Source organism: Colius striatus, chromosome 9 (genome assembly GCF_028858725.1).
Source record: "Colius striatus isolate bColStr4 chromosome 9, bColStr4.1.hap1, whole genome shotgun sequence".
NCBI lineage: Eukaryota > Metazoa > Chordata > Aves > Coliiformes > Coliidae > Colius > Colius striatus.
The window spans coordinates 20,333,946-20,458,460 of NC_084767.1; the positions used below are offsets into that span (position 1 = coordinate 20,333,946).

A 124,515-nucleotide genomic window follows, 5' to 3' on the forward strand; every position below is an offset into this window, starting at 1 on the left:
TTGCTCTGTGGATAAAGCAGTTGTGCCTGACGCACAGGGCCCCTGGGGGAAGGAGCGCTGCTGGAGGGTGTGTTTGTGATGCCCCACAACACAGACTCATGCCTGGGGGCCGTCACTGGTGGGGACACCAGTCCCTGTCTCAGGTTTCACTTTCTTCTGAGGCTCTGTCACCATTTCAGGCCGCTGAGCAGAGCCTCAGTGTTGCTCAACTGTCTCTTCTTTGGTCTTCTGCTTCAGGAACCAGCACTGACCCCAAGGCTTCCTGAGGGATCTCTGCTGGTCTTGCATGCAGCAGTCCCCAGGCCCTGTAGCCCTGCCCATTCCCCAGAGAGGGGCTGCAGCAGCGGGGCTCCCTCCACGGCCACCACAGTGTCTGGGCTGTGCACAGCAATCACATCCCCTGGGGACATTCACAGCTGGTGCCAAAGGGCAGCCAGGCCACCAGCCCTATAACCCTGTACAGCATCTCTGGATGCTGCTTTTAGCTGCCCCATGGCAGCAATGAACCATGGCAGGATACCTGCTGCTTGCCCGTTTCCAACAGCAAGTGTGTAGCAGCTCAGCAGCACTCTTCTCACTTCCTCCATTTTCCTTGCATAAGCTTTAGAAGTCAGTTTTCTTTCCTGTGTGTGCTGCTGGGCTGTGGTGGGTCCCATCTGGGCAGCAAGTGCCTTCATACCGGCGTTTTGCCCTTGTACCCTGAGGAAGCCGAGCTGTGCTGAGGTGCCCAGCCTGGCGTGGTGAACTGAGTATGTGGGAGCAAGCCAAGGCCTCACAATGAAGAAAAGAGTGGTAAAATAGGTCCTTCCAAAAATATGGGAAGGAAAGATTATTTATTATGACCTTTATGATTTTACTTTGATGCTCTGTCTCACTGCACTATGGGAGGGTGACTGTCACTGAGCAGAGTATGGTCAGGGGGTCACAACAGTCTCATTCTATCTCATCTTCACTTGTGGGAGTGAACAGGAATTACAGTTCCAAATAATCTGTTTAAAATGTATTTTATAGCTGATGTCCACTGTTTTTCCAATGATTTTTCATAGATGTGCCATTGCTTCCCTGGCACGGGTGTGCTGGCAGCCTGGGATGCTGCAGGGAGGGATGAACGGGGCTGGAGGGACACAAACCAGCTCAGTCGTGGCCCCAAGCAGGCTCTGCATGAGAGCGTTGTGGTGGGGAAGAGATGATGCATTCAGTGGGACTTGGACACGAGACACTTTTGAGTGCCGTCCCAAAGGATTTGGAAGATGCCTGAAGGACATGGGGGATTCCAGCTGTCACAAAGAGAAGCATCAGGGATGCAGCTGCAGGACTCTCCCAAGCACCTCTCTGGGTGCCCAGCACCTTTGTGACCTGTGTAGCAGCCAGGCTCAGCCTTGACCTAAGGATCTGAAGGCATGATGCCACAATCTTCTACATTGCTTAGAAATGAGAGCTCCATGTTTCGGGCATTCCTTCCTGCCCCTTGCAGCTCCATCAATGGCCACGACCAGTCCTTCCATGAGCTGAGTCTGCACATTTTCCACAGAGCTAAAGACCAAAGTGGCTGCTTAAAAGCCTTGCTGGAAAAGTTGTGGATCTCTGAGTATCTGGGGCTTACAGAGGCTTCCTCTTTGGAAGGAAATGCTGGGGGTGCCATTCCCTCTGCCCACAGCTGCCCAGCTGGCCCTGCCAAGGATAAGACCCAGGGCCTGAACCCCAGCAAGTGTTGGTAGATGAAGGTCACACAGTTAATGCAAAGCTAAATGAGTGTCTGTTTGAATAACATTTCCTTGACAGTATAATCCATGCCCTGCAGCTTCTAATTAGCTTCTGCTCTTTAAAATCACAACCAAGAAGAGCAGAGAATGAGCATATGGACTGCAGAGGAACGGCCACTTCCTTTTAATGTCCTATCAAGCAACGAGATTTGTCCCACTGAAGAGGGTGAGCAGTTGGACCCCTCCCAGTGATTTGCCAATGACAGCCCTTTCCCACTCAGTAGGGCACAGGACTGTCACGTCACAGCCAGAACAGGCTGGCCTCGGCCATGCCAACGTTCGTGCTGTGCCACAAAGCACAGGTCAGGGCAGACAGTACAGTGGTAACACCAACCTACAGCTCACTGGAGTATCAGAGCCTGCTGTAGGTCTATTGTAAAGCCAACTCAGCAATCAGTGGTGATTTCAAATGGAAAACCAGATTCTTCTTGAAGAGCGTTGAAAGCACTTCTTGAAAAACCCTGATGGTCAGAGCTGTCAGCACAGGGTCCAGGCACGGCTCTTCTCCATGTCAGGGACTCCCCAGCCTGCCCCAGAGAGCCTCAGCTGCCCTGTGTCCTCCCCAGCTCCTCAGCAGCATTCCCTGAGTGCTAGGGGGAAAGTTTCAGTGAAACTGTGCATCCTCATCACAACTAATTGGCAGTCAGTGTCTTTATGGAGGCAACAAGCTTTGCAGAAGCCATGATGCTGGAAGCAACCCAAAGCATCTCATCCAAACCCTGGCAAGGAGTGGGGCTCATCTCTCACCTCGTATCACTGACCTGTTGGCTTCAGCTGAAGAACTGCTCAAGGCTACAAGGATGCTATTACCTGTAACTACATACCCATTACATACATTACATACTTACTGGCAAGCCTGTGTGTGGAGCTAAACCTGTGTTTGGTTTCCATGAGATACGGTGTTTGCTGAGACTGCTGAGGGTGAGGGCTCAACAATCCACAAAGAGCTCCTCATTTAGGGGCATGAACGTGCCCTTGCAGTCACCCACAATATGTTCCTAAAAAGGTCATGCAAAGAGGAATCAACTCCCACCAGCTAGTGAATCCAGCTTATGGCAGAGAGACTGGATAAATGCATGTGCTCATCTCCTGCCTCGCTCTGCCTCACTAGCTCCTGCTGCCAAGTGGAGTTTCAATGGGGGCTGACTTGCTTCCCAGGCACTGTTACCGGACAGACAGGTCCAGCAGCTCTATTTTCCAGAGGCCAGGCTGCAGGGTAAGAGTAATGGCCCCTGTCACTCCACATTGGCCTGTTATTGGAGATATTTAGTGCTGAGGATGGGCCATGGGGCTAATGTCTGGTATGTGATAATGTTGCTCCCTGCATGAGTGAGCGGGACATTGATTGCAGGCTGGCAGCTGTCTGCCTGTGCTCAGCAGCATCCCGCACGCAGCGGCAACCAGCCCACACAGCCCGAATGGCACGCATCTGCCCCTCCACGGCAACCTGAGGGTGCTCCAAGGCCCCACCACAGCTGCAGAACGCATTTGGGACTGCAGTTGGGCAGCTTTCTGCACACAAACATTGAGGGCCAAGTGAAGCACTGCACTGGGCGACTGCTTCATAGACTTGCTGCAGCTGCTGACTGTACCCAGTGCCCAGCCTGGCTACAGGCGTCCCCCACTCACTGCCCTCCACCGTCTCTGTCACTTTTGCCTTGCTGCAGCAGGCTACAAATGTCCAGAAGGGACTGTTTTAAGAGAAAGTAACACCCCAAGTCTGTCCCCTGCCCTGCACTTTGCTAAGCTGTGGGAAGGGAAGGAATGCCTCCCTGCCACCTGAGTGCATGGTGGAGCTTCCATGTCTTGCAGGGTAGTGCTGAGTAACCATCACACCAGGAGGGCCCTGGCAATGCACAGGCATGGCCAGCCACAGTGACCTCCCCTGCATGACACTTGCATGGAACCAGCACAGTGCTTTTGGGAACTCCTGCGCTCTGCCAGAGGGTCACACAATGTGCGTGCAAAAACGAGGCAAAAGGAACCTTCCCCTGGTGGGCAAGGCCACTGATTCCACAGGGCTGTGAGCTGGGCTCTGTGATGTTGGCTGTGGTGGGGAGAACAGGAACTACCTACAAGGGATGGGCCCGACACCCAGCCTCCCTCCTGAGTGCCACACTTTTTGTCGCGGTGCTCCGGATGAGCACAGTGCAGGTGCTGCTGGGCCTGGTTTCCAACAGCAGATGTTCTTCCTGACAGAGGCCAGTGACAGTTGCTCCGGCACGGCTGTCAGCTCCCTGCACTGCAGCCCACATCATGCCCGGCCCTGCACCAGCAGCACCACTGACCCCTCCCCACCCACACACAGTGCCATGGGTGACAAAGCCACAGGGACATCTGCCTTCCCCAAAGCCTTAAACCACTGGACAAGGAGGGGACGTCCCGCTTTACGCATCCCTGCATTTCTGCACCCCGTCTCACATGCTGCCAGCAGTGATGCAGGACCAGTGGGATGTTTGCTCAGCTCCACCATGGTCCCCTTGCATCCAAGGACTGACCCTCACCATGCTGCATCCAGTGGGAGGGAGAGGCTGCATTCCCACCCATTAGTCTCTCAGTTATCCAGTTCCCACTGTCCCATACCCTCAGCAGGGATGCAGAGCCCCTGGGGTCTCTGGGATCCTCAGCAGTACCGACCCGGCAGTTGACCAGGGACCTTCAGACACCGTCTGGGTGCCACAGCAAGACCGTCAGCCAGCGCGCGAGAGGCACAAGAAGTGACTCCACACAAAGACACGTTTGGGACAGCTTTACTTCTGGTACCAGAGCACAGGCTTTCTTCATAGGAACCAGAAAAGAACACCTTTTTTTTAAAAACTGTTCATTTACTCCTGCTATTTTTTTTTTACTATTTCATTTTTTTAAAAAAAAGGTTAGTCCTGAAAGCCACCAGCTGCAAGGAATCGATGAGCCAGCGCACGTCGGTTGCTCCCGCGCCAAGGCTCCTCTGCAGCTCTCCCCGCAGGTCAGCCCCGAGGCTCCCTCAGCGGGGCTCCGCGGGGCACTCCGGGGCACGGCCGCTGCCCTGCGCCGCGCAGCTCCCGCTCCTGCGCCGGCCCTGTGCTCCCCGTGGGCGCGGCTGCTCCGCTCGCTGCGTCTCGTCTGCAGGCGCGGCGGCTGCGTGGCCACGGAGGCCGCATCAAGGCCGTGCCCAGGCCCTGCAGGCCCTGGCTCCCAGAGGCACGTGCCCACCCCCACCGGGACGTGGGCACTGTGGGACGCCCTGATGGGTCACCCTCACCGAGCCACGTCTAAAGCTACACCGATGAATGTTTTAACTTCCATTTACTCGTTTGCTTTCCGTCGCAGGAGCAGTTTTCAGGTTGACTGAGAATTCAGTAGGTTTCCTTTGTTTTTACTTGAACAGCTGCTCAAGTAAAAGAGGGGCCTGAACAATCTTTTGAGTAGAAAGGGGCTGCCTCACCACGCAAAGAGGAAGAGTTACCAGATTTATTACCATCATCATTATCACCTTACTGCAGGACACAGACAGCCTCTCTCTGAAGCAGTCAGCTGCTGACAGCAACAGACGGTTGGATTCTTTCTTTCTTTTAGAAGGTCATAAATTAGCAACTTAATCTATTAAAAAAACAAAACACCTCGAATAAATAAATAAGTTTTTAAAAAAGAGAGAGTCACGACATGCCAGAGCTTACAACAGAACAAGTGAAAACGACCGAAGCAAAAGACAGGAAACGCAGAAGAAAAGCCCGGGTTCAGTTTGGTTTGCAATCAATGCAGTTTGGAAGCATCGTTTATAAAGGTATTTCATATACCAAAAAAGGCACCACAGTATCTACAAAGCCGAATCCTCGGGAGGGTTTCTGTGGGGTGGGGGAGGGCAGCAGCCTGGCCAGGGCAGACACGGGGTGCAGCAGAGCCCCCCCTTTAAGCTTGTCCATTGCAAATCTGAACTTTTCCGTTTTACATTTGGTTTTGCCATCTCTGTTGGTAAAAACTCAAAGTAATAACAAGACAATTGTTAAAAATGGCAAAGGGGACAACGTGTTGACCTTGCGACGTAACAGGTGCGCTATTTCTAGGGTGCAGTTTTCAAGCAGAGTGGGAGGGCCGTGCCCAGAGCCCCCGCAGCCCGCGCCCCGCACTCAGCCCTGCTCCTCCCAGCCGGCCCGCACCCGCCACGCGGGCAACCGGCCACAGCCACCATCAGTCGCCTGGGGACAGCCACCCCACACCACCCCACGCCGTGTCGTGGTCCTCAAGGCGCAGATGAAGAGAGCTGGTGCCTGCCGGTGCTTCCTGCTGCCCCTGCGCTGGGGCAGGAGCACCTGCCTCCGCACGGCCGCTACCTGCAGAGCAACAACTGAACAAAGGAAGAGGAAGGAAAAGGACAAACAAGAAAGAAAAGAAAGAAAAGAAAGAAAGAAAGAAAGAAAGAAAGGAAGAAAGAAAGAAAGGAAGAAAGGAAGAAAGGAAGAAAGGAAGAAAGGAAGAAAGAAAGAAAGGAAGGAAACACTTGAAATCTTGTGTTTACTAGTATTCAGTACATGGGATTCCTAAAGAACAACTTGTCCTCCTAGTTAACCTTGTCCTGGAATATATACAGGTTATTTGTTGCTGCCACGGCAATGATATTCTCGGAGGGGTGCCAAGCTGTATGCAGGATCTTTTTGCTAAAGTCCAGACTGTCCACGCTAATTTCGTCTTTCCTCCGCTTGCCGCCCACGCAGACCTTGCGGGGCTTGAGGATGGCGCGGGGTTTGCTGTTCTCCCGTGAGGCCTCCAGCGTCACGTCGCGCTTCGTGTTGCGGTCGAACATGCGGAAGAAGTTGTTGTAGGAGCCAGTCATGATGACGCTGCGAGGAGGGAGAGAGGACAGGTCACCCCGTGGCACTGGCCCCTATCACCCCCAGTTGCAGAACTCCAGCCCTGCCCGAGGACAGTCAGGATGCCAGGCATCTTGTGCCCCATCCTGCACCAAAGGGCGAGCCTGTGTCTCCATCCTTCTTTACCCAGGGAGCCAACTCTTTTCAGGATAACAATGCATATGGAGACCAGTCTTTATGGCAAAGATTTATCTGACTTGAACTGAGAAGTGATAGGACAAGGGGTAATGGACAAAAACCAGAACACAAAAAAGTTCAACTTAAGGAGAAACTTCTTTACTGTTCAGGTGAGGGAGACCTGGCACAAGCTGCTCAGGGAGGATGTGGAGTCTTGTTCTCAGGAGGTTTCCATACCCACCTGGACACATTCCTGTGTGACCTGATCAAGGGTTACCTGCTTTAGCAGGGGGTTGGACTGGATGAACTCTAGAGGTCCCTTCTAACACTGACCATTCAGTGATTCTGTGATTCTCTGAAACTGCCTCAGGACTGAACATGCAGAGGCACAATGAGATCTGGATTAGATTTGGAATTGGGGCTTCAGGCCCAGTTGTGCCTTGTTAATTACCTCTGGTGGCTCAGAGAGAAAAAAGTGGCAATCCTGCCAGGTCTAGTGGTCTTGGATGCTTTCTACCACCTGGTTTGTTGGGGTTTATATGTGGTTGGCATCCTCAGATTTTGGCCATCTGGAGCCAAACGTAACATCGCCCTCCTCTGAGCATAGGTGAAATGGTGACAGGAACCAAATCTGTCCAGGGGAGAGCTGGGACCCCATCAGAGTCTTGGGCATGGGGCTGCAGGGTTAGGTGATCCCACCCAGAGGAAAACTCTTCAGACCTCACAGCCAGCACAGCAACGTGGGACCATCGGGCCACCGCAAGGCGGGAAGCCTCCATGCCAAACTCAGCATGTGCTGGGGTCTGGGCTGGAGCCGCAGTGCTCACCTGTCGGAGCCGTTCCAGACGCACTCGAACTTGTCGAAGATGCAGTCGTTCTCGTAGAGAGAGCAGAGCTTGCTCCGCAGGTAGTCGTGAACCTGCCGGCAGGGAGGGACGGCGCGTGAGGCCCCCACACCACCACAGCCCAGCAGCTGGCAGGCGCCAGCCCAGCGCTCACAGGGGGCCGCAGGACCTGGCCCGGCCCGCTGGCTCTCTGCAGTTGAGCCAGGCAGCGCTGGGCACAGCCCGTTATTGCATGTCCTTGACTGCGGCCACCTTGCTAGCATAAGAGGCGGCAGCTTTGCCTATGGCTTGGGCAGCACCAGGCAGTGCCCTGCTCCAAGGCTTGCTTCCACACAGCACTCCTGAGTTTCCTTTCCCTGTGCACACCCTGCCTGGGATGTGGCTTACACCGGGCCACTTGAACCCATATTTAACCATTCTTCATTTGGTTTCCTTGATTTAACGCACCTCTCAGGTTTGTATCCACCCCGGGCCTGACACGCGCTGGGGCAGGAGCGCCGCGGCTGCCTCACCGCCGCAGCTGCCCAGCGTGTGCTGCGCTCACCTGGTAGGTCTCGATGGGCCGGTTCTCCATGTTCAGGTCCCACACCTTGACGGTGAGATAGTCCCGGGTCATGATGTACCTCCCACTGTGGCTGAATTTGACGTCGGAGATTGAGGAGATGATCTCAGAAAAAAACGACCGATTACTTGGGTCTTCAGGCTCTTCAAAAACTGCAGGAGAGGAAAGGACAAGGCCCGGCATCAGCCCAGGCAGGAGCTGCCTGTCCCCCGGCCAGCCCTAGAACAATCAAATCTCCTTTGTTTTTAACACGTGCAACAGGCAAGAAGGATCACTGGATACCAATCTATCAACAGCACCACAGAAACCCAGAAGATTTAGATCCTTGTGTGTCACTTCTGCTCTCTTGAAATAAATGTGCAGCAAAACTGAAAGTCAGTGTAAATATTTCATAGCCACTGCAGCCTACAGATTTAATCTGATCAGTCTGTGAATAAATCACAGTTTGAGCAGTTTGAAGGAGACTGATGAAGTTCCAGAGTAAATATATTTACAAATGTGATTTAAATGTAGCATCAGCTGAGCAAGTATGGCTTAAAAACACACCAAAGAGATGCCTCAGAAGACGCTGCTGCTGTGGGGCCATCTGTCCAACCTCCTCTCCAGCTCTACAGTCAGCTGTCCAGCACCAGAGGCTACTGCTGGGCAGCATGGCGAAGCACATGCTGCTTTGCTTCTCTACTGAAGAAAAATCCAGTTGCCAGTCATGTTTATCTGACCCTTGTCCCAGGGCTGAGGCTCTGTTCCAAACCCTCAGCCCCACCACTGCTGGCCAGAGCAGGGGCCGTGGCAGTAGCCAGCCTGGCTTCTCCCATGTGCCCTACCCCATGCTGCCCTGCACACTCGCGTTGGCTTGGGTTTGTCAGCTCTTCCTGAGCTCCATGGCACCAACTGAGCTCCTCAGTGCGGCAATGACTGAAGTGCCAGCATAAACGATGCATCTACAAATGGGAAACAGCACTGCCCACAGCAGGACCCAGCTCTGTGTCCTTTCATCACCTGCAGGAAATCTGGCAGCATGTCAGGGTTTTTAAATAAGCAACAGCAACAAGAGAAAATAAGGATCTGAGGCAGTCTGTGGAGAGCAGCTGAATGCCACGACTTGTCTGCAATCATCACAGGTTTGATCACATCAAGCCAGATGGCTTTGGGAAGCATGTTATAATGGCTGCACCCCTTCCATCCCAGATGTGTGACGATGTGAGCTTATGTAAGGCTGGAGGTGGTCAGTACAGGGGCAAGAGGAAACTGTTGCTGACACTGTAGAAGTAGAAAATGTTAAATTGCAGATCAACTGTCAAAAATGAAAGACCTCAGAGAATGAGTCTGTGAGCTGAGGCCGCACCGAGGCAGGTCAGCATGGGTGAGACAGACATGGCTCTGACACTGGGTACTGCACCCCCACATGGCTCGGGGAGCATTCCCCACACCACGGCATCATCCTGCTCTGCCCCCTCAGCTGCCTGCTGCTCCCTCCTCCCGCCTTTCCTGGTTCCTTGGGTCCTGCCCATGTGGCAGTGCAGCCCAGGCTCTTGGTCCCGCCATTCCTGCAGGGATGTCGCTCCGCAGTGGACCACGGGCAGCAGTGATGCCACTGGGGGGCTGGGACACCAGCCCCTGCCTGTGGCAGAGCAAAGGGTCCCGTGTGGCACCTCTGTGCCGAGGAACTTGAGTACAGGCTGAGGAGGAAGGACCCAGCCATGTGTTGAGCCTAGTGCGGGATCCAGCCGTGCTCAGGAGCTCTGGATGCAGGCCAGTGTGCTCTGAAACTCAAGCTGAGAGCAGGGTCTGGTGCAGGTTAACTGCATTTTCCCTGCCCTGGCCTCCGTGCCCCCTGTGCCAGGGCTCTGATCATGGGAAGCTGAGACCAGACACACCTGCAGAGAGCAATCATTCAAATGACACTTTTGGAGACAACCTCCCCCAAACTGCTGCCTCTGCACTGCACCAGAGCATCCCTCAGGGTGCATCCCTCTGTCATGGCAGCTTCTAAGCAAATGTTTGGGTTGTTTTTTTTCACTCATCAATAAATGTAGCTGCTCATCAATGAACATAATACTAATTCAAGTACTGTCTTTCCTTTCTCACTCCTCGTTTAAACTCTAATCATGACAATTATCAACACAAACTGCAAAGCTGTGCTGCACTGTGACCAAGCCCAGGCTGGGGCCATGGATGTTCCACATGGCCCTGTGAGAAGCAAATGAGTCACCAGGTAGAAGACTACTTCAGAGGAAGACAGCAGAGTGTTGCAAAGGGGTCTCTTGCCCTGCTAAATGAGCTCAGAGTGGCACAAGAGGCTTGTTCTTCATCCTGCCAGAGATTACAAACACCCAGAATCACAGAATCTTAAGGGTGGGAAGGGACCTCAAAAGATCATCTAGTCCACTCCCCCTGCCAGAGCAGGACCACCTGGAGTAGGTTACGCAAGAACTCGTCCAGGTGGGGTTTGAATGTCTCCAGAGAAGGAGACTCCACAACCCATCTGGGCAGCCCCTTCCAGTGCTCCCTCACCCTCACAGTGAAGAAATTCTTCCTTGTATTTCTTTGGAACCTCTTATGTTCCAGCTTATACCCATTGCCCCTTGTCCTATCATTGGCCATCACTGAGAACAGCCTGGCTCCATCCTCCTGACACCCATCCTTTACATAATTGTAAACATTAATGAGATCACCTCTCATTCTCCTATTCTGCAAGCTCAAGAGCCCCAGCTCCCTCAGCCTTTTGTCATAAGGGAGATGCTCCACTCTCTTCATCATCTTTGTGGACCTGCACTGAACTCTCTCCAGCAGCTCCCTATCCTTCTTGAGGTTTTGCCAAGCCTGTTATTTCACAGAGCAGGACATCATTAACTCCTGCAAGGGGTCTGAGGAAGGAGATGTTTAGCTGTTGAGGGCAACGCTACCAGCTCAGTTCTGCTCCAGCCAAAACCTGGGACAAAGAGCTCAGCACAGAACAGCCCAGCTCGCCCTGCAGACCCCCAGTGCTTTGTCTACACAAGGCAGTGAGTTTTCTAATCAGATCTCTGTGCTTTACTTAACCTCTTTTGCTATAAAAGGCTTAGCTGAAAAAAAACCCAACAAAACAGGTAAAGAGAACACACTGTTACCAGGAATATGGGAGAGAATGTGTTCTGCTGGAGTTCAGTTTGGCCTTGCAGAGACAGCACTCTTCAGTTTCATCCCTGCCTGTGCCGTGGTGCACGACAGCCATGCTAGGTGGCTCAGAGCCTCTCCTCTGAGCTGGCAACGGTGAACTCCAGGCATTTAGAGAACAGCACTAGCCAATGGGCTGGGTCACCTTCCAGCAAGGCCAGACCATCACCTGGCAGGAGGCAGGCATCGGGTCAGGGCAGGCAGCTGCTGTGAGAAAGCCAGGAGCAGCTCCCCAGACCCACATTCCCAGCTCCCCTCTACTTCCTCCTCTTCCTCTTTTGTGCACCCAGAGTTTCAGGTTGCACCAAAGGACCATCGGCATTAAGCGATTTGTCAGAGAACAGGATTCCGGATCAATCAATCCAAGCTCTGCCTGAGCAGGTGAGTCCTACACGGCAGCTGTTCCCTGCTGAGCTTTTAGGGTGTTCCTGGGACTGGCCACCAGCAGGCACACTGTGGGTCTGTCGGGCGACTGGGATTCAGCACGGGTCTGTGTCCACCTGTACTGGATGAACCTCTTCTGACAGGCACAGCACGGGCACAGCCACTGCAGTGGCCCTGCCTGCAGGTGCTCCCCTTGCCCACCCTGCACAGCACCTGCAGTGTCCTGTGAGGGCTGGGGTCAGGGTGGGTGGCTACTCATAGGGTGGCCTGTGATGCAACCATGTAGTGCGTGAGCCCTGGGCAAGGGCCCTTTGGACTTCAGCCAAGGCTCCAGTTAATCTGGTAATAAACAGGTCCCCACAGAGACGTGGAAGTGCCGTGGAGCAGCCTGCACAGGCAGATGTGTTATCCCTCTGCTTCTTCTCTTGCTTCCAATAAAAAGTCGAAACTCAGCAGAAAAGCAAAACTAGGAGAGAGAACTGTGGTTTCCTTTACACCAGAAAAATCAACCCTGCAGCCTGCTCTCACAGCCCAGAGGTGCAGAAGCCTCGTGATTCGGGGCTGGGGAGCAGCAGTCACTACTCTGCTGCCAACCTCCCCTGTGAATTCCAGTGGTTCACGTTTCTGCCTCATTCCTCCTGTCTGCAGCAAGCCAACCAAACACGTCCCTCTTCCTCACAGGTGAGGTACAGATTAACAAAGCACTTTTGGCAGTGTGCCCTGGCAGCCCCAAGGCAGGCTGGGGAGAAGCTGCTGTCCTTGGAGTGGCTGCACCCAGCTGTCCCCAGACCCTGCCAGAACCATCCCCTTGTCCGCCGAGCAGTAGTGCCACAGCTGCCCACGGGACACCCAGACCCCCATGGTCCTGGTGCTGGGAGCAGCGGGGCCTCTGGCAGGAGCTGGGTCCCACTGCAAGCAGAGCCACCCAGGCCCCAATGGCAGAGTGGAGGGGGTCTGGGAATAGAAGCATGGCGCTGGGTCTCAGGGAGCTATTTCTGCTCCTTGCCTGAAGGCTTTTGTGCGTGGCTTTGCTCCTGCTGCAGATGCAGATCTAGGCTGCTGACCTCACAGAAAGGATTTCTGAGCACTAATTCTCCGTTACACAACAAACCTATTTTCCTGACACCAAGCAGGAGCTGCCCTCCTTGTGCCAGCTCCCTCTGACACCCCTCCTTCTCCAGTAGCCTTCATCAGCACCCTCCCTATGGGGACACAGAGCACACAGGCCTCCAAGACAACCAAGAAGGGCTGTAGGGCCCATGAGTGATACTGCTCCTCAGGAAGCCTGGCAGTATTCCCCCTAAGCAGTGACACAGAGCCTGGCTGGGGCTTCCCCAAAAAGCAGCAGCACCTGCCCAAACACTGTGGCCCCGCTTGTCTTAGAAATGCATCTGCAACACTGGGGGGGAATGTTTGTAAGCTGTCAGTTACCGTATCAAGGCAGCTTTGTGTGCTTATTTCTAAACTGTTTGCAGCAAAGAATGAATGTTTGGTTGTGGCGGTGTAACACAGTCAGCAGTGAAAAGACAAGGCAGCCAAGGTCCCCCTCTGGGAAACTTTGAGCTTTTTGTTTCAGGAGTTCCAGTAGGTACAATCACAGTTGTCTCCTTAAAATAAAAATGTGGAAAGCCCAATGCCTTTTGCTATGGGGAAAGCTGCAGTAACCCCTGACAGGGTTCTTGCTCACTCTCCCATATGCTTTTCAAACAGGGTAACTTTTGCCAGCATTACCAGCAGCTTCAGGAATCCCAACCTCCCCCAGGCTTCCCTGGTGCTTCGCACAATGTGGGCAACTTCTCTGTGCACGGTGTGCTGGGAAGGAGTTCCCTTGCAGGACCCCTTTCCCTCTCCATGGGCTGCAGCACACAGCTCTTGGCAGCCCTGTGCAGCAGGCATTTCTGTGTGAGGCTGATGCTTGCTCTCAGCTGCGCAGCTGGAGGGAACGCACAGCATCACAGTTCGCAGCAGCCTCAGATGAAACGGGCAAACAAAATTTAATAAGAGCAGCACATAAGTAAAAGCTGGCCTCGAGCAGCAAACTGTGTCTATCTAAATAAACATGACTGGGATGTGCAGTGCTATCTTCTGCATTTTTATTAAATATTGACAGTTATTAAATGTCTCCGTTGGAGGATTCGCCTCCAAAAGCCAATGTTGCTTTTCATTTTGAACTTTGATGAACTGTCTCAATTTCGACTCACACATCTGCTGAACTGCAATTGACTGAGGCTGATGCTTCTGAGGAATGGAGAGAAATCAATAAGGAAATGTCACGGGAGAGGTCAAACTGAGCTGAGATTCACCATCGGCCAGTGTGCTTGCCAAGGGCTGGAGGAACGCCACAGTACCCAAACAAAGAGAGATGCTGAGGGGGCTTCTGCTGCCAAAGCATCAGGAAAATGAATTTTCTTTGCCTCCTAGTTCTGTTCTGATTCTCAGCTGGGAGCTGTCACTGTATGACTGCCAGACAAGGTTGTAAAATACAAGAACAGAAAAGGATGTTGGGCTAGGGAAAAACTGCCGCTCCGTATCTCAGAATCTCTGGACAGTGACACAAGCCTTTCTCTTTATCCATTTTACTCCAGCTTGAAACCAAGTTTAAAGCCAAGTGCAACTGCAACTCAAGAGCTCAAAAGCGATGGCTGGTGTGTAACTCCACATCATCTCTAGTAAACCTAGATCTGAAACACTCAAGTGCTCTCTGGGTGTAGATTATTAGCATGGGGCTCCACTGAGTTGCACTATCTTGCTCTTGTAACATGATCTCACTTTAAATACTGAAAAATCTCCTTAAATCCACAAAGTATTGGGCATTTGTGAAGAAAAATCAAACAGGAATAGGAGACACAGATGTTTAGCTGTCCAGTCACACAGCAGAGTGGCCCTTGCCTCTGCCCAGTTTCACTGCCTTTAAGGCAGATACCAAACCCCGGTAAGTCAGTCCCATCTCTGTGTCTTGTTCACAACACTGCGCTCAGCACAGAGCCGCTTTCCTGAAGCCACTAAGGCACAAAGAAAAGCAACAGGTATTTACCAGCCCACTCATAAATGCTGTAGCTGTTCCTGCTGGTACATCACTGAGCAGATGCCAACATGAAGAATATTTCCCGTAATGACCTCCTGACGCTTCCCGGCTGAGCAGGATCCAAGCTCAGGTGGCTGCCTTGACAGCAGCTCACTCACTCACCACATCAGCCTGGGGAGGACCGAGGATGAGCTCCTCACATGCATAGCTTGCTCCAAATTTTGAGGGGGCTTCTCTGCATGTCGTGGCCCCTGAGGCATCTGCCGTGAGGCTATTTGGAAAAGCGGTCCAAAGAAGCACAGCACTCCCCGACTTCTGTCAATGACAGCTCCGCTATAGCCGCTGTGTACCGACATCTCAGCGACCCCTCAGACCTGCTGCTGCTGAAACATTACCATGGGCTTTTTAGCACTCACCACCAAAGGGTGCGGGGCTATGACTCTGGGGAAGCTGCTCTGGTCAGGATGGGCCACATGGAGGGCAAGTGGCCATAGTGACAATGGAATGCAGGCAGAAGCACAGCCTGGCACAGCCAAAAGGAGCATGGGGAGAGGTGGGAGGGCAGATCTGAGCGCAGAGCAGTCTCTGCACTCCCTTTCCTGGGCAATTTTGACCCAAAGGGGCCCTGCGCTGCCGGCAAGGGCTGTACTCACACTTGGCGTGGCGGTCGCAGAGGGCAGAGGTGCGCATGTCGCACAGCCTGATGGTGCCTTTGCTGCTGCTGTAGACAAAGGTGTTGCAGTGGTGTGGGTGGAACTCAGCGGCTGTGATCACCTCCGTCAGCTCCTCCATGTTGGCCGGCTTGATGTCCACGATGTCTGGTAGGGCGAGTCAAGGAGCCATGTGCAGCCTGGACCCGACCCTGCTCCTCCTGCTGCCCCTCCTACTGGTGTCTTTGGACATCTGCTGAATATGGGTTTTCCTCCCCAAAAACAGGTGTTCTCGGGAGAGAAGCGCCATCCTGAGGCAGAGCTGTGGTGCTTAGCTGGGATGAGCCAGCTCCAGTGCAGGGAAAAGCCACTGTCCACCACATTCTCCACCTAGCTGGGGAGCACAGCTCTGGTACCATGGCCTGGAGCCCCTCTGTGCACCACAAGGCCTGACTCTGCCTATTTTCTCCAGGCTGAGTAAACATCTTTTATTGCAGTGTTGGGGCACTGTTGAGTAACTGTACCAAGAACAACAGGGGGTTAAACAAAACCCAGATCATGAGGACCAGCAGAAAACCACTGCAGCCCAGGGCAGGAGTCACCCAGAGATGGATAATTTCTAAAACACTTCACATGCTTGGGCTCAGTGAAACGCTGGGTTGAAACTGACTCCATTCCCAGGCCCTGCAGGTGCTGTCAGCAAGGACCATTGAGGTCCTAGAGAGCATCCTGGTGCCACAGAGGATGGCTGATGACTGTCCATCCCGCAAGCCTGCAGTCACCAGTGAAAGCAGCTTCAGATCTTATGGTGCAATCCAGGTGCCTATGCCCACTTTGAGCTTCCAGCACTGCTCTGCCATACCTGCCTAGAGCCTCCACCAGCTTCACACCTGTGACTGCTGAAATCCTCTCCAGCTGCCTAAATTTGCCACATGCCTTGGGGATTTCTCAGTAGAAATCACTATATAAACACCACTGATGATTAGTGCCCCGTTGTTATTATTTCTGATGCGGCTCTTACATGGGTGACTGGCACGGCCTCATTTGTACGATGGTGACTGGCAGCCTGTCACCCTGCTGCAGGGTATAACGGAGACTGCACGATTAATACTTCCTCTCTGCGTTTTCCCCAAGGCACCTGTCTCCTCCATCACCCGCAGACCCCCCTCCCTCCCACCCGCCCCACGTGGACCCTGCAGGCAAAATTCTTAGCTGTGTCACGCAGGCTGGGGGGATGCCAGCTGAGCCCTGCACCATGCGGTGAGCAGCTTGGCTGGGGCTGATGGCCCAGCGTGAGTGCTGCAGACAGCCTGGCTCAGCCCGCAGCACCAGCACAGCTGAGCGAGAGGTGCCTTGGCAATGATACCCAGGGGTGGAACTTCAAGTGTTCTGTGGTTGGATTCACAGAGGACAGCACTTTGTCATACTCCTGGGCCCCTGCAAGCCCTGACCAGGGGGTGAAGCTCCTGTACCAAGGAACTGTGAAGGGGTTGGGAGGCCGGGGTCAGGCGAGGTGCCGTGCCACCTGCTCAGTCTCCATCACACCAGACACAGACATGGCCTTGCTTCCTCTCACAGAGCTGGGCCTTGCAGGAACCCCCGCCACCACTTACCTTCACCAGGGACTTGTCTCCCCACCAGCTTTCTTGTTCTCCCTCTGACACTTGCATGTGTCTGTACTCCCAGGGCACCTCCCTGATGGCAGCTCTCAGCTTGGCTGGGACTGGCCTGAGGCCGTGTGGAACGTACCAAAGGATACTAAAACTTTGATTTGTGATTTCAAAGTTCCACAGGTTTATCCTCAGGTCATCTGCCGACATGTAGGTCTCATAGTCGCTGTTGACGGAGATGGAGTTGATGTGGTAGGTGTGTGCATTGGCAAACACCCGCCGGGGGGTGGCCTCCACCATCAGGTCCATGGGCCGCAGCACGGGCACCTGTGGGCGGGAGCAGTGTCAGCACACAGGGACAGAGTCTGGCTGTGCTCCCCGACCCCGCCAGTGCCCGGTACTGGGGGTGCCTACAGCCGCAGAGGGCACCCGCTCGGCACCGTCTGCCAGGGAACCTCCCCATCCACCTCCTCCACCGAGGGAACTTCACGCCTTCCTCAGTGTATGAGCAGAAGGATGGGCAGGCAGACACTAAAGCCTTTTACTTTTGAAAGAGGCACCGGCATGCTTAGATTGTGGCCAGTGACTAGTAAACCCAGCTCAGATTTCTTCTGCAGCAACCATTTCCTCTTTGGGAAACAAATAACATCTACTCCTGCTTTGTTTTGCAAATGTTAACCAGAATCTGAGATCCCTGGAGCATTCCAAACAGAAATACATTTCTTGAGAGAGCCGGGTCAGCACAGATTTCTCTTTCAAGTTTTTTGTATTATTCGCTTCGCAGTGAAGTGACAGAGGTAAGAGATAAGAAGAGACAAGGACAGGGAATGCACAGGGCAGGGACAGATGGAGGGACCAGAAACAAAGCTCCACACATTTGCCTTTAGATTAATAAGCATAACTCATGTAAACATCAGGGGATGGAGAGATGCAATAAGAGCAGTGTATGCAAGGAGAGGTGTAATAACTTCAGACATAACTCTCTTAAGGCAGTTAATACGCTTGAAAGGTGCCAGTCTCTGCTCCTGTTTGCTAGTAAGCTCTTCCCTCAAGCTACTTCATTACTGTGTATATTATCTGTGTGCTGCCCAAACAGATTTCCCATGGCTGCAGAGGTGGAGACAGGAGTGTGACAGCCAGCTCGAGTGACACTAGAGCACAGGGACTGCCAGCTGAGAGCCTGAGCTTAATGTGACGAGCCTGCCTGCTAATTCAGCCTGACACAGGCAATGATGCATCGTTTGCTGCTGAAGGACTCTGCTCAGCCATCTGGGGACGGAGGCTCAGGGATTACAGCAACTAGGCTGTCATTCAGACTGTCAGAAACATGATGGTTGTGCAAAAGGAAGGGGTTCAATGGTTACACTGGGCCTCACCAGGCACAAACACAAGTACAGCACAGGCTTCAGCAGCAGATTTCACTCAGCGAGATGATACCGTGTGTCCTGAGCACACCTCACATCCAAACCCCCAGCCAGTCCTGTCCCCAGCAGGAGCCCAGCACTGTGTGCCGAAGGCTGAAGCAATCAGAGCAGCCCAGGTCTGGGACATGGCAGCATGGCCATCTGCAACCTCCAGTGCCCCAGCACAATTCCCTACCCAATTTTTACATGGCAGTTACTCAGAACCACAAAGCTAAACACTTCAGCCAAGAAAATTCTCCACATCTTACTTCAGAGACAAATTCTAGGGAGTTTTTTACATCTAGAACCTCGTTGGTCACCAGGTAAAACCCTATGAGAAGAATAAACCTAATCATTCCTGAATATTCTATTAAGGCAGAATTTTTTTTGTCCACTGCAGTGGCAGGAATCTGCACTGAAGTATGCAAAACAAGCAAGTGTCCATGCTCCTCCTCATCATGTCCTGTGAGCTTTTGCTTAAGGGTATCAACAGTAAGTATTGAAGCCTGAAAGCACTGACACTGTGAGGCAGGAGCAGCCGGGAACGTGCTGGGAGCACACACCAGCTTTGGGATCTCATCCCACAAAAGCGGAAATCTTGCAGAAAGCAAACCACATCTCAGGATGGCCAAGAGGAGCAGCTGCCCAGTGCAGGCAGGGCCCTGGCTGGGGTTTAACCTCTTCTCCACTGAAGTCTGCCTTGAAACTGGCTGGAAGCACCACCACAGCGAGTCTGTGCTGACAGCCCAGCCCAGTGACCACCCTGACACCTGCCGTTGCCAACAAGAGAACTCCCTCTCCCCACCATGTTCCACTCTTGGCTGCATCTTCCTGAGCGCACTGGTGGTCTCCAGTGATGCCGCTGCTTGTGCCCCCCACTCCCACAGCTCACAGGCACCCACCTTGCATTGCTGCTTAATGTGCAATAAAGAAAGAGTGGTCTGAGGGAAGACCCCACAGCCTGCTCTGGGTGCCATCCCAAGCTCAGCTGGGCAGGCAGAGAGTGGCTTGGGGCAGCAGCAGTCAGGGATGGCGAAGAGAAAGAGCCCAACAAACAGGGCAAGATGATAGCAATGGCAACTAGGGGGTTTTGTTGGGTTTTTTTTTTAAGCATGCAGAGTTCAATCCAGTGTCTGCCTAAACCACTCAGCTCCCACTAGCATTGCCATGGCAATCCTCAACAGCAGAGACCTCCTCGGAGCATCCTTTCTTCAACTACAGAGCCAACCTGCAGGGCAAGCTCTGCTATTATATATACCCATTATTAAAGGGTAATTCAGTGTAACAAACCACATCAAGTACATAGGAAGGCTGTCAAATAAAATAAACCACTAATAAATTAAATTACCTTCTGTTTTCTGGGAGAAGTGGTGCAAAATGCCAGTCATTTTTCATTCAAAACAGAATATGTCTTAATTTCCTTCCTGCTTTTAGTAGGCACCCCCTGCAACAGAGCTGGTTCCACTCATTCAAAGTGCATGTGACACTCGATTCCTCTCTCCTTGTCTGGTGAAGGCTTTCCTGAGTTAATGAGGCACTAATCCCTTCTCCAGCTGTAAAATTCATTTTCTCTGAGGCTGAGAGGTGGAGGGAGCTGGTCCACTCTGGCCCCTCCCCACTGCCAGCAAAGCAAAGGGCCACGACTCAGGTAACGCCATGTCTGTAACTGCTGAGCTTCACTGCTTTGCCCCCTGCTCACATCAGGTTTACCCCCTTCACTGTCTGTCATGTCCACTGTCACCAAACACTCCCTGCTCCTGGGGGGTAAGTTTTGTGTGGCAGAGCTTCCCCTGGTCGTTTACAGTGCTGTCATGGACATGTCCTGGAGACACGCAGAGAGTCAGTGTTTCTCAGGAACACCTCATCCTCTGCTCAGAGGTGCAATGCATTTACATGTAGCATTTTCAAAACACAAGTCAATATAGAGGGGAAGAAGATTAAGGGCTCAGTGCCCTGGATGGTGTAGTCACGTAACCCCTCATATGCACAAGTCAACACATGCTGGGTTTGAGCTGTCTGTTGCTGGAGGTCAGATCAGCGACATGAAACCCTCAGCACAGTCCCATAGTGAGATGAGGCTCGATCACCTAAACACAAGGCATAAGTGCTGCTGGGAATCCTGCTCATGGGACGTGTTGGAGGCTGAAAAATCCTAAGAGATGTGAATATGAGAGGGCTGGCTCATGAAGGGAAAACCCCAGTACAGGTAAGGTAAACAGCAGTACTGTCTCTGCCCAGAAAGCTGCTGCAGGACTCCAGCATCACCCCAGGATAGGTCCTGCACTCACCCTGCGTAGGGCTCCTGGCCACAGGGAGATGGGAGTGAGGGCAACCACAGGCTTGCCAGCACTAGGCCCACACCATTTCTGTGCCGCAGAGAAGGAGGTTTTGTTCTCAGTCACATCTGTCTCCATGGAAATCCTCTTGGCACAATGGAGCCGCACTGGACTTACAATTGAGATCCAAATCTGACCCAGAGAAGTAGCTATTAAATAAATCAATAAATAACCCATTTAGATGTCTCTCCGGTCCCCATCTCTGTGGGGATTACCAAGCCTCAGCACCAACTGCAGTCAAAGCTCTGCAAGTGCCTGTGAGGTACAGGAGTACAGGCAGGGTCAGCCCTGCAGCTCTAACGCCGACGGCAGTGCAGCTCCCATTGCAACCAGCTGGGCCTGGGCGGCAGCGCTCATGTCTGACCGGTGACAGCACCCAGGGCAGAGCCTTCCTCTTTCCTGCATTTAGCACAGGGCAGATGGCCCTGGTGCCAGGCCAGTGTGGCTGCCCAGCGTGGCCACCAGCCCACTACTCCAGCTCTGCATGAGCGCTCCCCAGAGCACAGTTTGCTCTGCAGCCTTGTGCAGCCCCAGTGAGCTGGAAGGATTTGGCTAAGTGAGATTAGTCACAGACAAAGCCCAGATTAACTCTAGCCTTGGGTTTGCAAGAAGGAAAATGTAATCCAGTTCCCAGCAAATCAGAGAGCAGAGCGAGCTGCTCAGGGATAAATCCAGCAAGGTCCTTCACCTCCTCCAGCAGATGAACTCCTCTGAATGTGCTCCCAATGTTTATTTCTTACCTACAAAAGGCATACTCTGTAAATAGATGACGCTGCCTGCAGATTAGTATTTTACAGACAAAATGTGCATCTTATGGGACCTTTCCCATGAAGTGTGGAAGGTACCTTCCTGCAGGAGGATAAACCCGCTATCTCGTTACTGGTCCATACAGCTCATAGAGCTTCTGGTTTCATCTCTTCTCCCTAGACATGTCCCTCCCCGCTAAACAGAACACCAACACCATGAGCTATTTTTTATACAGTGGAACGCAGGCAGACTTGCAATCAGCTGAAGGTCTCTAGGTTCAAAAGGGTGCTGGCTAGGGGGCCAGGGAGAGGACCACGGACACCAGGTCTGCAGGGACTGAGGTGCAGAGCTCAGTCTGAAGTCAGCCCATGTGGGCCAATGGTTGGGGTCATCCACAGAAATATCCTCTCAAAACAGGGTGAGTTCATGATGGGTTTTTAGAGCAGGGCTGGGCATTGACTGCAACTGTCACTCTACATACAGCTCAAGTCACCTCAGATTTCCTGCTCTTTGTATGTATTTATAGCAGGACAGCATTTTTTTGTTTGTAACTGAGAATTTGTCCTAGTTCAATTACTACACAACAGCATTGCTTTCACCATCTGTATCTAAATTCTGAAATAAGTGGGCAGAAACTTCAAAGAACAAACAGAACACTTTTCTTATCTGAAGTTAAAAAATCCTGAACTCTTCATGCCAGTCTCAATAGAATATTTTTCTACTTTTCCCAGGAGAAGCGCGTAGAGGTGCAATCATGTTACCAAACAAATGCTCAGAGCAATCCAAACCTGGTTGATAATTCGGCCTGGCACGTTGTTTTTACAGTATGTCTAGACAGAGATACCAGCAGTGTAATTGCTGTGGAAAAAGAGGTGAAGAAAAAAAGAATCTGAAACGTCAGTTATGGTCACTGGCATTTCAAAGCAAGTTTCCAGACATTAAAAGAATGAATAATGTGTTTTCACCACAAAATAAAGAATTTGACTCATGACCTGGGAAAAACAAAAACATGCAAAAACCAGTACCAAAATAGTTCCTTCCTTTCTTTTCAAGGATCTGCAGAATGAAGCAGCAAGGGGTTGGGCTGGCCTGAGGGCAGTTCCTGCCCTGCAGCCATGGCACTGGGAGTTGGCACCGCCTGTCCCCGAGGGAACCAGCATCACCTGCATGGCAAATCCGGAGCCCGAGCCCTGCAGACTGGTCAAGCCTCACCGGGAGGCCAAGTCAAGCCCTTCCTGCTTCACACAGGGCCTTGCTTCAAGAGAAACAAAAGCCAAGGTCTTCCAGGGCAGTGTCACTCAGATCCCCAGAGCAGCACGGCAGCATCTCAGGCGGCACTGTGCTGTGGTGTGCCTGCTGCCGGTGGGCAGCTGAGCATGCACGTCACACATTGAGCTGCTTTACAGCAACTAATGACAATAGGAAAACCCTTTAAAAAAAACCCCCAAAAACACCTCTGTGGCAGCGGTTTGATGATGATCATTTGAAATTGATTAGTTCTGCTATGTGCATTTCATAGCCAAAAAAAGCCAAATGTTTCACATTACCTTGTCATTTAAATGATAATGCTTCGGAGAATACATACAAGGAAAAGACAGACAAATGTCTGCTGGGGCAGAAATGCAGCAGCACAGTGGTCCTTCTCTGAAGCATCCCCCATCCCTTTCCCACCACACAGCCCCGCTCTGGGGCTGCCCATCGGGTAGGAACACAGCACATCTCCCCGGGAAACTGCACCGTCAGAAAAGAGAATTTATGATGGATTTTGCTGCAAATGAGAGAGTGAAGTGGTAGCTCTTAATCACAGAGCGCTCTGTGGCAACTACAAACATCAAGAAACCAGGCACATAAACGCACCTGCTCATCACACCCGTGTCACATCTGGTCTGGCAGGGTCACTCCTCACCTAGGGAAGTGTCCACAGAATGCCACCCTCTATACTATGGCAATCTCCCGAGTTCATACTAATCTTCATCAGACCTAGAGTAAGCAGTCCCTGGGCTCATTAGGTGTACACTAGCCAGTTTGCAGGGTGCTTCCTTATTTAAAAATATTTTAAAGTGCTTGAGGCAGGTTGTTGTCAAATGGTGCCTGAGCTCCCCTGAGTTTCCCTGGGACAGAGGAGGGGAGGCAGCAGCAGTCCCTCCTAAGAGCCCCCAGTCAGAGGCCCATCAGTTCCAGGGAACCCCAGCTGCTTGCCCCACTGCAGATTTAGCTCAGGAGCAGGGGAGCTGGTAGGGTGATAAATCCCAGGCTGGCTTGAGAATGGACAGTGGCCTGATACAAGAACACCCTTCAGCCCCAGGCTCTGCACAGCACACTGGGGAGGCAGAAGGCCACCCCTGTGGCATGGGGTGTTCAGGCATTAATGTGCCAAGGCAGTGCTGGCAGCCCAGTCTGCTGCTGTTGCTACTTCTCCTTAAGCAAACACCATAAGGATGAGACCCACTCTACAGCAAAGGGAGGCCCAGGAGCTGTGTCTGCCAGCCAGTTCCCCCAGTTTTACTGCTGAGAGGCACAGACAGCCGTCTTGCCACACACAGCGCCAGGTGCCCACAGCTGCCTCTGGCAGGCGCACAGTACCAGTGGTGGGATGCACACCAGTGCTTCACTACAGCTGCACCTGAGCTGTGAGGGATCAAAGCACACACAGTCTCTATTTAAAGAGATTTAAACCCTGGATATTATTTGTGTTAATTATTTCCTGCACGCATCCCACAGCGTAGGTACGGCTGTACACTGAGCAGCACTTGAGAGCTTGTGGGGGCTCTTAAATGAGGCCAAAGGGTTGTAGCTATTGGGGGCTATCCAAATAAACAGAGCTCTTTCAGTGACAGCAAAAGCCTTACTTCACAGTCTGGGCAGAATTAAATATTCGTTTTGCACTCTGTGGGTTAGAAATTCCTCAGAGAACAATGCTCATCAAGTACATTTAAACCATTACAATGAATGGGTAAGAGATGATTGCAGCAAGGTGGTTTTCAAAACCCTTTTTGCTTGTCTGTGGTTGAAAATTAAACTGTGGATGGACACGGCTTTACTCCAAAGCACGAGCATCACAGGACAATTATACAACAAAGATACACCAAACTGCAGCAAAATGGTTACAGCTATGTAACTAGCTATCAAAGTAAAATCATCAAAAATTAGATCAAACCACAGCTGGAGGAAGACTCCTCAATTTTCCATCCTCAGGGGCAGCAGACCTTGCACAGGCGGATATTAATAATCATAACACTGAGCACTTACATGCGTTTTACCTCTTCCCGTTGCTGCAAAGCAGGAGGCGTACGTTCCCATGGGGAATCGCAGTGCCTTATATCAGAGCACAAGGGAAGACACCCAAGTAGCAAACCACCAGCCACATGGCACCAAGCCACTACCAGAAGTAAAGGGAATGAAAGCAGAACAAAGGCTGAAACTTTCGAGGCAGACAGTGGACAGGGAAAAATATCACAATTCCCTACTTCTCTGACTAACTCCAGTGACTGCTGTCGCCTCCATCAACCCTGGCAGTGCAGACGTGTTGCCATAGTGAGCAGGGATGCAGTAGATGGGTGCTGGTGGAGAGGGCTGGTTGCCCTCACCCCAAACATGGCCCTTATAGCTGCAGGGCTGGCCCACGTCCTTGGGTAATCCCCAGCACCACAGTGCCCAGGGCCGGACCTGGCACCTGCAGTGCTGGCAGCACCTCTGCATCCCTGTCCCTCCTCAGGGGCACCTCGCTGGGCACCAGCAGTGAGGAGGGTCTGGACCATGTAACTCCAGGTTGAGTGCTTGGAACAACGCCCAAGTCGACTTTCAGCTCCATTTTAGCCCTGTGGTTGCCAATTCAGTTGCAATCAGCTCACATCAACAATCAATAATACAGTCATTGTTTGTTTATTTTCCTAAGCACCTTGCTGGTGTGCCCTGCCCTGCTGAGGCCTCACTGCCAGTCTCGCGGGCTCCAGCTGAGCCACAGCGGCTTCCCACTGGCACAACAACCTTGCTGCCAACAGCCACCTGCAGTGGAAGGTTGGGATGGGAGCCTGGCCACCAGCTTGGCATTCCTGCATCCACCCTGTCCTTGCCCCCAAGCAAACACACACAGGCTGCCTGTTCTTCTCACACCAGTGCTAGTGCCTGTAATACGAGATAAAGAGAAGGAGGAGGCGCAGCTCAACTATAGCATTAAGCCTTCAGGTGCACACAGCAGTGCAAGGCTGTGGTGAGCAGTGCCTCAGAGAGTGCAGCAGAGCTGGCAACACATACAGAAGGACATGATGCCACATGGCACAAGCCACGCTCTGTGCTCCTTGTGGCTGCCCACGCAGATCCGACTAGTTGGTGGCTACTGCAGGCAAGGCAGATGTTGTGACACCTAAAGACCTGATAGCCAGGTCAACCCAGAAGATAAAAACGCATTTTCAAAAGGTTAAAAAATGTAACTTCAAAATTCCCACAATTAAATATTTGGCTTAAGAGGTTACACTGGTGTTTTAGCAGTTTTAATACAGTTTGTGTTGGAAAAGAAAAGAAATACACCTCACATTTGTCCTTGGACTCTTGAGCTGCTTCACCTCGCCCAGAAATTCGATGTTCTTAAAGAATATACTAGAATGAAAACTAAAGCAACAGTCAGAAATAGCTCTGAGAATGCTGACGTTACATTTGTAGTTTTGCATGATGCCCACCAGCAGTGTGTTAAGGTGTGCAGGAGACCCTGGGCAAGGGATTGTTGCCAACAGCCACCTGCAGCAGAACTCTGCACGGGCATTGGGACAGCAGCTCTAGGCAAAATAATTACCTCCATTTTCTCAATAAGCCCAAGGCTTTTCCATTGTATTTAGCCAGAGAAGGAAGCACTAACTGGAATACCAGCTCTTAGCACTGTCTTCTTCCAAAAACCCACCTCTCAGCCCTGTGAGGGCTGATAACCTGAGCACTGACAGTCAGACCCCGAGCAAACTCCTCCAACAAGCTGTCTAGGTAACTGTGCACTAGGCTGTAAATGTCACCTGAAAAAGGGACAGCAAATACATATATACAGGAAATAAAATGGGTTTTTTCTTAGTAAAGAAAAACACCTGCCAGCAACTCAGTATGGAGACAAGAATTAACTACCTGTCTGGTGTTCCCAATGGCTTAATTTGCAATGGAACTGGAAGCCATAAAAGTGAGCCAAGAGCAATCATAGCAACAATTTTATACATAAATATAAAAGCCCCAGGTACTCAAAGTGCAAATTCTGACAGGATATTAATAAATTACAAGCCAGTCCGGTCTGATTAATGTCATGACAAAATTCCCACACATTTGACACTCCTAAGCCTACAGCTTAAAGCAGTTATTGTCTGTTTCTGCTTAAACATCAGGGTGTGGGGGGGGCACAGCTTCTCCCCATTTGCAGAGGAGCTTCCTGCTCACTGCAGGAGCCCATGTGCTCAGGGACTTCCATGCTGTTCATACCTGCTGCAGGAGCTGCTGGAGCTCCCCAGGGCACAGGGTGAGCTCTGATTGAATTAACAGGGCACGCACTGCCTCAGGCCAGGGCTGCCTCTTTATATGCAAATGAAATATCATAAAAAGCTATCCCAGGGAACAGTAAACTGGGGGAAGAGTAAATGTGCCAGTGCTGCTGGGCAGGTGCAGCCAGCGGTGCCCAGCAGACAGGCGCTGCTGTGCCCACGCTCTCCCCCTTGCCAGGCTTCGCTGCAGTACTCCCAGGAAGGCACATGCTTCCAGGGCTGCTTTAATGGGGTCTGTGCATCCATCCCCCTTGCAGTAAAAGGAAAACATAGCCTTAGGTGTTTACATTTGATTTGAGAGGCAGGTTTTAATCTCCTTAGGCTGGGAGAAAAACTCATTTAGAGAAAGCACTTATGCTCCCGAAGCAGAAGTTGTGCTTGTGAACGTGTTAAGAAAGGAAAGCTTGTTAACTGCCTCCTCGCCATGATAGGCATGCACAGCAGCCCAGCAGCAGCTCCCTACTCCACTCCTGTGCCCACACACCAGCCAAAGCATCAGCCTCTGAAGCAAGGAGCACCCTCGCTGCCCTCCAGTATCAACCTACCACCTCAGGATGGCATTACTGGTACTGTGGCACACAGGTGACACAAGCAGTTTTCACCCAATATCCCAAAGGAAGGCTCCTTGAGAGCCTTAGTGTGCCTGCACTCACCCGCAGCATGGTGATCATGGAGGGGTCTCGGAGACGGCCATCCTCATCCTTGAGATTGTATCCCTCCGGTCTCTTGTCCCGCTCGCTGACCTTCCATAGCTTCACAGTCTTATCTGGGTACCGGAGAGAGAAGGGCGTTATGACTGGCTGCTCCCTGAGCCACCTGCCGATGGACACACCAAGGCCAAGGTCTGCTCTGTCCCCACCTGCCCCTCACTGAAAGTGGTTATAGAAGATGTACCTGCCAGCACAGCACTTTATCCCCAGAGCCATGGCTTTCCTGCCCCTGACAGAAAACTGCCAGTGCATTTATTCTAGATGTAAGGAGATGGCTGAACAACAGAACAGAACGGTTGGATTAATGGGGAAATAATAGGAGAAGTGATTTCCCAGGGCTCAGAGCCTCAGAGGTCATGCTCTGAATGTTGATGTTCGATATATCCAATACCTAAAGCTCTGCATGGCTTTAAAGCTCATCAGGCAGAGGGTGCTACCAGGTAAATAATTTTGCTCTCAGTGGAGTTCATGCATAAATCCAGTGTGGATGAGTGAAGCAGGGCAATGGGCAATTTGAGGTACCAGCAAGCTGTCTAGTCCCACAGCACTGCAGAGGAGCAGAGCAGGTGTAGGGGTGAGCTGTCCCTGGGAGCTCTCCCAAGGAGGTGAAATGGTGCCAGTAACTTTCTCAAAAATCATCATGACCTTCCCCACCCACAAACTGCCAGAGGCCAGCATTTACCACCAAATGAAGCTTTGAAGCCCTCCTGCAGCTCCCTGTCCCCACCTGTCACCCACCCGCCCTTCCCCAGTGGATGGATCCCCAGGAACATGTGGTTTTATTCTGAATAATGGTGTTTTCTTTCCTCTCTGCCGACAGAGACTATCAGTAGTTTATTGTCACTTCTGCCAGGTTTTGAACACAACTGTACCATCCATCTTCATTTTCTCCTTTACATGGCAATTCCAATAGAGTGCCATTAATTTTGGTTTTATTAACTCACTTTACTTCAGGGGCTTCCTATATATAATGTTAGTTTAACAGTAAGTAAAAAAAGAAACAGCATAGCACAGGAGTGTTTCTAAAAGAATCACTTTGATAACCTGCTAGCATATGAAACACCATCTCAAATAAAAAGATAATATCCCTGTTAATCAAAAAACTATTTAAAAACTCAATTAACAGAACATTATGCTCTATAATTAATCTTCATTGCATTTCAATGATCCTCCCCCCAAATGAGTTTAATAAGTCTTTGAATTTTATTACAATGATCAATAGAGTCAATTCTATAATACAAAGTTGGTTATGGAAGATAATTAGGCCCCTCCTTTTCCCCTGAAGTAATTAAGTCACATCCATCTTAAGGTCCCATTCATCCCAAGTAATATTCCTGGATCCTCCTGATATTTATCTGAACATAACATGGAATCGCTGTGCAGAACATAAATGAAAACTGAAACAAATCAGTTGCAGCTTTTCTTTAAATGAAAATGCAGAAGAGTTCCCAGGATCCAAAAAGTGAAAAAACAAACGTTGTCATCAGAGGGAAAAGACTCCGTCCCTTGCAGGGAGCGGCTGCCATGAAATAAGGACAAAGCCTCGTGCACGGGAATTGCGCTGTTCCTGCTCCACCATGACACTCACGTCACCCCAAGGGGAGAGACGACATTCTGTTAGCGTGCACTGTTCCCACAGAAACACTACAAAGGAGGCCCCGTGTGGCTGTCGGGGCCCAGGGACATGAGGTGGTGTGTGCCCAGCTGCCCCGGGCTGCCCATGGTCGAGGCCACATACCGTTGGTGGAGAGCAGGAAGTAGGCTGCATTCTGCTGCGGGAGCCATCGGATCTTATTGATCTTCTCCTCTATCTCCAAACTCTTCAGGTAATCGAACTCCGGCTCGTGGCTCTGGAAGGTGCTGTAGACATTGTACTCTCCCCTACGATGGGGCTGGTTTTTGCTCTGCAGGAAGGGGAACAGAGAGGAGTTTGAGGCACTGAGAGAACATTTTCTGTTGACTCTGGTTCTCTGAGGCTTATTAAGCAATGGTGAGTGCCTGGTCATGGTGACACAGTGTAGATCTGAAAGCCAACATACAGTCTTTTGTGGTGTGGTGGCTCCTGCACGCTAATGGCCTCAGCAGAAACAGAGCAGGAATGGAGCCACTAGCCTGGACATCCTTAGGGAATGGCCAGGACCAAGCTCCTGCCAGTGCTGAAACCAGCCCCAAAGGAGCTGCTGGTGGCACTCCACCAGTGCGGGTTAAACAGCGCTCGCCCCATGGCTGCACAAACACAAAACAAGAATAACACAGCCAAGACAAGCACACAACCTCTGCAGGAACTGATGCTGTGTGCCATGGCTCAGCACTCAGATTCGTCAGGTAATCTGCACACCCCACATGGTGTACCGCACAGCACCAGGAAGAATAGGGCTGAGATAACTAAATGAGAACTACCATGGAGATGAACTTCCTGCATGCAAATGAAGTATGTGGGTCGGTGAAGCCCCACTTGTCCCCTGGAACAAGGCATTGCTCCAAAGTACAGGAGCTGAACATAATACACCTGGTCTGATGCTAGGAAGATCAAACTTCAAGCAAAGCAGTAGAATACAATGAGAGGGAAATAAGAAATGAAACAGTGCTGGAAATGTTGATGAAACATCTATGCATGTTACAGTTAACTGATCAGTTCTCTCCAGAGCACACAGAAATAATTCTGAGTCTAACTCTGATCAAAATGTAAAAGCATCACTGGATCCTGACCCTTTTCCTGGCCAGGCTGGACTCATCCCTTCCACTGTCCAAGCACACACTCCTGGTGAGGATGGCTCGGGGGACTCAGAGCACTCATTGCCATGTTTAGTGCTGTACCAGACCCTCTCACCAGCACAGTGCCAGAATCTGCAAGGACCCTGCAGGGTGGCAGGGCTGGCACAGCCCTCTGGCCCAGCCAGCTCTGTACACGCCAGCACAGGCACCAGGCTGGGGCCGAGCACTGACTGCTCCTGCAGAAGCCTTGGCTGACCACAACCTCAAGGTTTCAACACAGAGGTTGTTAAACATGAGGCAAAGCATTATGGAAGAGAAACATGACATTTGGGACACTCTGGGTGTGTGAGAGGGTTTTTGGAGACCAACACCCACAGCACACTCAAGTGTACCAGCCTGATCCAAGTCACGCCTGGCCGCAGAGAGGTGCAACCAGAGCAAAAGGATGTGGGAAATGCAATGTGGATTTTACAAGATGAAATCTGGTCCTGCTTATGTTAATAGTTGCTTTTCAGTTTTCAGTCTGCCAGGAGAGACCTGAGGTTAGGAGTGACACAGACAGATTAGGAAACAGCAGGAAGTTTCTCTTAAAAGGATAAAACGGGCATTTTGCATTCACTGGCACTTACCTCCTGCTCACGCTGAAATATTACAACGCGGCCCCCCTTGTCCCCTGTTGCTAGTAATTCTCCAGTGTGGTTGAATTCGACTGTAGAGATGATGTCAGCTGGAAAGAAGACAAAGACAATTTAAGTAACCGCAGACTGGCTTTCACAGGCAGCTAGAAAACACTGTTCCCCACGCAGTAACATGCCTTGTCAGCGCTCCATCCCTGTGGGATCTCCGTAAATCTCAGCTTTTCTATTGTCTATAACAATAATGGCCACAGCATTTTCAAACTTTGTTGCTATCAACCAAGCCCTGCTTAGTACTCCTGCCTCCCTGCTCTGGCCTGTGCCACAACAGCCAAATTCAGGGCTATTTACATGTCTGTGCTGTACCTGTGCCGAATGCAGCCTGGGGACCAGCAGCAGGTGCAGAGCTGGGCGGCATAGCACGGCACAACATGGTACAGCATGGCATGTCATGCTCCCCTCACGCCCTGAGGAGCCACTCCTACAACTCTGGGTGATGTGATCTATCCCTGGGACCTGAGGAGGGCACAGTGCTGCCTAGCATCTCCCAGCAGCATCCAGGAGAGGGACAGGCTTTGATCCCACCTGGCTCTTCTGCTACCTCACTCCTCTCCAGCACCTGGGGAGATGGTTTGCCTTCACCCTTGGAGGAGAGGGAGCAGATGGGTGAAGGCATCTTTGTATTCTTCACCCAAACTCACCAGGCAGAGAAGCTATGTGACTACATCAATTCTGCCCATTGCCGAATCTCCTGATATCTATGAAGGTAAATTAAAGTGACACCTCTCAGCCCTCAATCACTCCAAATACCACCACACTCACATCACTTCCCTTCCCCACAAATGAAAGTGCCATCACCAGGAGGCAAAACCCCTGACCAAGGACTGGTGCTTGGCTGCAGTAACGGGGAGAAGTGAGGAAACCTGCAGCTTGTAAATGCTTTAATCTGCAATGTTTACCCTTGAGGCAAAGCAAGCAAGAGAGTGGCTAATAATTGGATTTATTGGACCTATTTTTAGAGGAATGTCAGAGGTTAATTCCATGGCAATTACTGCCCAACTGGTGTTTGCCCAGTGCCTGGAGTGCAGCTCTTGGCCAACATGAAGCTGGGGCAGCCTCAGAGACCCAGTGCTGAGTGCAAGATTGATTTTGCAATGAATGGCACTTAGCTATAATAACAGATAGCTCATTCTGGCAACATTTGCATTTATTTTCCCTCTGGTTTCTGCAGCCCACGTGTACTAATGGTGCTGCACAGCCCAGAGCTGCAGCTCCCTCATCTCTGGAAGGGAGACACCCCCTGTGCTGGCTGCAGCTGGCAACACCACCTGCATGCTGAGGCCACCGATGCGCCTTGTACTGCAGGCACTGGCATCTGCAGGACACTTGCTCTGACATGTGCCAGCGGAGAACACATCTGAATCACATAACCTGAATTGTCCCTTCTCCCTCCAATGATCTTTATCCTTCCTGGAAACATAATAGAAAAGACAAGGAAGAAAAGGCTATCAACCCAAACTCAGAGACTGGCACATGCTTCTGCAGCTACTTCTGATGATCTGTATGTCTTCCAGAATGTCATCCAGGGTACTACTCACCAACTGCACGCCCTCTGCTGTGGAATCTACCACATGAAGCATCTCAGAGTCCCTTCCACAGCCACAGGCTGCCTAAAAACAATACACCTCTGCCCTGGGACACCCCCTCAGCAAGTGGAGCAGTTCCAGGAGGGTCTGGGAGTCAGAAAAGCCCACAGCAGCCAGCAGCGCCCGGGCAGCCACACTGTGCCATGCTCACTGGCTACATTGCTGCCCCCAGACCACCTGCACAGCACCCCAGCCTTGGGGACACCCAATGAGGCAGATGGCTGCCGAGCCTCTGTTCACAGAGGCTTCACCTCTGCTGCCACACACGTGTAGGTTGTCTCTTCTGAGTCACGCCAGTGGGGAACCAGCCCTCCAGCGCAGAGAAACCCAGGGCACAAGACCGTCCCTAATTTCTTCACGCTATTCACTGCTCTATGTCTTCAAAGAGACCTCCCCGCTCACTCTCTGGATCTTCTCTATCCCCAATAGCATGTAAGGACTCCACCATGACTGCTAAGCTGTGAAAAACCAGATGGCTAAAGGCTGCAGGAGATAAGCTCTGAGCTCCTCCTACTAATACTCATGGATCTTCCCCATATTGTGCTACCTCTCCAGCAGGAAGCACATTTGCAGTGACACAGGAATGCATTTTGAAGTTCATCTTAATTAATTTATAACATTTGGTCACTGTGAATAGACTTTGAGAGACAATTTCACTGCAGACGGCACTACAGAAGCAAAATCCAGGAGGCAGACAGTGACAGCCCCATCCTGCGGAGCAAGAAGCAAGCAGTGCGTGTGCTGGGGGCTGGACTGGATGGCAGCGTGCTGGAAAGCTCTAAGGCAAAGAAAGCACTTCATTCCCTCACACGGAACTCTTCTGCCTCAGATTGCCTCTGTGAGCAGCAAAGTCTGCCAGAAAGGTTTCAACCATCTGCTGTTAATGTTAATAAGAAGGCTGAACAGTGATGTGGAAGGGCTGAGCTCTGCTCTTGCTTAAATCAGTGCAGAGCTAGGCTAACTGTGGCAGCACCAGCTGCAGCACTGGGCACAGACAGCATCTGTTAGAGATTTTAGTCTTTTGGAGTTAAAGTTACTGAGGGGATCTTGGAACTTCTTCAGCTCACTTGTTCCTCCTCTCTTGGCTGGGTTTGAACTATTGCTTAAATACTGCTCTTATTTAGCAACAGGGAGAACAAACAGGTCATGGAAGGTTTTCAGGGTTTTTTTTTCCTGGTTTCCCTTAGGCAACATAATCTACACAAACTACTTGGTTGCTTTGGCTGTTCTTGCACACTCTTTAAAACCTCTTTTAACAGATCACCTCTCTGCCAACAGGTTTGCAATCCATTAGTGCATCAGAAAACGTGATGCACAGCCTCTCACCTCTGGATCTCCCTCTCATCCAGCACAGACTGGAGGTGGTTCAACACCAGCCCTAGTGTGCCCAAGCCTTCCCTGTACCATGTGCCAGGCTCCTGAACAGCTCCCGAACTAAGCCATCATACACAGCTGGCTTACTTAGTTTTAGCAGAAGGCAAAAGGAGATCAACAACCTGCTCCCACAGTATAGACATGTTTTGGATGCTGCTGTTATAAAAGTATCTACTAGGAAAACCAAATCTCTCTGGTACCCACCCAGTTCTTTAACCTTTAATCTGCTCAACCTATGGGCCAGAAGAGCAAGGATCCAGGAAGCCCCTTGCATGAGGAAAACCTTTTCAAAGAGGCTGCACTGAAGCTAGAACCTCAGAAATTAGACTAGCAAAATGTCAGTGAACATACACTTGACACAGTTCTCCTTCCTACAATCATCACACTCAGTGAATGCCTCCCAAAAGGCAGGATGAGTATTTTGAAACACCTGCTAAAGATTGTCAGGGAACACCTGGACAAGGCAAATCTCACCATGCTGCGGCAAACCTGCCTGACTTGCTACAGCATATCTGAGGATCCTGTAGAATCAGAATCCAATTTGCAATTTCCAGGAAAGCATGAGCTGTCTCCCATTCTTACAGGTAATTGCTCCTCAGCCGCAGACAGATGCCACAGCCAAAATCCACCATGCTCAAGCACTGATAAACTCTGTGTTTGGAACCCAGCTCACCAGCTTAAGCCTCAGTTCAAGCAGACGTTTTCATTCCTGCAGTGGGTGACCTGCACTCCAGTGAGCATTGCTGCAAAGTTCTCAGCCAAGCCTGGCATCAGCAGGGGGGCTCACACAACACGCCAGGGATGGACTTGGAACAGAAGCTACAGCAGCTGCTGAGGAGCTGCAGAGGTCATGGCCAGGCAGTGTTAATGTGCACCTTGCCCTAAGCAGTATTTTTGCCTTCTAAAATTACTCTGTTGAAAATTTATCTGGTTTGCACTATTCATTCTTCTCCATCACCAGCTGCTGGTTTTAGGTCATTCACTTTTCAGCAAATTAAAAATAACTTTCTTTGCTGCACTGAGACATTTTTAAGACAGTGCCTGCTACCTAATGCATCACCTTGTCAGCAGAGTTATCATCTGAAACACTGGGGCCAGGCACCATGAGGATCCTTATGCCACCTAGTCCCACTACCCATTTATTCTGAGCCTGTGGAAAAGGGGGACACAGGTCCCCAGAACCTCCCAGACCTCCAGACCAATCATTTGCTCATGCCTATTGCCAGGATTTGAGACAAGGAGAACAACAAAGCCTGTATAACAACACACTTTCATACCTTAAAAAACCCTAACAATTAAAAAAATCCCCTCTCGTGTGTGGGAGTATTCAACCCAAACCAAAGCCCACCCCAGACAGGAGCATTGCCCTAGGTACCTGTGGGCTAGGCTCTGGCTCTTCTCCCCACATCTCTGGGTAGTAACAACAGACTGGCACTGCACAGGAAAACACCCCTGTGGAGTAAAACGGAGGAGCCTCAAAGAGGTTACAATTTGGGAACACGGTGCAGCATCAGATCCTTTTCCAAGATGTCTCTAGACAAACTTGGGCCTCTCTAGTGCAGGCTGGTCCGTCACAGGCTGCTGCCTGCTCATCCCCACCACTGCACTTGAGAAGCATGACAGGGTGATTATTAATTAAAATTCACATGTATTCACATTGAAATGATCAATAATTTATGCCAGTTTCTCCTGAGGTTCCTATAGCAGTTTTGTGACAACAGAAAGGAAAAAAAGCTTCTCTCTCTTTTTGCTTTTTCATTTCCTTCATCACCTCCTACATGCTCAGTGCCCCAAATGCAGGAATTTAAAGAAAACAGTTTCCATGGAGATCTTCCCCTCCACCAGCACCCTCCCGCCCTCCCTTCCCTCAGCATCAGTGCTCCTTCATGCTTTCATGCTAAAAATATCGAAGATGGGATTTGATTTCCGCCATAGTGATACGGTTTTATCAGAAAAATACAAAATTTACAATACACACGTTTCCCCTCCCCCTCCACTGGTGTGGAGGGAAGGCGTGCTCTCCATGAGCAACAGGAAAATGAGCCCATTATTAAAAAGAAAGAAGATAAACCCAGAGGAGCTGTAGTCAGTGCTGAGAACTGCATCCCTGGAGCAACCTAATCCAGAGCAAGCCCATGCTGCCACTCCTCTCCTCTTGCCCACCAATGCAAGGGTCTCGGTGCTCCATCCCCCCTCCTGGAGCATCCCAGGCATCTCAGCCCCAGCTCCTGGCACATCCCGCCTGCTCCAGCATCTTCAGTGGCTCCATGCGAGAGCCCTAGAAAGTAACAGAATCACTGTGATTGGAAAAGACCTTTAAGATCATAGGGTCCAACCACTCACCTCACACTGCCAGGCCCATCACTAAACTAAACCATGTCCCTCAGCAACTCATCTATACGTGTTTTGAATATCTCCAGGGATGGTGACTCCACCACCAGTTCCAGTGTTTAACAACCCTCTTGGTGAAAAAGTTCTTCCAAATGTCTGGTCTAAATCCCTCCTAGTGCAACCTCATCCCATTTCCTTGTGTCCTATCATTCATTGCTAGAGAAATCAATCCCCCTTCAGGTAGTTGTAGAGAGTGATCCTCCTCTCAGCCTCCTCTTCTCTAGGCTAAACATTTCTGATACTGCCTGTCCTGGTAGGGAGGCCACGGGGACACCACCCATGTCTCACCACACATACCAGGGGTGTGTGCCTCCAGTTCTCACAGGATGACACCCATGGTCCAGTTTGTGATGTCCTTGGTGCAGGACAGCCACTACCCTGGTGATAGGGGCATCCATGCGCTCAAACCCACCAGACGTTGGTGTGTTCCCCAGCCACCCCAGAGGCTCTGCCTGGTGCGGTGTGTCTCCTACATCGTGTCATCAGCACAGCTGGTACAGGGCAGTGGCTCACATCTAGCACAGGCTGAGACAGTCCATGCCTCTCCCTGACTGGCAGAGTTTCCAGGACCTGCCTTGCACAGAAGTGCTGAGTTTTTTTGCCCCTTCTTCTGAAGTGGATCAGTTTTTAGGGGAGCAGAATAATTTCAGCTGAGGCAGGCTGCTGCAGTGCACTGCACACTGCCAGATCACTCTGCAGGGCTGATCCAAGAGGCTACAAGGGCTGTGCAGAAGTGCTGTGCATTGTTTTCACAGTGCAGAGCCAGAAGGAGGTTCAAAGTACAGAAAGCCAGGGAAAAATCTGTCTGCAGGCAAACATACCCTTTCTGGCTGAAGCACGTGTGTTACAGCCGCCTTTAATATCCAGAACTTAAAAATCCATCCTTTTTAATTAGCGTTTCAGATATGTACTTTCACTGTGCTTACGAGGACTACAGAAAGTGCTGGGTGATGTGGCTGGGGGCAGGCTGGCAGGTACCAGCTGTGAAGTGCTGCCTCAGGCCCCAGCTGCTGCCCAGACCTGCTTCCTGATGATGCTGGGAGGGATGTGGCGAAGGCTTGTTCTGAGGGCATGCAGCGCTCAGTTGGCAGTGGCCTCATGCTAACTGCCAGAAGGTGAGCCCAAGTGCTGTCACCTTAAAACAGGGGCTGAGGGAGTCAGTGCAAGACACTTAGTGGTTGCTTCTGCTGCCATGCCTTCTGCACCCTTGAGTGTCACGCAGCCTTCCCACGCACCATCTCCTCCATCTGCAGGGCAGGACCACCACACATGCACAAGTATTTCTGCAAAGCTTCACTCCCTGCAAGCCACAGAGAAAACCCTTTAGGGGCAGGAAGAGGATTACTGTAAGCATCATTATGATAAATTGGCTACAGGAGGAAGATCACAAACAGCAAACTTGGTGTCTGAGGTCCACAAACAAGTTGGTCACAGAGCTGCACAATTAGCAGTTTCCAACACAACAATTCTCATAGCTGATATCTCCATGTTGTTCTGCATGGTTTCTCTCTAAAGCTCATCTGTTCCTATAAAGTGCTCATTCACTCCAAGCACCAGTACTGGACAACCAGCGTGTTCTCCAAGTCCTGGTGCTCAATCACCATTGCTCAGACCCTCATGCGTTAAATGACTCTAGATTTTCACTCCTCCAAAACAAGAGACAAGTAGGTGTTCTTGTTGCTATTTTGTAGGATGGACAAGCTTGTGGAGATCTGCTGAAGTAAAGAGGATATGTCTATTTACAGTCATGGAAGATCTATGAGAAGAGCATCACACAGCAATAATTAGGAAAGGAAAAGGAAGAAAAGAAATCTGCAATATTTTCAATCATTTTTGGGATTGTTCACATTCCTGCCAAAATGATGACAAAAATACAACAAAACACTCAAATTTTTAACAGGAACTGGCCTCTGCCTTCCTGCTCCTTAACAGGTGGCACAGCCACAGCCCATCCTGCAGGGACACTGAAGAGCAACCCAGAAGGGATTTGCCTCTAATCCAGCCCCAGCAATCTGTCTCCTTACATCCGTGCAGAGCTTTGCTCTCATTTATCCACCTTTATCTTTTTATGTACCTACTGAAAATGCGATACCAGCCCTTCCCCAGGATGAATACATTACCTTTTCTCCCAGCAAGCTCTATCACAGAGTGACCAAGAGGTTACCCTCAGCCCTGACACCTGGCATGGGGCAGAGGGGAATGCTTCAGCCCTTGCAGCTCTGCTTTGGACCTCAGAGTTGATGGTCCCCAAAACCTGCACTTTTCCTGTACTGAAGGACAATCCACAAATGCTGGGAGTCCAGGAAGGAAGACCAAGAAGGACCTGATCCTTATCACTTGCTCCTGCACCTCCATTCCTGCTGTCTGCTTTGCCAGTGGGACAGGTCTCCTGTGGGGTGGGTAGCATGAGCAGACTATGACCTTGCACACACACAGGCCCACGAGACGTCCAGAGGCCACCATTACACTAGTTCCTTCCCTAATTTCTCACACGTGGAGCTCCGCTCTTCTCAGGCAGCTCTGGACCTCTTAAATACACCAGACAGCCTCCAGCTTGCTGGCTTGTCTCTGCCCACTCAGCCTGCCAGCCAGGTCCTGCCACCATGGACCCCAGGAGGGCTGCAGAGGGACTCTGACTGTTGCTCGGCTCTGGCTGCCCCATTCTTTGTATTATGTGTATAAATCACTTGGCGGGTGGCACTGCACACAAAGTCTCCAGTTCTACGGATGATAATAAATTGGGAAGCACCATAAATAACAGCAAACCAGGCTGTCAAATGAAGGATTTAGATCATTCAAATCCCAGGCTATGAGTTGTCAAATCCAGTTTAATGCTGATAAGTGTGGGATAATAACTCACCAGAAACACATCCCCTTCCCACTCCCATCAGTCCCTCAAACAGCGCAAGGGCGGAGGGGGATCTGTGGAGCAGACAGGGATGCTGCCCCTAACCAAGAACACAACCAAGCTGTGGCACAGCGATCACCCTGCCTGGCCCGCTGCTCAGCTGTGATGGAGAAAGCAAATGCGACACTGACAGGTCCTCTTAACTGGAGAAAAAAATCTACATCTGAAACCATTCAGGTGAATGAAGAAAGCATGAGCAGGTCATGAAAAATTGAAGGGCTTAGAGAGGGAAAGAACATAGCCATGTCTGCTAACAGGAAAGCCAGACCACAAGCCCACTCATGGATCTGAGGTCCATGCAGGGGTCTTGGTGCAGGCAAAGCACCATCTCTGCATCCCACCACTCTGTTGCAGGAGGTGGGCCCCAAGCTCGGAATGAGGTTTCAAGGAGGATGCAAACCTTCAAGTTTCCACTGAATAATACAGCATAATCCTCCGCCTCCCAAGGAGGATTTCTGGCTCTGAGCCTCAGTGACAGCCTGTGGGTCTTAATCTCGCTCTGAAAATTGTGAGGCTTTTTGCATTCCACTGTTTAAGAGAGATCCCTTTGGTTTCCCTTTCTATCTGCCTCTCACAAAAAAAACCTAAAAAAAAGAAAAAAGAGATATGGGGTTCTTTTAGTAACTCAGAAATGCAGACACTGTCAGCAATGAGGAATTGACAGTGTCAGAGCTGTAAATGCAGATTTGCAGATTTTTGATGGCAAGTTGTGAAAATATCAACATGCAGGCTTGAACAATGTAAAGTGGTTTAAAAGAAATCATGACCTGCTCTCATTTCTGTAAGTTCAGCTTTACAAAAGAAAAAATCCAAACCAAGCCCAACCCAACTAACCAACCAAAACCCAGGCCAAAACACAAACAGACCGCCCGTGCCTTTCTGTTGTGGGTGCTGACTGGCTGACAAAGCAAGATGCTTCTGCGGCCAATCTCTCCTGATCCGCACACAACAGGGACCTTTGCATCCGGAAGGCAGATGAGGAGTTGTCCTGGCTACTTCAGGGACTTCAGCTTTACAGGTTCACCTCTTGGGTGGACAGACAGGGCATCTTGGAAGCATTTCCCATTAAATGAAGCCCCTCAGCAACTCCAAGAGTAAAACTTACAGGCAGTGCCAGCTGCAGGAGTAGCAGGATGCTGCCTCCCCAGCAGGCAGAGCAAAAAGCTCATTCAAAGACCTGAGTGGAGTTTTCTTCTCTGCCTGTGAAAAAGCATGAGTGACGAACCAAATGATAAGGACTTCAAGGCCTCTCAGCTACAGAAAAGATTGGCTAAAGAAGAATGTTTGGGTGGGGCTGCAGAGCTGGACGGGGACAGGAAAGCACCATCCAAGACCCAGCAGAATGGGGCAAAGTGTGATTTGCAGGGTGATACGGTGTGAGCCTGGGCCATCAATCCTCCCCCAAACTGTGTGGTCCACAGTGGGGGGCAGATGCAAGATGGAAAAGAGGACAGCAGAGGTTAAACTGGGATCTAATGGCATGCAAAATCACATGTGATTGATCTGCATTGATTTTTCCCTGCTGAGGTGAATGATAGCCCAGCAAACAAATCAATTCCACTGCATTAAGCCCAGTAAGGATCTGGTATTATCAGCAAAGTGCCCCGAAACACCACAGCTTGCTGACACCAGCATGGCACGGCACCTGCACCTGCCCCAGCCCTCTGTCCCAGCTGGGCCAGGGCCACAGCGATGAAGGGCGAACAGGCTTTGTGGAAAAACACCACGCTCGAGCACCTCCAGGCTCTGGGGAAAGCCCAGGCCCATCCACCTGCCCCACTGCAAGTCCTGGTTTTTGCAGGGATCAGGCTGCAGTCACAGCTCAGTCAGACCTCCTGGCAGCTTTGGGGAGGGCTGGATGCACTGCTAAATTCTGCTGTTTGGCTTTGGCTTCTTGTTGCAACGATGCAATGATGCAGAGCTAGCAGCAGCTGCTACTCTTCCTCAAAATGGAATAACTCTCCTAGATTTAAGTGCTAAAAATACCGGCACATTCAAAATTTCTCTTCCCTTGTTACAGCAAAGAATAATTTAGTGCTACAGACCTAGACGAAAGAAACTTCCATCTGGTAGCTCTCCCAGTGCATCTCTGCAGCATCCTGCACTGCAGTGCCTGTTTCAGAGTGCCTACATGAAAGAATGTGAATTTACATCTCCTGCACCATCTTTGCAAGGTTTAATTCACTTTAACTGCAGGAAATGACAAAGCAGGAGGAAATAACGTCATGGCAGTGTTTAGCATGAAGGCGCACGGATAGCAGAGGCTCTCGTGGCCCCAAGTGCATAGGGCAGCTCTATGGCCGTCATGGCAGATGCAACTGCCCACTGAACACAATCTGCTGAACAGTCAGCAGAAACCATGCAGCTTTAAAACGCAATGGGTCAGTTCATTAACAGAGGCGGAATAATAACAGAGAAATTAAAGTCAACAACAGCTTTCAGACAGAACAATCACTTTGTATGGCACTTGGCAGAGATATTGCTTATTCACCCTGACACGTCTTGACTTTAGAGGGTACCATTGCAGCTGATTATAATGGGTACATGTGGCAAACCAAAGGGCAGGAGTCTCCATCTTGAGTACAGAGTAGACAGGTGCTCACTTTCATCCTCCCTACTGAATGTGAGACCCAGGAGACGCAGGGCTCTGGTACCCCCTGCCAGGTCACCCAGTGTGCCCATTACCCTGCACGTGGGAGTGAAAAATTGCACCTTCTGCCTTGTGGTAATACACAACTCTCCCCAGGAAGCAAAGGGAGTGAAGAGCTACGACTGGAAGGCGAAGGAATGTCCCAGGGCTCAGCTGTTTCTTGCCCTCCCAAGCCCTACAGGGATGAGCAAGGAGCTCAGCAGAGAAGGAAGAGAGGAGATGAAACAGAGGTGCAAGGAGAGTGGTCTGTATGACAGACTAGGCCGAACTTCCTAACCTTTATCCCCAAAAGGATAGGTGTATGCCTGGGAAAGACCTCCTGTGCTCTGGGCAGGAACGCCCAGAGCGTTCCTGACAAGCCTTGGGAAAGCTATCCTGTGAGGAACGACGTGCTCCCCGGCACCAAGAAGCCATTCACAGCTTGCTGCATGGAGTGGAGCGCAGACACCTCACTGCAGCAGCCATGGGCTGTGTCCCACAGCACAGGCAGTAGTCATCATGCTCAGGGTAGAAAAGCTTGATTCAGAAAATGTTGATGATTTTACATGGCAGCTCTGGGCAAGAAGTTGAAAAAGCAGAGAGGCCCAGGGCTGAAAGCAGCACAGCAAAGGCTGGCACATAATGAAACCTCCTGTGTTGGGCTCTCACACCTCCCTTCTCTCCTGGACAGACATAAGTCCTTTCATCAACCAGATGCAATCAGTGCAAGCAGGTGTGGCGGTTAACAGGGCAGGGGGCAAAGCTACAGGGCTGGTTTCAATTTGGCTGCACCACCTCCCCTTGCCCTGGGGAGGGGTGGCCCAGTCAGCCCCAAAATGCCAGCACGTGCACTATGAACTCTCGCTGGTCATGGATCTGCATGAGCAACACAAAATTTCTTTTTTACCATTAAGATGCACAATTCATTAGCTCTTGGATTAATGATAATCTTTAATTGGTCAGGCTATGAAACTCTTATAGAGCTGTTATACATTACACCTATGATGGTGGAACAGCATGTTAATCAAGACAATTAGCATGAGACCCAGAGAATCTCTCTACCAGCACAAGTAATCCTTCTCACTTGTGATTGGAAAATTAACAGCTGCTTTACAGTGTCCCAGAGCACCTCAGGTTTCAAGAGACCTGGTTTGTCCCTCTGCTAGGTGAGTGGGTGGTCCCTGGAGAGGATGGCACAGCCTCTGCTAGGGGGCTAGCTCTCACTCCTTGAAGACCCCCAGTCCCTGACCAAGCAGCAGGATGGGCCGTGCCCCCTGTGAGTACCAGCGGCCTGGCACCTGCAAACTGTGAGAGTCAGTGCTGGGGTCTGCCTGCCTGACACCAGGCTGGCACCATTGTCTTGTGTGAGTTGCAAACTTAAATATACATGTAAGCAGAGGAGGAGGCTGCACTGGCCACTCATGGAAAGAGAATGTGCGCACAGCTCTACATGTGACAGAAAAGATTCTTAGATGCCAACTTGACAATCCTGATTGTAGCAGGACTGACACACTGTAAGTATGCTTAAGATAATGACAAAACATGCTCTACAGAGTGCAGTAATTTCAAGGCAAACAAAACCTATCATAAATTGTGAAAACCCATCATTTCCTGTATTATTTTTCTTCTCTTTTTATTGTTCTTTTCTGCATTGTTCCTCTTGCATGCACATACACGTCCCCCGAAGTACAGCCTTCCATTACATGCTGGAGTTTCTACTGTTAAAGGGGATCAGGTGACTGATGCTTGAGAAGTGATGGGGTCTGAGGGCAGTTTGTTAGCACCCATGGCCGCTCCCTGGGGCCAGCATCCCCCCGCAGCCCCCGACCCAGCACCTGCGGTCCCACATGGACGCTGCATCCCAGAGCAGGCTCCTGCTGCCAGAAGCATCCTCAGACAGCTCATCTGTCTGTACACTGTGCCTTGGCTGCCTGCAGAATTTATGTTGCCATCCTTTTGCCAAGAGACTGAGAGGCACTCTGGAAAGGAAACCTCCTCAATATGTCTGATTTAAGCTTAGGAACAGTAATAGGAAATCCAAGTCTGCCTGCAAAAAATATACTCTTAAAATAAAAGAGACTTTGTAAAAAGCACCTAAGCATCGAGCATGGCCTCCACGTCACCCTTTCCACACTAACGTCTTTAAAGATACCACGGATTTCTATAAACCTCAGGTCTACCACAAGACCATCTGGGCACTTCTCATTCATGGGCATAAAGGAATACACAACCCAGACAGTGGTCTAGTTTCCAAACACCTTCCAAAACCTGTAGTTTCCAGTGACATCACTCGTTGCTGAAACCCAAACAGCTGACACAGGGAACACGAGTCCACAGATATTAACAATACCTATATCTTTGTATTTAAAAGATCTAAGATCCTCACATTCAGCAGGAACACAAAGACTGCTTTTCTAGTAAGATCAATGTTGTGGTGAACACTACAGCAACAAGCTCTGACTGACGGTACATACACGTATTCTCAAGATGTTGCCTTGCACACACAGGAAATTCTAATACACGTATACCACTGCTAAATTCCTATTACAGCAAAACTGACAGTGCACAGACACCAGGATGGATGTTTTGCCAAAGCACTCAGTGTGCCACGCATTCTGTCTTTCTGGTCATCTTGCTGAAGCCATCTGTTTGCTTATCAGCAAAACCTATTGATTTTAAAAAATTAATTAGAAGTACTCAAATGTCAGCTGAGTAAAATTTTGAAACAGCAAGCTCTCCTCTCAAGTACAGGAGCTGTTTTCAGCTTATGACCAAAAATTTCTTATCATCTTGCACTGATGTCATACTCTGCCTCACTATTCCAGTTTGGTGCCCCGGCAACAGGCACCTAGGCTGAATGTGATAGTACAACATGCAGTAACCCCTACAGGAATTTCCTCCTGTGAGTAGAGCTAACGAGACACTGAGTATTCAATAACAAACATCACTTAGACTTAGTTCAGGAAGGGTCACAAAATACTTTACAAACATGGAGACTCACTGTAAACCATTTTACTGGTGGGCAAACTCTGGCATGGGGTGACTAAAAGAGCTGCCAGAATCCCACAAGCCATTCCTACTACGTAGGCTACTCAGCTCCACAATTTCCCTCATTAGAGAAGTTTTCTGTTTTCTCCTCCTTCCCAGTTTTCTGACACCTGAGAAAGCCAGAAGCCTGCAGCCAGGAGGTGGCAACTCATGTGAGGTTTCTCACAGGTTTCTCCCTTGCCAGCTGAGGACTCTGCAAATCTACCAGAACATGGTGTCTCTGGCCACATGGCCGAAGACCTCTCCAGTCAGCTCTTTTAGTGCTTCAAGCTCCACGGACAGCTCCTGTAATAGCTGTTGTAGGTTTTCCAGGGCTGCACAGAGTGCAGCCTTCAAAGTGCTCGCACAGGCATGCTTCAAATCTCAAGACCCTCACGCACAGGATGGACATCTCAACTGCTTCCTCTCCAGCTCTGAGGTGAGATGCCTCATTTTCAGCTTCTTTGGAGCTCCTGGGATCAGACATCTCACCAAGGCCATACCTTGTGTAGAGTGAACTCATTGCAGACTTTTCTAGAGACACCTAAAAAAGTAATTATCTCTTGGGCTGTGTGTCTGCAGCGGCAGCCAGGGAGGCAGCACAGAGAAAGAAACATCAGTAGGTCTGTGGTGAGATGCAAGTGAGCTCAAAACACATAGAGGAATGGGAGAAGGCAAACAGAGACGAAAGCCGACGGCTGTGTGTAAAGAAGGTGTAGATAAACACCTATGTGGAGCAGCTGAGCCTTCTCAGTCATAATCTACCTGTAGAAGAAAGCACACATGGAAGCCACAGCCTTCAGAGACCACTGATACTTGAAAGAATGTGCTTAATATCCTAATTCTATATTTAGAGGAAAGCAAACACACTAAAGCTATGTACAGACAGTCCCTGACATTTGTTGCATAGATTTGAATTTAATCAGCCAAAGATGTCTTAATCCATCATCTGGGGCTATATAAAGTAGGAAGGCATCACAAAAGGATTTCTTTCATGCTGGGCTCAAGCAGCTGCAGCCCAGTGGTGCTGGGTGATGCTGCCTGAAGTACAGGTCTGTACCTGCTCTGTCAGAGCCATTTCATGTCCCAGCAAACAGGCATTTCAATTTGACACCGGCCACCACAGTGCTCCACCAAGAGCATTCTCCTGTGCCCATCCCCGTCAAGCCCCATTGCCTGTAGGTCCTTGCGCTCGTCCTCAGCCCCATGGTCCATTCTCCAGGAAGCACCGTTGTCAACACCACCACCACCCTCCTGCTGCACTGGGTCCTTCCTCCAGGACACGTCCTGCTCCCATGGGCGCACAAAGCGGTGGCCACGGTGGGACCTGAGGGACACAATTCCCCCAGGACGCAGAGTGAAAACTCATATTAATCCAGGAAAAGCTTGACAGAGCCCCTGTACGGGGCCAGTCTCCAGCACATATTTTGACTGCTCAGTTTAAAACTCATCATAAACTAGATCTTTTCCCAACTTTAACATTTTTTTCATCAGAAGCTGGATGTCTGTGCCACCACAATCAGTCTGCCCCTCGAAAAGTTTGTCTCAAGACATTTTCCATGATGTATTTTAATTAAAGTCTCTTTCTTTCCATTTCATATTAAGTTCATTCAGTGACATTCTAAATCACTGAAATGAATTGCTTAAAAGTAATTTGTGCAGCAGGTGAAGGAGGAGATTACAGTCATAAATGAGTCCATCTTTAGAGCTTTGCCTTTCCTGCTGGTATCAGTTTGCAGCGTGTATGTATGTACATTTCTGTATCTAGTATAGCATTCAGCATCATTTGATGTAATGGTTCAGAAAATGTAGCAGGCCTCGGTCTCTGCAGAATCCTGTGCAAAGTCCAATGTGAAGCAGGCAGCCACTGACTGAACAAAGAACCTGCCTCCATGGTGCTTACCACACAGCAAAACCTGATGCCATGCTGCCCAGGAGCAGAAAGCACCCCAGTGTTTATGCAATGCCTTCACCCTGGAGATAGCCTATGAACTGTCTGAGAAAGCAAGCACTCTGTCCAAGAGCTCATAAGTAACAGAGAGTAAAAAAATACTTGTTTTTCATAAGTTGCAAGTGTAAGCCATAGAATCACAGAATAGTATGGGTTGAAGATCATGTAGTCCAACTCCCCTGCTAAAGCAGGTCTACCTAACAAATATGTCTTTTTGAAACCAATCAGGAACTTCACATACACATCTGGTTGTACTGCCTTTCTCCCAATTTAGCTAAGGATCTCACAAACTGCTGGAATATCTCCTCCTATCTGCCCCCAAAAAGAAATACACTTGCTTAGGTCCCTAAGTGACAAATCTCAATCTGTATCTGAAATGGAGTGGTCATGGTCATGTCATTTTTCAGATCTGCTAGGTTGTGATAACAAGAATTCATCTTTGACATGGCAGAACTAGCATTTTTTAGCTTAAAGATGTCCATAGCTGGATCCTAGTTAGGCTGCTAACCATCACCATCATCTGCAAGGAATATATATAGCATAACACTGAAGGGCCCTTTAATAACACAAGACAAGAAGTATCTGCTGATCGCTCTCCATCAAAGCCTTCTCATTGGTACAAACCATTTTGTCAAGTTCTACTATGAGTTAAGTGTGCAAATAAGCAGGATTTCACAGAACTGAAAGAGCACCGATCTTCTCAAGCAGTCTCGAGAGCTCAGAAAGTTCTTCTGCTTTCTGCTGATGTGCACCATAAGAACTTACCTCAGAGCTATGGTCAGGACAGATGCTGCGTGACTGGTATCAGTGCTGCACAGGGAGCTGAACTCGCACCATACTCACGGCAGAGCTCCTACTCCAGCAGACTGCCTCCAAAGCACTCATCCACCCATGGGCTTGGTGTGCATTTGAGGATGTCCCAACATGAACAGGTTCAGTCTCCAGGTGACCAGTTTAGAACAACTCCTCCAGGCAAAAGAAAAAAGCTGCAAGGCATCTTGCCAGCACCCCAGCCCACTGGCCTGTCCACTGCTAGTCTATGGTGGCCATGCAGTTGTCTCCTGAACATCAGCAAATTCAACTACAGTCCCCTTGCTTTTCATTTTTACTTAATCATCCTACCACAGATTTTTTTCCTCTCGGAAGAAAAATGTATTTGGATTTATTTTAATCTGTCTTTAATGGAAAGAGGCAGACAAACCTTTCTTTTTACCAGGGAATAAACTCAGGGACATAATACTCTTCCAAATGGAAGCACAGATATTCATTAGACCAAATGAAAACCCTCTCCCAGTCCGATGGGACTTAATTAAGTTGATTCTGACAGGGAATTAAAGGTCTTTGCTGGGAGCTCTGTTTCTGGTGTTGGAGCTGTATCATTGAAGCTAAATGTAGTGCTTCCCAAGGCAGCATTAGTACAAAACATTTTGGACAAAACTGTTAGACTGAGATAATCTTGACGTTGTTCATTCCTCACAGTGCAGGAATCAGAGTCACAACTGAACCTGGTTACTCTAGTGAGATCATATCGTTAACACAGTAGCACAGCAAAATTAATTGCAGCGTATGGAAAACTGTTCTGTTCATTGTAAAATGAATATGAAGAGACAAATTCAGAAAACTATCCTGTAACATGTAGGGCCAAGCAGTGGCAGGAAGTGGCCACTTGTTTAGATGTGGTGACTGCTATTTCAGAGGATCCTTGTGCAAACACCAACATTTATGTGCTTTTAGTAAAACATCCCATTCCATGGTCCACTGATTTTCTATCAAACTATGAGTACTTCTGCTTAAACAGATTGCCCACCAGGTCTTGCCAGCGGGTGTGTGGCCATGGGGCTCTCAGGTCCCACACCAGGAGTACAGCAGCTCCTGGGAGGCTACATGCAAGGCACTGGGCTGGGGGCATGGCCACCACAGGAAAGCACGAGCCAACCACTCTCGCTGAGGCTGGCTGAAGCCTTTACAGGGACCGGGCCTGTCCCACCCCAGCAAATCCCAGAGAGTGTCACCTTGGCAGAGGGCCATGGAGGCCGGCAGGAGCCACAGCGCAGGGGATGGAGGTGCTGGTACCAGCCAGAAGACAGGGAAAAGCCCCTCCTGACTCCTGGCTGACTTCCTCCTCAATTGTTCTGTGAGGACCCCATCACACAGCAGAAACTCCTTCTCCACCATTTACAGGGTGTTGCATGGGGCCAGGGCTGTCAGCGCTGCCAGGCACTTCTTCCCTACAGGCAGTGGCCTCACTTCCCAGCTGCCTCTGCCCCTTCACCCACCACTCACCCACTCCCACAGCCCCCTCATCCCCCACCACCTTTGTCCTAGCGTCAGGACAGAGCATGAGGGGTAAGCACTGGTTACTGCTGCCTGAGGAGCTGCTGAGGTCTGCAAGGTCACACTGGTGGTGTTCAGGCATGAGGAAGATACAGTTTAATAAATAATTTCCAGGAGGCCAGTACCTATTATGAGTATGTGCCTTGCTGTTCCCCACAGGGACCTACAGCTCAGGGACATTTCAGACCTTGGCTGGTCACAGGCTCACACCATTCTTGGATACATGGTGCAGGCTGCAAGGATTTAAAGTCTTTTGCAGCGCAGTCATTGAAAACATTGGCCTTTATGGATGTCTTCTTTTTTTTCTTTTACAACTGTGTAATTTCACAAGAGTTAGGGTCTTGTCACAAAAGAAAGTGGAAAACTATTTTTCTTGTATTGTCCACACTTTGTTTGAACAAAGGCTCTGGTTAGTGGCAAAGAGTGTGAGTCCACATATATCACAAGTGAATGGCACTGCTCCAGAAGCATAAAGATCTTGAACACAAGCCAGTTACTGATATGACAAAAGGGAGGTGCGTGTGAAAAACATCTCTGATCCAGCAGGAGAACGTTAGTGAGTGCTCTCAAGCATTCACAATCAAAACTAACCAGATGTAATTATACAATATCCAAGAATTTTCACTGAAAACCCTCAGTGATAAACAATATGTTCTCTTACAGACGATCTTCTAGAAATTATTTCACGGCTTTGCAAATATTAATCATCACCACACCTCTGTGAGGTAAGAGCTAGATACCCTCTCTCTATTCTTCCTTGTGTTAATGAGAGGGCAGGTTACCAAATGCTACCAGATGTTAGCTAATGCTGCTTTTATATGCCCTCCATAGCCTGCCTGGTGCCTCTCCAATGATCAGGCATTGACTGGGTTTTCCTCACCTCACACTGCTACCCACTGAGGTTCCCCAACAAGTGAATTACATTTTTGAGTAAGGCCATACAGAAGCTAGAAGAGAATTAAACCCCGCTTTAAGTCTGAGTCAGAGCCAGCATCAGTTCAGAGCTGCCCACCCAAACACCGCAGCATCATCCACCTCCAGTGACTCCAAGCATCGCTGCCAGCCCAGTGGAGCTTTTTCAAAACTGGGTGGTGGCCTGTAACCCTAATGAATTTGGGATAATCTCTGCTACAAAGAAGGATTGGTGCCATGAAAGCTTGTACACACCTGCCTCGAGTAGGATGATGCAGTGTCCAAATGCAGCACTCAACATCAGTTCATGCCAAGAAGGAGGAACAGCAGTTTCTAGTGACAGGTGACACACTATCAGTACAAAATCCTCCTTACACTGTTTTGTTGCCTGCCTGTTATAGCCTGCATCAGACATAATTGTGTCGGCTTCTACCGTGGCAGTGATAGGAGAGCTGGGGAATCAACAAATGTTTTAATATTCTGGAGCTATGCTGGGGGCAGATCAGCAGGCTGCCTATGTCTGTGCTGTCTATGTGAAAGGTGAGACAAATCTTCATCCCAGGGCCAGGGGACACTGTCAAGAAGGGGACAAGGAGCAACACCACTCCCCAAATGGGCCATCACAGGTAAAGTGACTGTAGTGCACCTCAGAGCTAACGTATGCCTCCACACATGCCCAAGTGCAAGCAGAGGGTAATGATGTGGATTTTAGCAATTGTGCTGGGAAGCTGCTCCCCACTCTAATGAAAATCTGAGGATTCCTTAATTCAAAATGGAAAATGCAAACTGCACTGTGGGTTGCGAGCACATGTTTGGGCTTCTTTCAGAAGGGGAAAAAGTGAAAATACTAATTAACCTCAGTTGTTGGAAGAACGCCCTGCAGAAACGTGACTCAGAATGGGTCACAAATCATAAAATAATAATAATAAAAAAGCTGCAATGCTCTGGGGACATTAAGCGATTACAGAGAGTTGTTATTTGGCTGATTTTCACACTTCATTAGCATATGCATAATTTAACAAGTGAACGTGCTGAGGGCTGGCAAGACATGAGAGCCACTTTCTTGAAACACGAACTGCAAATTGGGACAGCCACAGTTGGGGTTTTTTTTTTTAGATCATGGTGGAAAAGCAACAGACATCAATTCTAGGCCTTCAAGAGAGGCAAACTGATTTTCAGGGACCAAGGACAAGCACAGAGCTGCTATGGAAAGGCAGTCTCTCCTTTCAAGCCAGGCACAGAGCACTCACTTTATGTGGCTGGGAGCTACTGCAAAGCAGTTTAACATAGAACTAGATAAACCTAGGTGAAAACAACACAGTGAATCTGTGACTTTCCACCACAAAAGGTGTGCACATTCTGACAGATAACAAGGGATTTAGCACTTCAGGGCTGTGCCAAAGCAGTCTGTGTCAGAGGGTCTAATGCACAGCTCCTTGTTTTTTTAACAGCAAAAACCGACCGTCCAGGCTTCCCCCATGGGTTAATTGTGACTAGTAATTAATGGCCTGTCAGCCCCCAGGAGTGCTTCCACCATATTCACATGCAGGAAGGAGATCTCTCTGACACCTTGGGTCTCAGGCCTGCACGGTGGTCCATGAAACACCATGAAACCCAGTGTTTCTGCTGTGCAGCATCACACTCCCAGCTGGCCAGGCAGTGCAGAGTCTCCAAACTTCAATTTTAACTGTGTGAAGAGTGCGTTGCAGGTAGCTGAGAAAGCACCATTGGCAAGCAGCTCCTTTTGGAACAGTGGAAGGGCTCTATGTGGGGCATCCCCAGGTGCATGAACTGCAGAGAAAAGGAGTCTTTGGATGAGGAAGCTCTCTGGCTCCTGTCAAGCATTTTCTTTTCCTTTTCCAGTTTATGGATCAACAGCAGAGTCCTGGTTTATTAACACCTATTTTTAACCCTCTCCAGAGTGCTTTGCTTTACCAAATTCTTTCTGTGGGGCTTGGCTTCTTGTCTTTGATCTGCTAACTAGCTTTTACCCTCTCTGACTCTTTTTACTCTGCTTCCCCATGAAAATTCACTCCTTCACTGCCTGATTTGCCTCCCCTTTCTAGAAGGGCTGCCTGCCCTCCTGCCAGGCCTCCACCTCTCCCCATTCACTCCCAGCAGTGGGAGAGCACCCACGTGCTGGTACTGTGCTGCCACTGGCACCCTAATGCTTGCCGTGGGCGAGAGCCTCACAGTGCAAACTGGGGCTCCCACCTCTAGTCCAGAAAGGGCGGGGGAAGATAAGGGGAGTTTTATACCCCCAGGGAGCAAGGCTCCTGCAGCCACCTGCACCAGTAGAGAGCAGCTCCTACTGCCTCATCAGCAGTGGCCACTTCTCTCACCCAGCATTCACCTTGAGAGCAATGGAAATGGCAGGTAAGCAAAGGGCAGACAGACTTTTGGGAGTTACCATCAGAGCAGGAGGCTTCCAGCACACTTACTCCCCTTCCACTGGGGGAGAAATGAGCGCAGGAAACAAAGATGATTCATGTGTACCAAGATCACAGCATTTACATGGAAAAGGCAACGCCAAGATGTACCAGACCTCACGAGGCCCTGGGCAGTTGCCGGTTCTTGCTCATGCCATGGTGGCAGGTAGCCCGCTCCATCACCTGTGATGCTGGGGGACCAGCATGGCACCAAAGGTCATGAAGCTATCGTCCACGTACAACGGCAACATGGATAAGCAGCCCAGGCATGTCTCAGCTGGCAGTGTCCTGCCTCCAGCCGCGTGGGCTCTGCAGGGCACAGGGACTCCTGTGGCACCTGAGCTGCTCTGTGCAGGCACGGCAAGAAAGGGAGACTCATCACAAGGAGGCTTGGAGGCTGAAGAGAAAGAGAGTGGTTCAAATGGTGGAGAGACAAGCCTCTTGCAAAGAAAAAAAAATCCATTTCTCCTTTTCACCTGCAATCTGCAGCACACACATTTCTAACAACCATTCCAGACTGTAAGTTCTCAATATTTCAACAGATGTTCTGTTTATGACACTGCAAGAGGATTTAGGACTTATGAATAATGCTGTGAGGCCTGGGAGATGTTTCTTGATATGATTAACTGACCACAGGCCATTTGTTTTACAACAAAGATGCTCAATGATCCATGCACACTGATTTATTCAGACTGTGTCTATCGTAATGGTTGACATCTCCCTGGTACCTTTCATTAGCATCCGCACAACAATGGAGATGCAGATCTCAATTATGATCTGTGAGATGCAGATCATAAGAGCAAGTTCCTACTGCTCTCCATGATAGTTCATTAGCCAGGCCAGAGTCAACTGGCAGGAAACCCAAGGTCATGGTGAGGTGAAGCTGACAACTGGCAAACCAGATTTCGCAAGTAAAGCAGGTTCGGTGAAGTCCTGCTCTGAGGACATCCCTAGCACTTTGCCTACTCGGGCATTTCTGCACATTTTTCCTACATTTCTGATTTCAGATATAATAATATTTGCTGCAAAGATAAGAGGCAAACCTCTCTGCTACCCCACAGCTTGCTCGACGGGACCACTGCCAGTCGCATTGCCAACAGGGCTTGTCCTGCACAGGGTGGGGGCTGTCACTGCTGCTGCCACCCAGCATACACAGCAGAAGCATCTTTGCTAATGAGCCAGTGGAGCAGTGAGGATCCCAGAGACACAGGCAGTCTCCCACACGCACAGCAAGGCAAGAACTGCCCTTCCACCTAGGAGTCTCTGAAAGCAAATAGTATCTTTCCAGAGCTGTAGTGCAAATAAATAGGGGGAAGTAAATAATTGTCTTGTCACATGAAATACTCATTGACATTGTTTGCAGCTGCAACACTGCTGCACTGAGGCACTGTGTGAGAACTGGCAAGTGGATCTCATTCTAAATGAAAGTGGAACTGACAAATACACCTTAATCGTCCAAATTATATAGCTGATGGCACCTACCTGGCATCATCCAGCTAATGCATACTTGCTTTCCATAGGCACTTCATTTTGATCTAAGTTCCAGGAAAAGCAAGTATCAATGGCTGCTGGAAAGGTTATTTTTATTCTTACTTTGGCTCTTAATAAATGAACAAGAAATTTCATGAAAGAACTTTCTCCATCAAATGAAACATGGCAATGCTTGGACGGCACTTAATGTTGTGTTGTTTTGTTTTGCTGCACATAAATAATTACCAGTGAGGATGCAGTACTTTGAAGTTGAACTTAGGAGTATGAGCAAAGCTACAGTGAGAGTAATAAATTATGCAAAACTATTTGTGCTTGGAATGTCAATGTTTCAAGATGATGCAAATAGGCACTTTTTGAACTTCTTCTAAAAACCCAAGGCAGCCTTGGGACCAAACCATATGGTTCAAGCCAGCTACTCATTGCAAGCTTAATGCTTCCGCCAGTCAGCCAGGATTTGGTCAATTAGTTTATTAATGTGTTTATGCAAACATGAGAAAAAGAGCTCGGGAAAGTCTCCTTGATTTCTCTCTCTAAAACCTACTGAGCACCACAGGGCTGAGAAAATGTTAACCTAAAAAAATTTTTCAAAAACCCTACAAAGCCCCCGTATCAGTCCCCTGCACCCTCACAGGCAGAACAGATGACTCCATCAGCCAGGGCCTAAGCAGGACTATGTCTTACCAGAGGTCAAAGGGAACAGGCAAAATGGTCCCTTCTGACTCTGAAAAATCTATGAAATCTTCATTGGAAAGCTGCTGTATCAGTTACAGCTTATCATTATATATCCTTGTCTCAGGAAGAGGAATATCTAATCATACTAATTGCTTCTGGTTTGGGAACGGATCCTTTACACTTGGATAAAGGTGCCTATAAAAAACAGTGCTTCTGCCTACTCAGGCTGCGGGTCAGGTTTTACGTGCTCTGAGAAGATTAACTTTATTCCTAGTGAAGTAATTTAATTACAGGAAGTGATTAGCCAAGTGCTCCCAGTCAATACAGCTGCAGTATGAGCTGCGCAGGAGTGTGTGTGTGTGTGTGTGTGTGTGTGTGTGTGTGTCTTCCATTCCATGGGAAGCCCAAGAATGGTGAAATTGCACTGAAGCAGTTTGGGTTTTCAGTGATACCTGCAAGACTTGGATCTCCACAGGCCAATTACAACATGCTGACTCTGGCAACATTCAGCAGGGCTGGAAAAGGGGAAAACCAATAAAAAGACAGCAGGAGACTGAAACTCCATTTTAAAATATGGGAATAACATAATTTTATAGGCTTCTTGTTTTTCTAATTGCAACACCGCAAAAATCAATGGCTTTTGGAAAGTAAAAGAAATGCACACAGTAAACTGCTTGCAAACCCTGCCAGACAGAAAACAATGCCTGCTGATAAATATAGACACTATTTTCCCCATCTTTAGGAGGGGGATGGGACAAAAGAATGCCTTGAATAGTTCCCATCTGCTTTAACGTTTTTCACTACAGGTTAATAATTGTACCAGCAGCTATTTGCTAAGCAAGAAAAAACTGTAATTAAATATACCTAAAATAGCCTTCCAGCCTCCAAATAGCACTTGCCAAGAGCGTAACAAAAGCTAAATCTGACAGTCGAGCCAAGCTGTCTATTACCATTCTCACACTGTAGGTAACTGAGTGCAGTGGTTAAAACAAGCTTCTATTTTAATGTCATACAGAGAAGCTGTTTAAACAGCAGTAGGAAAATGCAGCCTCTCTTTCTGAGCAGGTCTGGAGAAGGAGCCAGCTCTGCAGCTTCTTGCTGGGCTGGGCTGGCCAAGACCAGGGTACCCACAGCCCCCAGCATCTGCAGAGCCTTCATGCGCTTCAGTTGTGTCTCTGCAAGGACAACCGAAGACATCCAAACAGCAAAGAATAAATGCCACTGAGCCAAACATTAACTTCACAGAAATTAAAGTCTTTCCAAGCATTCTGCCAAGACAGGATTTTTTTCCCAAAAGCTTCATCTGGATAAGCCACTATCATCATCCATCGGGCGTGCCTTCCTATGTAATGACTCTGACCACATTTGTGCTCTCCCATGCTAATCTCACTGAAGAAGTTAAGTCCATCAGTGGATAGCAAAGCATTTGTAGAGTCCACATCAGTGCTAACTCCCAAAGGTGTGCCTGCATTACCATCACATCATCACAGTGACTTGCACTACCTCCCATGGCACAAAGCTCCTGGATGCTGGGCAGACATGAAACAGATGCATCTTGAGACTGACTTTGTAAAACAGCACTGAATGTTACTCCTCTTTCCAGGTGATAAAACTGCTGCAGGTTTATCCTAACCAGGTGGAAAGGACAGGGTTTGGCAAACAGTATTCAGCATCCAGTGAAGGAGAACTCGCAAGGATGATACCCATTATATTTTTCTTGCGCTAATTATCACCTGCATCTCTTCCGAGGCCTGCACGCACACTGAGAAGGTACCACTGGACCCATAGGCCACAAGATCACCAGCCCACTGGTCACTTCCTGCAGCTGCTGCTCTGAACCCGCAACACTGGTCAGTGGCATACAGCTTTTACAGGGGGAATGGTTTCATTTGAAGGTCTGAGACCACAGTGCAGAAGAAAAAAGCCTTCTTTTTCTGGCAAGTCCTCATCCACCAGATTTCATCACCTTGTCAATAACTTCACACATTGTCAGAAACAGATTGGAATGAAAGAAAGAGGCTTGGTAAGGCAGCAGCTCTCAAAAATAGAGAACAAAGCACCATGACAGTCAGGAATTCATCTTTCCAGTTGTACTTCAAACCAGGGCACATCTCCTGTCTGGAGTCATGACGATCACTTCTAGCCAGCGAAGTGAACAGCTACATCTTCCTCAGCCTGGCTGCATTATCACCTTGCAAATGGAAAAGCCACCAAGCAGAGCAAGCAGCTGTGGTGCCCCTGTTGGACAGGAACACTGGCACTGGTCACATGCACCGTGATAATTGTTCCCTGGGGACAAACTACAGTATATACACCAAAAACTTCAGGCAGGATGCTTGGCCCACCCCCTGCAAGTGCAGAGACAAGACAGGACTCCCAGTTTGACAGGGACACAAGCATCTCTCAGGAGATGCTTCTCTCCAAAAAGTGCACAGAGAGGTAAAATGAGTATAAAACCAACCTCGCTGTTATAACAGCAGGCTTCTCTCAAGAGCAAGCAGACCACTCTCTTAATTAAAGAAACAAAGCCTCACTGGTTCTCTGGGCAGCGTGGGTCCCTGGCAAAGAGAAGCACATCAGCTGTGGGCAAATTTTGCAGCAATTTCTGGCAGTTTAGCTCTGTGCAGAGTCCCTCCTCCTGCCCTGCAGGAGGTCTGTCTCAACCCACACCACTCTCGTGCTGCTCCATCGTCAGCAGGGCCATCACTGGATGTGCCTGCCCTGTGAGGAGCTGGAGAGCCAGGAAGGGGCAGGTTTGAGAGAAGCAAAAGGGCAAGAGCACAATTTGGTGCCGCAATAAGAGAAACTGCCCCCTACTTTTCTGCTGGGGATGGGACTTGATACCTCAAGAGAATCAGAGAATCTCAAGGGCTGGGAGGGTCCTCAAACGATCATCTAGTCCAACACCCCTGCCAGAACAGGAACACCTACAGGAATTCATCACACAGGAATTCATCTACGTGGGTTTTGAATGTCTCCAGAGAAGGAGACTCCACAACCCATCTGGGCAGCCCCTTCCAGTGCTCTGTCACCCTCACAGTGAAAAAAATCTTCCTTGTATTTCTTTGGAACCTCTTGTGTTCCAGCTTGTACGCACTGCACCTTGTCCTATCATTGGCCATCACTGAGAACAGCCTGGCTCCATCCTCCTGACACCCACCCTTTACATATTTGTAAACATGAATGAGGTCACCCCTCAGTCTCTTCCAAGCTGAAGAGCCCCAGCTCCCTCAGCCTTTCATCATAAGGGAGATGCTCCACTCTCTTCATCATCTTTGTGGCCCTGTCCTTGAACTGAGGGGCCCAGAACTGGGCACAATATTCCAGATGTGGTCTCTTGAGGACAGAGTAGAGGAGGGAGGACAGCCTCTCTTGACCTACTAACCACAGCCCTGGATGCCATTGGCCTTCTTGGCCATGAGGGCACGTTGATGGTTCATGCTCATCCTGTTGTCCACCAGGACTCCCAGGTCCCTTTCCCCTACACTACTCCCTCAGAGTTCATTCCCCAACCTGTACATAGATAAAGTCAGATACACAAACTGCAGGGCCCCAGCCCAATCTCAGCAGGCCAGAAGAGATTTCCTTTAACTACTCTGCCGCCACAGGGGGCTAGAGTTGGCCTGCCTGCGGGACAGCCGGGCTCTTCGGTAGAGAAAGAGTGCAGCCAACACTACCATGGCTCCCACAGAGATGGGTCTGCCCAGCCACCATCACCCTATCATGCTGGCCCAGCTTGTGTTCTCTGGGGACACAACACAGAGACCCACAATTTGGGTGCATGCTGAACTCTCCTGGCGAGGCGTCATCACTTCTGCCTCTTCTGCCCCTTATGCCCATGTAATCCCCACTCCCAACTACTGTCTCTTCCATGGACCCTCCTGTCACTCACAGTTCAAGTTCTGCGCTGGGTTCCCTGGGTTCCTACTGCAGCTCCCACACCAGCAGGCGTAGCCACCATGGCAAAGGCAGGGGCTTGTACTGGTAGGCAAGTCAGGGTCCGTGGTAGGACACATCCCACTGTGCTCAAGCTCTGAGCACCCAAACCACAGCCTCATCCAGGCAACCAGCACCCCTGAGACCTGGGAGGAACACATGAACATGGAGGCTTCATGTGAGCTGTGCCCTGAGAGGCTTTGTCAAATCAAACACAAGTGATGTACTCAGCCAGCCCTCTGCTATTCATTTCAAAACTAAATTCATTTTGGCTTATATTGTTCCCATATCTACAGATTTTATTCTAACACATGGCAGAAGAGAAGCTCACTAGTTTGGTTAGGAAAGTAGTAAAATATAGAGGTTGCCATTTGAGAAGACAGAGCTGCAAAATTCTCAGTTCTCAGTCTAGGATTAGACACATCAACCCCTGTGGGACAAATGGCCCCAAACTGACTGACCTTCTTCTGCCCAGATCACATTGTGTTTTAAACTATTCTTGTTTGCAATGAGTATTACACCACAGAAGCCCTGCAAAACTCACAGGCACAGTAGGTGAACTCCTGTTGAAATAGGCATTATCAGTTACATTGTAAAGTTTCCAACTCTTCTTCAGGAAGGATTTCCATAGATTTCACAGATTTTCCCATGTTTTCATAGAGTAACTTTAGTGAAGACATTCACAAGAGCCCCCCTTCTCCTGCTTTTGAAACTCAGGGCTGTTGTACTGGAGTCTCACAACTGGCATACACCAGGCAGGGAAACAGGGCTTTTTATCCATTTTGCACGTGAACAGGGGAAAAGGTTTGGAGCTGCTGCCTGACTGTGGACATGAGGACAAAGTCATTGTTTGCTCCACTTGATGGTGCTGTGGAGACAAGTGCCCTAATTCTGCTGTCAAGTCAGTTGACTGCTGCCATGGGTGGGCCAAAGCATCTTGAGAAGAAACAGTGACAGAGGTGCCTTTGAGTGAGTGGGGCAAGGATGTCCTCCAGGCTCCTGAGCAGCTCAGTGAGGTGTGAAATTCAAGTGAGGGATCTATGAACGATCTACAAAATAATGTCACAGATTTGTAACTTCAGTAACCCCTTGACACAGTTATGGAAAGATGCCAAAGTCAAAATGTCATTTGGGAAATAAAAATAACTAGAGAACTAGAGTTCCCGAGACTCAAAACAGAGCAAAGGTAAATGCAGAGGCCCACAGTTTTGTGTTTGTGACATTACCAGCTACTGGTGTTTGAAGCGGACATGGCGCTGCTGTCCCACAGTGCCCTCCAGGCACCCCTAAGGCCACCCAGCACTGCCTGCAGCTGCACACACAACCACAGGGATGGTCTCTTGCTTGGGAACCTGCCAAACTCTCAGGTGCTCCCAGGCCAAAGTAGGCTTTCTTTTCTCTCCCTTTGCCTCCTACTAACTGCCAAGCCCAACAAACAGGAGGTTTCCTAGTGGTAAGGACAAGCGCATCTGTGTGTAGTCAAGCACATGGGTACACAAGGTGGCAAGTGAAGACACGAACAACCAGCTTTACCCACGCAAGCTACTGGATTCACAGCTGCCTGTCCCTTGAAAAAGGAACCTCCAGAAATGCTTGTGAGTATCTTCTGCCCTTCTGCCTTATTCTGCAGGTGAAATACTCCCATCACAAAGGGGGAGATGGCTTCTACCTGCCACATAAAAGTGCAAAGAGGGTAACTTACACTTTGATGGGTTTTAGCTCTTCAAGGAGGTAGTAAGAAAGGTGACAAATCAAAACCCTCAACAGTCAACATCCTTGAGCAACACAAACAAGGTGTAGAGCAACAATTCTCCCATCCTGGTGCCATGAACCACATAAGACATCAAGACTGCACAGGCAGAGGCATCAGGACCAGGATCTTGCAGCTGTATTGAACAGATAGGCAGTGCTGTGGTGAAGCACTGTGGCTGCATCCCCAGCTATGTGAGGAGGGGTGGTGCTGGTTGGGATCTTTGGACCAGGACACTAATGGACAACCTTCACACAGAAACTGAGGGCAGTGTCTGGCCCAAGAACCTAACTTATAGTAAGCTTAATTGTATTAAGGACCACATAGCGTATTGCTTTGTTTGTAATCAGTTTTAGGCTTCAGAAGCTGAGAATCCCATCTGCAGAAGCAGACTGTTACAGGATTCAGCTATTAATAGCCACTGGTACACACTTACTTCCAGCTGAGGGACATGAGCGAGGAGGAGACAACCAGATGGAGATAATGCATTAGGGTGACACAAAGCCAAAAAAAGGATGATCCACTTCCCCACATCTTCACAAAATCTCAGGCTTGCAGCAAGGAGCAGTGTCACGTGATCAACTCATAAACACCCTAATTAGAAAGTTCGTACACTAGATCAAATGCCCAAACATGACAAGAATTCACTCAGGGCTCCGTACAGACAAAGTAATGCTGCAGACTCCAGCGCTAGCTTCCAAGCAGCACTGCCAAGATCAGTGCTCAGCCTGGAAGGTCACTAATGCATAAGAACCAGTACATACACCTGTAAAACATGAGCAAGAATCCTCATCTCATTTATGAAGTGCTTTGAGCCCTGTCAGTGAAGGAGTGCTGGATGAGAATGGGGAGCCACTGTCCTCTGTTCACCATGAGAGATGGTTGCACATTCCCAAGTGCCCAGCTCAGGATGGATCCCCGTATCAGTCTTCCAGCAGGGAGTAATGCCACCCGACAGGCTCCAGACCAATGGTGAACACTGAACTCTGACCCTCACCAGACCTGTAGAGAGAAATGGATCTGGCTCCACTGACACTGTGACAGCCCTGGCTAGGAGGTGAGCTCTGTGTGGCATTGCAAACACAATCTTGGCTGAACTAAACCAGTTAATGCCACAAGTTTTCACCTTTGAGTTTATTTTTATACCCTATGACTAATAAAGGATGCCTCTTCATTACTTTCATCACTGAAAAAAGCTGCTGTATTTTGCAGGATTCCTAATGAAAATATTACATCAAGGTGTCAAACAGCAGTATGAAACAGGATCTGTAACCAAAATGCTCTGGTTGCAGGGAAACTCAGACCTACCTGGTAGTGGGGGAGAGGGGCTTCCAGCTGCACTTTGCTGGATGTGACAAACCAGTAGATACCTTCGGGGTGCCAGCGTTGTGCCAGCCTGACCAGTGCTGGGCTTGGCTGTCTGCGAGGTTACTTCTCCTTGGCTTTATCACACAATACAGCTTAACATGCTTGCTAACAACAGTCCAGAGACCTCCCACAGCAGCTGTGCCTTCAACTCTCTCTCCCTGCCTAGCCCCATGGCTAGTTTCCACTCTGACATAAAGAGCACAGTAGATGCAGAAGTCACGGGGTCTTTGCGTTGCTCAGTGCATTTTTCAGCCCAGCAAAACTCCTGGGACTCACAGACACAGCTGAGGCAGTCAGGACTCTTATCACTGCACAACTCCAGACACACTCTGCACATCTCAGGAGACTGAAATCATGCTGGGTCTGGTGGCTGCATGAACCCACAGCCCAGAGATCACAGGTAAGGCTGAGGTAAGGGGACACCAGCAAAAACTTAGCCAAAATTCATCAGTATGTCACTGTTTGGAGGTGTGCAGATCCTCATTCACTCCAGTGTCTTCTAACATAACAACTTTGCAGAAGGTAACTGCTGCAGAGACACAAAGATTTTAATGAGCCTATGCAACGGGACTCTAGCTTCTGCCAAGAAATCAGGCAAACAAACCAAGTCACCCCTGGATACCTGCATTATTTGTATCCTCCAGCTGAGATTGTTACCCCTGAACTGATCTTCGCAACCAGAGGCAATCAACGCAGACATCTGGCATATCACTCCTGCTAGCCAGAAATTTTCAGTGGGGAACCAGTTACAAAGCAATGCTGCTCATGGTGTTATTATAATTAAGGGTCTGTCAGCCTACTGCAACCAAGGCCAAGTTTATTTAGAGATTGTGAGGGAGGGCTCTCAGAAACCACCTCTCTAATTCCCCCTCTTCCATTCCTGATCCCCACACAGACACATGCTTCCACAGACAGCTTGCCAGCTGAGGTCAGAGCAGCTTCCACCTAACCTTCAGCAGCAGACCACATCTCCTGCTCTGAAACAGCAAGGGTCCAGAGACAGGAGTCACAAAACAATCTGCTTACAACAGGGGCTTCCTCTACCTGCCAGACAGGTGGAAGTTAGCTGATACACAGAACTTTGAAAAGAATTCAATTTACATAGAATCATAGAATGGTAGGGGTTGGAATCTGTAAGTGTTCAGAAAATTCACACTAGAAGTGTGAAATGCTTAGCTCCCTTTTGTTACATCTCATGTCAATTATGCACCCCACTACAACATTCTGCTATAGATCATCTCCTGCTGCAGATGGCTGAGTGACAACCTTCCCCTTCCCCTGGACAACCTTTTGTCTCTGCGAAACAAAGACCAAAAACAGTCACACGTGCCATTTTGCTCGCTCAGGAAACCAAGTGTCTTGTTTTCTCAATGCAGAGCTCTCATCAGACATTCAGAGAGCTCACTGGAGCTGTGCAGCCCAGCTATCTGTACCTAGGACTCACTACAGTATTTCACAATAGAACATCATGAAGAGTTTCCCTTAAAACAAAGTGGCTAAAGAGAAAGAAATTCTCAGAGGCCCAGACAAGGGAGTTGAGGACAGGCATGATGGGTTGAAGGGACATCTGGGTTGTTCGCTGCTCTACCACAGTTTTACGGTAACTTTAAAAACCAGAGTAATAGCCAAAGTTGGACACTGACAGAGTAAACTCTCAATTGACGCCCAAGCACCCAGAGACCAAGATGGTGACAAAACTGTGTAAAGAAAGAGTTACACTCTCCAAGATCACCCTTGGCCCTTGTAGATGCTTCCAGAGACACTAGCAGCAGCAAGCACATGCCCCGTCTGAAGGCAGGTGTGTGGTGGCAGAGTTGTCACTTAGTGACCTCTCCTGCCTTGAGGGTCACGCCACACACCTGCACCTGACTTCCAGGGCACCACATCAGGCAGCAACAGAGCAGGGATCTCAAGGAAGACAAAGCTCATTTTTGTGCAGGCTGTTCCATGCTGACTTTCTGTATGTACAGGTTTGGGAATGAACTCTGCACATCACAGCTCCCAAGGCACTTTCTGTAGGGCTGCCATGCTCCTGAGATGCCACACTTTGAGATGGCCACTCTTCCTGGCAGTAGGTTTTTGCAGGAGCTGCACCACAAACGCCAGAGTACAAGCACTTGGTGTTCTGCACAGTGCATCTGAGCAAATTTAATGTGTAGGAGCCAGGTGTTAAACAAGCTACAGCCTCCCCCAAGCCGGTCGGCATCTGGCGCCCATCAGTCTGAGCTCTGCGGTAAGACAGATTCATCAGTCTGCGTGGCAAACAACGCAAAGTGGAAGGACTGGCTCCTCTGCACCTCCCTGACCTCCCTCCCCTTCTCACTTGGTAGAATTTACTAAGCCTGCAAGTGAAGCAATCTGTCATCCCAGTTAATGTTGCTCATCAGCTGCTAACTGCTACGAGACTGGTGGCAGAAATGAATTGTCAGTAGCTGGTACGCGATATTTGGTCCAATGCCCGTGCTCATCAGACAGGTTGCTCTTCGTCACAGTCAGATTGCTTTTCCTTTACTCACAGAGCTAACAAAGGAAACACAAGAAAATGCCTCGTGACTCACCACCAAGGCTATGCTGCTCATTTCGGGACTGGCTGCTGACACAGTGGCAGGTGGGCAGGCTCCAACGCTGTGACACAGGGATATCGGAGCATCTGGTAGCATGCACAGAGTGCCAGCCCAAAGCTGGCCATCACCACGTGCTGCTGCCACAGGGCACCATCCCATCCCGGAGGGAGGTCAGCATGTCAGGGCTGGCCAGGGCAAGGCTCTACCTAAAGACACGCTGACTGCACAATCACGTCGGCTCAGGTCATGCCTTCAGTAACAACTGAAACACATTTATCTTGCTATCAATCTGTAAGTCACTGAGGACTTTTATATCAAGACTGAAAATACCAAGATGAAGCTTAAAAAAAAAAGGTGGTCTTCCAAAGTCTACAGAACCTTGGAAAAGAGCATATTCAGGAAGCTACACGTGTGGGGCTGGGTTTTGTGAAGCTGCAGTTGAAACAGTGGCTATTTCAGGATCCAGGGTTTCTACCGTGGCCATACTTCTCAAGGAGCTTGTTATCAGCACTTTGGACAGGTTCCACTTTGATAACACTGCACTAAAATGATCTGCAGGTGAAAACAGACAGCCAATAGAATTTTTAACTTAAGCTACAAAATTATTTTAAATCACCTTAGAGGATGTCATCACAGGGTTAACACCCACTCTGGCTTCAGATAATATAGCAGCAGTAAATGGTAATGTTCACTATGGAACATGATTTATTTTTGCTGAGCAGGCTTGGCATCTATAAATCTCAGCACTCTTAACATTTAAAGTTGTTATTCCAAAGACAAAATAGACATGAGGGAGATAACCGTCTTTATCTCCATTACTGTTTTATTGTTATTCAGAGAATATGGATATAGACTGATCCAAGGGTAGGAAAATCACAGCAATTTGTTTGCATACTAGGGAAACTGAGATTAATGGTTGTGTTTTATGACTCTACTCGGGAGTCAGCTAAAATACAGGACAGAGCAGATTGAAAGGGGAGATCAGTTCTCTGCTTTGGTTTCTATTCTCTGTTTTAGCTACCTTTCCATTCACAGGGTTTCCTTCAGCATGGCATTAGGACAGACAGTCCATGGTGAGCTGGTGAACAGCTGACATGCTGCACACAAGCGAGGAAACAGTTTTTAAAGGAAACAAAAAGGTTACAGTACAAGTCTGGGCAAGGCAGATAGACAGCACTGCAACAGAGGCTGTATCTTTCTGGATATGCCAGCCACCTGGAAACAACTCTCAGCTCTCTCCCCCAGCCCTGCTGCCCAGACTTCTGTGATTCTTGCAGCTTTAAGAGGCTCCAATACAGAGCTCCAAACATGTTTGGCATTTTTCCTCTTCCCAAGGTACATATTGCACCTCGAAGTGCTACAACACCCTTGGCAAGCTGACCCTGAAACAAAGTGAGCTGAAGCTGTAGTGAAGGCTTGATTCAAGGAAGCTTAAGCAGCTGAAGACTGAAAATCAAAAAGAAACAGAAAAAACAAATTGCACATCCACTTGCCTGGTCTCAGGCTCCCCTGTGCCAGGGAGGGCCACACTCTCACTCCTGAGAGTCACTTCTCACCCAGAAAACAGTTTGGGGGTCACAGTCCCATCCTACTCTCTCAGCAATTGTTACTTGCAGTCACTGCACACTAAAAGCCAACTGAAGTATCATAAGCAACCTCTCAGCAGGTGGTTGTACTCCCACTTGGGGGCTCCTCCACTTCCAAACTTCCCAGGCTGAGCACTTCTCCAGAGGTCTGACCTGGAGTGGGCTCAACACTGAGGAAGGGCAGCTGCTCTGGGATTTCTTTCACACATGCGCAGCTGGGCTCCAGGAAGAGGACAAGCAGCTGCTCTCATAGATTTGGCGAAGCCTCCATCCCCAAGACAAGCCACAAGCAACTTCCCTGGGCATCCTTCAGTATGAGCAGGGACAGACAGTGAGCTCCTCCACTAGCCAGCATGAGCATTCTGAGATAGGCCAGCCCTGACCAGGCAGCACCATGCCATCAGATTCAGAGGACCAAAGAGCTTAGGACAAGCTTGAACTTGACACAGAGAAAGCGAAAAGTCTGCATCACTCACGGAAAACACTAATGTTACAGAAAAGCCTCAACAAAAATGCAAACCTACCCTGAGGAGTGCTGCCTTCGGCAGTTTCACCTGCATGTTACTGTGCTTGCCCACACTGTGCCTCGAAGGCAAGGCAGAGGGGTTGCACCTTGTTCACGTGAGAAGCCAGCTGATGTGTTGGAGTGTTGAAAGGGAAAAAATCCTCTCAACTCAGTTAACTACTGGATGCAACTGCAAACCTGATGGGGAAAGACACAAGGATGTCAAGGACAACAGCACCCAGGACTCCCTTTGCTCACTGCCAAGCTGAGAGGTCCTGCCAATCTGCCTGCACTTCCAGGGTGATTCAAAGGCCAGCAGCACACTGCAGAGGAGCAGTACCATTCCCTGATCTGCCGATCTGCTGGTGACTGCAGCTGCGGCAAAAGTGCTCAGAGACTCTACAAATGTTTCCCCTGAAGGAATCAGACTCATAATGCATCAGGAGAAAAATAAAAACCCATGATGGAACAACTGCTCTGAATGAAGACATTGACTCTAACGGCTCAATTACATCTTTATTGGGGAGGGCAGCAGGGATGCAAGCTCTACACAGTATTTCTGACAAGGTATGAACAATGCACCGTGTCTCCACATATGGGCTTTGGTGCCCAGGTGCTGGGGAAGTACAGCCACATTTGCACCTCATCCTTTCCAGGAGGGTTGGGGCCTGGGTTTGCTCTGCCCCAGCTCTCCAGCTCCAGGGCAGTCACCAGTTCCCTAATCCACAGGAACTTTGAGAGGACTGTGAGGAGCTCAAGGTGCCACGGCACAGGGCTGCCAGGTGTCCAGGAGTCACAGCAGCACTGCAGAGATGAGAAGTCAGAGGACGTTTTTGTGTTGTGAGAGACCTGACGTGCAGCCATTCTGCTGTCACTGGGTGCCCTGACCCCTGCTCCAGCCCCACAGTGTGGGTGCCTGTGTGACACTGCCCAGAGCACTCCCTGCAGTACCCAAGCTCTGCACCGGCCCCGACTGCAGCTGGGGCTTTGTGCCTGCTCAGCACATTGCTGTAAGCGCTTCCAGCTCCTGGTCACAGCCACAGAGCCGAGATCGGGAGGAGCAGGGAGGAAGCAGGCTGCTATTTTTAACCTGCCTGATCAGCATCCTGCCACGTCAACACGCCTCGGCTCAGCTCTGTGTGTGTGGCTCTGCGGGCCTCACCTCTGCATGAGCCAGCACACACCTCTCTCAGCGCTTGCAGGAGTCACTGGCCCACACTGGCCCACATTCGTGCCATTTCCAGCAACCCCAGCAGCTGGGACTTACATTCTCAAAGGATCATTTCAACAAACATTCCCACAGCTGACCACCACCAAGTCCCCTGGCAGGGGTACTCTGCTCTAACTCCCAGAGTTTAGGGTAAATGATTACCTGGTCTGCCATAGCATTTGCCATTAAGCCCTACTGCCTACATCAGGCACAGGATCTCACCAGCAGTTTGGGGAAGAGGCATGAGGGGTTTACCAGAGCCCTGCAGACTCTTGCTCACACAAGCAACCACAGGAACCTTGCCCAGAAGCAAGGCCATACTGGGTCAAATCAAAAGCATATCTAGACCAATACCCTATCTCCAGCAGACAACAGGAGATGCACACAATCAGACCTACCATGTAATGTGTTTCCACTAATATTCTCCCAGCCTCTAACAATGTGGAGCTCAGGGGCCTCCTGAGCCAGAGGTGGTCCCTCTATGTTTAGCAAACCTTGACAGCTTTCATGACCTTGTCCAGTCTCTTCTCACAGATGATAAGAGATCACAAGGGTTGACTATCCCATGGGAATGTTTCCCAGGCCTGCTCCCCTTCACGTGACTGCTCCTCCAGACCTCCACAGGAGCCAGATCCACCCCAGAGCTCCCTGTGCTTCTGCCCTGCATGGCCCAAGGGAGGTCCCTGCCATGACACACAGTCCTAGGCACACACCAATGGCTGCAAGACAGAGCAGGAGCACAGAACACTGCATCACCTGCCAGGCCCCTCACAGCTGAGAGTACAAGCACAACAAGGTCATCCTGACCCAGAAAGATCACCCCAGGTGCCCAACAAGCCCTGCAATGAGACACTAGGATCTATGTAGACTGGTCATCATCACGGGAGCTGGCTGAGGAGCAGGCACATCCAAGGGGAGGCACAAAATGGAGACAGAAACAGAGGTGACAGGACAGAAGGGGCGTGAGGAATGCTGCTATGCTACCCCCAAGGCTTTGACCACCACTTCACTGAGTCCCATAATCCCAATGGAAAACCTGAGGATCGAACTGTCCTGTGCTGGCACCCTGATGCCCACTGTGAAAGCACCCACAGTGTGCTCCAGGCTTGAGGGAAACCTGGTGTTGGGTTTTGACCTGATACAGCTGATCCCCAGAGCTTACTGACCCCTACTGCGACAGGAACTGGGCCAACATAGGGTTTTAAGGACAGATCACTGGAAGGAAGCACTGGAAGCTTTCCCAAGCTTTGGAGAGGGAGCAGCTCCCAGGCTGGTCCTTGCATGGAGATGGGGAGGGAGAGATGCCAAGCCCTGTCCCCTGCAGATGGTGCAAGCCCTGCAGATGCCATCAACAGTGATCAGGTACTCTCCCGGCCCATCTGTGGTGGGTCAGTCGCATCATTACCTGCTCCAAGTCCTCTCAGTAATCCCAAGATTACAGACTCCCCAGGCACATCTATTCTCTCATTAATCTGTGCATTAAAATATCCCCAAATCGGCTTTGATGCAGTGCACTACAAACGGCTGAGTTACACTGCTCTCCTCACAGTGATCCCCAGATTAGACAGGAGACATGTCCATAGGTCCTTCTGACCCAGCTGGAGCACAGGCTCAGGGAGAGGAAGGGAGGTCTAAACATAGTACATGTATATAAATAAAAAGCATAAAGGATGGGATTGTGTTTCATAATCAAAGTACTTATGTGATGAAAAACAACTTCAAGGAGGTTCCCGGATTAATTAAATCCCAATCCAGATGATCCCCAAACAGCAACTCACATCACTTGTGACAAGAAAAATACCCAACAGCTCTCACCCTGAACCCAGCACTGGGGGAAGACACCTCACTTCATGCTTTTCTTGGGGCTACACACAGTTTTTTCAAAAAGTAACTGTAGCTGCCATAGAGAGTTCTTGGTAAACTGACCCAGAAAGTGAAAAAACTTTTAGGGACCCAGCACAGCCCAGGCTGTAGGTTACCAACAGCCCTGAGATTTTTCTGAAACTGTATCTGTGTGAGAATGAGGCAGAAATATGTCCCCTGCAGAAGGCCTGGCATGGCCCAGCACTAACTTCCATGTCCAGGCAGGCAGACAAAGGGAGGGACAGGAAAACCCCTGGGGAACAGACACACACTTAGCTGGCTGAGGAAACTGGTGACCAGCTGGTCAGGTTTTACTGCATGGATTGCTTTCCTCTGCACAAAAGAGCCTGAACTCATCCTCTGCCGTACATGGAGGCGGCTTACGAATCCAACAGCCTTGGGGTACCCAAAGGCCCCACTGAGGTGCTGGTCGGGGACTCACAAGGCCACGTCCCCACATCCCTGGCATCAGGGAGGAGGTGAACTGCCATCAGAGCTCCTTCTGCAGCATAATGGCAGGGCAGGGGTAAAGGCAGGATGAGAATGACTGAGAGAGGCGGTTACAGCTGGAAGTAACAAGATTAAACTAGGAAAAGGAAATGAAGGCTTAATGATAGATTTCTCAACAACAAAATCTATTCAGTTTGGGAAGCACTCCTCAAGGAGATTAAATAACAACTGGGGCATCAGCCAGTGCCCTGGGAAAAGAGATGTAAGGAGCAGCCATGATGGCTGGGGATCAGCTGCAGGGCATCATGGCCTCCCCATCCAGCAGACATGTCACATTCCCGAGGCCACTTATCCCCAGCACATTCAGCCTCACGCCTGCAGGGAGATTTAGCAGAGCCACCAGAAGACATGGATGTCCCTTGGGAGAGCCAGGATGACCCTAGGACACAGATGGCCCCATAGTAAGCCCACACTGTGGCTGTGGGATGATGGTGGTCCCAAGAGTTCTCCTCCAATAGCACACCAAAGACCCAGAGCCTCCTTCAAGTGCCTGCTGCAGAGCAGGAGCAGTCCACAGTGCCTGGGGCACAGGGCATGCATCACACTCCCTGAGATTTTCCTGTCAGTTGTTAAAAAAACAGCAGGAAGAGATATGTCTCCATGCAAAAGGGTCATTGAGTTGTGGCTATCATGGGGCCAAGCTTTGCGTAGATCCCAGGACATCCTGCAGCATGAGAAGGGAGTAGGGAGAGAGGTGGAGAGGTGAACCCTGTCCCCACCAGCCAGGTACCCAAGGGGAATTGTGCACAGCAGCTGCACTCCCAGCTGCACCAAGTGCCAGCCTAATCCCAGCCCCAAGCTAGCTCTGCCCCCATACCCACCTTCCCCAGGAGGGACCCACCTCCCCTGGGCTAACACTGCACTTCACATCCCTTCTCCATCCATGGCTCTGCTCTGAAGCAGGGCAGGTGTCTAGGGACATGAAACACTCTCCTGTGTTGGGCGATGTCCTGCTGGGCTGAGCCATGACAGTCACTGCTCCTGTCTCACCTGAACCCACTGAGGGTTCACAGCTGTCACTCCCATCAGGGCGGGGAGTATAAAAAGGGGCACCATGCCATTCCTCCCTTGTTTGGAGGTATTTACTCCCAAGAGACATGGAGACATAGGCTTGCCAGGTGGACAGCAACACTACATGAAAGAGATGACACTCACGACCTGACAATACCAGGAGATAGGCACTTTGGGTCAAGCTACTGGAAATGGGCCAACTTGGGGGGACGTGAAGGGCCCTTCAACATCTCTACCAAGCATGTCTAAAAGTGGAAGCTACTCAAACAATTTGTTTGTATTCAGATAGTCTGTTTGTCCTACTTTTGGTTGGACGCTCACAGAATTGTGAATGAAGACAGATTTATGCAGCAAAACGAACCAAGCATATTTTCTAAACATTGTTCACGTGTGACCTGCTGTTCTAGGGCAGTGCTGTGAGCCAGCCAACAACCTCGCCGGCATTGCCCTGAACCAGCTCACCCCTCCCTGCCTACCGGCAAACTCTGCGACATCAGCCTGGATGTGCACAGCATCTCAGTAACTTCACATGCCTGGCAACTAAAGTCAAATTAGCACAATGGCTGCATGTCCTTCATTAGCGGCACTTCTGAGCACCACACGAGAACAAGGCATTCAAGTGTGTGCTTTTGAAATATCCCCACCCCTTATTTGCATAAAAATACCAGATCTATTTAAGTGACAGCAACACTTCACTAAAGCAAATCACATAACCTCATTTGTTCCCTCACTAAACGCCCAGAGACACCTTCATTTCCAAAGCAAGTCTTCACCTCCTGAATGGAGTTTGAAAGGGCTTTGATTATTTTTTTAAACAGAAGTCGGGTTACCCCCCACTTTGGTTTAGGCACATGCTGCTCTTGCATGTGGAAAAAATAAAACTGAATTATCTTTTTTTTTCTTCCCAACTAGCAAGATCTATCATTTCAAAGTGCATTCAGCCTTCCTCTAGAGGAATAACTACACTGATAATCAGCAGTCCTCAACAGCATGTGGTGAAGAGAAACTCCCAGCTGGTACACAGCCACTAAGCACTGTCATATACCAACCCCAGCGCCACCACAGCAACAGGGATCGCCCTGGCTCAGTCAGTACCTACTGCACCAACGCTTCTGGCTATTGCATTTCTACAGAGAGGTTTGCTAGTTTCTTAGAATCTCTTCCTCTGAAAATGCCAGCACAGAGCTTGGGGAAATTTCACCACAGATTATTAGACAGACTGGATTAGGTTGGAAAATCCCCAGACCTCCCAGTGTCATGGGCTGAAATCACTGCAGGCTCATCTCAACCCTCCATCCTTCCTGGCCAGTTCTCAGCAGGTCACAACAGGGCAGCTACAGTCCCATTTGTTATTTGCTGGCTGCTGCAGCTGCCTTTTATAATGCAGCAACAGCAAATTCATCTTTCCATGGACCACAGCACAAGAAAACGTGAGCCAGGCAACTGGGAAGCCTGGGAACTCAGCCCCATCGTGGCCACACCACCCTCCTGGAAGAACCATCCCTCTAAGCAGAAATGTCCCTCCATCCCTGTGCTGGCCATCAGGCTGTGAGGATGCTGGGGTGGTCCCTATGTGTTCCCAGCCCCATTGGTGTGGCCGCCCCAGGCATCACCTCCTCTGCCTCCAGGGACTGTCAACGCCCAGCACAAGCAACATGAACTTGAGTATAATAATTTTCAATGTCTCACCAGGTATCCAAAGCTTTTCATTACTATATTAAGCCAAAGATTTTACCACTAGATAAACCCTCCTTTAGCCACGCACTGAAGTAACAAAACTCCCAAAGTCTGGTCCTAAGTCAGCTTCCTCTAGAGCCTCAGAAGAACGGAATAGTAAGGGAAAGCCTCTTGGGGTACACGTTAAGCTATTACTAAGCCTGTCCAGACTCTGTCTGGTGTGGAGTCTGTTTTCTGAAGTTTCACGTAAGGGATCAGTGCTATCAGGAGGGATGGGGTGGGGGGAGGAATTTGGCTTTGCTTCACAGCTGCTGCATTTTCCTCGTGAAGCAAGGAAGCAAAAGGAAGTCGTGAAGGAGATGGGCTGATGTGAAGGCAACGGCTCCTGGGCTGGCAGGAAGGACAGCAGGGACAGACACTGCTCGTCCCTGACCCTCTGAGCCTGCCTCTTTGTGGCAGGCTGCAGCGTCATGTGCGGGCTGCAGCTCACTTTCCCATGCCTGAACTGAACATGGCCACACTGTCTCTCCACTCCCCAAGCCATTATGGTAACCGTGTTCAAATGTACCCATATGCTTAGCCAAGGTTGTGACACTATCCGTGTCTAACAGTTTTGGCATCTCCTTGCCTCTACAATGCACAAGTCAGCATATGTATTTCTTCTTTCAGAGGCTTGTAGGAAAAATAGCTCTGAGACAACTTAATATCTGTAGGATGGATTGCACTAGTATTTGCGATTTCCTAGCCGTACAAACGCAGCTACAATCACAAGCTACCTGCGGAAGCCGCTAACGAAGTCATAAGCTAATGAAGGTTATGAAATAGCATCCTTCCAGCCTCCAGCAGCCCCCAGCCCTGGCAGGGCAGCGGCTTCGGCCCCGCTGGGGCTCTGCTCCGGCAGGGAAGTAGCTGCGGAGGAGCTCAGGCTCCCCCGACTTGCGCCGCAGCCCCTGGCATCGGAGGAGCCCAGCGTGAAGTGAGGGCGCGCGGGGGCTACCGGAGGGCCCAGGCGGGGCTGCGGGCAGTCGACTCGACCCGCTTTGCCCCCAACAGGGGGAAGCGCGGGGTGCCCTGTCGCAGGCGGGCGGCTCTCGCTGCTCCGGCTCGCTACCGGCCGCAGCTTCGGCGGCCTCCGCGCCCACCGAGGGTCCGGCCCTGCGCGACTCCGGCGTGTAGGGCACCCGACTCCCGCAAACCCGGCTCGGGGGAGCCCAACCCGGCAGGAGGCCGGTGGGAATCCAATGGGTCCGGCGCTGCTGAGTCACTGGAGCGGCTAAGCCGCCCGCCGCAGTCCGCACGGACCCTCCGCGACCCCCGCCGACTCCCGCTGCCACACAGCTTCCCAGCCCGGCTGGCGGGGCGCGGGGCCCGGCCCCGGCAGCGTCCCCGGCAGCGCGGCCAGGGCCGCGGGGTAGATGCGGGGCGATGCGGCACGATGCGGGCGGGGCCGGGGGCTGGCCCCCACCTGCTGCGGGCGGCCCGCAGCCGCCGCCCCCGCGGCGCTCGCTCACCTTCCGTGGCATAGCTGTGGTCTCGCAGGAAACTGCTGCTGATCTTGCGGGTCTCAACGTCCTCCTCCATTGACGGCTGACTGGCGGGCGCGGGGCGTCAGCAGCCGCAGCCGCGGATCCATCATCCCCCCCCGCGCCTTGCTCCGCGGCGGCCGGCCGCGAAATGCGGCGGCGGTGGGGGGGCGCAGGGGCGGCGGAGCCCGCTAGCTCCTCCCATACGGCACGGCTCGGCTCGGCTCAGCGCTCCGCCCGCCCCGTCGGGCACGGCGCGTCCCGTGCGGGCGAGGCGCCGGCCCTGCCCCGGGGATGCACCTGCCCCGGGCATGCCCCTGCTTGGAAATGCTCCCGCCCAGGGATACTCCGGCCCCGGGACGCTCCTGCCTCGGGGGGACACCCCTGCCCCCGGGGCCGCTCCCCGCGGAAGGAGCGCCATTCCCCGACTCAGCCACCCCAACACAAGAACACAGATGGGGGCTGACACCAGGCCTGTTTTTGGCAGAAAAAGAGGCATAGCATGTAAACGCCGGGCATCCCAGGACATGGGATGCAGCAAGGGCCATGGGTATAGCCATGCCAGCAGGGATAACGACGTGTGTGCCCAAGAGTGTCTCTACAAGTCTCAGCCGTGGAAATGGGTTTTACAGCCGTAAAGGTGTGCAGGCCAAGGAATCAGTGACGTGCTGAAGAGCATGGGTACAGGGCATATGGGAGAAGGGAGAGCTCTCCTTTTCAAGACACATCCCTGAAAGGACAGGCTGCATAGTGTCATCTGGTGCACACCAAAGGGAAACAAACACTCCTTGGGAGGGCTTTGTGTCTTGACATGGTCCAGGAATAAATAGTCCTTGGCACTGACTGAGCCACTGGCAAACACAAGGAAGAAACTCACAGGGAGCAAGTTTCCCCAGTTCTGCTTCTTTCAGCTCTTGTACCTGAAGTTAGAGGTAAAACCCAACTGCTGTGTCACAAGACAAGACAACCCCAGCTGGGCAGTGATGTGTGCCCTGGGTAGTAGCGGGAGGGAAAGGCATGACTCCATGCTCTCAGGCCAGCACCACAACCAACCTGCAGTGTCCTCTCTGCTCCTTGCTCACCTCCACTCAGATGGTTGCTAAAGGGAAATGGGAACACAGACACAGCCTGAGCCCTGACCCAGGCCTACACCCCATGTCACAACTCTACCTCTGGCCCAGACCTGCCTCAGCAGCACCCTTGGAAGCAGCAGAGCCCTTGCTCTGTTCAAGATCATCATCGGTGCTGGGCACTGGCTCAGTGCAGCAAAGCACAGGCCCCGCAGTCATGTCTGTGCTGTGGTGCCCACACAGCAGCACAGTGCAGCCCGGCTCTCCCTGAGCCCTCTGCAGCAGAGGGCTGAGGGCAGCCACAGGAGCTAGGCACCGGCCACAGCACAGCACAGCTCTGCCACGGCATATGGGCTGTCTTGACAGAGAGCTGCCACATCAGCAGAGAGCCTTATTGTTAGTGGGACCAGTGGTTAAATGGGGGATGTAGAGGGAATGACAAAGATGCCGGATAACATTGTAAATACAGTGGTGCACTGCAGCTTGATTTCCTCTCCTAACTGTAGTATCATAATTAAAATCTCATTGGGAAGGTGAAAGATTTTACAGCCTAAGTTATTATTCTGCTGAGATTGCACTGCCTCCTTGGGAGCTGCTTTGTTTCAGGGAAAGTGAGGGAGATAACATCTCCAAGCCAGAAGGCTCAAGGACTCCAGTACATCCAGTACACACATCTTGTGGACAGGGTGCTCCATGCCACTGCCTCATTGCTATACCTCTTTTAGAGGAGCGTGTGGATCCTCTCAGATGAGAGCCGAGAAACAGAGAGAAAGCTCTTTCTTCCTCCTGTTGTGACCTTGTGCAGAAAGGTGAGTTCCCAGGCTCTCAGCCGCCCGCCTCCCTAGGACGCCTTCTGACATGCTGTCATGTGGAGGTTGATATAAGGCATTGTAAAACTGCACCTTGGAGAACTCTGGCACTTACTCATACACATATATAACATCAAGGATTTGTCAGTCAACCACATCACACCACAGGCCATTCATTAATGTGGGGATTACTGATGTGACAAGCCAGAAGCATTCATCAGACAGGCATGAACTTGAAGTCTCCATGCCCAAAGCCTTCACTGAATAATTCTAGAATGTGAATTCCTTACTGTGATAACCAGGCACCTGTTTAAGTTAAGCAAACACATTGTATTTGTGGCTGGTGCTGCTCTCAGCTGCAGTGGGTGAGATACATGGGTTAGTCTGAATTCACTCAGTGTGACAGGGCACAGGACTTGTCCACAGTTTCATATCAAAGTGCAGAGGTGTATTTACCAAAGCTCTCTTGCAGGACAGAAAGAGGCACAGCAGCAACATCACACTTTAAAAATAACTTGTGCGTTGCTGGTAACTCCTTGAACATGCACAGGGGACCTGACCCAAACATGGCACAGCAGGGCTCAGAACTGCTGCTGGACTTGCTCTGGCCAAGTCAACTCACTCCTCCGTGCTTCTAGAGTCCTGTCTTGAAAGCGAAGGAAGGGAACAGACCTCACACAGGAGGAAGGAGAAAGAACAGGTTAAAAACAAACCAAACCCCTGCACCTAGGATCCAGATTATGTCTGCCTATGCTGTGCATGTGCCCAGAGGTGTGTGCTTACATACACCATGTAAGAGACAAGAGCAATCTAGCTTAAACAATCCAAACTCCAGCAAGACAGATTTTTAATAAGCAAACGTTGCTATGTCACATCCTCCTTTCAGATCTCAGATGGCAAGCTGCAGTCAAAAGGCAATGCCCAGCTGAATAACAAGCCCCTGCAATGCTTATGAATGTAATTTAAGGAACAAACATAAATCAGCAACCTCCTTCCTTTTCTTTTCAGTAGGCTCTGTCTTTGGTGTATTTCCATTTTAACAAGTGCCAAGTCCTTTCTCCATTATTAACTAGAAAAATTATTCTCCTCATTGTGCATGATTTATAATTAGGTATTCATAAGTCCCGCAAAGTTTTTCAATACACCGTATCATTTAAATACATCCACAAGCCACCTGTTTGTTATGCAACGTGCATAGGAGCTGCATCATGAAATCCATTTATTCTCAGCTTTTAAAAATCCAGGAATGAGCCTTTACAATAACTAAAAGCATTAGCTGTCCTAAGCAGGAATCCATTTGCAGATTAAATTCGCCAAAGGTCAGCTGGTAGCTGTCACTGTTTCTCAAGCCCCCCAGGTGTCTACCACGTTATATACTTTGACATCTCTTGAAGAGCCAGGACACTTTCCACTCCACTGATTTTTTTGCTTCAATTAGAATAGGTTTAAGAGCTCGCATGCACAGGTTTCTGTGGGACCTAAGCACTGTGTTACGAATAATTGAGTCAAAACTCAGATTTTATGATCAGCACAAAACTTCCTTTATCTTATTTATTTTACCTACACGTCCATGGGCACTGAATCTATTTTCCTTATTTACTGGTCTGGATTAGAACACTAGCCTCATTTTAAACTGTGAAATATAGCATTAAACAACAAAATTTCTTTTAAGCTTGTAGGAATTATTTCTATTGATTAAGTGATCATTAGCACAGCACTGGCCCCAAGGCACTGGCTCGCTGGGCAATGCTGGGAGGTCAGACGGTGCGGAAGGAGAAGCTCTGGCAACAGCACATGCAAACACAGACAGCCCTTGCCAGACAGCCCTGCTGCCACCATGCAGGGGACAGGGCTGGCAGTGGACATCCCCATGGCTGCTCTGCTCTGCCCCAGCCACAGAGCACGGGGGCAGTACAGCTGCCCCAGGATGTACGTAGATGCTGCCACCCCCATTCTGCCCCTTCTCATCCGTGGGACATGGCTCTTCGGAGACCAAGTGGCTAAGTAGCTTCCCTGTGTGATGTGACCTGTGTTTTATGGAGATGGACACAACTGAGGGCATGGCAAGATGGGCTGTTTCTCCACACCGCTCTTGGCAAGCGTTGGAGTGACACTGCTTTGGAACATTGCAGATGCTTCCCAAGGAACCTGGCAAGTGGTTGGAGCAGGGGTGCTGGGAAGGGGCACTAACTGTGCCTAGAAGAGATTGCAACAAGGATGAACTTCAATTGCAATTGTTTGAAAGAGAAATACAGTATTTCTCAATAGTGCACTTGAATGCATACATAAAATTAAATAGAATTCATGACATTCCTTGTGCCAACCATTACTTCATAAAGTAATGCAATTGCTTAGACTAGCACTGCTTTTTGAAAGGCCGCTGTAATTCTGAAAACACAGCTGAGTCCACATTGTTTTCTTAGGTGGGAAAGAGGTTTATTCCTGAGGAGTGCTTGTATATTTATCCAACAACACAATCAGTGGTCACCACTATCTGCACTAACCAGGTCTGCGTCACTTCAGTGTATGAGCCTTACCCAAAAGTCCACCCACCTCTGCTCAGGAAGGAAAATCAGTGCTAGCATGCCACCATGGCATCTAATTTTTGACCTGGGTGAAGGTCACATCATAAAATTAACATCCTGAGAACAAGAGCACTCAAAGCTCTTGCACAATTTCTCTCAGCATGTCCAGTTCCTAATGCATTTATAAATGTGCTCCAAGTCCTTCAACTCGCCAATTCCACTAGACCAAGCACTGCAAATCTGAGAAGCTAATTAAGCAGCAAAAATGGGGTAATTACATTCCTATTATCCCACAAGTAATTGGTGTCAGCCAATCCGGTTGGTGGCTGACTGGCCTGTATTTAAGGGATGACCTTAAAGGGAAAGGAGCTGTCCCAGGGCTGGTGGGAAGCCCCAGTCACTGCCATAGGGAGAAGCACCTCTAAGCGACCACAGTAAACACTCAGGAGTCTGGCTCCTGCAGAAACCAGGGGTCTGGGTGCTGGTGGCTCCCTGCTCTAAGCCAGAGCTGAGCTGCAAGCCAGGCTTCCCTCCAGAGGTGCAAACGTGGGATTGCCTGGGGTGTTCAGCATGGGACTGGCAGCATTCATCACCCAGCAGCACATGAAGAAGAACTGACTGCATGCAGTTCTGCCTTCAGTCACAGCCCTGAGACCATGGGCATCACTGACCTCTCAGTTCTTGCACTTGCTGCAGGTGCCCAGTTGGAAGACTTGAGTAGCATGTACCCCCTGTACAAAAACATACACTTGCTAGTAACACAAGGAGGACATAACTTTGCAGGGCAAGTCCCTGTCTCAGGCACCTGTGGGAAAACAGAAGTGAGTCACAAACTAAGACCTTTCATTGGAAATGCACTGCAAACTGTAACTGGACAATTACACTAGTCACCCTGCAGCTGAGCACACTGCATGGCATCCAGACCAACAGCCTACTTCAGCAGCCTCTGGGGGCCTTTGACCTCCACTCCCAAGCACATCCCAGAGCCCTGTGCTTGTTCCCTCCACACCAGGAGCCACACTGCCTGACAGACACTCCTGAAGCCCTCTCAAAGCAGCTCCGGGTCCAGCAGGATAGTGGTTCAATCCAGAACCAGGGACACATGCATCAGGTCAGGGACCTTTCTTTCCAGAGGACCACAGACTCTCAAGCGTTTCACAGTGAGTGGATAAATACTAACCCCATCGCAGAGCTGAGCACTCAGAGTGACTGACCACAGCTTGTTTACAGCATGGAGAGCACAAGGAAGGCTCAGCAAGGGTACTAGCTTGCTCTGGCCAACAAAGACCATTTCCACCCAGTCATCAAGGGACACACACTGCAGGTGAATATGCTTCAAATGAGCATCCTCCTGGTGAATGCCTTGTATGGGGCCATCCTCTTCACCCACAGATGGAGGGCTGGGCTGCTGCCCCATTGCCAGAATCCCACCACAGATTAATAGGTCCCCTGTGCATTCCCCAGCCTATGCACCAGAACTGTGCCCTTTTGTGTTTCTCCTGTAGCACACCAAAAGAGCCAACTGGCAGTCAGTATGTTTCTCATGTTTTCAACTATAAGTCACATGAGAACGTTAGGGAAGCTGTAACCCATATCTAGGATGAAGTCCCACTCACATGAACCTTAATTAGAATGACTTCAGGAAGACCAGTAATTTACTGGATTAAACCAAGATCAAGAAAATTGGTAAATCAGGTCACACAGAGAGAGTGAGCTGCAGCCTTCTTCACAAATGATGGAGAACAAGGGTCAGGACCTCAGGGCAGAGAAGGGAAGAAGCAGTTCATTGAATGCAAAGTAGGTGAAGACTTCTGCCACCCAAAGGTCATATGATAAATTGATCTACTTGGCCTTCACCCCTGCTACACACTGTAACTGGTACTGGTACAAGCTGTACATGATTAACGGCACACCAGTAACAAGCACTGCCACACACCAGCCTGGCTCAGGGAACAGATGCTCTCTAAGTGCTTTCTCTCCTATCTTCAATTAGACTGATCAGCTCCTGTGGCACTTTAGCAGGATTTTCTTCATTTTTACTCTTTCCCTGCTAAGCATTTTATGCCAGGGTCTGAAAACAGCCTTCCTTTCCCTATTTACTGCTTTTGCCTTTTTTTTTGAGCAGCCCCATCCAGTACCCATTGGCAAAGCTTCTCATTGTTTTCTTCTGATCCAAAACTTTGCTCTCCCTTCAGACATACCCAAATAACTACAACTGAGCTTGCGGGACATGTTTTTTTCAGTGCAAAACTACACAGCTTTTGCTCAAGTAGTGTCAGAGTTTGCATGTTTATGTCTGTACGTGGCTATGTACATCCTGCACGTGTGGTACAGACAGGACATGTCAGCACAGAGCTCTCAATGCACCAAACAGGGCCAGGCACTTCCACATCATCAAAGCATAACTGTAAAATCTCAGCATCTTTGGGCACAGCATTTTTGTTCTAAATCATCATGGTCTCATAATTTGTTTTCCATTCTTCTGAGAGTAGTGATGACTGATGACTGTCAAAATTATCAGGGCTAATAATCCACATGAATGCTTCCTGCAATTTCCAACTACAAAACAGATATATAAATATATATCAAATAAGAAATAGCTTGTCTAAAACATATTTGCAGGTATTTCCTTTATATTACCTCACCATGTACTTTGGCTATACCATTGACCAGTACTTTTATATATACAAAAACTTTATATAGATAAGAAAAAATATATTTATCTTATGGATTGCAAAGGTGAAATGACAAATGACAAATCAGGGAGAAATAACAATGGCCTACATTGAAATTAGGAAGTCTTATTCCTATGTCTCTTAAACAGTAGACCTGGACTATCTACCAACTCTTCCTCAGCAAGGTGACTTACTTTCACGCAGCTCAGCACCCTGCTGTTCCCCTGAGAGCAGGCCAGTCCCTGAGCACACAGTGTTGGTGCCACAGCTTCTTGGGGCTCCGTCTGGATTCTCAGATGCCTCAGATGCAGTGACCTGCTTGGGGCCCAGCATGTGGCCGGCAGCCCCAGCAAGCAGACTCCTTGGCAGCACAAATGCACCCGTGTCTATTTCCCCAGCTGAGGTTTGTGAGGGCAGGGATGAACCCACCACTCAGACTTTTTCAGTGTGATCACTCATCCACAAGGATGCCGTGTTGTACTCAGAGTCACTCAGGTACCGGCACCCATCTAGTTCCCCATACAAAAATCTCCCCCTTAACAGTGTTTTGACTTTGACCAGTATAGAGATAAGGGCTGTGGCTCTGATCTTGCCTACATTCATGAAAGCAGAAATGCTCCCCAAAGCCAACTGTCTGCAGAAATGGGGCATCCTGAACTCTGTAGTCACACTGTAACCACAGGATCCTTGCCCCAGTGGTACCAGAGCTGAAAAGCAGAGTGACAAAGCAGCCTTTCGTGTGCAAGGCTGAGGGCTCAGCACTGCACACAGCCCCACACTTGTCCAGGATGCCTTGGAGGACACATCAATGCCCCCTGAAGAACCAGCCAGGCTTTTGCCTCCTGTGCTGACGGAGCATCCCCACTGACAGCTCAGCTGGGCCAGGCTGCACCACTGCAGCACTGGTGTGGCCCTCCCTGCCCTGAGAACCAGCTGATGGGGCGATGGGCCCCACTGCCACCAGGCCAATCCCTCACAGCTTGCCAGTAGCTCTTCCAGGGACATGAGCCTTGTCATCTCCCAATGTGTCTGCAGCTACTGCGAAGCCTGCTTAGACCTTTATACCGCAGTCTTACCTGAGAAACAATATTGTACTTATTTAAAGTATCAGTTTGAGCTCAAATGCAGCTTTTCAAAAGCCAAAACCTCTTTCTGCTCACCAAATGACTTCTACAATGCAAGAGATAATATAACTGTGTAACCACAATGCAAACACAGCGCTTCCAGCAAAAACTCATTATGATTTTTTTCCTTTGCTCTACAGACCAATCCACTCATACTATTTTCCTCTGTACTATTGCTAGACTATATTACTGATAAATACACTGCTAAACACATGATACACCAAAAATGGAATGAGGCACAGAATATTTCTGGAGGGTCCAAGACTTCAATGTCCTTTAAAGGATACAGTGTGAAATGTTTGTCACATGTCCCTCACAACAGATATAATTAGCTTAAATACTTACACAGTAAATAGGATTTGCCATTTCTGAAGATTAAGGCCACATGTTACAGCATCAGTGCATCTGAACCAGTGGAGCACAATCTATGCTCAGGAGTAAGTTTTCGCTTGAAAACAGCTACTCTAAGCAGTGCTGCAAACAAGGTCTTCTGTCAATAAACTGGGATTTTGTTTGTTCCTATGGTTTTGTTTTTTAACTGGAGCAACAAACTCCACCACACCTGATGGTGCAAGGCCAAAACCTGCCTGGCATTGGTGGAGTTGATGTACCATGGTGAGACACCAATGCAGAAGGTCTTCTGGGGACTCAGAGCACTATATATAGAGCATACAGCCAATGTACATGGCACTATGTAATACACAAATACTGGCTCCTTGCCCCAAAGTGCTTCCGGTCTGCTGCAGCGAAATGTGATACAAGGGGAAAAGGGGATGCAAGATGACACTGAAACATTGTTCACCAGACAACCGTTAAAGGAAATCTGAGGCTGAATAACTACACATAGTGAGCACAGAACAGAAAAATAAAGGCACTATTTTGTTTCTTGGATCTCTGTTGATCTGTTTTCCGTTGGTGAATAAAACCACCATGTTAATTCCACTATTTCACACAGAGATACAACTCCCAAAATGTTTTCTATTCACTTAGGTCACCATTTAGAAGGGGAACATGTGAACTCACATGTGCATTTGAGTGGAACAGGTATTGTAAAATACACTGGAGGTCATCTCTTCAGCTGGCTACACACTTAAGTCATGCACACTCCTTTTCATCTGTTGTTCACAAAACATAACACAGACGAGATGGGCTCTTCTGCTGGCATGTACATGGGTGTGAACTGGCTTCCAAAAGCTTCCTCTCATTCATCACTCTTCTGCTTAAAAAACTGCAGTCATCGAGCCAATGGCAAAAAAACAATTCCACAGAGCAGAGATGACAACTGCATATCACAGTAATAAAAATCAACACCTTCCCCACCCCCAAAAACCCCAAACACAAAAAAAACCCCAAAACTTGGAAAGCTACCAAAGGACCAACAGTTGGCAAACTGTTTATCCATCACCTGCATGGCCAGACAATGCAAAAAAGGAGAAACTGGGACCAGTTTGAGTTCAGAAAAAAGCTGTTTGTCATGTAATGTATTTCTACTGAACACTCAGATGCTTCCCCATGTACCTGGGGATTAGATATTATTTGTGAGAATAACTATTTAGCATTTATTTCTGTTAAATTAGCATTAAATATGCAAAATTTTGTATGGCTCCCGAGGTGGATTTTATTTGAAAGGATGTGTGCCAATATGAGACACTAACACATCTAGGTCATACATCCTAATCTGCAATTGCTCCACTGCCTTCATTTAATTTGGACTTGGAGTACATCAAAAAGTAATGAAATCGTGGTATAAACTAGGGCTGCCCACATCTTGTAACACAAGCACAGTAAGCTTTACAGCATTGCGAACTTGGTGCTGAGATTACTTTATAAAAATCATTCTGCTTGTCCTCAGATGTCATCTAGCAGCAGAAGAGAGGAGAACACGCAGATGCAGCTTGGCCATCCTTGTAAAATAGAAATCACAAAAGCTAATCAGTCAGACAGGATTAATTCCCCAAAGAAAAGGAAACTGCATGTCTGGCAGAGCAGCAATCTTGACCTATACGAGGATTAGTTGAAGTTTCGCAACCATCAGAAGGATGGATGGAGTCTCAAAACCAGGCTGGTGGATAACACAAACTGTAAGGCAAAATAAAGTAGTTGTTGGCTGCATTATTCAAAGCTTGGACAATTGAAAGCCTGGAAGTAGTGAGCTTCTTGACTACTGTTTCAACATTCATAGGAGTTTGAAAATTTTTAATGATCCTTCCCAAAGCAACAACTAACACAGGCGAAGGCCCTGTCCCCAATAACCGTGTTTCTTCCCCAGCTGCCTTGGCAGAAGGCTACAGTCTGCTGGCAGTACATTGCAGTAAACCAAGTCTGAAATTCAGTCAAGTGTTGCAAAGCCATCCTAGCCTTATGCACGCTTCAGTTAACACAGAAAGTATTTTAAGCATGAAACTATTTTGGTATGGGAAGAATCTCAGGAAGTCATCACAATAATGCTCTGATTCACCTGCCTCCGTGGTATTGTGTGGCCACACGTCCCACAAGCAGGGCTGAGCTGCCACAAGAGATGGGGCTGCATCTGTGCTTCCTGATGAGTGCCTGGTGAGCCTAGCGACTGGGCCAGGGTGCTCGGTAGCAGGCGGTTGCACACCTTAGTGCTGCACACTAGTTGGGGTGAGGCTGCACCATGTTGACCTCACATCTGCACCTGCATGCTGTCCTTATCTAACAGTATTAAAGGTTACACTAGAGCATCCTATAAAATGAAGCCCTTCAAAAGTGAACTTTTCAGCTTAAATAGTGTTCATGTTTGAAGTATTTTAGCATTAATGGAAGGTCAAGGAGTGTTACGCTTTTCCCATTCAAATTTCTTAAGTGGACGTGGTCCTAAATTCAGTAATGCTGCTTCTCCATGACTTCAAGTCACAAAGAGGGAGTAGCAAGCACCAGCAAATTGAGCTGGTGCGGGTCCATCCCTGCAAGCAGGCATTGTCCTTGGCACCTCTGCTCTGTCCCGTATCACTCCCCTTTTAGGCATTCTCTGTGAATGCCTGGAATTCAGTACTCAAATGTGACGGATCACTTCTGGGTCTCTCCCTCCTCCTCCACAGGGCCTTCAGGTGCCTCCAGGAAAAATGGCAGCTTGAAATGCCAGCACCAGGCCTGGCTGAGGTCCCCATCTCACGTGTGTGCCCTGCTACCCAGATGGACTCCAGCAGCTCCATCACAAAACAAAAATAACCTCCCCACATTCAGAGTCCCAGCATGAGGGTTGGGCATGACATGGGCATGACCCATGAAAAGGAACCTGGTGGTGCCCTGCCCAGCCTTGCCTACCTCTCACTGTTTCCCAGTACAAGTGGGAGCTCTTTTTTCCATTCTTCTCTTCAACTGTCATATAGCAACAGCTCCCAGGAATGAGTGACAAGTATAAAGAATGTTTTAGGCCGTTGGCCAGGTCTGTGCTTTCCTTATGCTAAGGAGAGATCAACCTTTAACAAAACATAAAGCCAGTTGTGCTACTGAGAATAATAACACTGTACAGCTTCATGGAGGAAATAAAAAAGACACCACAGGGAGCCTTAAAAGTTTGCACAATCTCTCAAAACTCTAACGTAAAACTAATATTAGTATGCCACTAATATTTACATATAATGTACCTCACATCATTTTGAAAAACAAACCTGGAAAACTGTTAATTAATAAAAGATATCACGTCTTATTAGTGTTCATATAGTAATTACGAAAACCACAAATCCATCTGTTAAGTAGTCAGCAAACAAGACAAATGACTGTGTTATGTTAAACAGATTATAAAATGCCTGAGGGAAAGGAATCTAATAGCCCAGACCAAACCAAGAATCAAGCAGCGGCTCAGTCAAGCACATGGGTCACACGCAAACATAAAGGCACATACCTGCCTCTCCCAAGGCCTTTTCCTGGATTACATATAATAACAATGTAAGTAATGAGCTCAGTATGATGTTATGTATAAAAGTCTGCACTGAAATGTGATGATGTGATCATTAAGATTTTATTGTCCTCTAAAAAAAAAATTACTTCCTAAAACAGACAATTATCCCCACCAAGACAAGACTGGAACAATATGCAAAGCAACATTAAATCCAATTGCCCCTGTCCACATGGGAATCCAGACACTTTAATCCAATTTAACAAACAAAACTGATTTAATTCGTGTCATGTTTTTGAATGATTTCTGAACATTTAAGGGAAAAAACAATCACGCACGGGGAGTAATTCATTCATTAGCATGAGCACCATCAATCCACCAGTATGTTCTCTGGCCATCCAGCGTTGTACTGAGGCGTGAAACACTGAACACCCCATTCTTCATGCAATATATATGCAAAACTGAATGTCAGCTTGTATGCAGTCCTGCCATGATTACTCACCTAAACCAAGCAATTGTGCTAATTAAAAAAGGCATCTGAATACTGGATTTCACATGATTATCCCAAGTTGACACGTATTAGCAACTCACTCCATCTACTCTGTAGCACTACACCCCTGAACTGCTGCAGAAGGATGTCTGGAGACAAGAGGCTGCACACCACTCGACCCCTCCCAAACGAATCGCAGACATTGGCACCTGCATCTCTAAGGCCTCACCAGCTTGTCTCAAGCACTTCCCACACTTCAACTCCCTTCGCCCCTCCACTCCAGTTTGCCACATCCAACCAGAAAGAGGGTCAGTTAGAATCCTGCTGACTGCAGAGTCTATTTTAGATCCACGCACTATCATACGTAACTTCTGCCAACAGACTATGGCAAAGAGGCTGCAATGCTCCAGCTTCCTGAGACCTAAATTTATAGGAACAGATGTCAAGGGTGTAACAAGCAATATTCCCCTCATTCCTGCCCTCAAATAATTTGTGTCAGAAAAATATGGCCATGACATTCTATCAAAAACATTCTCCATGGTCTTCCCAGTCTTATACGTGTGAAATTTCATCAGTGTGAATTTTATGGCTTTTAAGTTTAGACACACGAAGAGTGATGTCAAGCACAGCAAATCTGCAATGTCTTTCCTCTCAAGGACAACCACCCTTGAAAAATTACAAAGCCAGCACAAAAAGGAGAAGACAAAGATTTGAGGGCAGCTCGAGCAACAGAGGATTGTAAATGGACTCATCTGCAGGCAATATGCTTGCCATGCAGTTGTGTGTGCACTCATGTTCAGGGTACAGCACCCCCAGAGACAGAAAGCTGTTTGCCTGCCCAGCTAGAGGAGGATGGGTAAGGCACTAGAACGCCCCAGGGGCCATGCAGTGGGTGCAGGCAGCACCTGCTTGCCCTCATGCCTTGCTCCTTGCTCTGCACCAGGCATCCCCAGGTCTGAACCTGCTCATGCACCAGGAACTGTCACTGCGGTCCTGCATGTCTCCTGAAAATAAGCATCTCTGGGTGACTCCTGACCCTCTTCCTCAGCAAACTGCAAGGCCCTCAGATCTTCAGGTCAGGAGCCCCCCAGGAACATTTCCAGAGCCTCATCTTGGTGCTGCAGGCTGTCCCAGCCACAGGGAATGATGACCTGCATTGGTGCCCGTACCCACAGGGACAAAACAGAAAAAAAATCATGCAGGGAACACAACTGCCTCTTGTCTCCCCAAGTAACAAACACTTTTGCCTCTTGCTCTTAGGCTGTTCCAGCTCTTCATCAATTGGATTTGTTTGCTTCTCCAATTATTCTGTCGCCTAAGACTTCAGATTAACAGTGTGGAACAGCTGCTATTAGGTTAAACAGTCAATTAGCCTCTTTCAACGGAATAGCATCTAACTATGTGGCAGCAGGTCAAAAAACACACCTTCATGGGCTTTTTCCATGGGTTAGAACAGCGAGTTTGTTGCCATCTGCTTCTGAGTTGCTTACTCTTTCATTTCAGATGAGGAACATTGAATTTAAAAGGCAAAATCAAAAATAAAAGGGAAGCCTTCTCGTCAGCTCCCGCTTTTGAATGCATTGGTTTTGTTGTGAATTTTCCACTCCAGGCGGGTTACTAAGAAACAAGATTAAAGAAATAACACCAGCGTGCAAGCTTGGATTGGCACTGGTGTGTCTGCCGGCTTGCGTGGATATGCCAGTGAATGGGTATCCCATGGCTCTGAGAACGAGCAGTGAACGAAAGAAAACTGTAAGGTGAGCTCTGCTTGCAACAACCATGGCCTTCTCTCTTGGACTGACACCCTTCTTGACTCACCCCTTCCCAACACCTGGAAAACGCTGCTGTGCAGACAGGCAGGACATGTCCCACCATCCCAGGAGCCGATGAGACTCTGCCCAGCCCCATGTGTGGACCATACCCACCCTGCCATGGCAGCACTGCCACTGCTCCAGCCCCACCAGCCCCAAGCTCTGACAGCAGCTGAGGGGAAAAGGTGACACAAATGGCCCCAGATTTAGAGTCAGCTGTGATCTGATCCAGCCCAGACTAGTGGATGAAATCTCTAAGCACACCCATTGCAACAATCCTTCTTCAATGGGTAGTTCAGGTGTTTAAAGCCAGACTCTTAATATTGCTGGAGCACCAAGGTCTTCTTGATTTCACAGGAGCCTGCAGCCTGTCGGTCTCTGAGCAGGAGGTGAAATCAAGTGCAGAAGGGAGAGACTGTTAGAAGTGTTTTTAAAGTTAAGAACACATTTTATTCTGGGTTTATTTTATGCAGCTGCCTTACAAGGTGACCAACATCCTTACAAACCAAGTTCATGGGAAAGCCCAGCCTCACAGGGTGGAGCTCTCCCATAGAAGTGCCTGGAGCTGTGCCTTCTGTCCAGGTCAAGCCCAGTTGTGACACTAAACAAAAACCAGCAAGTGACAAAGTGAAGGGCATTCATGCTACTGTCAGCTGTCACAGGAGTCAGCGCTGCTGGCCTCTGCCTGGGCTCATCCCAGGCCCCCACACAACAGTGTAGCCCTGACCCACTTTGCTGATGTGGACCCAGACAAGAGACACAGTTTCTCCCAGCCAAGGATAAGCCCATACCCTCACCCACAGAACCCAGAATGCTCTGCAGATCGTGTCGCCCAGTGGGCTCTGGAGAGCTGAATGCCCAGGGAAATCCTGGTCACTCATCCCCACCACACTGGTCCCAGCCCCACACACAGAAGCAGAGGTGTCCAGGCAGGTTCCCTCCCTCTCATACACAACTTTAGACTGAAGGAGGAAAATGACAGAACTATGCTGGGTCATGACCTTTCCATCTGCTGGTGTGGAGACAGACCTTGGGTCCAAGAGCACAGGGCACACTGGGACCTCCCCACCAGTGCTGATGAGAAATACGTGCAGTAAGGGCCTGAGAAACAAGAGCACTCCAGTAAGCAGCCTGGGATTGCTTCAGAGTTCTCATCAAGGAACACTGCCCTACCATGTGTGAGTCCCACCTTCAATGTTCAACAGATGGCCTGGACCAGCTGGAGGTCCCTGTGTATTTGGGTAACAACAGAATGCATTTTTAAGGTGTGGTATTACTTCAAGGTACACATACTATTAAAAGAAAGGGAGCTAACACTAAGGAAATGTCTAGGTGCTTTGTACAAAGAGTAAGGGAGAAAAAGCATTCAGAGCACTCTTACTGCTTACTGGAGTCTCTGGGTCCCAAAAGGTCAAGGAACTTGATCAAGGTTATTAAAAAGAAATAAAATAACTCTATGGTTGAGTCAGGTATAGGATTTGCTCAGTCAATGGCTCTGACAAGCTCTGAGATTCACCATTCCAGGATGGCCAAGTCCTGCTGTGCTCACTCCACAAGCAGTGGAGACCCACACATTTACAGTCCCCTGTGCTATTTTAAATTACATCACAAATGTTACAGAAGAGAAAACAAAGTATTTCACAAAAAATGTACTGTTCATTAACTAAAGTCCAGAACCACACTTTTCAGCTCACTCTGGCTCAGTGACCCAGTTGCATCACCCCTCAGGCAGGGAGGCACAAACCACAGCACGAGCCCCAAAGGTGGGCACTCACCCCCAGCTGCTGCCCAACCTTGGTGTGTGCAGCACACCCGTGGTGCTCAGCATACTCAAACCTCCTTTGGGATCAATGCATTTCTCATTGCTGCTGTGTGCTGCCATTAATCAGTGTTCAATGACAGCCCAAAGTCATTTCCGTTTTCATAGCTCCTAATAAAAACAAACTGCAGCGCAAACCCCTTAACAGTATCAACCTTGCTCAGGCAGTCACTGGCTTAACAGGATCATGGTATTGACTGGTATCTACTCATACACAAAAAGCAGGATGCTTCAGCAGCTAAATACCAGCAACTCAGATCCACAGGCCGGGTATCCACATAACTGAGGCAGTGAGGTTCCCAAGCAGAAGAAAGAAGAAAATATACCAGTTTCACTAATTATTAGAAGAATTCCCCTCATCTAGCCAGCTGGTTAAGCAATCATAGAAATCTACCAGGTTAGTCAAACAGGATTTCCCCTTGGTGAATCCACATTGACTCCCCTTGATAACCACCTTTTCCTTCATATGTTCAGTGATGACATTCAGGAGTAGTTGTTCCATCACCTTTCCAGGGATGGAGGTGAGGCTGACCAGCCTGTAGTTTCCTGGGTTGTCCTTCTTGCCCTTTTTGAAGACTGGAGTGACATTGGCCTTTCTCCAGTCCTCAGGCACATTGCCTGTCCTGCATGATTGTTTGAAAATGAAGGAGAGTGGCTTAGGAACCACATCAGCCAGCTCCCTCAGCACTCTCGGATGCATCCCACCAGGATCCATTGATTTATGACATTAAGCTTGCCCAGCAAGTCTTTAACCTCTTCCTCATCCACCAAGGGCAAGTCCTCTGTTGCCCAGACCATGCTACTATCCTTGCTGGACTGGGCTTTCCAAGGGTCAGCCTTGGCTACAAAGACCGAAGCAAAGAAAGAATGTCAGAAGACATTTTCACCTCATGTAAAACAGTAACTCTTGTGAGGTGGGCTTTGTGGGTTTTCATGAAGTTTCTAATGACAAGACACTCACTGCACAAAAAAACCTGCCCACTGTAACATCTGCACTAGACAGCAATGCTTTGTCAAGGATGGCCTAAGCAATATGTAGTGTGCTTCCTCTCCAGCCACCCGGGTGATGCCCCCCAACTGTGCTCCAAGTCAGCTGTGTTGTTTGACGGTAGCACTCAGCAGACTCACCACTGTCATGCCATCCAGCACATGTTTAAGTTCCTCCACAAACTGTATGCTGCAGGTGCACATCACTCTGGGTTAAGTGATAAGAATCACCCTTGAGACACACCACAGGAGCAGCTCGGTGTACACAGGGCAGTTCTCAAACCAGGGCATGGGGCACAGCCTCTGCCTCTGCTCTGCTGCCGAAGACATTGACTCCAAACCAGCAGTAAGACACGTTTGGCATTGTTGTGCCAAACAAATGCAGAGCAATGGTGAACTACTGCCTTGCCATTCTCTTGACTGTTCCTCGGGCTTTCTCTCCATTTCCACCAATCTCTAGGGAAAAGTAGAAGCCATTTAATGCATCCATTACTAAACCTTTTTAAACAAATGATCCCAAGAGCGAAATACATTCCTCCATGAAAAACTGGGATACAAGCAACGTGGTTTTATGCTGACTCCTGCCTCTCTGTATGCAGCACTTCCTGGGATTGCAGCTGCCAAAGAGCATCTCCCATTGTGGTCAAGAAAGAGCAAGGTGAGGTATCTGGCTAATTGTCATTGCAGCAGTTTCCCCAAGGGAACGAGGGCTTCAGAGCAAGGGCCATCTTCAGCCTCCCTTCCCTTCTCCTACTCGTGCATATGTTGCCAAAACAGCAGTAGGCATTAGGTGTCAGATGGTAGGGTGAACCTTGCACGAGTTCCAGGAGCAGCAGAGGGCCTGAGCCAGCAGGTTGGCCTGGGCAGGTCTTGGGGATCCTGTTTTCCTGTTGCAGGATCTGGCTGTAGTGATCACACTTCCCAAGAGCTCCAAAGTCTACTCAAGGCTTCACTGCCCACGAAGCACCTTACCAGCACTAAGAGATGTATCTGTGAAAGGGCACAAGATTGCACGAAGGTAAACACACACACAGAGACACAAGACTGATCTCTTTTGCTTGCATACGCAGTCATGGAAGTTTCCAGGTATCTGTGCTTCAAGGGAATACCTAAAAACATTGTCCCCTGAACCACTGCCAGCCTCTCATTTCAGCTGCAGGTGGCAATCCAGTGTGCTCTGTCTCAGTACACAAGGTGTGCTAAGAGACAGAAAAAGTAGCTTTTGAGCCCAATAAAGGGTTGCATCCAGTTCCAAATCAAAGATGTAAACTTGTGTTCCCTGGTTAGTGAGAGCGGAGATTAAGAACTGATAAGTCCCTTGCTTATGTTTTAGAAAGCTGAGATTTTGCAATGCATTATTATGAAAATAAATATTCAACAAAAGGAAATACACTGATAGAGCAGCTCAGCACTTAGCTACAAAGCACACCTATATTGGAGGCACCAAGTCCTGAACTCTGCCTCACTTGCAGTCCCTTTTCTGCTCATTCCTTGAGTTCCTTAAATAATGTATAGCTCCTTCACAAAGACGCTGAACAGCTTCATTAGTTAACATTTAAAAGGCCTTTTTGAAGCTATTTAGTGCTAAGTGCCGCCATTATGCAGGTGGGCAGAGCAGCTGGAACAGGCACAAGGGAAAGATTTGTGGTGAGATCAGTCACAAAAGTGGTGAGAGAAGCAGGCTGGTAGCTGCTGAGCTCTAACACACAGCAATGATCCCGAAGGAACACACAGGTAAGGTCTGAGTACTAAAAGGAAGAGGAGCTGAGCACTCTCTGTTCCCTGCACAGCCAGTGAGGTTGCAGACTTTTACCAGGGATAATTGTGATGCTCAGGATTCACAAGGACATAGCCCGAGACCAGAGCAGCCCACAGCAGGGCTGTCAGTAGTTACTTCCACTGAGAGGTCAGATCAGGAAGAGATCCAGGAGTCACATCTCAGGTCCATCCATTTCTGACCAGCACTGCATCCCACTGTTGGTGGCCATGCGTGATCTCACCCTCTTCTCTAAACCCACGATGGGGCCTGACTGCACCTCAACCAGGTGCTGAGCATACCTTGGTCTGCACACAGCCCCTGCTCTGCAGTGCCAGGGCTGCCATGCCCAGCATGCCTGGCACTGGCTCTGGACCTAGAGCCCCCTGCACAAAGAGGATCTCCCTCTGCCCATAGAGCTGGTACCTCCAAGACCCTCAGCCCTCAGCCAGATCTGGTAGAGTAGGGGCAAGTGTCAAAAGTAATGGAGGCTCTTGCTGGGATTGGTGAGGGCTTGTGGCTGACAAAGGAGGACTGAGAGGAGCATTACTCATAAGTAATGGAGGGCAGCACATCCAATGGCCACAGACATACGCTCTAAATTTGGCCTTACAAGCCCCATTTCCATGATGGAAAATGTATTAGTAAATGCCATGAACTTGCATTTGAAAGGAACTGCTGATTGTGAATAAATCCACCATATGGCTTTACAGAGCTGATAGTGCTCTAGTCCCAAATATAGCAAGCCAGCCTATGACAGCCGGTTTCTCTTTTATCATCCACATTACAAAATTATTTAGAGTATAGTATCAAACACAATTCGTTGTGCTGCTGTCAAATAGTCACCGGTATACTACATGGCTTTCACAGTAAGAAACGAGTCTTGTGTACGGCAATTACATCTGCACAGCTTCACCACAACATCACAACATTTAAGGAATCCATGAGGCTTTTTTGGTGATCTTGCTTTAGCAACGCTACCTGTAGAGAAGAGGAACATTAAATCTCAAGACTATCGCTTTTATAAAGCTGGTACAGGTGGACTTGTGGCTCTTCACGCCCTCTGCCAGCATGGTAATTTGTGACATTCCTGGGTGGGTTCAGTGGAGAGAGCATACAAAAATGGAGAAGCTGCAGGCTGTCACTGGGTATTTACCATCTGGTCTGCCCACCCAGCCAGCAGCTAAACACGCTTCTAGGCCTGATCAGTCACCGAGCTGTGCCCGTGGTTTGTGCCAAACGCAGCCATGGTGCTGAGGGAAACGTGCACCCTTGCCACAGGCACTGACTGGGTGGGAGAAGATTCCCACCAACACACAAGCAACACTGTCTGTGATGGGGACAATAAATAGAAACAATTTCCCTATTTTTGCTTACAACTTGGTCACCCTGACCACACTCACCCTCCTGCTTTCCCCAGAAGTGCCTAAAATAACCCCATTTCAAGCCAGACAGAGGCTGAGAGATCTCTGCAGCTCAGCTTCCCAGCCAGCTGCTCTTCCCCTCTCCCACTCTGAAGCACTTCTATCTGTGCAACCCTGCAACCTCAATCAGGTCTCTTCAGAGTGGGAGGGATGACAGAAGGTACCTTTGTGCTGATTTAAGCACTAACTAAATATAGATGGCACGCAAACGCTGGGAAGCTACAGCTGAACCCATCTGTAGTGAGTGAAATACAGTCACACAACGGAAATCTCTCTAGAGCCTTGGAAATACACTCTGAATTCGGCTCTTTCTTTTGTTGGAGATGGTTTGACATACAAAATTGCACTGAGACTGCTGATCGCACGGGAGCTGGATGGCGAGCAGTTTCTCAATGCAAACTGGGGAAGAAAAATCATGTTCAAATCCCTGTGATGGTAGGATGAAGCAGTCACAACTAAAAGCCTTTTTGATAAGAAGCCCTCAGCAACTTCTGTGGTCATTAAAGAAGAACCGTGTTCTAGCTGCCTGTGGTCTTTCGGGGCTGCCGTGACACCACCCCCCCACCTCCCTGCAAGGGCTGGACCGCACCCGGCGGGCGTCCCAGCGGCGCGCTGGTGGGCGGCCGGGGGGTCAGTACTGCGGGCATCACGCGGGGCAGGGGCGAAAGGCAGGAGGCAGAGCGGCCGGTGCCTCCAAACCGCCCAGCGCAGCCCGAGCCGCGTCGCTGCCGGCCCCCGCGGGGCGCAGAGGGCGGCGGGGGGCCGCTGCCGCGGGCGCACCGAGGCGCCAACAGCGCCAACAGCGCCGCCACGCGGCAGCCAGGGGGAGCGCGCCCGCCGCGCGAGCCAGCGGCGTTCGCTGCGCGCCGGGCCGGGAGGACGGAGAAGCGCGGGGCCGGGGCCGCCGAGGCAGAGCGGGAATAGAGCCCCGCGGTGCCCCGGGAAAGGGCCTCAGGTCCGGGCGGCCGCAGGATGCCCGCGGCAACAGCGCAAGGTGCGCTCCCGGCGACGCGCTCCCGCAGCAGCCGCCGGAAAAGCCACAGCCGCTCCTTGCCGCGGCCGGTCTCCCGTCTGCGCTGCCGAGCCAACTGCCCCGCTGCCGGGGCTTCTAACGGGCTCCTGGGGCTCTGCCAGTGCATGCCCTCCGATAGATTTTGTCAGCTCGGCAGATCTGCAGGGCAGAGGACTATCCAGCTTTTTTTTTTTAACAGGACTTGCCCCTGTACATCAATTTGCAGCAAATCATAGAATCATAGAATGGTAGGGGTTGGAAGGAACCTTTAGAGATCATCTAGTCCAACCCCCCTGCAGAAGCAGGTTCACCTAGATCAGGTCGCATAGGAATGTGTCCAGGTGGGTCTTGAAAACCTCCAAGGAAGGAGACTCCACACCCTCCCTGGGCAGCCTGTGCCAGGGCTCCCTCACCCTCACAGTGAAATAGCTTCATCCCATTACCCCTTGTCTTGTTGCTGGACACAACAGAAAAAAATGATGCCCCAATCTCCTGACATTCACCACTTAGATATTTGTAAATATTAATGAGATCCCCCCTCAGTCTTTCCCAGACTAAACAGTCCCAGTTCCTGCAGCCTTTCCTCATAAGGAAGATGCTCCAGTCCCCTGATCATCTCTGTGGCCCTGCACTAGACTCTCTTAAGCCAGTTTACCTCTGCTACAGACTTTATAGCATGTCAGTGCTCCAGTGATTTCACCAGAGAACTGCATCGTCTCACAGAGTCCTTATCAGTCCATACAAACACTGAGAGAGACAATGGGGTGCTGCCTCTTACCAGTACACACTTCTGATTTTTCCCATCTTCCCCAGTCTTCAGCCCTGGTATTCCTTTGTAGTATTACCCAAACAGAACTGGTACTGCTCAGAGGCAAAAGAGAGAGGGAATGCAGAGTCACTGAAAAAAAAATAACCACCAAAGTTTGTCTTAAGCAAATATGTAATATCTTTTGTTTGGCTGGTTGTTTTTTAAAAAGAAAATACACAGCACCAAAGGCTAGAAACAAAGCTTCAAAAGAAATCACATGGAATGCCCTTAATGAGCCATTTAAGTCAACAGCATGCAACTCTTATACCACCTTGCCTGGCAGTGCTTATCTAGATCCATCCTTTCAATTGCATTTTAATTAAAACTTTGTAAAGTCCCAAGCTCAGCAGAATTGTCTCCTGCTAAAACATTCATTCCCACTTACTACAATGAACTCAATGGTCAAGGATTTTCCCAGGGTGTTGCTAAATAGCAAAGCTTAGAAGGACAGACTAGTCCCAGTTCACTTCACCCGAGCTTTGTGGCCTCATGAGTCAGCCCATAACACTCTTATTCCATGTCAATAATCACTAAAGTTTGATCAAAGACAACCCCAGGGCCTTGACACAAGTCCCTTGGGACTGCCTGATGCCCATCCAAAAGGTAGCAAAACCTGAACAACCTCCCCAACCACGTTTACTCAAATAGCTCAGAAGGGTCCCTGTAGGATATGAGGATTAATCCATTTCAAGTAGCAGCTCAGTGTTGTGACCATGAGAATTTAAAAGCAAACTCAGTCCCACTCTCAACCCAATAGCATTGAGAGAATAGGAATGAGGTCCTGTTTTAGCCTGGGAAATTAGTGCAAATGCACATACACATTTAATGATAAAAGCTATCTCCAATTCAGGCCTTCTCTGAGCCTACAAGCTACTAGGCTTTTCTTTTTTAATCTGTCCCATTAAAAAAAAAAAGCCCAACTTACTTCAGCACAGTCACATCATTTATGGCTGTGAACATTAAGTAGTGTAAGATTGTGTGAGGGATCATGGCCTCAATATAGAAAGGTTTATACTATGAGAGCTTATTTATGGATACAAAGCACTTCCATGTTGCATTAAGAGGTTTAGAAATGCTAGGGGCTAGAATTAAAAAATCCCACTCCTAACTGATGAGAGCATCATGTGCAGCTTAGACCTCTGCCCATGTTTATACTGGCTTTCAGCAGAGCCTACTGTTAGCTCCCAGCCTAGAGCCCAGTGCAGTACAGAGACAGGAACCACTTTTACCAGGGAGCAGCAAATCTGCTTCTCCAGCCAAGGCAGCCAGCACAGAGCTCAGCAACAGCATGCACTAGGAGGAACTGGGCACTGACTCTCTCCCAGTCAAGGTGTAGTTATTATCTGCAGGTAATCAACAGAGATGTTTGCCCAGAAGATGTGGCAAGGATCTGCAGAGTCCAGGAGGAATCCAAACTGCAGCAGAGCCAGATGGAGGAACGACAGGCTGCAGTGCAGCCGAGGCAGGCACTGTGGTGTGACCAGGGGCTGCCAGTACGGCTGGAAGAGGCTCCCAGCTGCCAACCTAAGAAGCAATGTTTCTGCACTGGCCAGCTGCATTCCAGGCCAGCCCAAACCTGTCCATGACCAAAGCAGCATCCCTGACTCACAGATTGCATCTGGGATCTTCCACAGCTGAGACCACAAAAAGCAGTTTTTAGGTTTCTCCAATGTCTGGTTTTGTTACAGCCTCTGGGCCAATGGCCTTAGACAGGGAGGGAGGTACCATTCAGAAACACAAGACATCAGCCCCAGTGTGTGCCAAGAGCTCACTTCTCACAGCAAAGGTTGAGCCTGAACGGGGATGTTGCAATTGCCATTTTCAAGAGTGCAGGGAGAGGCTGAGGAGCAATGGCAGCAGAAGCTGGTTTTCAGACTGCCTGAGCACTGGGTGGTAGAAAGTTACACCATGTCCCTCCTCCCTGGGCTGTGAGATACCACGTTCCTTCTCCTGGCTTCTTCCCAATCTCTTTCTCCTACCACAGCCTCTGGTCAGGTATCCATCTGTTGCGGGCATCCACCCACTTGCAGCCTGGGCCATGGGGTCCCTCCTGCCTGGGCAATCCTCACTGATTTAGGTGACACAGTAAGGAGGCTAGGGGAGGGATCTCTGCTTCTTCCCTCTCCACCATGAGGAATGGGCTGTGGCTCCGCAGAGCTGGGGACACAAAAGCTGGAGCGTCTGATCAAGTAACAAAGCACAGAGGAATCATCCAGAGCAGGTTTCCCTCTCATTTTTGACTCTGCCTCTTAAAAGATAAAATTTACCATATATTAAGGAGAGAGACTGAGTTAAGATGAGTTCTTAACAAAAGAATAACATCTTCCAAAGCGGCTTGTACACTTTTTCCTCAATGAAAATTCTCCAAGAGCATCACCATTCAGACAAAACCCACAAATCTTGCCATTACTATGTTCTATAGCAAAAAATTATACTGAAAAGAGTGTAATTGCAAGAAGAAAGTTCCATATCTGTGACGGCTGAAACAGCCTTCTTCCTCTCTTTTATAAATTTCTAAAGCTAGCAGACAGCAAAGTAGAACTCTGTAATTACACATAGGAATATTTAAATTGTTTGGTTTGGGTTTTTTTTTTTTTCCTAAAAGGCTTTAAAATGGACAGAGTAAGAAAAATACACAGGAAATGCAATCAGTGCAACCAAGGCAAGTTTTTTGCAGTTCCTAAGTTACCATCAACACAATAGCAGGTGCACCAGTCACCCCGATGGACAGAACTCACCCATGTGCACCACTGATATGCCTAAACACCAAGAGCTGAATCTGGCAGCTGGGCTTTTTGCCATTTAATGAAGAGCACACCTGCTACCAGTACTCCTACATCAAACCCAGGCAGGACAAAATTTATAACTTCTCATATTAAAGAAGCCCGGAGGGGTGCCTATGGCTCTCCCTTCTCCTCAGCTGCAGCACATCTCTCACCTCAAGGCTGGCAGCATAGGAGGAGCTGGGCAGAGCTGTGTGATTTACATCCTCCATGTAAACACGGATGAAGAGAAATGGATACAGCAGAAACAAGGCCTGCAGCTCACTGGGAGGAGAAATAGTTCTCATGTACCATGCCTCATTTTGACATTATGCCTAGCCTTCTGCATCTTTTCCCCTTAGCAACAAGCCATTTCTTTGTGGCTGCACAAAATTAACCTCATTACTGTTACAGAAAGAAGAGACTGGTTGGATTCCTGCACATAGTGCAAGTTCTGAAAAACACAGAAACTGAGATTAGAGCAAGTCTGATGTTCTTCACTAAAAAGCAAGAGCTGTTCAGACTGAGAAATTAAAGAACAGCTAAATCAGGAAATGCAATTATAGCAGAAAGCTCAGTCTTAACATAGCGTTCTCCTCCATCAGCCTTCAACTAATGGCCCCTGTTCATGTAATTATAGACTATTAGTTACACCAAACCATATCTGCATACTTAAACAATCTTTCTCTACCTCTAATGCACATACTATTCTGTAGTATTAATGCTCCTTCAGATTTAATTTATGTGGGTTCGACTCCAGGGTAATTCAGGGCCTCAGCAAAGCTCCCAGCTGCTGGAGTCTGATTAACTCGGGTTGAAGCCATAGAATGACTCACCAGAAAAATAAACCCACTTGTGGTCAACACAGTGGGGACAAAACTGACAGGCTGATGGTTAAGGGTCATCATAGTAACAAAGTGAAAGTCTTCAAAACAGAATTAACAGAAAATTGGCTACTGTAGGTTCACTCCAGGCCAAAGATTTGGCTGTGAGGTCTTGCCATCCTGAGAGCTCTCCAGCATCCAGACCAGGCTTTGCCCTGAAAAGCATCATGCAGAGATCGAGCACAGTCAGAGGAGCTAGTTTTAAGGTGCCTCTGGCTGAGCTTTCACATTAGATCCCTTTAAAGTTTACCCTCTAGCTTAAGGGCATCTATGAGCCAAGCTTTAAAACTGGCTCAACCCTAAGTGAATAAATCTTGGCCTTCATGCTACCTCTGCTGGAACCTCCAAATGTGCTAGTGCAAAGCTTGGGCACAAACTGAGAAATACAGAAAAATGGAAAACTGAAAAAGGTTCCAGAGAAAACAAAAAGATAATTACCTTGGGGCTGCTTAAACACAGGAATTGCTCCACTCTTTGGTAGCTTTTCAAAGTCGGGGAACTATTCATACAAATACTCTGGGAGTTAACTTCAAAATCCCTCCTTTTAAATGAAAGTCACATTGTGGTCTTTCAAGGACCCCAAATCTTGTATCAAGCTATTCCAAAAATAATGAATCTGACTAAAGATAGATTTCATTATTTAGTGCATTTTTTCACTAAAATAGCATTTAACTTTGAGCTAAAATGTAGATTCACAAGAGCACCGATTACTGGGTGGTGCCTGTAGCTTACCTTGCCATAGAAGAATTTCTAAGTCAGGCACTGTACAGTCTGAACACCCCGTATTAATAAACTACAGGTGAAGGTATTCCTAAAGCAATAGATAATTTCCTTAATCACATTAAACGAACCAAGTTAGCTCCAGGCCTCATATACCAAAGCAGGCACTGTTTGATCTTTTCTAGCTTGGCCTTTGTCAGAATACTGGTACCTAAGAGAGAGCGCGGGATCCTCGTTTGTAAAATTATTTGTGTATGTTTGTACAAACTTGAAAGAGGAGCAGAGCCCATGCACACGGAGCGCAAGGAGCTTTATAAGGGCGCAAGAGGACTTGACACAGCCTCCAGGCAAGTCCAGCAGACTCTGGCAGCATCACAGTGCTAAGGCATTCAGCAACAGGCTTGTAATGGGCAGTTGTGCTTTTTGCATGACTCCCACTGTTCGCAGAGGCGATAAAGCCAAATCTGAGATGCCCCAGGGTCAGGGAGACATAGGAACTATAAAAGACAGAAGAGTTGCTGTGATTTATCAAGCAGCAAAGATCAGAATTAGTCCATGCCCTCCCTTGCTCTCTGCATAGGCAGCCTATAACCTAGAAGTACATGTGATTTCTGAAGATCAAATTCACATCCACTTTCGGTTTAAACTCCCTGCAGGACAGACCTGAACTGCTGGAGGGAGGAGAGCTCACTGCTGCTGAGCTCTGCCATTTACAGCTGGTACAGCAGCGGCAGTGGCATGGCGCTGGAACCCGTCTGACAGCCGTGGATCATCCTGACGTGCCCTTGGGATGACTCTGGCAGGCTCTGCCCTCTCTCAGGGGACGACAGGAGTCAGGGACAAGGGCTTTCTGTACCTAGCAGCAGGCTGGATTGGGGTTGCACCATGGACTAGTGCCCACTCTTGCCATGGACAGTCACTGCCCTGTGTCTCTGCTGCAGCTGCAGCTCAGGCTGCTCCAGGGCACGGGTGCCAGCCATTCTTTGGAGGCCTTGAAAGAAACATTGATTTTCAAATACACAATATTTACCCTATTGATTTTTTTACAATCTATTTATTAAACTACCTTTTCATTTCTCCTTCTCTGCTCAGTAGTACAGCTGAGTAGAGTAACACCTGCTTTCTACTACTAAATCGAGTGTTAGAGAGCTTCTTCTGAACTGGATTTCAGCAATATCCCCAGAAGCCCACCCTGCACCAGCACGGGTGGGATCAGCTCTGCTTTCCACCAGGAAACCTGGACCAGCTACACCAACTACCTGCAACTGCAGCAGATGTACATACCCACGGAGCTGACAGGGCCTCATCAATGAGAATTCCATGCTTTTTAGTCTTACCCTACAGGTTAACACTGAAAGGCTTACGAGGACTGAAGATTCTCCCAAAGGAAAAGAAAGCAGGGAAAACGCAACAGTTTGACTTTAAAATGAAGTTGGCAGGAGGGTGGAGGTGAGGAAGGCTGACAGCTTAACCCTTAACAAACCTGCAGTTTTCATGGCCCGGGGTGACCTGACACAGTCATGACACCAATACAGAAACTCGTAACTTCAGCCAGAATTCCTCTGTTGTGCATGGAAAACTCATTGCAGTGGAGGACATAGATGCACTAAAGAGCACAAACTTAATTAAGTCAACAGCAACATTGGCCCAAAGGTCACACCAACGCCAACAGATCAGCAGGCTGCCATAAAGTATGTACACAAAACACATTCTCTACTAAGGATGGTTACAATCTTGGTTACAGTACCAGCTCCCTTCCTGGCTATCCCACTTTGAGGGAAAATAAAAGGGCAGAACAAGAGTTGTAAAAGGTTCAGAAAGCTTCACTTCTAAAGATAGGCTCAGGCAGGAAATTTAATTGAACAAGACTACATAAAACATCATGACAAAGCCAATGCTGAACAATTCTTCTGCAGGCTACATAATGGAGACTGAGAATCATTTTAACTTGCAGATAGTATTGCTAGAGATAAATGAACACAAACTTTGAAGACAGCTCAGCACTAGAACTGATTACCAGCAAAGACAACAATTTTGTTTTCTTTGAGGACTGACAAGAACCTGGTAAGTTGGAGAAGTTTGACAAGAACCTGTTAAGTATCTGCTTTATTAGAGCCTGCTGCAAACAGAAAGGTGACCTCCCTAGATCTTACCAACCCTCCAGCCACTCATCACTTCTCTGACTGTACATTTACATGCTAACTGTAATAATTATCACTTAAATCTTGGGAGAAGCAATATGGCATGCTGGTTTTCTCCTCCCATTCGAAAATCTCGAGTCAATTATGAATTCATTTATTGCTAAATTAGAAGAGCCTAGAAGCCAACTGGATGGGAGTAAGATTCCAGTCCAAATCTGGCATGGATTAAGATCTTTCTAAGGACATCTGTACCATGTCAATACTATCAATAAGTACAGTTAATCCCACTAGATGACTCTGAAGGCTTATTTCCATGCTACTTTTTAAATTCCATCCAACATCCCATGAAGAAATCTACCCGTATTTTCTTCCAGCTTTGACCCAATACTTTGATTTTGGAGGGATGTGACAAATCCCACACTGCTGTGCAGGAGCCTTACTAAGCAGGGACTAGAATAGGTGAAATATCCAAGATCATCTCCCAAGAGAGCCAGCGTTCCCAGTAGAAGTGCCAGATGCACAGCCAGGAGGGCAGTGAGTGCAGCCATGGTGATAACCTAATAAAGACAGCTGAGATGTTATCTAATGAGACTCAGAGCCAGATCATGGCCTGTGCTAACTGTACAGCCAGATCATTGTTTTTCATTTCTGCAGCTGTGATTCAAGACCTTGCCATGCTCCCCTCGACTTGTTGTTCTCCAACATGAGTCATGTTTGGGCAGTATTGCTCCTTCCACATCTGTGTCTGAGAGCAGCTAGGATAAAGCAGAGCAGGGTTTGAAACCCTTCGTTGCTAGCAGTGGCTCCTCCCCATTCGTATCACGCCCACAGACCTGCTGTATCTGTTGGGCACTGTCTCAGTTTTGAGTAAGTTGGACATAGGACATTTTTGTTCATTTCTATGTTTTCTTTTTCCCAATCAAACAGAATCTATCCATAGTACAGTGCAAGGCTAGGTTTTGTCCCATGAGAAAGAAAACCAGCCAGCATCAGAATTCCACACCAATGGTGACAAACCTTGCACTTGGCCTGCCACTGCCCATAATGTGCTACTGCCATAACTCTCCATAAGCTACTGATTTAGTCACTCTGCACTATTTGCATGAATAAAGAATGTGCAGGAATGAGCTGCAGAGTAATACCAAGCTCCTAGTGGACGCTCCAAAGCCAGAAATATCGTGACTTGGTGCAGAACAGTGAGTTGATGGCTTGTATCAGTACTGCTTGAGCCTACTGACAGCAGCAACCAGCCGCCACACCTTTGGCCTGACATGATGTATGCTTAGTGGACACTTCCTTTTCATCTTTCAGAAAAGTACACAGGAAATATAAAGAAAGTGCTAAAGTTTCTTATGATATGGTTGTGAGGATTAGAGTTAATCTAATAGTACAACAACATCTATAGCATGTATTTGTTTTGAACCTATCTTGGAAGTAGCAGTGCTTCTTTGACGTATACCCCCTAAATGTGTTTTCATTGCATTGTCCAGATTTTTAGCACTCCAGCATCAAATAGGTGTCATTATTTTTCTGTTACAATTAAAAAATTGTATCTAGACCTTAGCACTAAATCCAGCTATTAGAGAAAGTATATAATATTAAATAAAGACTAATGTTTAAATAATCCCCATCAAATGCAGTCTTAGGGAGTGAACTGAAAGCAGATGCGTTTGTATTGTTCATGGCTTTGTACCTTCATAGAACTAACAAACTATTGCACTGAGATCCCACAGCTGCAGCGATGAATGACTGAACTTACCAGTGAGAAATACAAAGTTGTTTGAGACCTTCAGCCTAACTCAATGCCAACCAAATTTGGAAAAACTTGGAAGTTACTGAAAACATATTCAAGTTGTTGGCCTGTCAAACTAATAAGCAGTTCAAGATCTCCTAAGCACAATAACAGATTTTAAGAATAGTAAATAACTATTCAATGTCTAAACATCAACTAAAGTACTGAAAATAATTAATACTTCTGTGGAACAGCCAGAGTTTCAAACTCTGCTCAGATAAGTGCACAAAACTACATTTCTGTTTAAATTCTGAAAGAAAAACATGCATGACTCAAAGTTTGGTGACTGTATGACCTCATGAGAACTCACTTCCCATCTTTGTGCTTGCTTCCTCCCTGCAGGAAAGGATATTGTCTTGATTCAAAGGCTTTTTTTTCCTGAAGGTTACTTATCTAATAATTTAAATGACCTTTTACATCCTCGAGTTGAACATGTTGGAGAAGGCTTTTATGAAAAAAGTTTGCATTTAAAAAATGAGGTGGTTATTTTGATCAGTATAGATGTATTCATTCTGAAGTATTTTATTTTCTAAATGTATATCCGCAGTCTGGCAGTTGCTGCAGCCCATCCACAAACCTGATGCCAACACATACATGCTTCTGATTAGGCACCGATGCCTCTGTCATTTAATCCGTTTTCCAGCAAATAATAAATGATGGAAAGCCCACAGTGCATATTCCACATTGGAAGATGTATTTGGATGAATTTTCAGTGCACACACTGAATTGAGAACAAGGAAGACCCAAATAGCTGATTTGCATGTTAAGTAATAGATCTAGAAATGTTTTTCTACAGCAATATTCCTCATTTCAATACAGTTCAGGAACGGCAACCAGAGTCCAAAGGATAGTATTTTGGGACTAAATTCTGTCCAACTGCTGTCATCCAGACAAACCACAGGCATACCTTTAAGGTGAATGGTACACATGGGACTGAATTCCAACATGTGACACTAACCTCATGTCTGAATGCATCACTGTGCTGTGCTACTACAAGCGCAAGTAGTCAACATTTTCAAAAGATCGAAAGCCACAGGTGCTACACTGCATCCCAAGCCACACAGTGCAAGGACAGCTGGCATTTCTGGATGACGACAAGCATCAGGAATACAGTGACAACAGCTCACCTGAGACAAGCCAGCATGTCTCTTGCTTAGCCACACCACATCCACCACCTAAGGCACTTCACTTGCACTGGCTTTCCCCAGATGCACTCTCTCCTTCCCGTTCATCACCATAACCCTCCACCTCCACAGTAACAATGACGACGCTGGATCATTCCCATGGACACTGCCAGTCAAGGACTGTAACTTCACAGCAAGGCAGAGACAAACAACAAACTGGTCTGTGAGGAAATAAATGAGAACTCAGCTGCAACTTTCTAAATCTGTTTCATAGGCAGTGGCAGAGCAGATAAATGTTCTTGAATTTCAGGTTTATTATATCTTGAATGCACAGTCTTTGTTCTCTGATACAGGCTCTTTGCTGACCTAGACTTCTTGTTTACAACTCTAGGAATCTGAGAAGAATGAAGAAGAGAATTCTTACAGTGGGGTAACAAAGAATACATTGGGGTTTCAGTCTTGATAGAGCTGGGTTCAGAGGGGTCTATGGAGGAACACCTTTGCAAGGAAGGGGTAAGTACAGAGCACGCTGAAGACTCACAAATTGTGAGTTTATCCTCTGGTTAAGAGAGACATCTTTGCCAGGCTGGGTAGGACAGGAGCCTCTTCTCTTTGACAGGTTTAGCCATTCTGTGCCTTCTCTCTGATTGCAGAGTAAAGCCTAGCTGAAAGACTGACCAGAACAGCATCTGACTACATCTGGTCCCTGGAGCATCACAGCTTCACCCCATGAATAGTTCTGTCCATTTATGAGTCTGCAGTCCACCAAGAGTGAACCAGAGATACTAAATTGCAACTTCATCACTTTAAATCATGGAGGTACAAGCACTAGATCCTGCTCCTGCTGCACATTTTATACTGAGGGTTCTTGGGTACTACATTGGCTTTTTAGCCACTCCAAGAGGACTGATGCAGGAGTCAGGCTCTCACTTGGGTTCTCTTCTTGGTTCTACTAGCAGTTTAGCCTGTAATAGAGTCATTTAAACTCCCTAGACTTCACTTTCACCCCAAGTTTCACCCAATCCGATAACTGGTCCTGAGATACAGTTCTGTACAAGTTTTGTTCTTTATATATTGTCTACAATGGAGAAGGCAACAGCAACCAGTGTGGCATTCTTTAATTCCTTTTTTCCTCTCAGTAGTCTCCTATGACCTCCCCTAGAACAGTGAGGTCTGCTTCTTCACTGAATTACTTATTCCAGCAGAACAATCCAGAAAGTACTTATTCAGCATATCTCAAGGAGCTGTGCCTTTGGACAAAGTCAACATGAAAACAAATGAAATCTTCCAAGAAATTTTCAAAGAAAGAGCTCCAGAGTTAGTCTGAGTTATCTACTGAGACAATTTTACCTGCTTAGAAATTCTGAGAATTTTTTTATTTAATGTTCATACTGTCTCCTTGGACTAAAACAGCAATCTAAGTAGATAACATTTTAGTCTGGAGTGTCATCATCTACTGCCCAGCCCTTCCTGCTTTGTCCTTCCACTCTGTATCTTCAGCCTTACAACATTCTTGGTCAAGTCACCAGGAGTGCTGGCCAGATACTGCTTCCTGCAGTGCTTCTTGCTCCCTAGATACAGTGGGCAGAGTATGAAGCCAAGCGTTTCAAAACCATCCTTGAGCATTCATCTCTAAGGTGACTGAATCTCCCATTGCTCACAGATGAGGTCGGTAATTTAGGCTATGTATGGAGACTTAGATTAATGAGTCTGTAGAAAGCTGGGTGGCAGGAAGGATGGTTTTCCTCATTAACTAACTTTGTTTGGGATACATGAGGAAAATTGCTGTGGTTCCACATAGGGGAGTAGCAGCAGTGTGAAATTTTGATCCTGCTGAGCTGTTTGGACAACTGCTGATGATTCACAAACCTGTCTGATGGTTCACACACAGCAAACGTGCACGCAGTCCTATCACACAGGGCTGTAAATCAGCATGAACAAACACTTCCTATGGAAGAAGTCCCAGTGAGGTCTCAGTGAACAGACTTGATACCTTGCAATCCTACCCAGAAAATTTTAAAGACTGCTGAGAACACTTCATTTATCCCAAACTGCTGCAGAGTTGTTTTGCCGAGACCTGAAAACAGGCTTTACTAATGAGGGAACCGTGGGTAACCAAACGCAGGCAGTCCTAGATACGATTTTTTCATCTTCTTGGGAATAGCCTAATAAATTAAAGGCCAATTTACAAAGTACATAAAGCTGAAAAACGTGCAGCACCATAGCCAGGAAGCTTTCCTTAAGCCAGTCCTGCAGCTTGCCCGTTTGCAGTTAGTGCCCTGTCATTTTCTGCTAAGCCTCCAGACGCCCTTCGAGTCTCTTTTATTTTTCCTCCTCAGCCTTTTTCCCGCGAGGCTCAGCCCCGTGACAGCAGCTCGCCCCGCTCCCCGCCAGCAGCGGGACCCCCGGCCCGGGGGGCTTTGCCGCCAGCCCCGCGCGGACCCGCGCCCCGCGCGTACCTTCCGCGTGGCAGCTGGAGGAGAGGATGGCGCTGGGCGGTCTGAAGATGTAAGGCAGATAGCGCGAGAAGCATTTCATCTTCCACACCCGTAATTAGGAGAAGAAGAAGAAAAAAGGAAATAAAACCATACAAAGCCGAAAAAAAACCCAACGCACCCACTAAAAAAAATAAAAGGGAAAAAACCGCAACCCCTGCTCAATCCATGAGGATCCTCCGGTGCCCAGGCAGCCTACACGGCAGCGGCGGTTCGCTGCTGGGGCTGCCCGGCTGGCAGAGCCGGCCGGCCGGCCCCCATGCTGCCGGCCCGGCGGCCCCGGCCCCGGCGGCAGAGCGGAGCGCTCCGGCCCGGCCGGCACGGCCGCTGCCTCGGCTGAGGCGCGACCGGCAGTGCTGACTAAGCCCGTCCTGCCTGCGAGCGCACCCCTGCAGCACCGCGCCCCGGCCCGTCCTTGCAGGGCGGCGCAGACCCGGCACCGGCCCGAGCCCCGGGCCCCGGGCCCCGGGCGAGCAGGCTGCCCCGCGGCCGGGACGTCGGGACGGAGGGCGGCGGCTCCGCGGCGCCCCAGCCCGCTCCGCCCCGCTCCGCTCCGCGGCCGTTTGTCAGCGCCGGCTCCCGCCGCCCTGAGGCCGGTGCCGGAGCTCCGCCGGGCGGGGCGGTCAGCGGCGCGGGAGGGCCCGCACAGAGGCCGAGGGGCGGCCCGGCAGCGGCCCTGCGGGAGGGACGCGTCGCCGGGTCGGAAAAGTAAGAGCTTGAAGTAATTTCAGCTCCGAAACTCTTGCTCCTCTGTCAGTGCGAAACCAAAACGCTGCCTAACAATTTCCGCACCGAGGGATGTCTGCGGTATCGCTGCCGTTACCGAGGCGCGGGGCTGCCTCGGCGGGTGAGAGCAGCCCGAGCCCAGCAGCTGCACAGACCCACTCCCTCGGGCCGCACGCGTTCAGAAAGCGCTTTTACACCGGGGAGTAACCGAAAGACACTAGAACAGCACTTACAAACCCCAGCATGCAAATGAAGCCATAGAATGAAAACATACTTTGCCGTATTACAGATTCTTCCAAGGCAGGGCTTTTAATTCAGATACCCAGTACAGCATTTAGGAGTTGGAACAGATTTATGTAAGTATTTCTAAAACATCTATGAAGACAGAAATATCTCACAGCTGAGTGCACCCCAAGCTTGCCTTGCCACAGCCTGCTCGCGTGCACATAATAGAAAACATCGCAGTATCAGGAGGGCACGTTGGAAGGAAATAATGTGATAAGCTGCTGATGCTCATCCTCCCTGTTGTCCTGCTCATTACTCTACAGACAAGTTCTTAGTTTAGGACTGTGCCTCTAACTGTTGTTTCCCATTGTGGTTGCCTTGTGCTGAGCCGTGGGCTATTTGGCTCTTTGGTTTTATCATCTGGCTGCAGTCTTTCCAGTTCTGTTGTCAGTGCCAGATGACAGCACAACTGTGTTTATAGCAAAGAGATGCAAAGCACCACTGCCAGTGAAGACAGAAGCTTTTCATTTCACTTTAGCATCTTTATGGGCATGGAAAATAAGTAACAATCCAGGTCAGGGCTGGAGGCAATACAAAGCCTCCGCAACTTAAGAGAGCAGGTTCATGCTGATTGCATCACACAGACATGAAGGCTGAAGATCAAGCACTGTTGTGTATCTTGAGTGCATCCCCAGAAACAAGACATGAAATCCAGTATTTTATAAGGCAATGTTCATGGGAAGCCCCTTTCTGCATTCATGTATGACTCGTACATGAGATTAATATGCTAACCTGGAAATGTAAATGACCATCTCTGAAGCAAACACTGCTGTTCAGCTGCACCCAGACACTACATTTCTGGTTTTTTGAGAAAGTGATGTAACCTCCAGTTGAAATTACAGAGGGCAATTGGGCATGGTATGCATAATTAAAGCACATCACAGATGTGAAAACTGCAATTACATACCTCTAATGATCACAGCAGCTCAGGTACCACTTTCGTAATAGTGTACAACAAATCCTGGAAGAGAATGTGAATTTCTAAGCAGTTAGTTGAACTAACATTGTGGAGCTGGGATGCCTTTTGAGAAGGCTAGGGCCAACTGAGGCCATCTCAAGCCATCTGAGAAGAGTTCTGAAGAATCCATTCACCTTCTTCAGAGGAAAAAAGTAGTGTATGACTGTTTCAGTTACAATCTTGCCTTCCTCAGCACATGATGTTCTGCACATGCAGGTGTATTATTGTGAGAAGGAGGCAGCACGTGCTGCCATACCATGGACATGATCATCCACTGCAGACAGACCAGCCTGCTTATTCCCCAGCATGGATTTCCATGCCAAATATATCCCACTGCAACCCAGATCCTCACAGTCACAGCTCTGGGCTTGTGGAACTCACTGTGGAAGTTTATTCCACTACTGGAAGTGAATGGATGAAATAAACTGTGAGGTGTTGATCTGCCTGCTGTCTCATGAGGGAAAGAAAGAGTGACTGCCCCAAAACCAGCCCAAGTCCCTCAGCTGTCCAGACTCAGACTTTGGTCCTGTGCTTAAGAGCACAGAAACAGAATTGCCTCAGTTCTGCTTACAAGACCACTGTTAACAGCTTCATGCAAAGTACTGTATTTTCCCTTAAACATGTGTCTCTCCTCCCTTTTTGCCTTTTTAACTATTTGTCATCCTTGTAGTTTTGGTGTCTATCTGTATCACCTCCTTATCGTTATATACTTAGATCACAGAGTCAGAGGTTACATGAGCCTCTAGAACAAACATTATCCACATGGAGCTGTGCAGTGACTTGGTTCAGGTTTACCCAGAAACTCAGCTCTGAACAGAGCAACACCTGAGAACTGCTTGTAAGACTGAAATGTGCAAATACCACACCTGCTTTCCACCATCTGCATGGGTGTAACAGATTCCATCATACATGACAGAAAAAAATAATCCACTTAAAAATAGACATGAACATTCCCTAAGAAACAGTTCAATTCCAACTCATTAAAATCATGTAAAGAAACCCCAAAACAGACATCAAATTGTCTTTACTGTGGCTTAGAGCTATTTAAATATTTATAGTCAGATTCTATGTTCCATTAACTGAGTTTCACTTCACATGCAAAAATCAGGATATCTGTTTGAGCTTCATTAGCAAGCAGCACAGAAAGGAAAGCAACATATAAGAACACAAGCCAAGCTCTCAGACAGCTTGGTGAGCCTGCAGACTATCATTCCACACAGAAATCCTTGATTTGGAGTTACCGGTTGCACATTAGGATGATGTGGCACATACAGGCATGTGCAGGCAGGCATAATGAAAATCTCAGCCCCACTGGAAATGACTGTTGGTCACTGAGCTTGTCAGGATCTGCTAACATTCCAACTGCAAAATATTCTAGACACCAGGCACAATGTCTGACTTCATTAGGACTATTTTAATTTGAGCATGAATATTTACATGATATTCCTCCGTTTGATAACTTTGTTATATGTATGCTTTACACCTGACTAATTTAGTCTGATCAAGATTTAAATACTGAATGCTTGGATTCCTAGTCTGAAGCACACAGCCTACATTCAGGGCAGCCTCACATCTCATAAGGTTGTCCTTGCCTTCCTGATGCTTGCAGGCACTGTGTGACTCTCCCTTGCCATGTGGCCCTTCAGCTTCCCACGGCCATGGTAGTTCTGCACTGTGGGTCTTGAGACTCAAGAGGACTACAGGAAATTTCACCTCTTAAATTTGCACTGAACTAGTTTCTACACTAACTAACAATATATCAAAATAAGGCAAGATCTCTGGAACTTGTTTCCTTTCAGTAGTACTGAAATATAGCTCAAAGCATTGTGGCACTACAATGGCAACCAGCAACATCCTTTACCTCATATTTAACATTGAAATCAGAGTTTGTTTGAGCAGCTGCGAGACATCCCAGGCCTCCCATCCGTGCACAAGAGAGCTCATTCATCCACACAGTTGTGTTGGAGAGTTAAAGGATTCATTACACCACTGGTTTCAGCAGGACAAGTACCACACACTGAGCTACCATATTCTAAGTTAAGGAAAATAATGAACAACAAAAGAACAGAACTAAGCAAATTTGCCTGTATCTCAGCTCACCTGGCTTTACACATATGTGCAAAAGAGCAAAAATATTATCAGAGAATTAATATTGAGAAATCTTTTCGGCAACATTATCATTTGGAAGCTAGAACAATATCTCCTGCTGAAGGAGGCAGGCTCTTCTGCATTTAAAGATGCAGAATGTTGTAAATGTAATAGTAACAATGCCTGTCACCTGACCATGCAGAACTGCCTGCATTCCAGGAACTAATGAAATTACATTTTGCGAACTCAGGATGCTTGGATGTTGTCAAGAGTTTTGAAGGTCAAAAACGTGCCACAAAGACTAGCCTAAAACTAAGAAGTTATGGATAAACTTCTGATGAAGGTGAGGCTTCTGTGATATGAACATATTTATGACACGTAATCAACTCGTATGTACACTTGTATCCACACATATACAAACACAAAAACAGCATTAACAACCAAAAGCCCAATCTCATACCTGAAATCCTCTCCTGACTCAGTTATGGTGAGGAGATTTGTACCTGTTGACCAGATTCAACAGACCAGCATGATCACTTTTTTGTTACTGGTTTCACTGAATACAGCCTTTAAGGATTATTTATCTGCCTTTACAGTCCTGTGAATCCAGGTTACTGCAAGAAAAAATCCAAGAGTCCCTTCCTGTCATCATGCCTCTGAATTTCTCCAGCATTGAGTCTCAGATGTAAAAAATTAATAGCTTATAGCCATTAGTTGATAACTGGTTACATCAAGAAAAGGATACTCAGTAAGGAGAGGCAACCTATCATTTCTATTTATCCTGAATTAGCAAACAAGTACTCTTGACCATTAAAAATTATTCAGAGTTTCTACAGTAACAGCTCAGAACACGTGTAAACATTTTTGCAAAAACGCAAGTCAGTAAAAAAACCATTTTGGCTTTAATCGCAAGGATGGGTTTTCCCCCTAGAGATTTAATAAGTTGCTAAATATTCTCCTGAGTTTTGGGCACCACTGTAGTCTCTAGAGGTTACAGACTGAAACTCTCTTCTGCAAAAGCAGCATAACAGAGAACTGCTACTGAAGCAGAACATTTGACAGGAATCTAGCCAGAATTGCATTCCCACTGGGAGAAGTCAGAGCTCTGCTGTCAGAGACTCAGGCTGACTCAGTCCTCGCCTCAATCTTAGGAGACTGTGCTTTTAAAGCATCACACTTTAAGAAATACAACAAAATAGGAAAAAAAAAATCTAATAGGCCAACTCAGTTCCTACTTTTATTATCTTAATGTCTATATAAGGAGCTGTGAGCAGTCACACTTTTAGCAACATCTTCCCAGGCATTGCTTCGCTTGTTAGCAAGCTTCTTCCATTATTCTAATGTCCAAAACCATTCAGGTGGAGGACTGAAGTGCTACTAGTAGTGTCTACACTCTGGTTTCAGGCAGAAAAAGCTGGCCCAGTTCTGCCATTGCAACTAAGTCTTGATGGGCAGCACCTTCGCATATGCCTGTCCATCATGCAGTCAGTCTGCAGCATGGTCCCAGATAACACAGCCCATGTCCTCTGCTGCTCTAAACAAAACATGACAGAAATCTACATGCAAATGTAAAAGGCCACTGTAGGAACACTGACCAACTATCTCCACATGTGGAAACATAGTATTTCATTACTGTTTGTTTGGCCTCCCTATGGCACAAAACTATTGCCTACACTGGGAGGGTTAAGGGAAGAGGGAAATGACAAAGGCTTCAGTTATCTGTGAGGGATGAAGAACACACAGGGAAAAGAATGTGAAATGGACAGCAAAAGGAGTTAATGGATTCATGGGTAATGCAGTGAGGAAGATGAAAGTGTAAAATGAGAATAAGAAAATGCATGAAAATACTCTGTAAGAAGTTTAAAACAGAACAGAGGAAGAACAGAACTGAATAAATAAATTCAAGTTTACAGTCAGGAAAATTGAACACATTTATTTATTTCCAATTGTCCAACTATTTGCAGTCCACATGTTGGCTAAATGCCTAACAGATGTGCTTGCAGAGAAGTGCCTAAATGACTGAGGAGCACAAATCACCCTGAAGGCTACTGAGTGTGAAAGAGGATGTCTCGTGCTCCTAAATCTTCCAACTGCCTGCATCAATCCCTCCCACATAGATATGTATCTCTAAAAGTGTATGCACTGTAATTTAACTCCAGATACAAGAACGAGCACCAAGTTACACTTACATTACCCATGAACAGAATCCAACTGATTCCAGTAAAGGATGTTAGAATAGAAGATGCTGTGTTGAAATTCCCTGAAAAAGTCTGTAAATAACAGTTGAAAACTAAAAAGAAAACTATTTCATAGGCTATTGACATGATTATGCCTTTAAATTATTTTTTGTCTCAATAGCTAATTTTAGAGACCCATCTCTTTCAAATGCACAAGTACATAATGAAGGCAGACATGAAAAGAGTGGAACTTAGCCCTTTGACAGCTGTTTCCAACATGTGAACAAGCACCCTGCACACTAGTTAGCCAAGATATGCATAACAAACAAGTTATTTTTGATCAGAGCAACAAAGGGAAAAAATAAACTTACCTTCTGTCACCCCAATATCTATAGTTCCTTTTACTTGACTAAAGCACCACAGCACATCCTGCATGAAATTTCCACATCCTGCCAGGGAAATACATGCAGGAAAAAAAGATGACACAATCACATTGGTATATAGCTTTTTCTTTTTTAAATGAGCATGTACAACATGGCACACCAATATCTGCAATCCCTGCATGAAGATAATAAATATTTGCTCACCTGGTATCATTCTTCCATATGAAGTGCAAAGCTACCACTGCAAAACTGAAAACATCATGCCCATGTTTATGAATTGCATGTCTGTTTGTTTTCTCCGTACCATGGCAGGCTATTTTGAAAATGGTGCAATTGGAGTCAGTCCCCTCTACATCACTGCCAGCATCACAGAAGAGTCAGGAGGCCCTGCAGTCATGGTCTTTGTCACAGCCTCTCTTCATCAGAATACTAATGTCCCAATCATGTCCAGCAATGTTAAAGAGAGAGTGAAACGGAGAAAAAGGGAACTACTCTTACTACCTCAGCAATTTGAATCCAAAGTGATGGTCAGTATAGGTGTTAACTGCTTGGCAACAAACCCAAGCTTTACAGGCCATAATACTACAATCAAAATTTGCCTGGAATCTGAAGTGCACTGTTGTTGCTTTAAAAGCATACTACAGGCATTGCTATTATAAGGCATATTATTGAGCTGTAGCGCTCTCAACTGTGCTTGCTGCTGTAGCAATTCTGTGTGTTAAGCCACTCAGAGAAATTAGGATTTTTTCCACTGCTGCTCCTCACTTCCTTGACAACTCAGATGGATTTCCCTTTCTGTAATGCAGTTCTCACTATGGCACAAAAAAAATCCACTGCCTCAAAGGACAACTTGCTTCTTTTTATCCTAACACACATTTTGTCTCAAAGTGATTTCCAGGCATGAGCAAAGCACCACAATGGACAGAAAATCTCATTTTACCTCTTTTAGATAGAGGCGGAAACATGGCACAGAGAAAAGTGTCTCACGGGTGGTAAATGTGATACTGATTTGGTCAGGTGCTATACTATGGGAGACTCAAACTTGTTACTTCCCTGCAAAAGAAAACATGAGACTGGGAGATACAACTGAGTTCACTGGACTGTCTCATGGCCTACCCAAATGACTTTGGGACATTTCTGTCTGGTTTTATTTAAATTGTTATAAGTTTTTGTATATTAATACAGTCCAATATAAATCATATGTATTAAAAGTAATATAATTGCCAATACATAAGAGATACGAAGGCCAGAATGAGCTTTCTTGGATGATTTGAGTCAAATACAGAGGAAAATGAGTTTCAAGAGTATGAAAAGATCTGCAATCTGAGAGTGAGACAATTGGAGATTATGAAACAATATTAAGTTTCTTGAGTGATGCCCTTACTGGCCGCTTGCCCAGTTCCACTCAGTGTTGCTTGCAACTCTCATTTTAAAAACCTTCTTGGTACTAAAGCACGGGATTTAAGGGGAAAATGAGGTTTTACAGGAATTGTTTATAACTCAACTTTCTCGAGAGCCCTGGAAAGTGACGTCCTTGACATTGCTATTTGATGTGATCAGCTGGGCTGCTGGGAGATCAATAGGCCTTCTGTCAATTCACTGGGCTGTGTTATGAAGCAGCTGCTCTTCAGATAGAATCTCTACATATACAGGCTCTTCAGGCAGTTTTAATGCAGGCGACAAAGGCAATACCTAATGTGGTCCTGCTTGGGTTTAGCAAGCCTACTTTTAATAAATTTCTACTGATAAAAACGCGTCTGCTTGACGCAACTGACCATCCCGCGCCTCTTCCCGTGCTCCTGGGGGCAGGCAGTGCCACCGGGCGCTGTGCTTGCCGAACCGGGCGCCGGGCCCGAACGCGGCCCGCACCCGCGCCAGGCTGCGGGCCACGGCAGGGCAGCCCGACCGGAGCTGCCGTCTGCGGCATCGGGATCTCTGCCTCCGCCCGACGGGCGGGTGTTTAGGTCTTCAGCAAAATGTAACATTTCCTGGTAGAGGAGTTTTGTAAAAAAACCCCATTTTTCTCTGGCAATGGCTTCTCGCCGATCGAGCTGCGGGGGGCCGGCCAGCGCGTCCCCGCGAGCACCGCCGCTTCCCACACACCCGCACGCCGCCGCTCCGCTCTGAGACCGCGGCACCCCGAGCCGCTCCCGCCCCGCGCCCCGCCTCAGAGCCGACGGCCGCCAGGCGCATGCACGCCGGGCACTGAGCGCAGGCTGCGGGGCGGCAGCGGACGGGGCTGGGGCAGAGGTTGTTGCAGGCCGCTCCCTGGCGGGTCTTGCCCGGAGGCTAGGATTGCAGAGAAAGCGTCTGGACTGCCGTTCGGGCGAGCTGCGAGGGCAGGCCACGAGCGGTGAGGCTGGGAGGCCCCGGTGCGCGCCCCGCGGGCAGGACGGACAGCCCTCCCGGCCCCGCGGCTCTGCGCCGGCCGCTGCCGCACCAGCTCTGCGCCGGCTGCCCAGGGCTGCTGGAGGCCGGCACAGCCGCTCTGGGCTGGCGTATTGGGTTTCTGGAGGCCATTCTGCTCTCCGGGCGCGTGGCGTTTTGTGCCTGGCTCTGGATAGTGTTTAGTACGAAGAGGCGCTCACCCGGGAACGTCAGGCGACATGGGTGTGTGAACGTTACAGCACGCATCTGGCCTGGCCCCAGCATTTACCGCCGCGGTGCTATGCCGTCGGCGTGGGCTCGTAACACACCACGAACAATTTGTGTCACTGGTGTGTCTCCCAGTGTTTGCAGAGGAGCTGGTGTCGGCTTCACTGTGTTAATCAATGGAGCCGTGGGGCGGCTGGCAGCGGCCACCCAGCCGGCCGGCAATTGCCCCGAGGAGGCTCTCGGTTTGGTGAGTATTAGATGAGCAGGTGAGAGAGCTGAGCAACCTCCATGTGCTCGGAGTTGTGCCATCTGATTGGAAGAATGAAAGCCTGCGAGGCCATGGTGGCTGCAGGCTCTTGCACGCCTGTGAGCCTGTACCTAGGCTGTACCGCGTATGTGCAGAGCAGCGCCTCTATAGGTACCTCACCGAGCTCTTCTTTTCATGTGTTGCCTGAATCCTGGTGCCAGCATCCCTACTGTCAGCCCGTGCCCAGCAGGCTGTTAGAGGAGGAGTTTGTCCCTGTTTAGATCCTGGTATGCTCCACAGAGTGTAAACTACATATGTGTTCTGGATGAAAACCGTTCCCTTTTCCCTCCCTGTTAGCGGTTCTGCATGTGTGGGATCTCAAAAATAACTAATCAAGCATTCTCCTTTAAAGTTTTACTATGCAAGGTGAAGGATGGGATCCAGCTGCTGTAGGCTCAACTGCTGGGCTTCTCAGTATGTTTTGTTCCATGAGAGTTGCATCTGTGTTTGAGAAACATCACCAATAGTCTGTGATCTGTAATTAAGCATCCTTGTAGCTCTCACATGAGACTAACTATCAGGAGCTGAGCACAGGGGTGGTAACGGTAGGTAAGATGCTTTTTTGCTTTTCTTTAGGCTTTCTAGGTTTCATCCCAAATAACTAGACTTCTGTTATCAGTGGTCTGAAAAATTCTTGAAATTTAAAATGTAGATACGTAACTCTAAGTCCTGTGTGATACTGTCAGGCTGAGCATAAGAGTCTGCTAGCTCAGTCACTTGGAGCTTTTCAGTATGGAAGAACAAATTAGCAAAAGCATTTGGGTTCCTCTCCGCTTTACTAGGGGCCCATAAAAATTCTGGTCCTCAGTCACTATATGGTAGGAATTAACCTGGGTATATGTCAGGGTCTGTTCCTCACAATTTCAGGTGGGCAGGATTCTTACTTCCTGTTGCCAGTACGAATAAGTGCAATAGTAGAAATGAGGGAAAGATTGAAACCTCTTGTGAAGTGTTAATGCACTAGCCTAACTCTCTTGCTGGGTAACATCCAATGTAAAGTTTGGGAATTTTTAAAATTTTAAAGGTAATTCGTTCTTAAAAGAGAAATTCTGAAGTTTGAGGTTTGACTCGTTTCCAAGGAGAAGAACTGCTGTTTAAATCTGAAGATAGGTTTGCCAGAAGGCAAACATTTATTGAAACATGAAAGAAAAATTAATTGAAGAGCTGCAGAAGGGTTTTTTTGCCAAAAAATCCCTCAGGTCTTTCAGCTAGCTGTGGTCTTAACAGGAAGATGTTGTTCATGGCTGAGCACTAGTGTAGGTGAAGGGAGTTGCTGATCCTGGTTGTGTGGTCCATGCAGGGAGGGAAGTCAGAGAGCCATGGTGCTCAGCAGCCAAGGCCAGGCAAATACTGGCTCTTCCTTAGCCAAAGTGGTGCTTTGGCAACCACATATTGGATGTGGCCTTGAGGAAGAGTAAATCACTAGAGTACTTTCCAGTGGTGTATTTGATTTCACCATGACTAGATCAACCCATCAGGGAATAAACTCTAGTGCTGAAATTACTCTCACAAACAACTGTTTTTTTTCAGGTTGTCAGAAGATGACTTTTTCTAAGGGAATAGATTTTCCTGACTCATGTTTACTCAGACTTTTCCCTGAGGGATAGGAGGGAGAACATTTATGCAAGTTAGTTCATATAAATCAACAGCTATTATAGTTTTCTTTTTCCCCTCAGAGATTTGAAGTGTGAATTATAAAAACTGTAAAGCAAACACAGCAATTGAACCCATCTGGGAGAAGAATACTTTTATATGTAAGATTTTCTTTATACAGTCACGACAATAGTAAGATCTCTGATTCTCAAACCCAAGCAAATTAATGCAATCCTTCTCTAATCGTTGTGATAAGGTTCATCCTGTTATTTTGTTATTATTTATAACATTTTAATGATTAATTGTTTTGTCATTACAAGGACACTGTAAGAGACCTCATTTTACTTTAATAGTTATTATTTGATACTATTTTATTTGTCTAAAAGACTGAGTGTGGTTTCATTGAGTGAAGACTTGCCGTGTTCCTAGTTGCTCTAGATGAAGGAACAGGGTTTTGTGCATGAGTGGATATGAATGTGTGCATGGGTGCTCAAGAAATTGTCAAGCTCTCCATTAAGTCTGCTGCCTCCTGAGAAAACACCCGATTAACTTGAGCCTTTGATTCTGACTTTTTTACATTTGCTAACCTGTAAGTGCCTTACAGGTCATCTTTATTAATGTCAGTTTAATGTCTATGTGTGTGATGAGATGTCTAATGTTTTTAATGATACTCAGCTACTGTTTGTTTTGCAAAGGTTTCTATGCTTATAAACACATCTGTCTCATGTTATATGATTGTTTTGAGGAAGCCACAAACAAGCCCGTGTTTGATGATGTTTTCAAACCATTTCTCAAGAGCAGCTGTTGCTGAAGACATTCATGATCAGTTTTTGGCAGTGGGAATGTGAAGTTGGACATCTGAACTCCTCAAAATACTAAGCACCTACAAAAAGCCAGTTACATATGAGGGGGATGTACGTGTGTGTGTATACACATGCAAGGTCATGAGCATGCTGTTTTTACACACAAAATATAACTGACTCACAAGTGTCCAAGACATTGAGACAAATTATCCAGAACTCCTGATTTTCATTTTTAATGTCTTGACTGCTGTGGCACAGCCTCCTGTCTTCTCTAATAGTGGAGTCCAGAGAGACACATGAGAAGTACCCCAAATAGCAGAATCAACATCTTCTTAGTTTGTATTCAAGTAATCGTATATGATTGGGTATAAGCTTGCCGAGAATTTTGCTGTGGACATAGAAATAATTTGAGAATTGGTTAAAGATATACCAGCAAAGTCTTCCTAATCACTTCCAAGAACTACTTTCCTTAATCCACAGCAGTGTCTTGGAAAAAAAAAATAAACAACAAAATAAACAACATATTCTATCTTGTCAAAGCATACCCAGGTAACCTCATCATGCCTGGGCAGCTTGTGCTGGAGCGAGACTGATGCTTTGAGTGACAGTGAGTCTTCTCTTCAACATCTGGGCAATTTGCAGGATTCTGCCTTCACTGTTGTAAATGCTGTTGTTCAGTAAATTTTTCATCCAACAGTCCTTGACAGGATTTGTTCCTGTCCTCACTGCTGTGGTTCTCACATTTACACATGGGATTGTTTATTGCTGCTTTGTGCTGGAAGTGCTGAGAGCAGCAGACAGGGTTTCTTGGCCTTTGGTACCTCCTGACTCTACAGCATGAACACTGCAGTATTACAGAAACCAGACTGGGAAGCCTTTAGTATCTGAGCCTACATGTGGTATGTTAGAGAAGATTGATTTTAAAGAATGCTGTTGTGGGTTTTGAGTTTTATTGCAGACTTCATTTCTGCAATATTCATTTCTGAGGACCGTGTTGACATCACCTGTAATTCTTGGACTTGTTTCTTTAAAAACACCAATTCTTGCTATAAAGATAGACTATCACTAATGAAGTACATGTCTTTCAATATTGATGTATTAAAAAGCTTATCTGCAAGCTTGGTCTCTATATTCACCTCATGCAAATTAAATGCCTTTTTGTTCTAAGGTCTTGAAGAACTCTCTTAAAAGTCAGATATGCCTGGAGAAAGGCAGCATGTGGACATTGATTAGTTTTATGATGTTTGCTCCTAACTGCATTGCATTCGATCCTGAAATGAGTCGTGAATCCTGTGTAGTAGGAGGAGAGCATCTATTTGATTTGCACATGACAGTCTATTGATATTAATGGGATAGATGATGTACAAAGATAACACTTCTGGCACATGAGGTTATGATACACACTAGTTAAAAGGAGCTGGAGTAGGAATACTTTTTACTTCCCAGCCCATCTATTGGCTTATGATGTGACCATAAGACAGAGTTACTTCTATGTGCATCTATTCTCACTGCTGTAAAACCAAGGTCATTATTTGTTAGTCATTGTTAGTTAACATTCCAGCTTCCTGGAGGAGAGCTGCTGCATGCTCACTGTTTATTTTTGTGGACAAAGCATTTGTTTCTGCAGAAACTTAACACTGTATTAAGACTTCTTTTTCCATACTATGATTTTCCCCAGTTGTTTTTCGCAATATAAATACTACGGAAAGGTTTTTTAAACATCGAAAGAATTAAAGATTAGATGGTCTTCATTCTGGCAAAAGAAGAGAAGCACATAAGTGAAATGATGTGGATTTGCTTTTGTTTCTGTCCATGTCAGAAAATAGACTCCCTTTATTCCAAGTGTAAGTAACACTGGGGAAGGGAGTGCGTGGAGTGTAACCAAATGTGAAAATAAGGCTGAAGGTAAAGGAAACACCTCTGTGCAGGGAGCACAAGCCAGGGCAGCATGAAAGGGCTGGTGGGGATCCTTAGCACCAAATAGAGCACAGCTTTTCAAGGAAGGACATGGGGTGGGAAGGGCCAGAGGGAGAACAGCCTCCATAAACCACGGCAGCCTTTTCCTTATTTCTCGTCTTCTCACTCCATCCACAGCCCTTAAGATGTCTTCAGGGTGTTTGTAGCTGTGAGTGCAGTAATAAGTAGAGATAACTGAGCTGAAAGGAAAATGAGTTTGATAGAAACTGATGCACTGTTCTTTGCATGGACTTTGCAGAAATATCGATCCCTTGTCTCACTAGTTTAAAAATGCAGTTACCAACATAGTGTAGAGACTGCTGTGTAGGGAGTCCCTGTTTATTGAAGGGTAGAGGGGAACCTCAGGCCTATGTTTCCAGATTTCTCTTCAGTGTTTTTTGTGTTCCAGTACTGCAGAAGTTAGAACCAACTAACAGTGGGTTAAGAATAATTAGGAGGTGTGAGGATAACAAAGGGAGTCTTCTGTTAATTTTTTTTACAAAAAAACTGAAGCCTTTAGAATTGTCACCTTTCAATCTTGCAGGCAAACAGAAAAGTATAGTGAATTTTACTGTGTGCCTGTAGAGGCCACTGCAATGTAGAGAATCCTCCAAGAGCTGCCACTGGTAAAGCTCAGATTAGTGGAATAAATTCCGTCTCTGAAAAACTAATTCATGTACAGTAGCCACAAAGTTGATCTGCATTGGGGAACTGAAATCTGTGTGCTGTCTATTTTCAGGTAGTGTGGAGTAGGAAACAGGAGAGACCTGGGTAACACTGGTACATAAATATGTGTTGAGAAGCAAGTTCAGCAAACATTCTCCTTGAAGTTTTGAGTTGTTCTCCAAAAGGTGGAGAGAGAACTCCAGGGTACATCTCAATAATGTCTGGATAAGCTACTATTTTGCTTTCTTTCCTGTGTGAATTAGAATAGATCTAGTTAAAAGTCTGTGACAGTTACTTATGAAGGGGACAACACTGGCAAACACATTGCTATGCTCTTACTTTCTGAGGTTCTCACTGTCAACACGGATGTGTGATACACGTGTTTGATACCAGTTCGTCTGCCTTTGTCCTTTCTGCCCCAAGTTTTCTTCTTTTCTGGTTAAAACTCAAACCCAGAATAGACAGGAAATACCCATACCCAAGTCCTCTTGGCTGTGACAGGAATTTGGACTTTATACCTCCCAGGGAACAAAATTTTGATTCTTGAGGATAAAGATAGCAATTATATCTGTAAAATATAAACTAAAAAACCCCTCCAAACCTTAACAGGGCTTTTCATTGTTTAGCTTATCCATCTCTAAAGCCTTTTATGTAAGCCACTGTATGATATTGGCACTGTTTCACATGATCTGCCAAAGACAATGATCTTTTTGTGGACTATCACACTTGAAGTTGTGTCCTTGGAGAAGGAGTCTCCCTCTCATGATTTTTCTTAAGCTAGTCTCATCTCTCATGACTTTTAACAACTCTTCTGAGGAATAATGTTCCTTCCTGCCTCCTGGCATGGTTGTCAGTATGTTTATTAATAAACAGCATTTTGACCCTCAGCTGGAATAAATGAGTCCTTGCTTCCATATGAGCTAGAATGGTCACCTGACACCAAGGACAGATTTGCCCATCCAGAAAACCCTCACTCCCTGCTCGTGGGAGAGACGGTGCTGCTGGAGGTGGCCCTGGTTGGTGCAGCCGTGTAGTGGTGTGAGGTGTGAGGGGAAGGGGCTCCCCGAGTCCATTCAGCCACCGGCTCCCTACGGGCAGACTGTACTTTCCAGGGATTGACTCTAGGTGTAGGTTTCTGAACCAAGATGTTGCTCTCTGTGTTAGCTCTAGAAGGGAGAGCATCAGTCAGTACTGACCCTCTGTGGCTGATGGCAGAATTGCTGTCTCTGGGTGGAATGCTCACGCCTCCTGTACAAGTGGGAGTTTTTGGTGGGCCAAAAGCACTGGGGAAACTAAATGAAGTAGATTAAAATATTCAACATACCAGTTTTAATCTCCGCTAAGTATGTCTATTGATACTTATGCTTTTGAACAAACTTCCACCTGTAAAGCATACAAAATACCTCCAGATCAGTCAGTAGAAGCTTTGGGCGCTCCTGTGAATGTGAGCCTGCTTTAACGGCAACCTATGTTACTGTTCACAAAGGGGTTACATCTGAGAAAGGGTTGCTAAGTATAATTTCACTTATTTTAGGGTGCAAGGTTCCAGGAAGTATGTACTGTAAATATGGCTCAGCTTCTCTATTTTTGTAAGCCATTGCTAAAA

At 48.3% G+C, this 124,515-nt stretch overlaps 1 protein-coding gene across 3 annotated transcripts; it reads right to left on the bottom strand.

Moving 5' to 3' along the window:
* Positions 1-4,517: 4,517 nt before the first annotated feature.
* On the bottom strand, positions 4,518-108,649 carry PPP2R2B (protein phosphatase 2 regulatory subunit Bbeta). 3 transcript variants are annotated; one of them, XM_062002163.1, is made up of 9 exons: positions 108,337-108,649; positions 31,010-31,107; positions 29,404-29,569; positions 27,609-27,721; positions 17,109-17,286; positions 15,353-15,517; positions 8,117-8,286; positions 7,555-7,646; positions 4,518-6,580 (listed from the first exon to the last, which is right to left on the bottom strand). In XM_062002163.1, exons 1-9 carry the CDS (start codon positions 108,413-108,415, stop codon positions 6,301-6,303), a joined length of 1,341 nt encoding a protein of 446 aa, XP_061858147.1. In that variant the 5' UTR covers positions 108,416-108,649; the 3' UTR covers positions 4,518-6,300. The 3 variants fall into 3 exon arrangements, with proteins under 3 accessions (XP_061858147.1, XP_061858148.1, XP_061858149.1); XM_062002164.1 differs by lacking the exon at positions 108,337-108,649 and adding an exon at positions 74,271-74,428; XM_062002165.1 differs by lacking the exon at positions 7,555-7,646 and having other exon boundaries at positions 6,334-6,580.
* Between the last annotated feature and the right edge of the window lie 15,866 nt (positions 108,650-124,515).

Bases quoted from the DNA above. Each gene is read 5' to 3' on its own strand.
- PPP2R2B (XM_062002163.1), bottom strand. From the start codon at position 108,415: ATGAAATGCTTCTCGCGCTATCTGCCTTACATCTTCAGACCGCCCAGC. The intron at 29,570-31,009 runs GTAAGTGCCAGT...CCCTTCCTGCAG, and splicing joins TATTTCAGCGTGAGCAGGAG to AGCAAAAACCAGCCCCATCG. The intron at 8,287-15,352 runs GTGAGTACAGCC...CCTCTCCTGCAG, and splicing joins CTGCGACCGCCACGCCAAGT to TTTTTGAAGAGCCTGAAGAC.